General features: G+C 43.4%; 1 protein-coding gene across 6 annotated transcripts; it reads left to right on the top strand.

The window, feature by feature from the left end:
- The first annotated feature begins 545 nt into the window (after positions 1 to 545).
- Positions 546 to 96,395, top strand: KIDINS220 (kinase D interacting substrate 220). 6 transcript variants are annotated; one of them, XM_066385905.1, is made up of 30 exons: positions 546 to 671; positions 6,199 to 6,342; positions 7,921 to 8,019; positions 9,026 to 9,124; positions 14,629 to 14,727; positions 15,584 to 15,682; positions 18,247 to 18,345; positions 27,257 to 27,454; positions 29,664 to 29,762; positions 32,375 to 32,473; positions 33,826 to 33,924; positions 34,516 to 34,693; positions 36,988 to 37,152; positions 39,450 to 39,629; positions 40,384 to 40,549; positions 42,319 to 42,470; positions 43,219 to 43,508; positions 44,406 to 44,546; positions 45,220 to 45,463; positions 45,633 to 45,721; positions 46,969 to 47,113; positions 48,713 to 48,875; positions 70,132 to 70,310; positions 71,442 to 71,668; positions 73,689 to 73,802; positions 74,534 to 74,590; positions 87,507 to 87,635; positions 89,976 to 90,074; positions 91,000 to 91,236; positions 93,487 to 96,395. In XM_066385905.1, the coding sequence occupies exons 2-30, from the start codon at positions 6,235 to 6,237 to the stop codon at positions 94,729 to 94,731; spliced, it is 5,298 nt and encodes a 1,765-aa protein (XP_066242002.1). In that variant the 5' UTR covers positions 546 to 671; positions 6,199 to 6,234; the 3' UTR covers positions 94,732 to 96,395. The 6 variants fall into 6 exon arrangements, with proteins under 6 accessions (XP_066242002.1, XP_066242000.1, XP_066242004.1 ...); XM_066385903.1 differs by having other exon boundaries at positions 15,581 to 15,682; XM_066385907.1 differs by lacking the exon at positions 74,534 to 74,590.
- Positions 96,396 to 117,276: the final 20,881 nt, after the last annotated feature.

Genomic DNA, 117,276 nt, shown 5'->3' with positions numbered 1-117,276 from the left:
CGAAGAGCCTGGGCCAGTGGTCCAGGAACGGTAAATACTCCGGGCCTGTGGGTGGGGCAGGTCAGAGACCCCCCCCTCTACGGAGATGGGGTGGAAGCCAGACTGCGGGGGAAGGGGGCTTGCGGGGGGGGGAGTGAGGGAGCGGGGCAGCCGACTGGCCCTCAGGACTAAGAGTGGAGATTCAACCCGCGTTCAGAGAGAGCAGAGACCTCGCTTCTGGGTTCCCGGGAAAGGGATCTGAGTTGGCCCTTATTTGCAGCGTCTTCCTAAAGTTATAATTGCGGTTTAGGTCTGTGCATAGTAAGCTTTGATTACGACGGTGAAGAGGGATTATAAATGATCCGTAACAAGAAGAGTGACACCGAGAAGGAAGAGGCAGCCTGCGGCACTTGTCAAAATCATACCTATCTGGAGGCTAGAGGGGAGGGCGAGCAGAGGTGGTAAGATCCGGGGACTCCGGGCCGCTGCGCCTCGCTTGCAGCCCCGCCCGCTGAGCCCCGCCCTCTGGGGCGTGGCCACAGCAGAAAAACCCCGCCCCGAGCCTCGTGATCTGTCAGTTTGGGGAGACGGCGGAAAATGGCTGCCAGGCGTGGGGAGCGCGACTCGCTGGAAGCCGTGATCTCTCCGTTTCCCGTCTTGTAACAGCAGCCGCGACCAGAGCCCGCGAGACGGTCAGTGTGGTGGTCGGACTCGCGGGACGGGGTCCGGAGGGGTGTCCCGCGCGGACTCAGGTTCTGGCTCTCCGGGGCCCCCGCGCGATCGGAGCCACGCTGGGCCGGGGCGGCAGTGACACGCAGGTTCCCCGCGCGGGGCGGCCGCGGGGACCCTGCCCTGTGCCCGAGCTCCCGGGGCTCCTGGAGCTCCACTCCCGGCGCGGCGCGCCGGGCTCCGTCGATCGAGGCCGGCCTTGCAGGAGCGCGTTCCACGGACACGCGTCCCGCGCCCGCAAGCATCGCTGGGGGCTTTTCCGTGCGGGGCGCGCGGACACAGAGGCGCGGCTGCGCCCACGGAAGCGCCTTTCCAAAGGCGGTTTGGTTGTGGGGCGCTGCGGCCGGCCGCTGGGGGCGCTGCTCCGTGGCGCGGCTCGGGTTCCCGGGGGCTCGGGTGTGGCCTGGCACCCCCGCGGACCCCAGTGGGGGTTCGGGTGCATTGGGGCCGTGCCCACGCGCGTCCTCACGCAGGCTCAGACGCCTGCGGTTTTCCTTTTTGTTTTTTCAGCCCCGTAGGGCACCCGGGGCCGAGCCGAGGTTGAGCAAGGCCGCGGGCAGGTGTGTCCTTTGTTCTCCGGCGTTCCCAGCGCGGACACTCATCAGACGGGGGTCTTGGTATGAAACAAAAGGCACCATTCCTTTCTCGTATGAAGTGCCTATCCCAGTGAGGGGAGACGACGATCAAACAGGCTGATGTGTACATTGCAAGTGTAGACAAGTGCTGAGAAAGGAGGACATTTATAAAAAGGACCCCACGATGGAAGCCATATCCTATGATAGCAGAGTGACCCAGGTTATGGGAGGCCACTGAGAAAGGGTAGTGAGGAAATGTTAAAATTCTGTTGTCTTGTGCAGTAACTACTTGTTCTTTAGTTTGTCTGTCTATATTAGGTGCTATTTTCATCCATTTTCACCTAGCTGTGCCATTGCTTAAAGGTGGTGAACCTTAGATACTGGGGGTCAAGAAAGCAGTCCAAGGTGATCCAATAAGTAAGTACTCAAGTCAGGAGTCAGAGCAAGGCCATCTGCTTCAAGGCCCCCCACCCCCTTTTTAGCATTATACTAAGCTGCACTTTCAGAAGAAGGTGGTTTCAAAGAGAGAACATTGAAATGAAGGTTGGACAATGCTCATATTTTTGTCTGTGTTCAGGTATGATTACCAAGTGGTTTTGTTTTTGTCTTGATTCCACCACTGTCAGCGTGACCTTCTCTGATGTTGTGTTCTGTGAGGTTGTTTCTGTTCACCTGGGAAAAACCACGGTCTGACAGTGCATGCCATGCCCGGGCTGCTTTGGACATCATGCTAAATGTCGGGTGGGCCCTGCCTCAGGAAGTTACAGTCGGGGAGATGTGGATGAGGGGAGTAGGGTGGAAAGCTGAGTGTGGTGGGAGCAATCCGAGTTAGGGTGTCCTCAGGGCGTGGAGGTGTCCCCGAGGAGGGGCACTGGTCCCGCTTGGAGCGAGCAGCCCTGGGTGCCAGCTTCCGGAGAAGATGGTGTTAGAGCCGCCCTTGGGATCAGTGCTGTGCAGGGGTACATGTGGAGGATGGCCTTCCTGACCTGAATGCACGGGGCAGTAGGGCAAAGGCCTGGAAAGAGGGAACTGTGGCGCAGCCAGGAGCTGCCAGGAGACTAGTCTGGCTGCAGCTGGACTTGCGGATGGAGTGGGGAGGTGGGTGCGGGTGGGGGGCTGGGGCCGGGGAGGGGAGAAACAGATGAGGCTGGAGTGGGAAAACGGGCGGGGTTGTGGAGGATCTGCGTGCCCTCCCCATCAGAACCAAGAACTGGGTTCATTCACAAGTCCTCACTGCATTACCAAAGAGCAACGATTTTCTTAGGAATTAACGGAATTGAATCTTTACAATGGCTTTAACAGGCGTGTAAGGGTTCAGTTCTTTGAATAACTTGTGAGTAATAAAGCCATAGTCTTCTGTTCTTCCAGTATGAATTTATGGGGAAGTAACTGAAGGATTTGAAGAGAATTATGTTTCTGATTCCTCTTGCTTCATTGTGGCAACTGGACCAGAGGGGGCAAAGACAGGAGGGAGGAAACACAAGTTGGAAAACTGTCATTTTGATCCAGTTGAGAGATGTTGCCAGAGACATTTTTTAGGACAGGGACCTAGGCCACAACAGTTTTTTCCTTTCTGGAAACAGTGCCAACACTATGTGACCTTGTAATGTGACTATAGTTTATTGGTTCTGGATTGACACCTGACACTTTTGGATTTGGGAACAAATCCAAACTTTCTTTAGTTTTAGAAACAATTTGATTTGGGGCTGGATAGTGGTAGGCACCATATTTCCATTTGTGTAGAAGTTTGTCTATAATGAAAGTCGAGTGGGCCAATAGAGAGTGAGAATTCTGCTGGCATTTGAGGTCCAATGGCACCCACCTTTCCCACAGTGTGGTTATGGGAAATCAGTATCCTTACATTTTCTGTTTTGCTTGAGGTAGTATAAGTTTGTCGCTTGCACTCTTAGTCTTACTATATGGTATAGATGGTGAAGGCCCAAAACTTAGGCACTGACAGCGGCGTTGGCTGATCTTGGGCATTGGGAAATGGATGGGACAGAGTGTAGTAACTATTGTACTCCGCGGAGAGAAGTAGACTCTTTGATGGAGTGGATATGTACGGTGTTCAGGGTGGAGGGGTGAATTGAGCCAGGGTGGGTGTGTGAAGCGGCCGGCTGGCAGGGGCAGCTTTGAGTGCCTCAGCTAGGCTGGGCGCTAGGATGGGCCCAGGCTGGTCCGGGGGAGTGGTATAGAGCCTACCTGGGTGCCTTACTGCAGTGTCAGACTCGGTCCTGTAAGAAATGGCAATAAGGGAGAGTGTTGGATGTTGGTGATGACTGTTAATGCAAACTTCTTACTGGTTTTCAATGATAAAAGTACCACATTCTAGGAAATTAGAAAATAAAGGTTCCAAAGAAAACAAAAATGACATTTATGCCATTTCAGTATTTAAAAATGCATTTATTTTAAATAGTTGAGAGACTGTATATATAGATTTTTTTAGTAATTTTTTTCTCTCGGTTAATATATCACACTCATTTTTCAGTCAGTGCATATTTTGGAAACATTTTGATAATTCTGTGTATATTTTCTATTTTCTACTGTGTGAATGTTACCATAATTTATGTAATCCCCTATAACTAAGGTTCTTGTATTTATTGTGTTGTATTTAAAATCTTTTTCCATGTTTTTTTGTGTTTTTAGAATTGATTCTTAGCATGAAGTTACTGAATCAAATAAAATATTTTGATGATTATTCTGTATTGAGGTATAATTTATATATAAAATAAGCGACTCTTTTTAGTGTTCAGCTTTGAATTTTGACAAAGCCATATAATTGTATAATTACTGCCACAGTCAGGATATACAACAATCTGTGGACTCCCCAAAGTCTCTCACCCTCACCTTTAACCCTGACAACTTCTGCTCTGTTATTGTCTGTCTAGTTTTCTTTTTGAGAATGTCATGTAAATGGATTTATGCAGTGCAGCTTTATGTCTCTGGCCCTCAAAGATAGACTTCTACCGCACATGCAAAGCAGGTTCACTCTGGCCTCCGAAGATAGACTTCCACCCCACATGCAAAGCATGTTCACTCTGGCCCCCGAAGATAGACTTCTACCCCGCGCACAAACCATGTTCACTCTGGCCCCCAAAGATAGACTTCTACCTCGCACACGAACCATGTTCACTTTTGGCCCCCAAAGATAGACTTCCACCCCACACGCAAACCATGTTCACCCCATTTCCGGGCCTTCCAAAGTCTCAGCATATAATAGGATTGACTCAACATCCAAAAATTTATTTGAATTTTGTTCACTTAAAACTTCTAATTTGCCATAATCTAAATCAGCGATAAGTGACGCTTTGGGTACATAGTCCATCCTAAAGGAATAGGAATGATTCCTGTTCATCTGTGAACCTATGAACCTCAAGAAGAAAAGTTATGTACTATAAAGTGCAGTGAGGGGACAGGCATGGGATGTGCCTTCTTGTTCCAGAGGTGGGAAATGGAAAGAAGAAAGGAGTCACCAGTCCCAAGCAATGTTACTGTCTGAACAGAGCAAAAGTGTTTAATTTTGCTGAACTCTGGTTTATCTTTTTTTGTAAAAACTGTGCTTTTAGTGTTTTATCAAAAAAATCTTTGCTTAATCCAAAGTAGTCTATGTTTACTTTTGGAGGTTTTGTGCTTTTTGATATGACATTTAGGTTCATTTTGTGTTAGTATGTGTATTTGGTGCATGATAGGAGTTGAGGTTGGTTTGTTTGCATTTGGATGTCCAACAGAACAGAAGTCCCTACTGTTCAGGAGCTCATATCGCGTTGCGGTCAATGGGCGGTAAGCACACACACACGCTGTATTTCTGGTAGTGGGAAGTGCCATGGAGAACATAAAGTAGGGCGGGCTGGAGGGAGCGTGGGGACCACTGTGGAGAACTTGTCGGGTTGGTACTACTTTGCATAACATGGGCTGACTTTCCTGATAAACTGACCCAAACGGGTCAGCCCCAGTGATGGAGGGGCTGTGTGCGTGTCTGCTGGAGGATGAGTTAGGCAGATGGGACAGTGGGTGCAGAGAGCCCACGTGGCACAGTGCTGGGTATGCTCAAGCAGAGAGATGGGTGAGGAGGGGTGAGGGAGAGGAGGAAAGAGGTTTAGCACCCTGACACCCAGACCGAGGTAAAACATTTGGTTTTACCCAGAGTGCTTTGAGAAGACACTGGAGCGCCTGAACGAGGAAGGATGTAGTCTGACTGTGCCAGTCCAGGGCCAGCTCGCCAGTCCTCGGCTGCCTGCCAGCGTGTCCAAAACGCAGGCCCAGAGGCCGCACCAAACCCGCTCTCAGACTGTCCGAGGCCAGGGCTGGGCGTCCGTGTTCTGCAGGGTCTCCAGGTGACCCTGATGCGTGTGACGGTTTATGAAGCTCTGGGCCAGCGTGTGTTTTCACCAGATGACCATGGTTACCTTGTGGTGGATAGGCTATGGTGAGCAGACAGTGGAAGTAAGCAGAGCAGTTGCGGTCTGGGGAAGGGCCTGGTGGCTTGGACCAGGGTGGTTGTGATGGAGGTGGTGAGTAGGAATCACATATGAAGTATATTTTATAGTAAAGCCAAAAGGATTTGCTAAGAGATTGGATGTCGAGTGTAAGAGGACGAGGAAGGTCGGAGACTGGTTGGCCTGAGAGGAAGGCGGCTGGAGCTGCGGTTTACTAAGGCCGGGAGGACAGTAGGGGGAGCAGTGGAGCATTGCTTTCTTCAGGGAAGCCATAGGTGCCAGATCTGGAGTTGTAGGTGGGACGAGTTAGATTGAGATGAGTTTGGGTCTTGGGAAGAGGAGTGGGCATTCTGACAGCGGAGTGAGGGCAGTTGGTTTTCAGTCCTGCCAAGGGAGGGGTAGCAGTACAAGGTAAGGTTAGTTGTTTTTTTTCCTTCTGGTCACAAATGTGTGTATTTTATCTAATCTGCTTTTAACAGGTATTGGGGTAAAGGTAACCACAGCTTTCTGTGAAAATGTCAGTTCTGATATCACAGAGTGTAATAAATTACGTAGAAGAAGAAAACATCCCTGCCCTGAAGGCTCTTCTGGAGAAATGCAAGGATGTCGATGAGAGAAATGAGGTAAGACCAGGCTTCTAACATCCAGTTCTTTCTGTAAATATTTGTTGACTGCCGATTGTGTATAAGGCAGTGTGCTGAGGATAAAGGTGAGTTAGTAAGAAATACGTAGTCCCACTCTTGGTAATACTGACATAAAATGATGACATCATTTTTTTTTTTTCTGAAGTCAGAAGCAGGGGGGAGGCAGGCAGACAGACAGACTCTGGCATGTGCCCAACTGGGATCCACCTGGCATGCCCACCAGGGGGTGATGCTCTGCCCATCTGGGGTGTTGCTCTGTTGCAACCAGAGCCATTCTAGTACCTGAGGTGGAGGCCATGGAGCCATCCTCAGTGCCCGGGCCAACTTTGCTCCAATGGAGCCTTGGCTGCGGGAGGAGAAGAGGAGAGATAGAGAGAAAGGAGAGGGGGAGGGGTGGAGAAGCAGATGGGCGCTTCTTCTGTGTGCCCTGGCCAGAAATCGAACCCAGGACTTCCACATGACAGACCAACACTCTACCTGAGCCAACTGGCCAGGGCAACATAATTTCTTATAGTTAAAAATACTTCAAGTTCCATAGCTTTGGAATTCATTTGAATTTATATAAATGATTGCATATTAATTTTAGGCTTATGATTGACTTTTTTTACAGATGGAATGATCAATATTTAGGAAGTTTGCTAAAATCTGAGTGATTCTAGGAAGCTTTAGAGAGCTTCTAAACCCAATTTTCCTATAAATAGATTAACCTGACAAAATTAGAACTTTTTGAAATATTTTCTTTAATGGACCCCCAATTCCCTTCCTGAGTTGTTTGTTCCATACACCTTGGGATTTTAAAGATCCTATATCTGTAAGAGACAATTAAATAGGTCATGTGTTATGTTTAATAAGATTTGGAAGTATAAATTTATCATTTTGTTAACTTCAATATTAGCTATTTCTATTCAACAATAGAAGTAAATTGATCTTATATCATCATGAACAGCCAAGCTTCAACATTTTATGAACTAATAGACTTTTTGTATGAAATTTTTAATGGCAAAGTATTATTTCTCTTATAAAACTTAATAAAAATAATTGTTTCTTAAAACTGTATTTTAATGTAGTGTAATTTTTTTGCCAGTGGATGAGAAGTGATTTTAGTTTTCACATATATATGTATATATAAATGTGTTTTTTCTCCCTTTAATCCTGATGCTATATCATATATATTATTAATACCACATTTTATATCATATTCTAACTGTATTGTTAGAGAGAATTTGGTTACCATAGATATCCCTAAGATTTTTATATACATTATGGTAATTACTTCCCAGAGCCTGGTGTTACTCATATTTACAGATTTTGAATGAAATTATAGTGCCAAAACAGATTAATCATGCTGTGTTTAAAAAAAAAAAGTTTTATTTTCTCTTTGACTTTTATATTAGTAGTAAACTGAAAACTTAAGATGTCATAGGTGTTTCTAAACTAAAGAAATTCTGTAAACAGAGCTTGACATCCCATTCTGTGAATGTAAGCATGGTATATTTCCTGAGTTTCAGTTAAAGCATAGCTTCTTGACAAGTTTTTTGTGTCTCTTCGGTTCCCCAGTGTGGCCAGACCCCACTGATGATCGCTGCGGAACAGGGCAGTCTGGAAATAGTGAAGGAATTAATTAAGAATGGAGCGAACTGCAACCTGGAGGACCTGGTATGCACAGACATAACTTACCGTTTTATCTTCTTTGTCTTTTCCTGAACCTTGCTGTTTGTTTGTTTGATCAAGTCATTCAAAACGATAGGTTACAAATGATACTATGTTAGATAGCAACTGTACCTAATAACGTGCTAAGTCAGTTTTTTTAAAAGGGAGAGGAGTTTGTACTTTGAATGCAAGGGCTCAGCTCCTCGTGTCTTTCCATGTGGGTGGCCCTGGCTGGACAGGGAGCGCACATGGACGTACATTCCCGTTTGGGAAATGGCCACGCGTGAGTCGTGTTGGTGAATGCGCCTCACAGTGGTGCCTTGCCATTAAGTATCATCACACAGTCACGGTCAGAAGGATGTGGCCCCTTCTGACGTCCCTTCTGAGGGGTAAACCACTGTGGAAGAGGCTCATGTTTCCTCCTACCTTCTCCTCCTGGGAATTCGTTCTTAGGGTCGGTCACACAGTTTCATCGGTTTTTTCCTTTTAATTATTTTAAATTGATGATCTTTATTGAATGGTCATTTGAATTAAATTGCACTCCATAAAATTTAGTATAGGTTACTTGTAGCCTTAATTTAAAAAATAAAGGCAAAACCTTTTTTCTTTATCACCTGGTTTCTAAATTCATCATGGGATCGGAAGGGTGCTCTTTAGTCTCTTTACAGTCTTTAATTTCAATCTAGAGTGATGGTTGCTGGGCACAGCTTTAGCGTTGAGGTTTTCATAGTCAGCTTTTTTCCTTTTTAAAAAAACACGGTGTGTGATTAGAAGTCTGGTGGAAAGACTGAACAGGCAGTTGTGGAACCATTTCTGCACCGTTGTAATGATACAAGCAGCAGAAATACTCTCACCAGAGCTCTTAGGCCAAAAAGCCCTTTTCGAGTGCAGTGGGTCAGGTCATGTCAGTGTACTGTGATCATTTGGTATGCATGTTGAAATTTCTGTTTCCTCATTTTGAAGTGTTATTTTTGGTGTGGAAATGGTAACATCTGTGTCTGTGTCATTGAAGGATAACTGGACAGCACTCATATCAGCATCAAAAGAAGGGCACGTGCACATTGTGGAAGAACTGCTTAAGTGTGGGGTGAACTTGGAGCACCGGGACATGGTATGTACATTCTTTGTCAGTCAGCTGCCGCTTCTTAGCAGTAACAGATATGTGAGAGAGCTTGTGTTGTTGTGTGTGAGCTGACACCACATGGGTGTCATGGGCTTTCAGGACATGGGCGTGGGGCATTGAATGACCCTCAGCAATGTTTTAAAACCTGAGTGATGTAATATACTTCTTTTAGAATGTTCTTAGTCATTGTTTTCAGTTTTAGAGTTTAAAATTTTGAAATATTGTTAAAAATACTATCTTTTATACATCCATGTTTTAGAAATTATGAGACAATTGTTTCCTTTAAGGGGAACTTTAAGAGGGATATAGTCTAGTTTTAAAAATATTTGTAGTTTAGTCAATTTTCAGAATAATATTTATGAATTAATTTTAAATTGTAATTGTGTTTGGATATGCCGTCGAACACATTATGAGCTTAACAAGATATGCTCCTTACTTGTCTTACCTCTTTTCAAGTCTGGCGTCTGCTTATAGCACAAAGGTGAAGAAAGGGATTATTTTCTGGCTTATTTATTCTGCAAAAAGTTTAATCTTTTCAAAAGTTCATTTTAATTTTAACAGTGGAAGAAAGAAGGGAACTGATCTGTCTTGATAGATAGAACACGTGGCCCTTGGCTGCAGATTCTTCGGGAAGCCTTGGCAGTCTGCTGGCTCCCCTGCGCACCCTGTATATGGTGGTGAGCAGCGTTCCCAGGCAGCCCTGGGGCCCGTGGTCTGTGCAGTGGTCCCCGCCACCCTCTGTGCGCTGCACGCAGCACAGCTCAAGGAAGGAGACTGGAGAAGTGCGCTGTGTCCCAAGTCCCTCAGCTGTGGAGCCGTGGGGCTGAGTTGAACCCTTGTCTGCCTGACTCAGCAAGGGAGTTAGGAAGTGTCAACTGTACATTATGACTGTCAGAACTCAGTAGGATTTGTAAAAAGTGATTTCTTAAACTTTTTTAGTTCTCTGTATTTCTCATTTCCCTGGAGTAATTATCACACCTTTTAACATTTAAAGAGTCTTTGTGTTTGGCTTTGAAAGACTGAAAATTGGGGAAACTGAGGACTGCACCTCCCTAGCAGTTAGTGTTGAGGGAACGTACCCTCATAGGACTGGTGGGTGGTTGTGCCTGTCGAGCTGTGGGGGAGGCGTGGTCCCTGGGCCTGTGTGAGAGGAGGAGAGGTGTCCCTGGGTTATCTGGGATATAATGTCCGGAGGTCTAGTGAGGCGTCTTTCTTTTTTTTTTTTTTTTTTTCTCTTTTTTTTTTCTTTTACAGAGACACAGAGAGAGTCAGAGAGAGGGATAGACAGGGACAGACAGACAGGAACGGAGAGATGGGAAGCATCAATCATTAGTTTTTTCGTTGCAACACCTTAGTTGTTCATTGATTATTTTCTCATATGTGCCTTGACCACGGGCCTTCAGCAGACCGAGCAATCCCTTGCTTGAGCCAGCGACCTTGGGTCCAAATGATGAGATTTTGCTCAAACCAGACTAGCCCGCGCTCAAGCTGGCGACCTCAGGGTCTCGAACCTGGGTCCTTCCGCATCCCAGTCCGACACTCCATCTACTGCGCCACCGCCTGGTCAGGCTGAGGAGTCTTTCTTGAGAGGACCTTTAATGGTTGCCAAACTACAGCTCTTGCTGCAGGCACTCAGTTCTAATCTTTTCACTTTGCACATTTGGACAGTTTTGCAAGGTAAAATTTTTATCTCCAACCCTGGCCAGTGGCTCAGTGGACAGTGTCAGCCGGGTGTATGGACATCCCAGGTTTGATGCCTGGTCAGGGCACACCAGAGAAGCAACTATCTGCTCTCTCCCCATCTCTTTTTCCCTTCTCTCGTGGGAGTTTGTCTCAGTATCTCCCCTCTTCTCACTTAAAAAAAAGTGTATCTCCTAGATGCTTGTGTAGGGTGACAGTATATAATTAAAGTGGACATGATATTAAAGCAATCCTGGGCAGGCATTTTACAAATGAAAATATTGGTGTATGTAAGATTTGACTTGACTAAATGCCCAGCTGTATAATTTGACCTAAATTACGTCAGCCGTTCCGTGTCTTTCATGATGTTGGCACTTTGGAAGCTACTCGCCTGTCATTTTTAGAAAGTCTCTCCATTTGGATTTGTCTGGTGTTTCCCATGGCTCAGTTAGAGCTTGTGCTTTGCTGGGAACGGTACCATGGAGGGGATGTGCTCTTCTCAGCGCACCACTCCTGGCCCCTGGTATCTGAGGGCACCACTGGCGATGTTGACCTTGATCTCTTGGTTAAGGGGACTGTCTGTCAGATTTCTTCACTGTCAGATTACTGTTTTTCCCTTTGTAATTACTAAATACTTTGGGGAAGAAACTTTGATTTATAAAAAATATCCTGTTTTTTAATTTCTTTTATTAAGTGAGAGGCGGAGAGGCAGAGAGACAAACTCCAACATGCGCCCCAACTGGAATCTACCTGGCAAGCCCCCTACCCAGCGATGCTCTGCCCATCTGGAGCTGCTGCTCCATTGCTTGACAAGCGAGCTATTTTTTGCACCTGAGGCAGAGGCCATGGAGTCATCCTCCGCTCCCAGGGCCAACTCACTTCAATTGAGCCATAACTCTGAGAGGGTAAGAGAGAGAGAGAAAGAGAAACAGAAAGAAAGGGTAAGGGGAGGGGTGGAGATGCAGATGGGCGCTTCTCCTGTGTGCCCTGACTGGGAATTGAACCTGGGAAATCCACATGCCTGGTGGACACTCTACCTCTGAGCCAACTGGCCAGGGCTCCTGTTTTTGATTAAACTTTCATTGATTTATTTTAGTATTCATCGATATATCTTGCATGGTGATTTTTCCTTTTTCCTCATTCCCTCTACATTTATTAATTGCAATTCTTCTGTAAGGAAGAGTTGTCTCTGTCTCTGTCTCATATAAATACAGTGTGTCCGTAAAGTCATGGTGCACCTTTGACCGGTCACAGGAAAGCAACAAAAGACGATAGAAAATATGAAATCTGCACCAAATAAAAAGAAAACTCTCCCAGTTTCATACCTATTCAGTGCAGTTCAATGTGGGCTCACGCACAGATTTTTTCGGGTTCCTTAGGTAGCTATCCCGTATAGCCTCTACAGACTCATCACTGACTGATGGCCTACCAGAACAGGGTTTCTCCACCAAACTACTGGTTTCCTTCAACTGCTTATCCCACCGAGTAATGTTATTCCTATGTGGTGGCGCTTCATTATACCTGTAAATGCGTCGATATTTATGTTGCACTTTGGTCACGGATTTGAATTTAGCGAGCCACAGGACACACTGAACTTTCTTCTGTACCGTCCACATCTCAACTGGCATGGCTGTGGGCTGCTCCATTGTATACATGGTGTTACATCATCATCTGCACAAGTGCACATGCTGCCACATCATCCTACAGAAACTGGGAGGGTTTACCTTTTATTTGGTGCAGATTTCACATTTCTATCGCCTTTTGTTTCTTTCCTGTGACCGGTCAAAAGTGCACCATGACTTTACGGACACACTGTATATCTGGACCCATGAATGTTGATTTTATTCTTTGGGTTAAATTCAGTTCTTTCCTATTTTGTTGCTCAAGTTGTTCCAGCTTTGGCCTTTGGGAGTTTCTGTGCCCTTGTAAGATGCCCTGTCTTTTTATGTTTTTAATTTGTTTTAAAGTGCTTTCTTACTTTTTGACACTGCAAGGTGCATCAGACTCAGGTTTATCTTGTATTTCCCCTTGCTTATTTTCCTGATTAGCAGTCCTTGCATATGCATGCATTTATTTCTGTATCTATCTATTTGTGTGTGTGTGTATACTGTAATATATATATATGAGAGACCAGATTGATACCACCAACTCAATCCATTGGAGCCTTCTCCCTTTTCTTAATTTGTGGCTCTTTCTCTGATGATGAGAAATCTGGTGCTCATTATGTACACAATATATTTGCTTCTTATGTTCAACACTGGTATACAAATAAAATAGTTCCAGAATTTCTGACCTACAGTGGAGAGAAGTAGATTTACCTACTAACTACAGTGTTTGTATGCAGTTCTTTTTGTTTTTACCATTATAATATCCAGTCAAAACATTGTTTTCCAAAGTTATCTACCATCAGCTTCTAAATAATTATGTGATTCATTTGTGATATCCTTTGTCCCCTTCTGTATTCTATCTTCTCATATTCTAGTTGACTTTAAAAAATATTATAGTAGACCTTAGCCAGTTGGCTCAGTGGTAGAGTGTTGGCCTGGTGTGTGGAAGTCCCGGGTTCAATTTCTGGCCAGGGCACACAGGAGAAGCACCCATCTGCTTCTCCACCTTCCCCCTCTCCTTTCTCTCTATCTCTTTCTTCCCCTCCCACAGCCAAGGCTCTGTGGGAGCAAAGTCGGCCCGGACGCTGAGGACGGCTCCGTGGCCTCCACCTTAGGCACTAGAATGGCTCTGGTTGCAACGCCCCATATAGGCAGAGCATTGTCCCCTGGTGGGCATGCTGGGTGGATCTTGATCAGGCATATGCGGGAGTCTGTGTGCCTGCTTCCCTGCTTCTAAGTTCGGGAAAAAAAATGTATACAGTAAAATTCACTCTTTGTGGCATATGTTCTTTGGTTTTTGATGAGTGCGTCGTGTCATATACCCACTGCCACAGGTCTGTGCAGAGCAGTCTCCTCACTGTCCCCCTCACTGCCACTTTATAATCAGCCCCTCTGACTCTCCCCAACACCTCGCCACCACTGATCTGTTTTCCCTTCCTACAGATTTGGCTTTTTCAGATTAGGGAAAGTATTTTAAATCTCTTTTTAGTGATGATGAAACAAAATCAGAAAATTAAGTGTCTTATAGTCTCAGTACTACATGTGGATTGGTCCAAATACTAATTTTAAGAAAACAAAACTTTTGTTTCTTAGTGTAATTTGATTACATTGGTCTCTTGTATTGAATTGCGTTGTAGCTAAAGAGAAAATTCCTCAAAAAAGGAAAATTGCTTCTGTGGCATAGGATGGAGAAAATTATCCTGCTATTCACACTGGATGACTTTGCCCGCGCCTAGAAACCCTGACCCACAGATCTTACCTTGGCAGGGTCCCTTCTTCAGTAGGAGGTCCCGTCTGCTTGGGGATGCGAAGGTTGTGCCAGCATTTAGGGGTTGACTGTGGTGGCTGGAACCCCTCTCAGGAAGAAGTTTAGACTCAGACAAGGAGACTATTTTGGGACATAGAAAGTTTTCTGAAGAAAAATTTTTATAGCCAGGATAGATCTTGGAAAAAGTCCAGTATGAATGTTTCATATTTCAGTTTTCATGATATAGTACAGAGTTTGGAGTAATTATTTCTGGACTTAAGCAATTTGACTTGTTTTAGGTACTATTGTATATTTCTCTGGGGAGCTTGGGAATTTAAAACTATACAGTAGTGCCCTCATAAAGCAACAGTTTTATAAATAATACAGAAGGAACTTCCTTAATAACATTTTTGTGTGTGGAGACAATCCACAATTTTACCCCCTCTTCTTTTTTTTAGGGAGGGTGGACAGCTCTTATGTGGGCATGTTATAAAGGCCGGGTGGAAGTGGTCGGCCTGCTGCTTTCTCATGGTGCCAACCCAAGCGTCACCGGTCTGGTAAGCATTAACCAAACCTCAGTGGTGATGGAGGTGGTGAGGTCTCTTAGGCAGTCCTCAGGACTGACTACTGACACTTCATAGTGCATGGAAGTGATCTGGATTGTAAAGATAACAGTGAGGAATGTGATTTCAAAATGCTGTGAGAATTTTTTTTCCAAGCTCGTTTCTCCATTTTTATCAGCAACCAGGCAACTCTTGGAGCTTAAAAGTTAATTATATCCATATAATTCCAAAGGAGTTCTGAAAACTTTCAGTCATCTTGCCTGTTTTCTGTGGGCATGTATTCTTAATCTATGCTTCTTTTAAAGAAAAGAGACATTTTCTTGTGGATTCTCACAGATGGTGACACATGCATGACTACTCTGCATGAGACTTGCTCTCAGACTGCAAATTAAGATGGAGTCCTTTCATAATATAATATATGTACACCAACTCATGTACACTTTAAATATCTCACAGCTTTTTAGTTACACCTCAACAAAGCTGAAACAAATTTTATTCAAGTGAATGGGAGGGTTATGTAAGAAAGGTCTCACATTTCTGTTGTTAGTCTTGCCTGTTGGCTAGTCACATGAAATGTGTTAAATCTGTAAAAATAAATGTGTTTATAATCTATATTTATATAAGGTTGAGTGCATCTTAGCTACCAGTCATGTATTGTATTATGTGTGTTTTTAAAGTGGAGAATGGTCTGAAACTTGTTTTTTAAAATATTACTTTGTATTATTCCATTTATTAGTTACTTTTCTTAGCAAATGTGTGCTGTAAATATCCAACTAAAAGACTGTTTCTTTCCCTCTCTTGTGCCCCTTCCCCCCTTTGCCTGCCTCCCCGCCCCTCCTGTCCCCAGCAGTACAGTGTCTACCCCATCATCTGGGCGGCGGGGCGGGGCCACGCGGACATAGTGCACCTCTTGCTGCAGAACGGTGCTAAGGTCAACTGCTCCGACAAGGTAGGTCGGCCGGACCTCTCAGCTTCCGGGGCCTCTCAGGTTGGGTCCACTCTGTGTCCACGCTACAAGTGTTTTCATGTCATCGCATGAGGCTGCTTGGGTATGTCCTTTGTATATATATTAATGTATTTCATGTAGATAGACACATCTAATAGAGGGGTCCCTTATGTGTATTATGTACTAAGTCTCCCTCCATTGTTTTCATGTGCCACCTTCCTCGTTCTCGGGTACATCGACAGGGATGATTCCCTGTCTTCATTATTTGGATTTTTCTGTCATAATTTTTCTTCCTACTTTCAGTCCTGCCCGCTTTTCGTGTTGTTGCCGGAGTGCTCTTTCTAAAATAAAATTCCCTCTCACAGTTAAAATTCTAAAGGCATCAATCCTGGTATGATGTATGAGGAAGCCTCTGTTTCTACCCCTGCTGTTTATACCCCCCAAGACTACCTTGTGGACAGTATTATTATTATTATTATTATTATTATTATTATTAGCAAGAGAGAGACAGACAGGAAAGGAGATTGATGAGAAGCATCAGTTTGTAGTTGCAGCACTTTAGTTGTTTATTGATTGCTTTTTTTATGTGCCTTGACCAGTGGGCTACAGCAGACTAAGTGACCCCTTTGGCCTCAAGCTGTTGAACTGTGCTCAAACTAGATAAATCCGTGCTTAATCCGGTGACTTCAGGGGTTCAAACCTGGCTCCTCAGTGTCCCAGGTTGATGCTCTATGCACTACATCACCACCAGTCAGGCACTGTGTACAATATCTTAAGAGGACAGCTTGTCAGAAAAGCTTCTTAGAATAAGAGAGACCTAGACTGGTTTGTATGAAGAGAGAATGAAGAAGAAAATACTGAGGACATGGGAGGAGATCACTGAGCATGTTTCTAGGTGAAACCAGGACAACAGAGGACCCATAGTGCGCGTGAGGGTTAGGTTTATAGGGGGCTGAGGCCAGGGTTTGAGAAAACAGGGAGAGAGACTTACTGAGGCAGTCTGAGTTCCGACTGCCAGTACGTTTATCAGGGGTCAAGGTGAGGAGGGTCTTGCCAGACGTCAGATCCTTTGTGATGGTGAAAGGGAGTGTCTGCTGCACAGGTGTGGGGAGCAGGCTGAAGTGAAGGGGGCTGTCATTCACAGCATCTGGTCTGGTTCAGTCCAGTTCTAGAGGAAGAGGAAGAGGAAGAGGAAGAGGGATGAGCGCTCAGTTATGTCATCATGAAGGTGGCTCAGAGTTTTGATGTGTAGACTTAGGGAAGGCATTTCAGCCAGAGAAGATGTTAGCCACAAAGGAAGAGGCTAGAAAAGAATTGGGTCCTGGGCGAATGTAGACATGAGAGTGAAATGGGGAAATTTCTTCAGCAGTTCTTATTCTTTCTCTGAGCCTGCCCCAGGGCCGCAGCCTGGACACCTGCTGCCCTCTTCTGTGCCCGCCCCCCCCCCCCCCCGCCCCACTATGAATCCTGCCCCTACAGCTGTGTTGTCAGCCTTGCAGTTCCAGCTGCCTGAGGTCTGTTCATCTGAGAAGTGCCTAGGTGACGGCGTTTAGCAGTGTGGTTACCGGGAGGTGTGATGTCGTCAGTAGGGTGGCACTGCCCAGATAGTGGCCTCCAGCCCATTTGGCTATTTAGACTTAAATTAATTAAAATAAGATGGAATAAAATATTTCCATTACCCAAACTTCTCACATTTCAAGTGCTCTGTAGCCATAGGTGTGTAGTGGCTGCCATAGTGGCTGGTGCAGAACATGGAGCATTTCCATCAGCCCAGAGTGCCCGATGGGCAGGGCCGCACAGAAGGCAGGCCCTTGTTGAAAGCTCACTCACTCTGCGGTACCCTCCTGTGTAGTTAGAGGTGGGAGCGGTGATCACAGGCTCTGGCTGCCAGACTCCTGGTGGGTAAAGCGTTGCTATTTTATGCATGATTTATACTCTGGTGCCTTTTGTAACACATCCCAGCAAAAGGTGCATTAGAGCGCAGTTCCTAGGCTGCAGTTTACTTTGCCCACTGCAGCGCTGGTGTGGGGTGTGGGTGAGGGCACAGGCTGAGGCTGGTCGGGCTCCTGGGTCTAGCTCCATCTCTTCATACCTCTGTGACTTGCAGCCCGTAACTAACTTCTCAAGGCCTCCTTTGCTTATCTGAAAATGGGATATTGCCACTGGTACTGGTTCTCGTGATAGGATTACACGAGTTCACATATAGCTGGAACTTGCTTGTCACTCTGCCTGTAGTCAGACTGCTGAACTTTAAATTGTGTCTTTCAAGATATGGGAAGCAACGCAAGCTTGTTCAAAGTTAGAGTGTATGACTTTGTGAGGGAAGATTTGCTACTCACTGATGATGAAAGATAAAGTTGGTTAAAAGGTATTTCATGCAGTGGTTACTCATCTATTCTGGAGAAATAAAATGGGGAAAATATGATTTAGCTACGATTAAAATTATGATTGGTATAAGCAGTACTCCAAGAATACTCAAATATGATATTATCACAATTTGTGTTGACAGCTACTTTCTTTACAAACACCTTTAACACCAGTTTTGAATGTACTGTCTGTTTCAACAGTATGGAACCACCCCTTTGGTTTGGGCTGCACGCAAGGGCCACCTGGAATGTGTGAAACACTTGCTGGCCACAGGGGCCGATGTTGACCAGGAAGGAGCTGTAAGTGTGTTTCCTGGGTTAGCCCCTGGGAATGGAGGCGTGGTTTTAGTCTTAAGAGAGAATACTTTTTCTGAGTATATACCTAGAGAAATTTCCTACAGTTCTGGAGTGATACTTTGAACAACCAGCATTCTCTTCTTATTACCCTGATGAACATATTCTAGATATATGTACTGGAAATTGTTGCTGTTAAGGATCTATTGCTAATGCATGTATATTTTTGGAGGCTGAAACTATAAAGAATATTGTTCAGTAATCTTAGTGTAAATCAAAATAGTCTCAAATCAAATAGTTTGAAATACATAAATTGTGGGAAAACGTTTTGTCCTATGCAAATTCCTTTTATTTAAAATTTAAAAATAATATATTTTTTTGTATGTTTTCTGAGGTGACTTATTTTCCTTCTTCAATAGACAGATTTAAAAATATCAGAAATCACTTGTCACAACTGAGAAAGCTTAAAAATTGGTTCAAACCTCCTACCATGTAAGAAACAATATGGACTGCTATTTGTATAACTATCCTGTGAGATGGAGTATAAAGGGTTCTGAGAAGAGATACTACCAGATCTCTGGCTACAAGGCAAATATTGTGAACTCTAAGTCGTTCCTGACTTACTTGCATATCAGCCAGTTTCTCCTGTTGTCCATGTTAGCAGAAGCTAAGTGTCGACCTTCAAGGAATATGTCATGTTTAGTGCTGTGTGGAGGCAGTGTGGTCTCAGGCAGCATGGAGGCATACCTTTCTTTTTCCTCCTTTCTGGACAGTTGATCACGTGAATCACATGATGAGTGATTGTATAATTATTGACTGAGAAACCATTGAAAAGGCTGCTATTTTATTTTATTTATTTATTTTTTAATTTTTATTAATTTTAATGGGGTGACATCAATAAATCAGGGTACATATGTTCAAAGAAAACATGTCCAGGTTATGTTGTCATTAAATTATGTTGCATACCCATCACCCAAAGTCAGATTGTCCTCCGTCACCTTCTATCTAGTTTTCTTTGTGCCCCTTCCTCTCCCCCTTTCCCTCTCCCTCTGCCCCCCCCCCCCCCCCCCCCCCCCGTAACCACCACACTCTCGTCCATGTCTCTTAGTCTTGTTTTTATGTCCCACCTGTTTATGGAATCATGCAGTTCTTAGTTTTTCTGATTTACTTATTTCACTCCATATAATGTTATCAAGATCCAACCATTTCGTTGTAAATGATCCGATGTCATCATTTCTTATGGCTGAGTAATATTCCATAGTATATATATAGCACATCTTTTTTATCCAGTCGTCTATTGACGGGCTTTTTGATTGTTTCCATGTCTTGGCAGCTGTGAACAATGCTGCAATGAACATGGGGCTACATGTATCTTTATGTATCAATGTTTCTGAGTTTGGGGGGTATATACCCAGTAGAGGGATTGCTGGGTCATAAAGTAGTTCTATTTTCAGTTTTTTGAGGAACCACCATACTTTCTTCCATAATGGCTGTACTATTTTACATTCCCACCAACAGTGAATGAGAGTTCCTTTTTCTCCACAGCCTCTCCAACATTTGCTATTACCTGTCTTGTTGATAATAGCTAATCTAACAGGTGTGAGGTGGTATCTCATTGCAGCTTTGATTTACATTTCTCTAATAATTAATGAGCATCTTTTCATATATCTGTTGGCCATTTGTATTTCTTCCTGGGAGAAGTATCTGTTCATGTCCTCTTCCCATTTTTTTACTGGATTGTTTGTTTGTTTGTTGTTGAGTTTTATGAGTTCTTTGTATATTTTGGATATTAGGCCCTTATCTGAGCTGTTGTTTGAAAGTATCATCTCCCATTTAGTTGGCTGTCTGTTTATTTTGTTGTCAGTTTCTTTTGCTGAGCAAAATCTTCTTAGTCTGATGTAGTCCCATTCATTTATTTTTGCCTTCACTTCCCTTGCCTTTGGAGTTAAATTCATAAAATGCTCTTTAAAACCAAGGTCCATGAGTTTAGTACCTACGTCTTCTTCTATGTACTTTATTGTTTCAGGTCTTATATTTAGGTCTTTGATCCATTTTGAATTAATTTTAGTACAAGGGGACAAACTGTAGTCGAGTTTCATTCTTTTGCATGTGGCTTTCCAGTTTTCCCAGCACCATTTGTTGAAGAGGCTTTCTTTTCTCCATTGTGTGTTGTTGGCCCCTTTATTGAAAATTATTTGACCATCTATATGTGGTTTTATTTCTGGACTTTCTATTCTGTTCCATTGGTCTGAGTGTCTATTTTTCTCCAATACCATGCTGTTTTGATTGTCGTGGCTCTATAATTAATATAGTTTGAAGTCAGGTATTGTAATGCCTCCAGCTTCATTCTTTTTCTTTAGGATTGCTTTGGCTATTCAGGATTTTTTATAGTTCCATATAAATCTGATGATTTTTTGTTCCATTTCTTTAAAAAATGTCATTGGAATTTTGATGGGAATTGCATTTAATTTGTATATTGCTTTGGGTAATATGGCCATTTTGATTATATTTATTCTTCCTATCCAGGAACAAGGAATATTTTTCCATCTCATTGTATCTTTTTTGATTTCCCTTAACAATGCTTTGTAGTTTTCGTTATATAGGTCCTTTACATTCTTTGTTATGTTTATTCGTAGGTATTTTTTGTTGTTGTTGCAATCGTGAAGGGGATTATTTTTTTGAGTTCGTTTTCTAATGTTTCATTGTTGGCATATAGAAAGGCTATGGACTTTTGTATATTAATTTTGTATCCTGCGACCTTACTGTATTGGTTTATTGTTTCTAGTAATCTTTTTGTGGAGTCCTTGGGGTTTTCGATGTATACGATCATATCATCTGCAAAAAGTGATACCTTTACTTCTTCTTTTCCGATATGGATGCCTTTTATTTCTTTATCTTGTCTGATTGCTCTGGCTAGAACTTCTAGCACTATGTTAAATAAGAGTAGAGAGAGTGGACAACCCTGTCTTGTTCCTGATTTAAGGGGGAAAGCCTTCAGTTTTATGCCATTTAATATGATGTTAGCTGATGGTTTATCATATATGGCCTTTATCATGTTGAGATATTTTCCTTCTATACCCATTTTGTTGAGTGTCTTAAACATAAAGTTGTGTTGTATTTTATGGGATACCTTTTCTGCATCTATTGATAAGATCATGTGGTTTTTGCTCTTTGTTTTGTTGATATGGTGTATCACGTTAACCGTTTTACGTATGTTGAACCATCCTTGAGATTCTGGCATGAGTCCTACTTGATCATGGTGTATTATTTTTTAATATGTTGTTGTATTCGATTTGCTAGTATTTTGTTTAGTATTTTAGCATCTGTATTCATTAGAGATATTGGTCTGTAGTTTTCTTTTTTGTGCCGTCCTAGCCAAGTTTTGGTATGAGGGTTATGTTGGCCTCATAAAATGTGTTTGGAAGTATTGCTTCTTCTTCAATTTTTTGGAAGACTTTGAGTAGAATAGGAACCAAGTCTTTTTTGAATGTTTGATAGAATTCACTAGTATAACCGTCTGGGCCTGGACTTTTATTTTTGGGGAGGTTTTTAATAGTTTTTTCTATTTCTTCCCTGCTAATTGGTCTGTTTAGGCTTTCTGCTTCTTCATGACTCAGTCTAGGAAGGTTGTATTGTTCTAGGAATTTATCCATTTCTTCTAGATTGTTGAATTTAGTGGCATATAGTTTTTTGTAGTATTCTACAATAATTCTTTGTATATCTATGATATCTGTGGTGATTTCTCCTCTTTCATTTTGGATTTTGTTTATATGAGTCCTTTCTCTTTTTTCCTTGGTGAATCTTGCCAAGGGTTTGTCAATTTTGTTGATCTTTTCAAAGAACCAGCTCCTTGTTTTATTAATTTTTTTCTATAGTTTTTCTGTTCTCTATTTCATTTATTTCTGCTCTGATTTTTATTATCTCCTTTCTTTGGCTGATTTTGGGTTGTCTTTGTTCTTCTTTTTCTAGTTCCTTAAGGTGTGAAGTTAAGTGGTTTACTTGGGCTCTCTCTTGTTTGTTCATATAGGCCTGAAATGATATGAACTTCCCTCTTATTACTGCTTTTGCTGCATCCCAGAGATTCTGATATGTCGTATTGTCATTTTCATTTGTCTGTATATATCTTTTGATCTCTGCACTTATTTCTTCTTTGACTCATTCATTTTTTAAAAGTATGTTGTTTAGTTTCCATATTTTTGTGGGGTTTTTTACCTGTTTTTTTGCAGTTGAATTCTAGTTTCAAGGCTTTATGATCAGAAAATATGCTTGGTATAATTTCGATTTTTCTGAATTTGCTGATGTTATTTTTGTGGCCCAACATATGGTAAATTCTTGAGAATGTTCCGTGTACACTAGAGAAAAATGTATACTCTGTCGCTTTGGGATGAAATGTCCTGTAGATGTCTATCATATCCAGGTGCTCTAGTGTTTTGTTTAAGGCCAATATATCTTTTTTGATTTTCTGTTTGGATGAACGATCTAGAGCCATCAGCTGTGTATTGAGGTCTCCAAGTATGATTGTATTTTTGTCAGTTTTTGTTTTAAGGTCAATAAGTAGCTGTCTTATATATTTTGGTGCTCCTTGGTTTGGTGCATTTATATTAAGAATTGTTATGTCTTCTTGATTGAGCGTCCCCTTAATCATTATAAAATGACCATTTTTGTCTCTGAGTACTTTTGCTGTCTTGTGGTCAGCATTATTAGATATGAGTATTGCTACCCCTGCTTTTTTGGGGATGTTATTTGCTTGGAGTATTGTTTTCTAGCCTTTCACTTTGAATTTGTTTTTATCCTTGTTGCTTAGATGTGTTTCTTGTAGGCAGCATACAGTTGGGTTTTCTTTTTTAATCCATTCTGCTACTCTGTGTCTTTTTATTGTTGAGTTTAATCCATTTACATTTAGTGTAATTATTGACACTTGTGGGTTCCCTATTGCCATTTTATAAATTGCTTTCTTTTAGTTTTGTATCTTGTTTGGTTCTTCTCTTTTGTTTTTCTGTCATTTGTTTTTGTTGGGTTGTATTCCATACTTCTTTCCTCTGTTGCTACCTTTTTTAAGTCATGTGCTTCTGTGGTGGTTTTTTCAAGAGTGGTTACCATTAAGTAATGAGAAAGGTACCTACCATGTTCATTGTAGTATACTATCTTATGAGTGCTTCTGCACTCCATCGTCCTTTGCTACTGTTAATCTCCATCCTCTCCCCCCCTTTTTTTTTGTTTTTGTTGTCACAGTTTAAATTTGGTTTTATTGTGTTCTTGGTGGAGCTTTTACTTCTGGTTTTGTTTTGTTTTGTTCTTTGTATCTGGTTGGAAAACCCCCTTTAGTAATTCCTGGAGTGGGGGTTTTCTGATGATAAATTCCCTCATCTTTTCTGTATTTGTGAATGTTTTTATTTTCCTTCATATTTGAAGGATAGCTTTGATGGGTATAGTACTCTTGGCTGAAAGTTCCTCTCTTTCAGGATTTTAAATATTGGGGTCCACTGTCTTCTAGCTTGTAGAGTTTCTGCTGAGAAATCCGATGATAATCTAATAGGCCTTTCTTTATATGTTGTATTCTTCTTTTCCCTGGCTGCCTTGAGAATTTTTTCTTTGTCCTTGGTTTGTGCCAATTTCATTATGATGTACCTTGGAGTAGGTTTGTTTGGGTTAAGAAAACTTGGTGTTCTGTTTGCTTCTTGAATTTGAGGCTTTAGTTCTTTCCACATGCTTGTGAAGTTCTCGTCTATTATTTGTTTGAATATATTCTCCATTCCATTTTCTCTCTCTTCTCCCTTTGATATACCTATTATTCTTATGTTATTCTTTTTTATGGAGTCAGACAATTCCTGTAGGGCTTTCTCATTTTTTAAAATTTTTGAGTCTCTTTCTTCTTCTCTCTGTTGTGCCTCAAGTTGCTTGTCTTCTATGTCACTAATCCTATCTTCTATCTGGCCTGTTCTATTAGCTAAGCTTGTTACCTCGTTTTTCAGTTCATGAATTGAGTGTTTCATCTCTGTTTGATTTGTTTTTATAGTTTCAATTTCCTTGGTAATATATTCTTTGTGTTCGTTGAGTTGTTTTCTTAGCTCCCTAAATTGCCTTTCTGTGTTTCTTGAATGTCTTTGAGTATTTTTAGGATTTCTATTTTAAATTCTCTGTTATTTAGCTCCAAGGTTTCCAATATATTAAATTTTTTCTCCATAGATTTTTCCTCATCTATCTGTGCTACCTTTCTGTCTTTTGTATCCATGATATTTGATTTCCTTTTCCTTAATGGCACCTGAGGGTGGTTTTGTTGATAGTACTAATGAGAATTAATAAAGAATAAAAAGTAAAAAGAAAAGAAAAAATGGAAAAAAAATAAATTTTATTATTCCCCCCCCTTTTTTTCTCCTCTCCTCTCCCTTCATCCTTGAGAAAAAATTGTGATGAACTGTGAATTATATTGTGCTAAATGGGACAAAAACTACCTATAACGGAGGTCTTGAGTTGGGGAGAAGTGATAAAGGGGCAAAAAAGGGGTAGGGACCCACAAAATGCAAAAAAGGAAAAAATTTGTGTCAAGAATAAAATGATTTGCTTGTAAGTGATGGTCTACTAAGAGATATAATGAGAGGGATAAGAGGGAAACAGGAAAAAGGAAAAAAAATTAAAAAGTACTATTGTATTAAGTGGAGCAAAAACCAGATAGAATGGAGAGCCAGGGTTGGGAGGAATGCTAATGAGTTAATAAGCGAAGTAAAAAGCACCTAAAGTGCCACAAAAAAAAAATTTGAGTTCCAAATAAAATAATTTGTTCGTGATTGAGGATTGAATGAGAGGAAAAGTAAAGGAGAAAAGAAGAAACTAATATAGAGGGAGAAAAAAAGAAAGGAGAAAAAACAAAAAGAAGAAAAAAGAACAAAAAGATAGAGAGAGAGAGAGAGAGAGAGAGAGTTAAGGGTTTTGGAGTACAACCCTCATAGAGAGAAAGGAAGAAGAAAAGAAAGAAAATGGGAAATGTAACACTTACCCATAAGTGTTCAAGTGTAGTTCAAGAAGTGTAGTTCAAGAAGAGGAAAGAATAAGATGGGCAGAGAATAAAACAACCAGGGTGGAAGAAAAAGAAAATAATCAAGACAAGAAGATGAAAGAAACAACAACAACAAAAAAAAATGGAAAAGGTTATAAAATCTGTGGATTTTTCTTGATTTTGAGAGGCTAACGTCTTCCATTTTCTTTCCTCTCCTTCTTCCTGGTCAGTGACTCTGTACCCCAGGCTCTGCCCCTGTGGCACGCTTAGGTAGAGATTTGCAATTGATAAGTCTCTATGGCGATGTCATATATTAGGCTTCAGTCTCGTTGGCAGTCGAGGCTCATAAGCATTTGCAGGCTCCGACAATGAGAGAGTCTGTTTTCCCGGAGCTTCTCTCCTAGTCTCTCCTTCCTGAATTAGCAAGGGCTGCTATTTTAATTTGTGAAAGAATTATGGCTCAGTTTTGGGGGCTGATATAATAACTGAAACATCTTTTTATTATTATTGATTTTAATTTATTGTGTTTACATAGATTCTAGTGTTGCCCCAAATGAATAACTGAAACAAAATAGGTCACAGACTGAAGAAGTAATTTGAATACTTTTGGTAATGAGTCAGGCTCTCCTGTGAGGTTGTTTATTGTAATTAGGTGTGTTTTTGAAAGAACCACTGAAATAAGAGTTTTTGAAAAATGAGGTTTCTAGATTTCTATAAAAGACAGAAGACCATATTATAAGGTCTACCGGAAAGTTCTGTCCGTTTTTGGAATAAAACAAAATACAAATTTTTCTTACTGTCAATAAACTTTATTTATTTTTTTTCTTTTTATAGATAAATTTTTATTAATGTTAATGGGATGACTTCAATAAATCAGGGTACATATATTCAAAGAAAACATGTCCAGATTATCTTGTCATTCAATTATGTTGCATACCCATCAACCAAAGTCAGATTGTCCTCCGTCACCTTCTATCTAGTTTAAACTTTATTAAATAATATAATTGCCATTATTATTAATGATTTCTTGCCAGTGTGAGGGCAATTTGTATATCCCATTTTTGAAAAATGTTTTATCTTTTGATGCGAAAAATTGAACCAGTGCTGGTTTGATATCTTCTTCATTTTTGAATTTTTTGCCCTTCAAAAAATTTTGTAAGGAAAAAACAAGTGATAGTCGGAGGGTGCTAAGTCTGGGGAATATGGTGGATGCGACAGACATGCTTCTGTAGCATTTCTTCCTTGTTGAAATTTGTAAAAATTACAGTGGCATAAATGAACTTTATCAGTAGCCATGGGTACACTATCGCTTCACACATAAGACTAACGTGAATCAACTTTGTTTTAGTTAATTTGCTGCGTCAGTATGTATACATTAAGTGATAAAAATAGAGAGGCACACATGTGCCAAATAAACATGCTTATGTGTCGAAACTTGTGATAGAAACGGACAGAACTTTCCAGTAGACCTTATATATTTTTATTGAAATATCCTGTAGCTATTAAGTCATTACTTTCAGTTTTTTTTTCCCCCCATAGATTTTATTATAAACAATTCTTTGAAGTCTGAAAGACCTTATTTTGCATTATTTAGTTTAAGATGTGTTTAGTTTTGAGTCAGCCTGTCAACTGTTGTACAGTTCATTACACCTGTGAGAGGGTTTGTTTATTATAAATGAGTCCAATTTCAGATGATCATTGAGTCAACAGTCCTGCTGACTCCAGAGAATTAATATATCTTCAAAAATAGAAAATATGCCTCCTGGCCAGTTTTGGTATGTTTCTGGTTATTTATGTTGACATTTTATTATCAGAAATAACTGGAAATAGGCTACTTTTTTGACAATGTCAGTTTTATTATTATGGCTTAAATCATATGTCTTTTAAAATATACTAATTTCTTGGACTTGTTTCTGTGTTTAGAACTCAATGACTGCCCTGATTGTGGCTGTGAAGGGAGGCTACACACAGTCAGTTAAAGAGATTCTGAAGAGGAATCCCAATGTGAACTTAACAGATAAGGATGGAAACACAGCTTTAATGATCGCGTCAAAGGAGGGACACACCGAGATTGTCCAGGACCTCCTCGACGCTGGGACTTACGTGAACATTCCTGATAGGGTAGGTTACCTGTCTGTCTTCTAGTGGTGACAGTTATTGAAGATGACCTTAACTTCTCACCACCTTGCAAGATTCTTCATGCATGACATACACTTGTTTTAAGATAAGTTTTATTAAAACGACTCCAGTCATTGTGAAGGATGTTCTTTTCAATGTTTGTCAAATAATACTTTTTACTGAAAATGTCACATGCTATTAGTCTGTAACGCCCTTGATGCGCATCTCTATCCGTGTTCTGTGGTCTCTGGGCTTCAAGAACCGCCCTTACGTTTGGAATTTTCAAAGTTGTGTCTCTTGCTCCTACCTCTTCTCAGAATGCTGCCCCTGTATATCCAACTTCCCTTGAGCTCCCTGCTTGACTGGCTATTTAAACTTACAGCAAAGCAGATGTGTTGTTTCATTCCAAACCTGCTTTTCCTCCAGCCTTCCATCTCAGAAAATGACATTTCCCTCCACCTGCTGGTAAAGCCCCGAGTCCTGTGCATTAGCTTTGATTTCTCTTCCAGCACATCTGATTCTTCAGCAGGCTCCATTTGCTCTACATCCAAAGCATGACCTTTACCTGTCCACTCCCTTCATTTCCAGTCCACCACCCTGGTCCAAGCCACCATCTCATTGTCATGGCACAAGCATCTTACCTGGGTTCTCTCGTTGGCTGTAACTTATTCTGTACACTCTTCTTAGAGTTAATTTATTCTGCACACTGTTCTCAGAGTTAATTTATTCCCCACACTGTATGCAGAGTGATTTTTAAAGCAGTGAATTTCATGTGTACTTTCTTATTTAAAACCACGCAGGTTTTCTCTTGCATGTAGGATAGCGGTTACGCCATTAGCTTATAAACCCTGCATGACATTCTTCAGCCCATCTGTCCTCGTGTCCCCTCTCTCTTCCTCCTGTTGCAGCGGCGTGCCGCTGCGTCAGCTTCCTTTCTTGTTCTTGAACACGCTGATGTTGGAGCCGCTGTGGGGCCTCTGCCGCAGCTGCGCCCTGCCTGAGATGCTGGTCTTGCCTTATTCCACTTCCGCCTAAACAGTCCGTCCTCGGAAAGGCCTCCGGCTCCCCATCCCAGAGCAGCTGCGAGCTGCTTTCTGTCACAGTGCCATAGTTTACTTTTTGTGTGACATTTGTCTGTTGTTTTCTTTGTGTTTATTGTGTGTTGTCTGTCTTCTCTAGAATGCCATTCTGCCAGAGGTGGGACCTTTTCTGTCTTGTTTCCTTATGCCTAGTGCATGACACACAGTACGCAATGAGACATTCACAGCCTTTCATTAATCTATTAGTTTGGACCTGTATTAATGCTGGCATTCTCAACTAAACGGTGTCTGTCTTGGGCTGTTTCTGCCTCTCATGTAGTAGCGCGGATGCTCCCGCACCGTGCTGAGCTTAATACCCTCCAGGGCCTGCACCTGCGTTTGTAGCCCACGGGGCCCACTCAGGACTGAGATGGGCACAGCTCATGACTTAGCCAACCCCAGTTCCAACTGATTTGTAATTTAGCAGTTAAAAAAATGATGCCCATTGCCAAAATAGCCATTTCCATGATTTGAAGGAGCTGGGAGGATATAATTAATAATAATTGTTGCTTGGTGAATATAATTTCAGGGCGAAGAGATTTCCTTATGAGGTAATAGACTTTATCTAAGCCTTGTTCTAGGGAATGAGTCAGTCTATGCACTGTTGGCCTCTGATGCCAAGTGGTCAAGAACGTGTATGCTGGTCTGAGAACCAGCCTTCTCCCCTAGTTAGATGTGGTAGACCCACGCTGGCCCCAGCCTTGACACACCTTTTCTGAGCCCATGGCTTCTGTCACGTAGCCTTATTCCAAGGCACTGTAGCATGTGACTTCCAGATGTTCATCTGGTTTGTTGACAGCATGGTGTCATTTTATTTAAATTACATTAGTAATGGAAGGCTAGGTGCAGGGAGAATGGCTTGTTGTTCTGGGTGACTTGTTTTTCTAAACGTTTGTCCTGGATTTCACAGTTCTCATTTTGAGGTTCCTAGTCTTCTGTTTCTCACTCTGAAGGCATTAATATTAGGCATTAATGCTAGTTAATTAAAATTTGCCTCTTTATTTAGAGATGCCTATTTTCCAAGAAATTTTCCAGAAAAAAATCTATTATATTAATACACGATTAACCTTAATTTCAAAATGGTGTTTATTTGTTCTCATCATCAATTCTCCTTTTTTTTTTGGTCTTTTTAGAGTGGTGATACTGTGTTGATTGGTGCTGTCAGAGGTGGTCATGTGGAAATTGTTCGAGCACTTCTCCAAAAATATGCTGACATAGACATTCGAGGGCAGGTACGTGTGGTTATAGCACTGCCATTGTCTCCGAGTCTGACTGTACATGCTGACTGATCGTGATGTCATTCTGCCAGCTTTGGTGTAGTGATGAACTGGCAAATCCTCCTGTAATTAATAAGTGCCTGTATTATTACATGTCACTGCCATCATTATGGAATGAATGTCAAGTTGAATGTAGCTAGAAGTAAGTTAAAATGAAACTCAATTTTTAAAAATACATCTCTGTTACTAATGTATAGATATGTTTACTCCGAGATGAGTCATTAGGGACACTCACTAAAACTGGGTTGTACTTGAAGTGTATGTGACTTACTGATTTTCTTCTGTTTTGCCTTCTTCTTCCATTCCCATTGTGGTACCTTCCTTCTCCCTCTCCCTCTCCCTCTCCTAGATTGCTTACCTCTCTGGGGCCACTTGGCAGTGCCAGTGGACTTTTCTAAGGCAGGCAGAGCTCAGGGGGTTATTAATTTTAGGTACAACCATCCCTAAATTTGTGGATTTATCCAACATTTCAAGACTATTAGATTTAAAATAATCCGTACTTAATAGCCTGTTTTGTTGTTGGGCCGTCTACATTCAGCTTGTATCCACATTCATTTTGTAATCAAACTAGTAAGTGTCACGCCAGGTGCTGTGAGGGGTGTAGCATGGGACCTTGCCCGTGGGAAACATACATTTTAGCTAGGAAGGTTTTTGTTTCTTTGTTTCTGTTTATTTTTATTTTTATTTATTTATTTTTTCTGTATTTTTCTGAAGCCAGAAACGGGGAGAGATAGACAGACTCCTGCATGTACCCGACTGGGATCCACCTGGCACGCCCACCAGGGGGCGATGCTCTGCCTCTCCGGGGCGTCGCTCTGTTGTGACCAGAGCTACTCTAGCGCCTGGGGCAGAGGCGGAGGAGCCATCCCCAGTGCCCAGGCCATCTTTGCTCCAATGGAGCCTCGGCTGTGGGAGGGGAAGAGAGAGACAGAGAGGAAGGAGAGGGGGAGGGGTGGAGAAGCAGATGGGTGCTTCTCCTGTGTGCCCTGGCCGGGAATCAAACCCGGGACTTCTGCACGCCAGGCCGACTCTCTACCACTGAGCCAACCGGCCAGGGCCTATTTTTATTTTTAACAAATAAACAAAAACCAATTCCACTCTTAGTGAACGGTGGTACATGCCTAGTGAGAGGTTCACGTGTGAGTGTTGAAGTGGGGAAAGGGGCATTAAGGAAGGTTCTTGGGAGAAGGTAGACTTTGCTACGTTTGACAGATGGGTTGGATTTAGGTGGGTGGAGAAAAGGAAGGCTGGGTGCTTCAGGCAAGGGTAGTGCAGTAATAGGGTGAGAAAATTTGGGAAAATGGGAAATTGACGGATTGTACTCCGTAGCTGGTGAATAAGTTAGGCTGGCAGTGGGCTGGTGGCTGGTGGTGGAGACAGAGAGGGAAACAGGACGGCAGGGCCAGGGGTCCGAGTGACGGGCTGGGAGCGCTGGGAGGCCGGTGTGTGTTTGTGAGGAGGGCGCTCCACTGGGAAACTCTGGCACAAGAACCTTAACGTGTCAGCAGCAGAAAGCCATTCCTGACCCTTTGGAGTGAAATCATTTTTTTTTTTTTGTATTATTCTGAAGCTGGAAACGGGGAGAGACAGTCAGACAGACTCCCGCATGTGCCCGACCGGGATCCACCCAGCACGCCCACCAGGGGCGACGCTCTGCCCACCAGGGGGCGATGCTCTGCCCCTCCGGGGCATCGCTCTGCCGCGACCAGAGCCACTCTAGCGCCTGGGGCAGAGGCCGAGGAGCCATCCCCAGCGCCCGGGCCATCTTTGCTCCAATGGAGCCTTGGCTGCGGGAGGGGAAGAGAGAGATAGAGAGGAAGGAGGGGGGGGTGGAGAAGCAAATGGGCGCTTCTCCTATGTGCCCTGGCCGGGAATCGAACCCGGGTCCCCCGCACGCCAGGCCGACGCTCTACCGCTGAGCCAACCAGCCAGGGCCTGAAATCATATTTTCACTAACGGATGGTCACTGGCTCACCTGTTTAGACTATTACCGAACTCCTTTTAGCCTGTCAGTCCTGCTTCCACCATTTCAGTCGGTTTATTTTTTCTCTAGCTCCACTTTGGAGGTCTGTGTTGATCTCTTTTCAGGTTTTGAACTAGACAGGGTTGGTATATGGTGTGGGTGGGGTGGGTGGATATTAATAAAGCTAAAAATGGTAAAAAACAATTCACCTTAGGTTTGTGTGGTACATTCTCACGCATCACCTTTTGAAAAGATTGGACAGATGAAAAGCCAAGGGTCTGAATATTAAGGTGACTTGTCTGAGGATATAGAGCTCAGGTACCGATGACCACCCCAGGTCCTGAAAACTGAGCGCATCACAGAAGCGTATGTGACCTTGTCGCCTGTGTGAGGTTGCTGCTTTCTAAGTCAGGTAGTAGTAAGTTTTCCTCAGCTTCTTCCATAGTTTCTCAAAAGTAGATCCAACATAGAATAAGGATTAACATTATTTCTCACCATGCTGCTGCTTTCTGGCAGAAATCTTAATAATCTTTAATATTTACAAATAGCAGTTTTTTAATATTGTTTCTTACATGAAGCAATTGTGATTTTTTTAATTCTATAGGACAATAAGACTGCTTTATACTGGGCTGTCGAGAAGGGGAATGCGACCATGGTGAGAGACATCCTGCAGTGCAATCCTGACACGGAGATATGCACAAAGGTATACCCACCACTGCCGTTCTCTTAGCCATGCCAGGGGTTGACCATTGGCCTGCTTCTTTGTTCATTGTCTCTGTTTAAAAAGAATTGCTGATTTTACTGGCAATATTCTATGTTAAATTGAGGAGTACCTTTGTATACTTTTAGGAGTTGTGTATTCATAGGAAAATATAGTATTAATTTATTACTTTAGTTAAATACATTCAGAAAATATAGTATCAGCAGTTCATCACCTGTAGACAGATCATTTCCCTGGAATTCTTTTATGCTCCCATTGTTTGGAATGCAGAACACATTTTTGTACCAAGACTACTGCGAGTGGCTGTTGCTTCCCAAACCCACTACTGTAGACCATTTTACTCAAATCACATGAAAAATATAACACTAGTAAAACATTAGTGATTATGCTTGGCCTTATGTACAATAGTTTTCCATGGAGAAGATATATTGGAATTTTAGAGTGGGAAGGCAGGAATTCTTAATGAGTAATGCAGACTGATGGAGTCACCATAAGACAAGCCTATTTCCTCTGCTGGAGATGGGACCAGCGTCTTTCTAAAGCCTCAGCCACAGGGCAGCGAGGCTCCTGGGATGCCTTCTGGCTTGCAGCTGGTTCCTTGACCGTCTTTTTTCTTACCTTTGGACGTGTCAATCACCATCGCCTGCAGCTTCTGACCAGGCTTCTCCTCATTCAGTGCTGGGCTGTGGTCGCTTCTTATTGCCCTCGAATTTGAAAGCAATCATGAGCTCTTGAGGTTTTACAAAGGCATACTGCTTGCTATGAAATGGTCTCCCCGTTGTACACAGGTCCTTAGGGGCACAGGAAATGGGGGTGATGTTGGTGTAGGCACTGGCCTGCCTGGGTGTTGACTGGCTGGGCTGTGGTGGCTGGTGGGGGAGCCGGGGAGGTGGGGAGTGTGTGGGGGAAAGCAGGGGGAGCAGGGGAGGTGGGGGGGAGCGGGGAGGTGGTCCCTGGAGACACGGGCCCAGATGTCGGGAGGTGGTGAGCAAGGAGGTGGTCCCCGGGGGCGCTGTCCCGATGTCAGCGGTGAAGCAGGGGATGATGGCGGCAGCAGCGAGCGGCAGGGAGCTGTGCCCAGAAGTGACTGATAAAGTAGAGCAGGCACATCCCATACCCAGCTGAGTGATAACAGGTTATTTTGATACAAAATATTGGTTGGGAAAGGAAAAGCACTGTTCTCGGTAGTTTTTACAACTATATTTTCTTGTGAACATTTTTAACATACACTAGTACCAGAGTTAGATAACTGAATTCTTACACCTGCATTTATCTGACTTTAAATGGAGTAGTGAGGCTCTCAGTCTGGCCAACTTTCCCACGTGTGCCCCCAGGATGGTGAAACCCCGCTCATCAAGGCCACCAAGATGAGGAACATCGAAGTGGTGGAGCTGCTGCTGGATAAGGGGGCCCGAGTGTCCGCTGTGGATAAGGTAGGCCCTGGGGGGGGCACACAGGGCTGTTGGACACTGACCTGTGCATCTGGTGGGCTTCAGAGGGGTCTGGATGTGTTGTTCAGGGACACCTGCGTGGGATCTTGACGCTGTGGGATCTGACTCCCACGGCCTCCGAGCAGTGGACAGCTCCGTGGCCAGTGGGGGGGCTGCTTCCGAGTGCACTTGTGTTGGCTCGTGGCAGTTGGGCTGCGCCAGTGCATGTGAGCAGAACGGCATGGAGCATGCTGCAGTCGCCCAGCAGGGAGGGCTCCAGGGCGCTGGAGGAGACCCAGCAGACGGGCATTGAGCCACTAGGACAGAACCTGTCTCTCAGTGACTTTAGGGGAAGGGAGAAGAATGATATTTAGTTCAGAGGTCTGGGGAGAAGTAGTTCCTGAGGAAGGTCAGGTAAAGAACGAGAGAAGGAAATTGCAGGGAAAATATGAGATAAAAATTCACATTATTCATGTACTCTATTTGAAAAATATGGAGTTCAGATTCTCAGTTATTTTACAGAAACATGAAAATTGTTACTCTGTGTGTAATATGTCAGAAATGTATACGTTGACTTTCCTGCCACTTGTACAGAAAGGAGACACGCCCTTGCACATTGCTATTCGGGGCAGGAGTCGGAAACTGGCCGAACTTCTTCTACGAAACCCGAAAGATGGAAGGTTGCTGTACAGGCCCAACAAAGCAGGCGAGACTCCCTACAACATTGACTGCAGCCATCAGAAAAGCATTTTAACTCAAATATTTGGAGCCAGTAAGTACTGGGTTTTGTTCTGAACTGACCTTTTATAAAAATGAATGTTCTGTGAAAAAATTAAGAGGCCAACAGCAGTTTTGCATCAGTCACTTACCTGGAGAGAAGGAAGTTGAGAAAGTTGTTATTATCTTACTGCAGACAGGTGCTCCTCCCTGCCTGAAGCTCATCTGCATTGTCTTGTAGCTTTCTAAATGAAGTACATTCAGACTGATCAGTCAGCTGGTAAGACCTAAAAATCCAGCCTGCATTTCTAAAAACTTTTTCCGCCATTACTGGTATTTTCCCAGGTACTTTGTGCTTTTAATCATATCATGCTCTTTTTTCTGAGTGTGGCTCGGGCACATGCCGTTCTGTGCCTCTGCTTGCACAGTGCCCGCCACAGGCCTCGCTCACTCCATCCCATGAATGTCCTTGTTAGAGTCACCTCTCTCCGGGATCATGTCACTTGTCACCTTCTCAGGGATGCTTTACCTGCTCCGCCTAACCAAATGCAATTTTTCCTCATTTGAATACTTGGGCATTTGTGTTTATATTTACTTTTCATAAAATACATATTATATATGGCTTGTTATTCTCTTTCTTTTAGAATTTTCTCCCTCCCAGATTCCTGCTTCTTCAGGGCCCTGTCTCCTGTCTTTGTGCCCTCTGTGACATGTAGCACAATGCGTTAGATATGGCATTAACATAATTTTTGGTTGAAAAGCATGTTCATGAGAATGTGAGCGTTCACATGTGGCCTTTTGAAATATGGAGCAGTTCTTGTTGAATGATTTCTGTTAAAACTAACAGACGCATGACCAGCATGTCCAACAAAGAAGTCCACAGACCTTCCACGTTAGCGTCTCACTGCATCTTGTCTTTAAATATGGTCCTTGCATTTTAAAATATTTTTAAATTAAAATCACAAATTAAATTTCAAAAAAGCACATTGAAAGCACAAAGTACCTGGGAATTTCCACACATAAATTTCCCAAGTCCCCTGTTTCCTAATTTATAATTGTTTGAATGACCCCCACTTCAGATTTTTTTGCATTTCTAAAAAAATGTTAGACCATATATACAGCTTTAAAAAACTCAAGTTATATATTTTATAAAAGCTTTTAATAACAATATCATATTTTAATTGTTACATAGTCTTTCATCATAGGCTACAAACAGTACATTCAGTTCTCTGTTGATGAATATTTGGTTTGTTTTGCTGGTAAAAGCCTGTGCCACAGTGAACGTCTTTGTATGTTCATTAACTCCTATTTTAGGGTTCCTTTCCTGGAATAAAGTCCCCGAAGTAGAACCGGGAGGTGGGTGCCTGTCCCCGGCTGACAGACTTTACGACACAGCTGGGACAGGGTTCCCCCTTGGCCGTTCTGGGGTGCGGCTCTCCACAGCCCTGCACAGCAGATCAATAAGAAGTCTCCTTTTAGGCTGCCTTGTAAAATTGTGAGACTGCCATCTTTTAACGTGTTCTGACTATTTGTATTTTTGCCATTTTCTTCTTTGTGTTCTTCAATCTTTCCTTGGGTTTTAAGTATATTTAACATGGATTTTAAGTGTCTTTGTATGCTCTGGACATTGACCCTGATCCAGCTGGTCTGTTGCTTCCCTGCCCCAGCTTACCCAATGGTGGCGATGAGTTTTTATCCCCCCAAAGTCACACATGTGGGTAGTTTGTCAGTCTTTCCCTATAGTTCTGGCGTTAGTATTCTGCCAAGAAAGGCTTTTTGCAAGGAAAGATTTTTAAAAGTCTTTTCTTCTGGTATTTTTATAGTGTTACTTTTTACATTTAATATTTTAATGTTTCTGAGATTTGTTTTTGTTATACAAGTTGAGATATATGGCGTTATAATTTTATTTTTTTAAAAATAGATGTCTAACTTCTAACTCTGCTTACTGATTCATAATTTTTCTGCTGATTTGAACCGTACTTATGGTAATATCCTGTGTGAGCTCAGTGACTTTTTAATTATTGTAGCTTTATGGACAACTACTTTTTGGTAGTCTTTAACTTAGCAACTCTTACTTGTTCTTGTTTTTCAGTAAGAAAGCATTGTGTCACAATTTGGAAGTGGATTTTTTCTTAGTTATATATAGTTATCATGCATCCTACAGTCAGTAGGTATCTTAAGTTCTATAAAATGTGGTATTAATTTACGAATATTTGAACCTATTTTTACACAGGTCTGACCATTTAAACTAAGTTTTTCTCAATTAAATAAACAATAGATGAGAATTGGAGTTTCTTTCTAATAGCAGTGTCTCTTTTTAATGTGAAGAAATGGTGTTTTTCATCATAGGACACTTGTCGCCCACGGAGACAGATGGCGACATGCTGGGCTACGACCTGTACAGCAGCGCGCTGGCAGACATCCTCAGCGAGCCCACCATGCAGCCGCCCATCTGCGTGGGGCTGTATGCGCAGTGGGGCAGTGGCAAGTCCTTCCTCCTCAAGAAGCTGGAAGGTGAGGGCGCGTGTGCCGGTCTGAGTGCGTCACAGGGCTTCCCGTGCAGTTGTGTTTTCCGTGCCATAAAGGAAACTATAGTGTCATGTGTGGGCCATGCGCTACACAGTTAACTACACCAGGAGCCCGTGTGCTATGCAGTCACTGCACTAGGAGCCCATGTGTTATACTGGGAGCTCGTGCACTACACAGTCACCGCACTGGGAGCCTGTGCGCTACACAATCACTGCACTGGGAGCGTTAAGAGTTTGCTCCCCTCGAGGTGGTCCTCCACGCACTCACTGGAGCTCTCTTTCTAAACAAAGACCAACTGTGTTGACACACTTGGTGGCTGAGCTTCCATGAGTGCTAGTGCAGCCCTCTCCTGTGCCCTGCGCAAGCGTACCTGCATGGCACGCCTGGCAGTGCTGCCCCATGCGCTGTGTGCCATGGCTCTGTGGGACAGACCACATGCTTCTCCCAAGTTGCTCCTGGGTCAGAGCTCCTGTGACTCTCCCCTCCCTGCCACTCCAACCCACTCCTGTGCTTGTCCCGAGACTCCTCCCCTCCCTACCACCCAGCACCCACTCCTTCTGCTTGTCCTGAGACCCCTCCCCTCCCCTCCCTACCACCCAGCACCCACTCCTTCTGCTTGTCCCGAGACCCCTCCCCTCCCCTCCCTACCACCCAGCACCCACTCCTTCTGCTTGTCCCGAGACCCCTCCCCTCCCCTCCCTACCACCCAGCACCCACTCCTTCTGCTTGTCCCGAGACCCCTCCCCTCCCCTCCCTACCACCCAGCACCACTCCTTCTGCTTGTCCCGAGACCCCTCCCCTCCCTACCACCCAGCACCACTCCTTCTGCTTGTCCCGAGACTCCTCCCCTCCCCTCCCTACCACCCAGCACCCACTCCTTCTGCTTGTCCCGAGACCCCTCCCCTCCCCTCCCTACCACCCAGCACCCACTCCTTCTGCTTGTCCCGAGACCCCTCCCCTCCCCTCCCTACCACCCAGCACCCACTCCTTCTGCTTGTCCCGAGACCCCTCCCCTCCCCTCCCTACCACCCAGCACCCACTCCTTCTGCTTGTCCCAAGACTCCTTCCCTCCGTGCCACCCAGCACCCACTCCTTCTGCTTGTCCCAAGACTCCTTCCCTCCCTACCACCCAGCACCCACTCCTTCTGCTTGTCCCGAGACCCCTCCCCTCCCCTCCCTACCACCCAGCACCCACTCCTTCTGCTTGTCCCGAGACCCCTCCCCTCCCCTCCCTACCACCCAGCACCCACTCCTTCTGCTTGTCCCGAGACCCCTCCCCTCCCCTCCCTACCACCCAGCACCACTCCTTCTGCTTGTCCCGAGACCCCTCCCCTCCCCTCCCTACCACCCCAACCCACTCCTTCTGCTTGTTCCGAGACTCCTCCCCTCCCCTCCCTACCACCCAGCACCCACTCCTTCTGCTTGTCCCGAGACCCCTCCCCTCCCCTCCCTACCACCCAGCACCCACTCCTTCTGCTTGTCCCGAGACCCCTTCCCTCCCCTCCCTACCACCCAGCACCACTCCTTCTGCTTGTCCCGAGACCCCTTCCCTCCCCTCCCTACCACCCAGCACCACTCCTTCTGCTTGTCCCGAGACCCCTCCCCTCCCCTCCCTACCACCCAGCACCCACTCCTTCTGCTTGTCCCGAGACTCCTCCCCTCCCTGCCACCCTGCACCCACACCTTCTGCTTGTCCTGAGACCCCTCCCCTCCCTGCCACTCAGCACCCTCATCTGCTTGGCAAAATCTTACTTCTTCAAGGACAGGTTTCAGTATTGCCTGTAAAACTTTTACCAAGTTTTGTAGAGTGAATGAGTGGCTCATTTGAACTCAACACACACCTTTAAGAGCTGCGATTCTCAAATGTGATTAGAGGGAGAGAGGTGAGGAGTGTCCTAGAGGGATGCTGCTAATATGTAGTGAGGGCATGTGGCCCAATAACACCTGTCAGTTTTACACACGAAACAATACTGTGTTGCTTGTCTAATACTACGGAAAATAAATATCAGCAAAACCTTGACAGATGGAAATACCTGGAAAGGATTTTGTGCGTGTTGACATGAAGAGGAGAGTGATGACAGGATAGGTGCCGCTAGGGATGCGAATTTTATTTATGTTGATCAAAAGAGAGCATTGGTTAAAATGGCTAAGTAGCAACATTTTATCTAGGGACTCAGTAAGTGCCCAATAACTGTTTATATCCAAATGTGAAGTTTTCAGGTTGCATTAGGAGCTGTGTTTCTTAGTGCAGGAGTCATGTTTTACATGGACTTCTCTTTCAGATGAAATGAAGACTTTTGCGGGCCAGCAGATCGAGCCTCTCTTCCAGTTCTCATGGCTGGTCGTATTTCTGACCCTGCTGCTGTGTGGGGCGCTCGGGCTGCTCTTGGCCTTCGCGGTCGACCCCAATCTCGGCATAGCCGTGTCGCTGAGCTGCCTGGCCCTCTTATACATATTTTTTAGTAAGTCTTCGCTTTTTGTGTTTTTCAAAAATGTGGTAAATGTCAAGACTTGTTTTACTTACACATTATCGATAGCTATCTCTTAAAACCTGAGATTTTCATAGTTAGGTTAGAAAATTGCTCTTTCTGATGTTTTACAAGTTGGCCTAGGAACATTGCCCGCAGCCTGACTGGAGTAGCTCTAAACCGAGTGTTCTAGTTGTTAATGTTGAAGAGAACTCTAACTATTGTACTTAGCCCTTTGTATGTTAGTTAATGATTTATATTGGACTCTATTTTGATAAAAGTCTTCATACCTGTCACTGGCATGCTCTTGAGCAGTTTAATCATGACTGTAATTTTTATTTTATATAAAAACAAAGTAAAAATAATAAAATACAGTCCGTGTCCTTGGGGTGTCCTCAGTTGTAAGAAAGGAAATGGATTTGCTGTTGGAGGAGCTGGTCCCTTCAGCAGTTATGAATAGTGGCAAATCTAAAGTCATTTGCATTGGGATCTGAACTGAGTGATGCTTCTGTTTAGCATTGGTCTTTCTTGTGTCATGTTTTAGTCTGTTCGCTTTCCATTTTCCATATGCTGACTGCATGTTGGTGGAGGTTGATTAATAGAGAATTCTTTGCAGTGTAGTTAGGACATAGCATCAGTCCCCAAAAAGTTGTGTAAACCTATCTGCCATTCTTGATATTTGACTGTTTGGAGGAAAGAGATGCTTGACTAACGGTTTTGGATAATTCTCTTCCGCTGTGCATCTCAGCTGTCATTTACTTCGGTGGCCGGAGGGAAGGGGAGACCTGGAACTGGGCATGGGTGCTCAGCACCAGACTGGCAAGACACAGTGGGTACCTGGAGCTTCTCCTCAAACTGATGTTTGTGAATCCGCCTGAGCTGCCCGAGCAAACCACGAAGGCGCTCCCTGTGAGGTGAGTTCGTCCCTTTGACAGAAGTAACATCTAATAAGATGAAGCAAAATCAAGTTTATGATGCATCGTTTCTCACTGTACGTTTCAAGAAACATTGGTCCCTTGAACACTTTATATTAGAAATAAACAGAGATGCCCTGGTCAGACATGTTTGGGAATCATTTCATATTATGTCTCCTCTTATACATTAGAGCAGTGATTTTCAACCTTTGTTTCTCACGCACTCATAAACTAATTACTAAAGGAAAAGGGGCCCTGACCTCTTCTCACTTAGTAACTAATTTATTTGTGCCATGAGATGAAAATGGTTGTATTTAGTCAGGGGCACTGACCTTAGTAATTAGTGTGTGTTTGTGCCATGGAAAAAAAAGGTTGAAAATCACTGCATTAGAGGATTGGAGACACTTTCTGTAAAGAAATCTGCTCAACTTTGATTTACCAAATTTTATTTATGTGTGAGCCTCTTCCGCCCACATGACACCTGGATCTCGGGAGTGGACCTGGGGCCTCCTGGGGTCAGCATGTGACCTCGGTGACCCCGCTGGTGCTGGGAACTGCTCTGTCCTGGTGTGGAGTGTGCTTACCTGCCTGCCGGCAGTGATTACTGATACCGCAGGGGAAATGTGTGAGGAAACAGTCCAGAAGAGGGAACCGTGTCACCAGGAGAGGGGAACGGTGTTGGCTCTGGAGGGAAGGAGTGGAAGCCGGGGTCAGGGAGCCAAAGGCGGGTGGAGTGCCGGAGAACTGAGCGAGGTCGATGGGTCCTGGAGTCAGTTTAATATCGTCACCAGATAGAATACGTGTAATTTAAAATAAAAATGAAGAGGCCAAGCCAGGTAATCCATCGCAGCTGTGACATGAGATAAGTAAAGAAATCAGCTGATAGGTGATAGAGTACTGTGTAAAGGAGTTAAAGATAAAATGTTAAAGTGGAAAAAGTTAAAAAGGAAACGTGCAGAGTAGAATAAAATAATGGGGGAAAATATTTTTACAGAAAATGAAAACTTTAAGTTAACGAGATGGTATTATTTTGAAAGTTAGAGCAGTTGGAATAGCCTGGGTCAAGACTGCAGTGGAGTACAGTGTGACACTAGCCTGTGTCTCGAGAGCCCCGGCCCCTGCTGGGCTGAGGTGAGCTTATCTGGGGAGGGAGGGGCGAGGGCACTTGTGCCAAAATTCTCCCCTCGGAGAAGTCACATGTGAGTAACACAGCCATTCCAAAGAAGAAACGTGGAAAGAGTATTTTATACCTTATTTTTAGATCCCTGGTGGCTATTTAAGCTATAAATAAGACATTCTAAAACTTGAGGTTTTAAAGGGCATTACATTCTTAATGACTATCATATTTTCTCAGGCTTCTAATCTTTTTGATTAGTGCTTAGAAACTGCTCTTTGAAGTGCAGCTCTTTCTGGCGATGTCGTGATGAGGGATGCCACCTTGTAACCGTATCATGGGAGCTGCTGAGATATCTGCTTCCTTTCCTGAACTCTGTCATGACCTTTTTTCTCTTCTGCCTTTCGTCAGAATTACTTCATGTAGCTTTGCTATACTTCTCATTTTTTATCGTCTTTCCAGAGAAAAGTATATAAGATGTTAGAAATGGAACATACCTAATGAAGATACCTAATTTCAAGTTCTTTCCCCTCCTTAGAATTTTAAAAACGACATTCTGAATGAGACAGAAAATATAGGGTATGTGATACAGAGATGCTGTCTGTTGGCGTGGTTTCTTTGGCGAGCTGAGAACTGTGTTCTTTGCCTCCCCCAGGTTCCTGTTCACAGATTACAACCGGCTGTCCAGCGTTGGCGGGGAGACGTCCATGGCCGAGATGATCGCCACCCTCTCAGATGCTTGTGAGAGAGAGTTTGGCTTTCTAGCAACCAGGCTTTTTCGAGTGTTCAAGACTGAAGACACACAGGGTAGGACTTTCTTCCTTCTTCCTCTTCCTCTACTCTCCTCCCCCATTCTCTCCTCCCCTCTCACTTCCTCTCCTCTCCTTCCCCCTCTTGCTCCATGCTTTCTTCCTCCTTCCTCTTTCTTTGTTGTGTGTAGGGGTTTGGGATATGATGAAAATATGAAGTGAGCCCTTGGCTAGATAGCTCAGTAGGTTAGAGCATCATCCCGATGCACAGAGGTTGCTGGTTCGGTCCCTGGTCGGCACATCCAGGAACAGATTGACGCTCCTGTCTCTAAAATCAATCAATTAGGAAAGGAAAAGTTCATTCCTTTAAAAAAAATAAGAAGTGGACATCAGATTTGTCATATGCTATCACTGTTGTGATGAGGGTTTTTCTATATACTTTTATATCAGGGATCCCCAAACTTTTTACACAGGGGGCCAGTTCACTGTCCCTCAGACTGTTGGAGGGCCAGACTATAAAAAAAACTATGAACAAATCCCTATTCACACTGCACATATCTTATTTTAAAGTAAAAAAACAAAACGGGAACAAATACAATATTTAAAATAAAGAACAAGTAAATTTAAATCAACAAACTGACCAGTATTTCAATGGGAACTATGCTCCTCTCACTGACCACCAATGAAAGAGGTGCCCCTTCTGGAAGTGTGGTGGGGGCCGGATAAATGGCCTCAGGGGGCCGCATGCGTAGTTTGGGGACCCCTGCTTTATATGTAAATAGTTAAGACCATGTGTTGAATTACAGGTAAAAAGAAATGGAAAAAGACATGCTGCCTCCCGTCATTTGTCATCTTCCTGTTTGTCTTGGGCTGTGTCATTGCCGGCATCACTCTCCTGGCTATATTCAGAGTTGACCCCAAACATCTGACAGTGAATGCTGTCCTCATATCGATCACGTCTATTGTGGGCTTGGCGTTTGTGCTGAACTGTCGTACATGGTGGCAGGTGCTGGACTCACTCCTGAATTCTCAAAGAAAACGCCTCCACAGCGCTGCCTCCAAGCTGCACAAATTGAAAAGCGAAGGATTCATGAAGGTCAGCTCTCATTGGTTATTACAAGTAACTAGGCCCTGGCTGGTAGCTCAAGTGGTTAGAGCATCTGCCAAAGTTAAGGGTTCGATCCCTGCTCAGGGCACATAACAAGACTCAACCAGTGAATGCATAAATAAGTGGAATAACAAATCGGTGTTTCTTCCCCTCCCAAAATAAATAAATGGATAAATAGCTAAAGTAACCATTGTGTCAGTGTGCACCCACGACCATGACCATTGGGCTTTAGGGCATGTAATCTCTAAATGTGACAGTGTTGCATCTGTGTTTAGTTTTAGTCTAGATTTTTCCTGTGGAAATGCATATTTGAAGTGGAAAAGTTAAAAAAAGAACATGTTTTTATAAAATAAACTTTTATAAGATACTCAAAGGACTTTGCAGATTGATAACTTTACAGGAGGTAATTTCTACCTAATAATATAGGTTCCTCTAGAGCCTAGTAGAGTAAGCAAATTGAACCACTGAAACACAGAAAATAGGATCATACCTTTAGAACCAAAGGGACCGAATACAACATCTGCAGCCTCTTCCTTTGATCAAAGTCATGTGCCATCAGGTAGCCAGCTGTAGTTGGATCATTTAGATTTGGGTTCAGATCTCAGACTTTTGACATTCAGAGCATATGATCTTGGAAAGAAGTCACTCACCCCGTATAGTTAGGAAAATGGGTATGCAGTTCCACCTCGTTGTAAGGGTGGAATGCTCAGATTCGTGTGAAGTCACTTGGTAACGTGTGAAGCACTCACACACTTCTAAAGGGAGCCATGACCGGCACTGAGGACTCTGGGTCTCTTCTTCCGGGTAGCCAACTCCTGCCAGGCTTTTAAGAAACATGCTGCGCTTCCTCCTGTCTTGAGTGCCTTCTGTCCTTTCCTCTCCCAGGTTCTGAAGTGTGAAGTGGAGCTGATGGCCAGGATGGCGAAAACCATTGACAGCTTCACTCAGAATCAGACAAGGTTGGTGGTCATCATCGACGGGCTGGACGCCTGCGAGCAGGACAAGGTCCTCCAGATGCTGGACACGGTATGTCCTCCCGTCGAGGGCTTGCCAGTGCGGCTGGGCCAGTTGCGAGGTGACTTCATGAATAGCTTTGATGGAATTTGAATAGCGGTTTTCTTCTGTAACAATAATGCAGAAACAGGACGAGAGTAACTGTTTCACCACGAACAGATTTAAATAATTTTGACTGAAGGGCAGAGTGAAGAAACAATGAGCAGAGGAGCTCTGTTGGTGAGCACAGGACTCCAGCCTTTCCCTGCAGAGCGTCTGGTTGGAGGAAAAAGAAGTAGGGCACCCGCAGGGCAGGGCGTGTGGTCCAGACAGCACGGCTGTGGTCTCCGATGTGTGCTCCCGGCAGCGGTGTGACCAGGCCGGGACCAGTGTGCCCAGAACCTCATGCAGAGCCATGAGTATCTCATGTGTGTTGACCTTACCTCTTACATAGACCGTAGTGTCTCAAATTAGGACAGGATATTTTGTTTGGAGGTTTTATCACTGTCAAATGGTGAAAAATTGTCATAGTGAGAAAACATGTTGTGACGTCAGTAAGATTTGTTTTCATAGACTATAATATTTTGATGGAAAATAGTTTTTAAAAAATATAATCATCAAAGGATAACACAGATTTTGAGGAGACTTTTTATCACATTGGACAATTTAAAATTTAAATCATGAATATACATTTCTTTTCCCACAGGTCCGAGTTCTGTTTTCCAAAGGCCCGTTCATTGCCATTTTTGCAAGTGACCCACACATTATCATAAAAGCGATTAACCAGAACCTCAACAGCGTGCTCCGGGACTCGAACATCAACGGGCACGACTACATGCGGAACATCGTGCACCTGCCCGTCTTCCTGAACAGCCGCGGGCTAAGCAACGCAAGGAAATTTCTCGTAACTTCAACCACAAACGGGGATATTTTGTGCTCAGACGCTTCAGGTAAAGGTCAGGTTCCTTTGGGGAAAGGTCAGGCACTTTGGGGTTGAAGTAGTTCTGTCGTCTTTTATGGCGCCTTTTACCTGGAGGAAGATTGTTGTCAGTTTGTGTCTCTTTATACCGCATGTGGCAGAATGCCGGTACAAACGGTGCTCTTGGTGAATTCTTTAAGGGATACAGGACGATGCCGACAGAAGAGTTTCACAGATCAGCCTTGCAGAGACGGCGAAGCTCGGTAGCAAAACAGCCCTCAACCGACGGGTAAGAGGCGCTTGTTCCAAGCTGTGTGTCTGCTCACGTCGCTCTTACTCAGATAAAGCTGATGTCGTGTAATAACCTTGTAGACATTGCACTGAGCTCATCAAATCAGTGTTATCATTGAAGTTCAGTGCCAGTGCTTTTCAGAGTGCTGTAAACCTTGGGGGCCCGTCCTTTCTGTACGTGCTCAGCCCGCACGTGCCCTGGACGCCACACTCTGGGATCAGACTCTCTGGGGGAGATGATAGAGCCCCCGGGCGTTTCCGACCTCAGAGCCTGTATTCACTCCAGTGCTTGTTGCCACCGCAGCTGTAAGGGATGAGGAGGCTTGTGTGAGGAAACCTTGCTTTCCCTTCCTGTTGACCTTCCTCTTTCCCTGGTATCTTTGAGCTGTGCCTTTGTCCACTCACCTTCCCAGCCTCTGGGCTTCTGTCCTGCCCACTCCTAGACCTCGCTTGTACAGAGCAAGGGCATGTGACAGAAAGTCAGTCACAGTCATTGTACCACTTACAGATGGCTAGGTTGGACCAGCATTGATTTACACAGGTTTTTTTTTTTTAAGTTTGTTACTAGTAAATTTGGATATTTTTGCATTTAAAAGTATCTTGAGTGACCTTATGACATTCTGATTTTATGCCTCTACTCTATGCAAATGTGGATGCAAAGTTAGTATTAGGAATAACAGTCAGTGGCACCAAGTCCAAAGGAGGGTTTGATTTATTCCTCTGAATGTCCTGGGGCCGGGACTGCGGGGCTCCCTGGGTTGGCAGCCACCTTTCCCTGGGTTCACGACCCCTGACAAGAAGGCACCTCTGTTGTGCCTGCTCTTCCTCTCAGGAGGTAGAGGCCCCACCCTGCCCGTTGGTGCCTTTGATTTATTTAGTTATGTTAATTCAGTGCATTTAATGTAGAGGTGAGGATAGTTAGAACAGCTATGCCTCTTAGATAGTTGTCACACATTGAAAAATAACCTAAAAATCAAAATGCTAAATCCTTAAAACTAAGCGAGAGGTTACTTGCTTTACTTCAGGGTTTCCTAGAAACTGAGCTGCTACAAGAGTTTGAACTGCATTCTCTTTATATAATGTGCTTACTTCCAGCCTTGCAGGCCCTGGGCTTGCTCATAGTATACTTTATTGGTTATAATCTTCCTCCTTGCCTGCAGATTTAGGTGTCTTATTGTTGTCACAAACACGTTAACTTCCCAGAAAGACTTGCGTTCCCATTCTCACTGCTGGTTCGCTCTCCAGGACACTTACCGGAGGAGACAGATGCAGCGGACCGTCACCCGCCAGATGTCCTTTGACCTGACAAAGCTGCTGGTGACAGAGGACTGGTTCAGTGACATCAGCCCTCAGACCATGAGAAGATTGCTCAATATTGTTTCCGTGACAGGTGACTTGTCTTACTGTCTCATGGTGGATGACGAGCTCTCATATTAACAAAGCAGGACAGAGACAGAGACGTGCTGTGCTTTCTGTCATATTCTGAAGACCGGCGTGGTTTGCACAAAATGGAGTTAGGAAAGCCAATGTTAGTTCTGACAGCAAAAACCAACCGTCCACGGTGCACTGTTACTTTAACACTTGATTTAAAGAATCTTGCCTCTCATGTCAGGTCGGCCGGGAGGGGGTGAGGACCCTGTCCCTGTGTGGCAGACTGGGTCCCTCTCCAGGGTGGGAGAGGCCGGCAAGGCCGGTGTAGTGAGCTGGATAAGCGGTTGGTCTGGGGGTGGTGACGGGCCGAGGACCCGGGAGACTCGGGTGGGGTCCCTTGTATCAGCAGTGGGGGAAGCAGTAATTCATCATTGAGCCTGAACAACTAGATCTCAATACAGATATAAACTGAACTGAAATGATCAAATAAAAACTGACAACGTTTAAAATTAAAAAGCTACAATCCGGGCCCTGGCTGGTTGGCTCAGTGTTAGAGCGTCAGCCTGGCATGCGGGAGTCCTGGGTTCGATTCCCGGCCAGGGCACACAGGAGAGACGCCTATCTGCTTCTCCACCCCTCCCCCTCTCCTTCCTCTCTGTCTCTCTCTTCCCCTCCTGTAGCCAAGGCTCCATTGGAGCAAAGTTGGCCCGGGCGCTGAGAATGGCTCCTTGGCCTCTGCCCCAGGCGCTAGAGTGGCTCTGGTTGCAACAGAGCGATGCCCCAGATGGGCAGAGCATCGCCCCCTGGTGGGCATGCCGGGTGGATCCCGGTTGGGTGCATGTGGGAGTCTGTCTGACTGCCTCCCCGTTTCCAACTTCAGAAAATTACAAAAAAAAAAAAACTACAATCCACAATTCAGGATCCCAAAAAAATCAAGGATAAAATGGGGAGGCAGCGAGACGAGATGTTAGGTCTAAAGGTGGAGGATGGCCACTGTCCCCGTGGGAGTGTGTCCTGGGTCAGGACGCTGAGCTGGGGCCACACACAACCCCAGGGGGAGAAACAGTGTGTGGACAAGTTTTAGAAACACATTGTAACTCACCTGGTAGGTTATTATAGAGTCGTCCCTAAGAGTAAGTGTGCGGGATGGCACACCCCTCACCCTGACGTGATGGCGGTGGCCGGCAGGTTTGGTCTTGTTCAGAGCCCCTCGGGCGGCTCTCAGGCACAACCTCAGAGGACAGGGCCCGTCACAGGCACACCCATGTTCTGCTGCGTGGTGTGGACAGTGTCGTCTGTCTGACTTGCAGTTCTGAAAGATTTTTGCCTGCGTGTATGTGGTCACAGCAGTGTGGTCAGCGCAGCATGAGAGGGAAGACACACAAACAGTTATGTTACAATTAAACAGGATTGGGCTTAAGCCCTACAAGCTTCCAGTAGAGTTCTTTGGATTGTAGAAGCTATGTATATAGTTGGTATGGATTTGTGGATTTGTTGTGTAAATTAAATGGCAAATTTTGAAGATTTAAAGTTAAATTATTTATGAATATGCTCAATGTTTTACTTATCATAGCATTATACATCTATTAATTTAAAAATGTTCTTGTGTTGCATAAAGGGCGATTACTGAGAGCCAATCAGATTAGCTTCAATTGGGACAGACTCGCTAGCTGGATCAACCTCACCGAGCAGTGGCCGTACCGCACTTCCTGGCTCATACTGTATTTGGAGGAGACTGAAGGTATTCCAGATCAGATGACACTAAAAACCATCTATGAAAGGTACTTTGATCTTTTTGTATTTAACTTTATCTTAGATCGAGTTCACTTTTCAGAAAAATGTTAACACATATAAAGCCAAATGAATATAAAATGTTATATATAAAATGGACACTTCCAAATTCAACTAATGATTCTCACTAATTCTGCTATACATTTGGAGTTGTATTAACACATGTATATATCCCATCATATAAAGCATACATCATTACTTGGCTATATTCTTCCTTTTTCAGTGTAAACTGTGATAAAATGTTTAAATACTAGTCCTATTGGCTTTATGAATTTATATATATACTGCTCACAGAAATAAGGGGATATTTTATTGCTTCATATTCACTTTGAAATATCCCCTAATTTCTGTGAGCAGAGTAGGTGAAATGCAGAGCCTAAAACATTATTATTTGTTTTCATTTTATATTTTGTTCTCAGTGTCTTCAAAGAATATTAAGGGGGTTATATTTTCCAAAGCATTGGTGCTAGTATTTTCTCAGATTTATATCTGAAAGTTTTTAGGGACATGAAGACTGATTGGAAAACATTCTTTGCATTAGATAATAAAGGAATTTATTGTTCTTTTGTGTTCAGACATTTAAGACACTTCTAAAATTTCTACTTTTGATAAAGAAGTGAATAATATTTTTCTTGAAAGACATGCAGTGAAGTGTCAAGTATGTCAAGTTTTAATCGACAGTTACCAATTAATTGTCAAATTCAGAACTAAAATTATACTCCTTTTTGTTTCCCAGAGCACTTAATACTTTCAAAGTTTTCAATTGCTACTCTAAATAAGCTATCTCTTCGAAAAAATATAATAACAAGGAACTATACAAATAATTTTATAAAACTCAGTAAACTTGAAACTGCTGTTCTGAACTCATTTGAACCGAGGGTAGACAGTCCAATAGGTGGTAGTGGCGCGTCAAGGTTACAGGCCTCTAGTGAGTGGTGCTTAGTCGTGTCCGCCCTTTGACGTCTGAGAAATCTTATGAGGTCTACGGCCATACCACCCTGAACGCGCCCGATCTCGTCTGATCTCGGAAGCTAAGCAGGGTCGGGCCTGGTTAGTACTTGGATGGGAGAAATCTTATGAGATGGGTAGGTGATTGGTGTGTAGTAAAGTGCTGTTTTATTTCATGAATAAATGTTTGCATCATAACACAGGTACCGGGTAATTATGAATGTTTGCTAGATGAACACAGGTAATATTAAATGGTTGAAATACCCTTCTAAAAGTTTTGACTCAATAATAATTCACACCAATATAATGGGATTTACTTTTCACATGGTTATTTTTACATAAAGCCCTCATTAGTGTGGGCAGGTAGTCCTTTGACACCTCATTTTATCCCTGAGAAGTTGTTATTTCTGTGTAAATAAAAATAGATCTGAGAAAAGGGTAAGCCTTCATTTAGGAACTAGGAACTGGATTCTTAGATTTCATTCTGTTGGAATTGGTATTGTCCTAGAGTAATATATTTGGTTTCAAGAAATTTGGAAACGTGGGAGGAGGGCTGGTTGTCTCACAGGGTCCTGTCTAGGGTGGAGGGGCAGGCCACATGGCATTAGGGCTCCACCTGTTGGCAGGTGTACAGGTGTATCCCAGCCTCCCTCTTCCACACCAGCTTTGCTCCTCAGTGCCCCGCCCCGATGTACAGCTCGGGGAGGAGGTAGAGTGGCTCCTTGTGATCCGCAAGGGAGGCATGGCTCAGGAAGGTTGAGGCGCGTCCTGGAGTCAGACCCATGCACCCTGGCCACCGCACTCCGTTTGCCCCACAGTCTGTGGGGGAGACTGTCAGCAGGCACTGTTTCTATTCACATGTGAGGAAACTGGAGAGCCTGTCACTTGCTAAGAGTCTCCCAGCCAGTAGGTGGGAAAAATGGGGCCCAACAGGGGACACGTGGTTGTAGGCCCATGCACTGGGGGCGCTGCCCTCATAGCATGCATGTCACTGACATTTCCTGAAGCCGTGTGCTGCTGAAGTATTAATACTTAAACGCCTGAACCTTTATGATGAAGTATTTGAGGTTTTCGCATTTTTGTTTCCTCCAGTTTTCCCTAGAATGTTGTAAGATAGTCATATTTTATTTAGTATTTAATATCAATTGTCTTATATTTCAGTAACAACTAACTTATTCAAGACATTGCTGTCATATTTTTCTATAATTTTTTGCCTTCATAAAGACAACAGTTTTTCCTATTTAAAATAAACTTAACCACCTTGTTCAATTTTCCTTTTTCTCATCTGCCTGTGTCTATCTTAATCTGTCTGTTTATTTCTATCAGTCTGTGTTTTATAGCAGAGTGAGTATTTGTCAGCCTCTGGCTTTGGTATATGATAGAACTCAAATCAGTCTCTTTACTTCCCTTTACCTGACGAGAATGCTTAGACAGAAGTGTACTGTGTCTCAGGATTACGGAAACATTGGTCAGTTGTCACATGTGAGGGCTGTGTGCTTGCAGTCCCAGGCACCGGGTCCTGCACGTTCCGTAAAGAGGGTGTCAGTGGTGACAGCCTGGGTCCTTGGGAGATAAAAGCAGGAGAGATGTAAAAATGAACAAAATATTTCTAAAGTTCTCTAAAAAAATTAATATTTTAGTTCAATCCAACACAAAGTTATTAAGTGCCTACTGTTCGGGGGCCCTGCAGCTAGATGCTAGAGATAAAATGGTGAACAAGCTCATATATATTTATTTTCTGGTCCAACAATAGCACTCATGGAAATTTACTCAAAACTTACCCCTCCAGGACCCCTTGAGTAGAAGTCAGTGCTTGTATGGGTTGTTTACTGTGATGTTGCACTTAATATAAACAGCTCCAGTGCACACTTATAGGAACATTGGTTGAATAATTATGGCACATCTGCCATAATCAAGTATTTATAACCGTAGAAAAGACTGAGGAAAAACTATGATTTGAGATGGAGAAATTTCCAGGATACATTAAGTGAAAAATGCCAAGTGCAGAAGAATATATAACATGCTATAGAAAGAAGGTGGAATCATAGTATCCATATGTAAATGTCTGTTTATGTAAAAGCATGTAAGAAACCCACAGGGAGGTGAACCACAGAGTAATGAAAATATTTACTTATAGAGGGTGCCTCGGTAGAGGAGATGTCTCTGAATGTACTTTTTTAGTGTGACTTTCAAATCATACTCACAATATAAACTTAGGGTAGGAAAAGGCAAGCCCTGATATTGACTACAAACAAATAAATGATCCTACGTATACATGAAAATGATAACATAACTATACAGAGAAAATGTATAATAAATTCAAGCATTTTTGAACTCAGTACTCTGACTATATTCTTTTTTTTTTTTTTTTTTTTTTTTTGTATTTTTCTGAAGCTGGAAATGGGGAGAGACAGTCAGACAGACTCCCGCATGCGCCCGACCGGGATCCACCCGGCACGCCCACCAGGGGCGACGCTCTGCCCACCAGGGGGTGATGCTCTGCCCCTCCGGGGCGTCGCTCTGCCGCGACCAGAGCCACTCTAGTGCCTGGGGCAGAGGCCAAGGAGCCATCCCCAGCGCCCGGGCCATCCTTGCTCCAATGGAGCCTTGGCTGTGGGAGGGGAAGAGAGAGACAGAGAGGAAGGAGGGGAGGTGGAGAAGCAAATGGGTGCTTCTCCTATGTGCCCTGTCCGGGAATCGAACCCGGGCCCCCCTGCACGCCAGGCCGATGCTCTACCGCTGAGCCAACCGGCCAGGGCCCTTACTATATTTTTAGTAGAATATATTCTGAAGGTATGATTAGAATCTGCAACTCTTGGGTTAATTACTCAGGTGAAATCACGTATCTATATATAGTGCACACTGTCTAATTTCTTTACAGGAAGTTTATCTTTTTCCTACATGTTGTTAAACTATGTACAAAATGTAGAGGTTGCTTGTATGAAACAGTTTTATCATTGGACAGTACTTTGAATTAAAAATTAATAGTTTTAGAGTTTTCTTTAATTTTTTGCTGGGATGGTGGCCAGAAGACAATAGATACAAAGAGGATGAGAACTAATTTTATCTTGCTTTAGAAATTAGCATTTGAATCTAACCTGTCTTCCTGAAATCTCACCTCTTTTTAAAGAGGCCAAAATAAATAGGTGTTAGAGACCTAATGGCTTCCCTTACCATTTTGTGTATCTGTTCTGGTTAGTTTTCTTCACTTACTGTTTATTTAGTGTGTTTTTGCTGTGGGTCATGGTTTATGTTGTTGTCCATTACGCTTTTATGTGTTGCAGGGGCTGGCAGAGGAGATGGGATGCGCAGGGCCGCGGGAGGGCAGATATAAACAGCGTTTTGTGCTCTAGAGGAGCTATGTTACATATCTTTTTCTAAAAGATAAAGGGTAAATTACACACAACGTAGCTTTTGTTCTTTTATTTTTATTTTTGAAAGAGACAGAGAGAGGGACAGACAGACAGGAAGGGAGACAGACGAGAAGCATCAATTCTTCATTGATTATGTTCTCATATGTTCCTTGACCAGGGTGAGGGGGCCTACAGCAGAGTGAGTGACCCCTTGTTCAACCCAGCAACCTTTGGGCTCAAGCTGGTGAGCTTGTGCTCAAGCCAGCAACCTCGGGGTTTCCAACCTGGGTCCTCTGTGTCCCAGTCTGACGCTCTATCTCAGGGATCAGGAACCTTTCTGGCTGAGAGAGCCATGAACGCCACATATTTTAAAATGTAATTCCGTGAGAGCCATACAATATGTTTAACACTAAATACAAGTAAATGCGTGCATTTTATGTAAGACCAACACTTTTAAAGTACAATAAGTCTCTGAATTCTTTTTAATAAGTTATGCTGTTGCTAACCAATGATGAATAAACTACTTCTTACCATTAATGCGACTTCTGGTGCTGCATGGTTTTGCTGATGGCTTTGTAGTCTGGTTGATACGTGGTGAGGTTAAGCTTCATGCAGGCGTTGAGACTTCCATCTGTTAAACATGATCGTAGGTTGGTTTTAATGTTCTTTAGATGTGAGAAAGACTGCTCACATGCATACATAGAGCCAAACATTGTCAGTACAGCAATACTGACATGCTGCAGTATGTGGTATGTGATAGGAAGTACATTCCAAGTTTTGACAATCAGCTGGTCCACGGGTTGAAGTTTTTTCATTTCTCCCCACTTGTGCTTGCTCACCAACTCTACTTGCTGTCGTGCAAGTCTTTCCAAATCTTCATTCAGTGACTTGAACTTATTCACCCACATGTCTGAGGCCTTCAGGTCAGCAGCTTGTAGCTCAAAATCTCTGACAGAGACACTCGGGATATAACTCAGGTCGGCGCTGTCCACTGCACACTCATGTGGATGAGTGATGAACTTAAAAAGACGAGTGCACTCATGAAATTCTTCAAAGCGCACTTTGCATGACTGCAGGAGATTAGATGTGAAGCCCGCTAGCTGCTGGAGATCAAGATGTTGAGCAGGGTCACTTGCTGTGCATGGATCTTTAAAATCTCCCAGTTTTTCAAAGTGCAGTAAACAACCTGTTTCAATATTGGCAATGAAGAGTTCCAGCTTGTTTTCAAATGTAAACACTGCTCCTTGAAGGGATAAGACTGTATTTCCAATGCCTTGCATTTTCATATTGAGCTGGTTCAAATGTTCAGTCATGTCCATGAGATAGTAAAACTTCAGGAGCCACTCAGTATTAGCTAACTTAGGATGCTCGACAGTTTTCGTTTCAAGAAAAGTCTAGATTTCACTCAGACAAGCCACGAAATGGCTGAGCACCTTCCCTCTTGGCAACCAGTGCACACTGTTGTGCAGAAGCGGACCAGGATAATAATTATTCCCAACTTCATCCAGCAGTGTTTTAAACTGGTGATCACTTAAAGCTCGGGCAACAATAAAGTTGACCACCTAATGACCAGCGACATCACCTCACCAAGCTGCTCGCCACACATCTGAGCACAAAGCACCTCCTGATGTAGGATGCAGTGAAAACTTAGGATGGGTCTCTTTTCATGTTCACGAAGAAGCGCTACGAATCCTCTGTTTTTCCCCACCATGCACGGAGCACCATCAGCACACACCGAAATAAGTTTATCCATCAGTAGATTTTTTTCTTTATCGAACTCAGTGAAAGACTTGAATAAATGCTCCCCTCTTGTTGTCTCTTTCATAGGCAAAACAGCAAGACTTTCCTCACGTAGTGTGTCACTGACAGCATACCTTGCAATCATGCTGAACTGGGATAAATGGCTTACGTCTGTTGACTCATCCAAAGCAAGAGAAAAGAATGGTGCTGCATTTATGTCCTTCACTTGTGTTGCCTCAATTTGATTTGCCATTATGATGGTACGATCATGAACAGTTTTTGCCAACAGAGGCATGTCTGTTATTCGTTTGATTATTTTGTTTTTATCTAAAAAGTCAAAAAATCACCAAAAAGTTCATTGGCAACATCAAGCATGAATGTTTTGGCATACTCCCCATCTGTAAATGGCTTTCCATTTCACACAATTGCTAAAGCACCAGCAAAGCTAGCCAAATTTGTGTCACCTTGTTGGGTCCAAACACAGAGTTGCTGCTGACTAGCTTGCACTCTGCACAGTAGCTCTTGGCATGCTTTCTTCCTACTGTCCCCGCTGGATATTTTGATGCAAATGTATATGGCGTGTGTCGAAGTGCCACTTTATATTTGATCATGTCATCAATGCAATTTTATCATTGCATATTAGACACACTGCAGAACCTGCTCTCTCCACAAAGGTGAATTTTTCTGTTCATTCCTGTTGAAAAGTACTATACTCCTCATCTTTTTTTCTTTTAGCCATCTTCTTTGTCAATTGGGTTTCTGCAATTAGCTAGCTGACTACTTGATTAAAAGGAGGGAAGTTTACTTCCTGACCTCACAACGGCCCTTGTATATTACTCATTATCCAATAAAAATTTGGTGTTGTCCCAGAGGACAGCTATGATTGACTCCAGCCACCGCAACCATGAACATGAGCAGTAGGAAATGAATGGATTGTAATACATGAGAATGTTTTATATTTTTAACATTATTATTATTTTTATTAAAGATTTGTCTGCAAGCCAGATGCAGCCATCAAAAGAGCCACATCTGGCTCACAAGCCATAGGTTCCCAACCTCTGCTTTATCTACTGCACCACCAGCTGGTCAAGCGTATCTTTTGGTTGTAAGCACTTGATTGTGGAGGAACTTATGTTCTGACTGAAGGTAAAGCATCTGAGTACTGGGAGAAGGGGCGGTGTGGATGGGTTAGCCAGGTAGCCAGCTTTACTGGTGTCTGGCTAAAACATCTTCCCAGTGACAGAAAACGTTTCAGGCCAAACTGCTGCTTTTTGCGGGTAGAAAAGTCCTGACCTCTTAGCTTTCACCTTAATTTACAGCATTGGAACCTTAAGCTAGATGACTTTCTAATGTTCCAGGAAATTTTCCAACAATTAGCTTTTTAATTAATTAAAATATGTCTTAGGGACAAAATGAGAATATATCACCTATAGTTTAAAGATCATCATACTTTTTACTTTTTCTACTCTGTTTATGAAATAGAACACTTGTCAAACAAATGCTTTTTTAGGAGTGTATTTTTTTAAATCATGTAATTAAAATAGCTTAGAGTGAATTTTTGTAGGGGAAATATTTTGTTCAAGTAAATATAGAGCCTGACCAGGTGGTGGCGCAGTGGATAGAGCATCGGACTGGAATGCAGAGGACCCAGGTTCAAGACCCTGAGGTCGCCAGCTTGAGCGCGGGCTCATCTGGTTTGAGCAAAGCTCATTAGGTTAGATCCAAAGTCACTCGGTCTGCTGAAGGCCCATAGTCAAGGCACATATGAGAAATCAATCAATGAACAACTAAGGTGTCGCAATGAAAAACTGATGATTGATGCTTCTCATCTCTCTCCATTCCTGTCTGTCCCTATCTATCCCTCTCTCTGACTCTCTCTCTGTCTCTGAAAAAAAAAAAGTGAATATAGAATAATATATATTGGAAGTATAATGAGATGATGAGACTTGACTTTGTCATTTAACTAACCTGTCATTTTGGACATCGGCCATGGTGGGCATGTCATTTATGAGTGGGTTAGACTCAGGCTGATTGTTGAGGTGCCTTTTTTTTTTTTTGCATTTTTCTGAGGTGCCCTTTTTTTTTTTTTTAAGAAATAGGTATGTCATATGCCTACAAATACTTACAAAGAATGTTTTGTAAGTCCTTTAAGGAAGAGAAAAAGACAATATAGTAAGGATCTTTGAGAATTCAGGAAGAAGTTGACTCAAAATAATTAAATTTAGGATGATTTGAATGACAAACTATGAGAGGACAATTTGATTAGCATATTGAAAAATCATATTAAAATATGTTGGAAAAATACTGATGAGTTTTATCATTTAAATAAAAAGTTTTATTTATAGCAGTATACAGTTGATACTTATTTATCTTGTTAAAGAGATTTGATTTGGTAAAAACATCCAGAAATTACTATTTTTAATGCTAGTAGTAAATTTTTTAAAATCCATGAAAAGTCTCATTTATTTTTAGAGCAATTTGATGACACATCTGCTTGCTTTTTCAGCTAAAAAAGAAAATGTTGGTTCTTGGTGTTTGGTAAAATTACTTTGTTAAATTATTTTCAAAATTGTTCAACTTTGAATGAATGACATTTGGTACTAACACGGGAAAGCAATTTCAGCTAATTAAGTAGATCCCTCTCTAAACCATTCGAACATTAAGATGACATACTCTTCACTCAAGATTATTTTAATTGGTACAATTATTGTAATTTTCTTGCAATTATGTGTTGAGCTAAAAGCTTTTGTCTAGATCATTTGAGGGTATTTTTGTTGTTAATATACATGTAGTTAGAAGAAAGGGAGTAAAACACAAAGTGTAGATAAGATTTTCTGTCTACCTCTTACTATAGCCTTCTAGGCAACCACTGAGATACTTTAGTTGTAAAACTTTATTTCTCGTATTTTTCAGGAAGCATTTTAAGTAATGATAGAAGTTTTGAAAAGATCAATTTTAAGAGTTTTCATGAAAATACTGTTAAAATGTTTTGCTTTGACCCCGCTCAAGACGTCTTTCCCTGGGATGACTGGTCACAGTTCTGTGACAGGGACAGTGCAGCCTTTACTTGGATGCTACATTTTGATTTTTAAAAACAGCTGAGTAGATTTTGAGAGAGGCTGAGAATAGGGCCATCTTTCATTTCACCGAAATAGCTACTTGCTGAGTAGACATTATAGATACCTAATTCATAACATTTATATTAACTTCAGTATCTTTAAGTTATTCAAGTCATGGTATTTCTGGACTTAATACATTTTTCCAATAAAACATCGTATCATGATATTTCTTTGTGATACTCAGAGTTTTCATAAATGAGCTTAATTTTATCACTTCACGTATCTCATGCCTCTCCTAGCTTTCGCTAACCACCTTCCCACTTCCTTTATGTTCTGGGGGATTACTAGTCGGCCCCCAGCCCCAATAATGTGCCTGGATTATGCACGAGTTTGTGTCCTTGCATGTGGATTTAAATGATGAATTTGAATAGCATGAAAAATTGGACATTAGATTTGTGAAGAAGAACCTCCTTTGTGTAGTACAAAGTATCCTTCATTCTGATGCTTTTTCTCTTGATTCGGGTTTTGAGATGATGTGTTCCAAACACTGTATCATGCATGCTGTTTTGTGTCTTTTATATGTAGTTTATAATCTTAATGTGATGTGACTTCCCTGTGGTGTTCCATGTTGTCATCATGCAACATTTATTGAATTGCTCTCTTGTGTATAATTATTGGCTCAATTTTTATTTCCAGAACACACTTGCCCTTAATGTATATGTAATGTAAATACTTTATTCAGGGGTTCACTGTTTTATCAGTATCTTTATTTTTTATGAAGATGGCCTGATTGTTGCAAAATCATGAGCTAATTCTCCATATAGGAGAGGAAACTAAGTGGGTTTGTGCAAAAAAGAAGATATAATCTAAAATAGAAATCACATTTTATCTGGGTAGACATACATAACATTGGTATATTTGTTAGATTTAGTGTGAAGATTAAGCCTTCAAACCATGAGCAAAGACACCTGTAATCAGATGTAATGTCGACAAGTAAAAACATGCGTTTCTGGTTGTGCGTCATTTCTTTTTACTTACTGTCTTGGTGGAAATTAATTGGAAAATCCCAGTTCCTAAGGATAAATACAGGTGAAGGGCAGCATTTTTTAGTTTAATTTGGAGTATCTACAAATCATGTATACTTTGTTTTTTTTGGAGGAAAAACATGGAACATGTTAAATGTGACATAGTTTACTGTTTTATTGAGTTTATCTGTTTATATATCTTGCTACTTTGTTTTATCATTACTACAGACTTGTAGCAACACCCAGAAGTGTGAGAGAAATTAATGGGGGGAAGCTTAAAATTCATTCATTTATTCAGAACGTAGTTACTGAGCAACTGTTGTGGTTATGGGCCAGGCACCCTTGCAGGAGCTTGGGCGTATCAGTGAGCAGAACAGATGCAGGTCCCTGCCCTTTGGTGCTGAGCTTGCTTTAGCTAGCCGGTGATAGATAGTAATCAGTACCTGTAATGCATCCCTATACAGCATGTCAGAAGGTGACAGGTGCTCTGGAGAAGGAAAGGTCGGACAGAGATGGGGACACGGGACGAGGAGTGCAGGCTCTGTGTTACCCGAGAGGCTGCGGAGGGTCCTCCTTGAGGCGGCAGTGCTGAGCAGGGACTGGGAGGGGACAGATACTCCGCTGAACAGGTACTGGGGGAGCATTTTCTAGGCAGAAGGAGCAGTCTGCACAAGGCTCCCGAGGCCAGAGTGCATGAGATATTGGAGGAACAGCATCAGTAGGGACATGGCGTGGCTTGCGGGGACTCAGTGAGGGGCCGGGGCAGGAGGTGAGGTCATGGAGGTCAGGAGTGCAGGTTATGGACACCTTTGGAGGACCATGGTCAAGACTTTGGCTTTTACCCTGAGTAAAATGGGTCTTGGAAAAATTGCATCTATGCTCTGTGGGCTCTAACCTGTTACTGGATCACATCGATGAAACTCGGCCTGAGTTAGGGAACCCTACTGACCGGACCCGAGGAGCATATTTTGAGAACCCTGTGCTGGGACGGAATAGGAATGAATCTGGTGGAAACATTAGGGTAAGCGAAAGTTGTGCAGAAAGTAGGTGGCAATCCCACAGTAAAGATTAAGTGTGGTAGACAATGGCCCGGCGTGCGGAAGTCCCGGCTTTGATCCCTGGTCAGGGCACGTGAGAAGTAACCATCTTCTTCTCTCCCCCCCTCTCCCCCTTCTCTCTCTGCCAGTGGCTCAGTTAGTTGGAGCATCAACCCCGGGGCGCTGAAGATAGCTCGGTTGATTCAAGCATTGGCCCCAGACAGGGGTTGCTGAGCGGACCCTGGTTGGGGTGCTTGTGGGAGTCTATCTACCTCTTCTCACTTAAAAAAATGAAAAAGAAGTAAAGAGAGAGTGGCACATAGTGGTGATGCTCCGTGCATATGGGAAAGCTAAAATGGATGTCACCCGTTGTCCCGTCGCAGGGCACTGAGAGAAAACTAGTCACTCTGCACAGCTTCAAGAATTTCTCACTCATTTCCCTGCATCTCTCCTTTTGTATGAATTTCTTGTTTCTTAAGATCACGTCATTTTCTAATAAAATGATGGATTTAAATGCCTACTTTTGGGATCATTTTTTAAATTGCCTTCTTTTTCTTGGGCTTGCCAATGCATGGCCTGTCCCCCGCCCCCTTATTTAAGCCCCTGGCTGAGAGGGAGTGAGAGGTGGTTTCCGTAGCTCTAGGACTGCTAGGTGTAGAGAGCAACAAATGAGCTGTCTGCAGTGACCCTGAGTAGATTTATGAGTGTATAAGATGGAAATGGTGGCATCGCATATCAAATTGGGCTCTAAGGATAAACAGTTGGTCCTGTATATAAAGATACAGGATTCAGGTTTATCTGGAGTTCCAGTCTCAGCATGGCCCCAGCCTCTTCAGGCCTTCTCTGTCGATATGAGCTTTCTGCCCCTGCACTTGGATCTGCCCCCCCCCCCGTCTCCTGGTGCCTCAGGAAGCCTTTGTACCCGGCACATTCTCTTCTCCAAGACAGTATTGGATGTGTTCATTACACACAGGTTTGTTCCTTCATAGCACTCACCATAGTTGCCCTGTTATAAATATGTGCATTGCTATTTCTTTAGTATTTGTTTTCCTGAACCAGACTCTTACCTTCATGAACTGTAACTTCATTGACCTTGCTGAATTCCTTGCTTCTAGTCATTCTTGGCCTACAGTATTCAGTAGTGGCTATTTCTGAAAGAACAAAGAAATATGATGATATTTGAATGGAGGACTGCATGGATTGAGGGAGGCTGATAAATGAGAAGCCACATTTTATTTTGAAAAGAATACTGTTTGTATAGACACTTGTTCTTTGGTTCCTATTGTGGGTAAACTGTCTCCTTTGTTATTCTACCAGTACACCTAGGTCGGGAACCTGTGTCAGGCATAGTATACGAGGACACACTATGTCAGGCACAGAGTCATTTTTTCGTACACGAGGATTGAATGGAGATAACATTTCAGCTGGCCCCTAATAGTTTCTGCCTTGTGTCCAGTGATACTAAATTCAGTGTTTTATGGGCATTTCCCAGTAGTTTCCAGCTCAGCTACATTTTGAAGGTTTCTTGCATTTATCTTCCTTTATGAATGCCATTGTTTGGAGTGGCTTCATATCAGCACACTTTTAGACAGGTCCTCTCACTTCAGTTTCTACTTATAGGTTGTCAGTGTTGTTTAAAAAGGCTGTGTTTTAGCTGGACTCTGCTTTTATGTTAAACATTTTGATTATCTTTATTAAACAAATATTTTTGAAGTTTATTATGTGCTGGATACATGCTAATCAGAGTGCTAGCTAATGTCACTGGAGTTCTCAGTACATGCTGTACGCTGGACCCCACTGTGCCTAGGTTATCTCACGCCTCTTGGAAGTAGAGAGCGGGAGTGGGCCCAGGGCACACAGCCGGACTCTGCGCGCCTCCCCGGGCCTGTCTCTGGGGCAGGAAACAGTCTGCAGGCACACAGCTAGCAGACTACAAATGCAGACAAGCTCCCTTTATTTTCATTTCCAGATAGAATTTGTTCATTTTCAAGTGACTATTTGGAATCACTATATTATGTATCGGTGGGAATGTTACAGCAGAGAGAAAATTTTCCCAGAGAATTGAATTTATCTTTTTTAATTAAAAAGAAAATGCAAAGCTCTTACAAACATATGAGAACCCCAGATAAATGCCCAGCTGCTTCTGTGCTAAACGTCACAGCTGAGGCCTCACGCTTTCTGTTACACAACCAGACACAACCAGAGCTAAGTGACTGTAATTCTTTCTAGGTAGCTTTTCAATAGCTTTTCTTTTGCTTTTAATAGGATAAAATTGATTTTAAAAATATATTCTCATTTAAACTTGTCATGATGCCATTTTAATATTTTATGCTAATGTAGAACAAAGGAAGAATTTTATATGTTCCAAAGTTGTGAGTTTCTAATTTCAGCTTGAGAAACTTGAGAGTATAAACTGAGGCTATTTGAAAACATATAGCAAAACCAATTTCTCTAATGCATATATCTTAATATGTAAAAATATCATTGCACTTGCTGATTTACAGTTTATTTTCTAATACAGTGAGAGTATTGTGCATGTTAACATTTAAAAAAAATAAATCTGATTATTGAAGGATTTGAATTTACCAAAACAAATACACCTTTAGATATATCAGGTAGAGATGGATTTTTTTTTCTGAATAAATTTTTTCAACAGTGATCTCAGAATTTCAAGTCAAAATATTTTTAGATTCTTTACAATATGAGAATAAATAAAAGTAGTGTACAACAAAAAAGCCAGCTAATTGAACCGCTAAGGTGAGGTGCTGATGTCAGGTGTCACCGTGAGCAGTTCTGCTAGCAATACCCAAGAAACCCACAAGATGGGGGTGTTTCACTAGAAACATTATGAGCTCAGTCAGCCAGGAAATAAGACCTAATGCATTTTGCTTTCCCCTTTTTGTAGCAGGAAAACAAAGAAAACACTGAGTTTAAAGAACATTTTAAACTCTAAAGTTCAAATTCCACTTTTATTTTTTAAATGGCTTCACAGGACATTCCTAAGCACCAAGAATCAAGATTGTTGGCAAATGAATAGTAATCTGGTCTGATGACATAGTTTTTATTCAGTTTAACAGTACCCTTTTCTCCTAAAATTCTTTTAAGTTAATTTTTGGGGAAATGGTGATATGAAAAAAGAGTTTTTAAAATTCATCTTATGAATTTGCATTTACCTTTAAAAATATTAAATCTTAATTTAATACTGTAGAATTACTGTTTGCCATCTGACTTGCCAGTAGTGTCCAAGCACCTGTGTGGGTAGTCATTGCTGTAGCTCAGTGCTGTTCGGGTTTCTCTCCCTGCTGGGAACCGTTTCCAAATGACCTCTTCTGCAGAAAACTAATACATAAAGCAGAATGAATATAAGTTAACTCAAATGATAACATTTCCTAATAAACTCAGTTACAAAAGGGAGCTGTTTTGAAGATTATCAAAATTGAAGTGTGCATTGGCACACTTCATTTGGCAGCCCTGCATTGGTTTAAATGTCTCTTGATTTCTCTGCTTAGGTTTGGTGATATAATATCAAGAAAATTCTGAATCATATCTAGATGCAAATGTTCCCAGTTTTTAAACTTACTTTGCAGTGATAGGATGTTTTTAATTACTCTGATCCAGGAACTTGAAAGATTAAGTGGGGATTTTGCGTCACAGGTGAATCACCAATATAATCTTAGAGATGCTGCCAATTCTTATGACTAGTTGAAGTATTGGGTCTGTTTCTTGACTTGGTCAGGTCACCGGGGTCACTAATTATCGCGTGGTTCTCTAAGTGGTCATTACACTCAGTGCTCTGGCATATAGGGTAGGGTGGTGGACTTGCTTGCGTAATTTTGTGAACAGGAAAGTGTTGATCTGGATTAAGAGAAAAACAAGAAAATTTACATACGCACATGAAGGTGGAGGAGAAACTTTATTTCTAAATCTGCCAAAAACTGATGCGAACAACCAGGTGACCTGGAAACACAGGCCTTATTATCTGGTTGGTCTTCCATGTCTTAAAATTTAGTTTGTAACAAATTCTGTTTTATTATATATATATATTTGTAATTTTTAAATTACAGTTGACATTCAGTATTATATTAGTTTAAGGTGCACAGCATAGACATTTGTATAATTTACAGAATGATCCTCTCCAGTAAGTCTGGTAGCCACCTGACACCATCCGTAGTTACTATTATGTTGTTGACTCTGTTCCCTCTGCTGTACTTCATGTTCCTGGGACTGTCTTGTAACAGGTTAGTTCTGCCAGGGATTTCTGTGGCAACTTGAACAGATACTTCAAAGTTTGCATTATTTAACCCTAACGAGCCCATCTTTAAACACATTAAGTCAACACATTAAATACTTGAAATCAGAAACAAAACCGAAGGTTTGGAGCGATTATATACTCAGAGCGCACAGTGCTTTGTTCTCTGTGTCGCCACATGAAATGTAACTTCTGTGGGCTTGGAGCACAGGGCTCAGCGAGACACCTGGTGCCGGGTGTCCCACTGCCTGGGAGTCAGCCCTGGCAGCCCGTGCAGAAGCCCGTTTTCTCTTCTGACAAGCCCTTTGCCCTCTGAGTGCCCCTCTGCACCCCCCACAGCATCGGCCTCCAGAGCTTCATTACTTTTGTACCTTCACCTACAGCAAGGAGAGTGTCTGCTTTTCTGACCCCCCGGGCTTGTGCCTGTCCAACATAACGTGAAAGGAGTCGTTGTCTAGGGCCTTTTGTGAGAATCTTGGGAGTGATTGGAACACATGGGATGCAGCAAAGGCAGTGCTCAAAGGGAAGTTTATGACTGTAAACACCTCCATTAAACAGAAAGAAATAAGTTAATAGCCTGACCTTACACTTTTGAGGAACTAGAAAAAGAAGAGAAAATTAAATTAAAAAAAATTCAGAGCTAGTGGAAAGACATTCTTTGCGGAGAAGCAACTTTTGGTTTTGTTGATTCTCACTATTCTTTTTTTTTTTTTTACAAGGCTCTCAGACCCTGACCATGTAGGCACCCTGATTTTGACTGTCCAGACTCTAAAAACTTTTAGAAATTAATGGTATTTAAGCCACCCAGTCTGTGGTATTTTGTTGTAGCAGCCTGAGCTAACTAGGACACCCACTTTCACACTGCTTTTTCAGTATTATACTGGATTTCTAAGCTGGCACAATTAGGCAAGAAGCAGAAATAGAAGTATCCATATTGGGAAGGACAAAGTAAAACTATCTCTAATAGCAAATTACATGATCCTGTGTATAGGAAATCCCAAAGAATCCACAAGAGAAAGTTTAACCAACAACGTTTAATATTTGTACACTGTAAGCTACAACAGTCGATAAGTTAAAGATGTAAGCGGAGAGATGGCCTCTAGTCATGGGTAGGACGGCTAAGTATTAAGATATCACTATTACCCAAAGTGATCTACAGAGTCAGTACAATCCCTACCAAAATTCCATTAGCCTTCTTTTTTTGACAGACACAGAAACCTGATCTTCAGATTTATATAAATAGTTAATCAAAAAGGAGGATTAGCCTGACCTGTGGTGGCGCAGTGGATAAAGCGTCAACCTGGAAATGCTGAAGTCGCCGGTTCTAAACCCTGGGCTTGCCTGGTCAAGGCACATATGGGAGTTGATGCTTCTAGCTCCTCCCTCTGTCTCTCTCTCCTCTCTCTCTCTCTCTCTGTCTCTTGCCCCCTCTCTCTCTCCTCTCTAAAAATGAATAAATAAATAAAAACATTTAAAAAAAAAAGGAGGATTAAATTGGAGAAATGTCCACTTTAATACTTATTACAAAGCAGTAGTAATCAAAGCGCTGTGGCACTGGCATAAGGAGGTAGACCAATGGGTGGACTTGAGAGTCCAGAGTAAACCCATGTGGCTGTGGCCACCTGAGCTTTGACGGGTGCCGCGTCCATGCAGTGGGGGGAAGAACAGTCTCTTTAGCAGATGCTACTGGGACAGCTAGACTTCTCTGTGCACAAGAATGAAGTTGGACCCCTATTTCACAGCATGTACAAGAATTAACTAAATGGGTCATCCTACACGTTTTTTTCTCTATCAGAAAGGATAATTGATGTAAAAATTATCATAAAAGGACAGAGTTCATCAGAAACAATATTTTTCTTGTGTAGTTTATTTCCTCTACAAATATTAATTAGGCAAAAGTCATAAGGTCGTAGTCTGCACTTGGCACTGGAGATGCAACGGTGAAAAAAACTACACTTGTTCCCAACTTTAGTGGAATTAATGGAATTTACACTGGTAAAGTAATTCCCCTAGAGCAGGGGTCCCCAAACTACGGCCTATGGGCCGCATGCGGCCCCCTGAGGCCATTTATCCGGCCCCCGCCGCACTTCCAGAAGGGGCACCTCTTTCATTGGTGGTCAGTGAGAGGAGCATAGTTCCCATTGAAATACTGGTCAGTTTGTTGATTTAAATTTACTTGTTCTTTATTTTAAATATTGTATTTGTTCCCGTTTTGTTTTTTTACTTTAAAATAAGATATGTGCAGTGTGCATAGGGATTTGTTCATAGTTTTTTTTTATAGTCCGGACCTCCAACAGTCTGGGGGACAGTGAACTGGCCCCCTGTGTAAAAAGTTTGGGGACCCCTGCCCTAGAGAATATAACATTGCGGTTGTTATGTGTGCTATGCCAGACAGCGTGTGCCGTGAGGGTTTGTGGAGGAGGAGGACACCTGGCTGCAGGAGGACGTCCCTGCAGGGGTGGAGCTGAGTGACAAGGGGTAGTAGTCCATGCCACTTGGGCTTGGACAGCGGGGAGCACAGTTAGCTTCTGTCTGGAGTTTCCTTTGTCTTTCCACAGATAGTAAGTAGTGGGGTTGACAAGGATGTCACTTTATCTTCTGTATTCACAAAATCCCCAGAGGGCTCTGTGCATAACGGGCATTCACTGACAGAGTATGTGAGCTTCCACCACCAGTTAAGATGGTTTCAGGGTAATAGCATTCTAAGGGGACCATTAAGAGTCTTTTCTGTTTAAAAATTTAAAGAAATGTATGTTAACTTTTAACCTCTTATGATTAAATAATGACATTATTAGGCAGCTACTTTTAGATGAAGCATGATCAATAATGCCATCTCCATAAATTATGCACTTAGAACCTGTTTATATTTTGATTTAAAATAGCATTTTTCCCATGTAACTTAAAACCTCATTTTGAATGGAAGTAATATGAATGGCGTATGTAATTTCTGCCAAGGACTCAATATGCACTTTCTGTAAACCACTGTCATTCATAATCAATGCTTTAATTTATGCTGATGTTGGTATTACCAGCACTGCTGGGTCAGGAGCATGAGAAGGGATCGCTTTTAAACCTACCAGGAGCCCGTTGACACCTGAGTTTTCACACAGCTTTACACGGCTTTCTGTGGCCAGGGCACTGCCCATAGCTCCATGTCATGTGATTCATAATCCTGGAAATTTACTCTTAATTGAAAATTGAAGTTACTTAAATTATTTAAATACTAAAAAAACCTTTGGAAAAATATTTGAAAAAAAATAAAAGCATGTATGATTTTGGTGGCCCACTGGCAAAAGATGATCATTTACATCAGTACCTCTTTCAGGAGAAGAGTTGAATGTGGTGGAGCTCAGAAAGTTAGAATGGAGGCTTCAGTCTGGGACGCAGCCGCAGATGGCCAGCTCAAGAATAGCAGCATTGTTCACCGTTGAGAGTCCTGTTCACATCCAAGCTTAGGCAGGGCTGGCATCGACACTCAGCTAATGTGTTTCATGTGACTTGTCAGCTGTGTGCTTCTATCTGAATCTTTCTAGCCTCTCTCTCTTCTTAGTCTCTTCTACTGAACTCCTGAAATAGACGAATTCCCTTCTTAACTGTGGAAGCTCTGACTTTTGGCCACTTCTGCAAATGAGCCTGTGTTGCAACCATCTTGCAAGTCTTCCATTTCAGTTTAGATATGTTTAATAATCAGTTTGCATGCTATTTTATTAAGAAGAAATCTCATCTCAGAGGGCTTTTCTACTTCATGCATGTGTGCCTGAGTCCGTAAAAAGGGACCGTAAAAGCAGTAGAGCATTGGCAGGCATGTGGAGGTCCCTGGTTTGATTCCTGGCAAGCGCACATAGAAGAAGCACCCATCTGTTTCTTCACCGTTCCCCCTCTCCTTCCTCTCTGTCTCTCTCTTCCCTGCCCGCAGCCAAGGCAAAGTTGGCTCGGGCGCTAAGGATGGCTCCATGGCCTCCGCCTCAGGTGCTAGAATGGCTCTGGCCCCAACGGAGCAATGGCCCAGATGGGCAGAGCTTTGCCCCCTGGTGGACATGCCGGGTGGATCCTGGTCGGGCGCATGTGGGAGTCTGTCTGAAAGCCTCCCCACTTCTCACTTCAAAAAAATACAAAAAAAAAAGGACTTTTTGAGATTTATTAAGACAAAATTGCTCTCCTTAGTTTCTCATTAGTACCCCACGTCTTTCCTCGTTTGCTAATGTTGTCCTGGATTTTTCCTTGTAGCTGTTAATATTTGGATACTGGCCAAATATTGGGTGTTGGCGGTAAAGTGCTAGTCCCAAGGAAATAATGTGACTGTGACTAATATTAGAGAAAGACCCCATTTCACCTCTTGGAGTGCTTGACAAATCTTACTGCTCCTCTGAGACTGTATTCAGTAAAACCTAACAGTTCATATTCTTGACGGATTGGGAGTTGAGTATTTTGAATATACCTCCACATGTACAGGGATTTTTAAACAGCTGTATGAAGTATAGCCGACATTCAATTAACTGCCATATTAAAATTGGACAATTCCACAAGTTTTGATCTGTTTACCTGCAAAACCATCATCACCATTATCAGGAGAGGGGATGTGTCTGTGCTGACAGAAGTTCCCTTCTCCTCCAAAGTCCTGTCCAGTCTCCTTTTGCTCTGCACCCTGACTTCACAGGACCCCTTCTTTGCTTTCTGTGGTTGTGGGTTGGTTCACGTGTTCTGGTTTTATCAATGAAGACACATAGCAGTGCACTCCTTACTGGGGGCATCCTCTCTGTCATTTATTATGAAACTGATTCAGATCAATGCGCACATGAGTAAGGTTGTCCCCCCTTTTCTGCTGAGTGGTATTCTATTATAAGGATATACCACACGGTATTTATCTCTTCATCTGTTGTAGACATTTGGGTTATTTCTGGTTTTCTCATCTACCCACTTGTCTGCTAAGCTGTCTTTCATAGTTTCTGTCTCTTTGTCTATGATGCATTTTTGTTTACTGCCTCAGCTTGGCACATAACCTTGCATGTGGGAGGTTGAACCATATGGAGTTGTCAATATTTGACCATTTTGACCTATAAAAATGGCAGTTTTATATAATTTGACAAAAAAAGTATTTACTAAGTATTTTTAATGAATATTACCTTTTATGTTTAAGAGTTTTACATATTAAATTCAACTATGTAAAAAATTCTGTGTAATAATATTTGAACACTAAGTGACATACTATATTAGTAGTTATTAGGTCTGTTTGGTAAATTATATATTTTCCTCTCTTTTTCTGTATTTCTCTGCCTCATAGATATGCTTATGTAATAAGCATGTATTACTTTTACAATAGAAAATAGAAATCCTTTTTATAAAAGGAAAAACCTGTACTAACTTTTTTCTAGTTTGTGTCATTTATTTAAAAATTATTATTTTCTTTGCAAAGGGAAGCCCCACGGACTGTGGTAATAAACATGGTTCTGGAGCTGGTCAGATTCTCCTGCCCAGTCCCGTGACCTGTGGCAGTTGTCTAGCTGTCTGAGCCCCTCGGCCCTACGTGGGGGGTGGCTCCCTTCTGCACTGAGAGCTCCTCGTTCCGGGCAGAGTCTGCCGTGTGCCTTGCCTTCCTGTTTTCCAGCCCCAGTCCCGCCTTTGCTTAAAGGCAACATAAGTCTGACCTCACTTGTTCCTTGAGTGATTTTGTAACTATACCACTTATTTTGTGTTTTTTCTTAAAAAATTTTTTAATGACAGCAAAATATGTAAAGTAGCATTTATTTTTATAAATAACAGTTTAAAGTTGTATACAGAATTTGCCTTTCTAATTGTGATATTAATGACCTTTTTCATTTGCTTTTTTGTCTGAAGAATATCAAAGAATATTCCAACAACTAAAGATGTGGAGCCGCTGCTCGAAATCGATGGAGATATAAGAAATTTTGAAGTGTTTTTATCTTCAAGGACCCCAGTTCTTGTGGCTCGAGATGTAAAAACATTTTTACCGTGCACTGTAAACCTGGACCCCAAACTGCGGGAAATTATTGCAGGTGGGTATTAGTAGGAAATCTAATATTTTTTCTCTAGTTCTCAAAACTTTTAAACTTAGCTATATAAGTTTCTCCAGCTCCATGAAAAATGAAGGAATAGTGAATCAAGCACCACCTGGCAGGGTGACAGGGCACCTCACGGCAGGGTGACAGGGCACCACCTGGCAAGGTGACAGAGCATCTTACAGCAGGGTTACCCAGCACCGCACAACTGGGTTACCGGGCACCGCACGGCAGGGTTAGCAGGCACTACACTCAAGGGTTAATGATGAGGTTCTTGACATCCTTTTGGGAATGTTAAGAAAATGTTACTTGTTAAACTCACTTTATTATGTTTCCCAAATCACACATCTGAATTCTTGCTTTGGAATTAGATTCCCTTTAACATGTCTCCACTGTAAGGTATCAGCCCATTGTAATTTTTCTGTCACCAGTCTTCTGTTCTTCATAGGGATCTTTACCCAGAGAGGTAAGGAGATCTTTATATCACTTTCTAAATTTTAACTTCAGTTTGTGGGCTGGAACTTGCGGGCAGTGTGGGGGATACTGAAGTCATTCTGAGGCACGACCGTGTCTGTTTGCACACCCTCCCCCCCCACTGAAGCCCACTGTCCTGTGTGGTGCTGGCACTGTGACCGCCTTTGGGTATGTGGGGATCCTGATGAGAGGGCCTGGAACGCCGGCCCCTTGTCAGCTGCCTAGCAGGCTGACGTTGGGCTGTTCAGAGGGGATGAATCACATGCGTGCCAGCACACTGGCTCAGCTACGTGCTCATCAGCACTAGACACGTGTGAGTTACTGGTAGTTGCTAACGCTATGAAGTGTAAGACTTGTTGGAGTAGCACAGATATTCTTGAAAAGCGAGAGGAAAATGTACAGTTCTGGGAACAAGAGAAGAACCGGATGTTGGTGGCCTTTGGAAAGGTGGAAGAAGTTTTCACACAGAGTAGTCGGACCCTCCCACTGGACGATGAGCGGGCAGGAGCCCCGTCTCCTTCCTTAATCCAGCTGCAGTCCCGGCAGGAAGGTCACTCCTGTTTCTGTCTGGGGACTGAAGGAGGAGGTGGTGATTGGGCTCATCACTAACGTCCTGTTTTCTTCCACCCTCTGGGGGAATCATTTCATCTCCAGACGTTCGTGCAGCCAGGGACCAGATCAGTATCGGAGGGCTGGCCTACCCCCCACTCCCTCTGCACGAGGCGCCCCCACGCCCGCCATCGGGGTACAGCCAGGCCCCATCTGTCTGCTCCTCCTCCGCCTCCTTCAACGGGCCGTTCGCAGGCAGCGTGGTGTCCCCACAGCCGCACAGCAGCTACTACAGCGGCCTGACGGGGCCCCAGCACCCGTTCTACAACCGGGTAAGGGCGGGGTGCATCCGGGGCAGCGCAGTGCCCTGCTTATGGGCTCTGTTAATGTTTCCAAACTGTGATCTAGCTTTAACATAAGGAAAAAGTAAAGTTTGAATTTAATATGTATGGATTGTAAAGATAAAAGAATTTTGAATTCTAGTGGGTTCTAGAGTCAGACGAGTGTGACAGCGCTGCTTCTGCACATTATTGCCATGAGACAGCCCTGCAGAGCTGGTAGCGGCTGCTTTAGAGGAGCTGTGTGACTAGCTTTTGATTTTTAAAAGTTTTGTTAATTTTGTATAATAATTTGTATTGGCACTTAAAACAGAAACAAACAAATTTCTGCAGTTGAAATTTACATAAACCTATATTTAGTATGGATTATAGTTTTTAAATGTAAGATAATAATGGAAAATACTGCCTGTAGGACTCAGGTGTTGTTGCCGAATACTAGCCCATTTCTGGAGTCTTATTTTGTTATCTTCAGTCATGTGTCATTGTGGACTTAGGATCAGTATGATAGTTTTCTACTTGACAAGATGATAGCATAGCTAATTATCATGGTGTCTGGACCCTGGCAAGTTTAGTGGGCCCAGGCTACCCTCACAGTAACGATTTTAACACTAGTATTTCCATAGGAAAATGGAGCGTGGACCCTAGTATTAGACTTTCTGGAACTAACTCTGTTCCAGTGCAATTTCTTATGTTTGTTGCCTCTCTCTTTAGTCTAATTCGAGAAAACAGAGGGGCTAGTATTCTAGAAGCCAAGTGCATGCCTACATCAAGTTCCCGTCACCTAGGAAGAAGGAAGAAAGAGAAGTGTAGAACAAATGTGGCAAAGAAGGACTTCCGGAATTTAAATTGTATTTTTGGTTTCTGAAAAGTATTGGCCATATGAGGAACTCCCTAGGTCCTGTTCCCAGAGGCCCTGGGGATGTCAGGCCTTCCTTCTCCCCGGTCAGAGAGCCCGAGAGCAGTAGCACCTCCTACTGTAGTCTGTCCCCGGGTGCTGAGATGGCGAGGGGGGCAGCGTGAGGGGCAGGTGTTGTTTACCAGCCTTAAATTTGGCTGTAATTTTATTTAAGGTGGCTCCATTGCTCATGAGATGACAGTTGAACCTTTGAGACCATGAAGTTTGTTTTCTAAAATGATCAGACATCTAGGCTGAGACCTTGTGTTCACTAATTTTACATGAATAACAGTCATGTGATATTCTAATAACATTTTGTTATTTTTAGAACATTTGACATTTTCTCATGTTTTGGGCCTAGTTATTTTTTGATCTAGTTATTTGAGGTTTTAGTCTGAAAGTACAAGCAGAATAGTTTTCCTAAAACGGCAGGAGCAGAAGAGGTGTGGGTTCAGTGTGATGAAGCTTGGGGAATTTTAATCTTTGTGTTTAGCCCATATGATCTGCCAGCTCCTCTTAACAGGAAGCTTGTTAAAAATTAATGCTATAGTTACAAATCTCACCCTCACTATGCCTTCCCCATTTTGAAATATGCTTGCTTATTTAGGAGATAGGGTAACTCTAGGCACTCAGGGTAACAAATACTCCTGGAGTCCATGCCAGGTGGGGTATTTTCATATAACAGAGATTTTTAAAATTTTATTTAAGGCTGATCTTTTTTTGGTAAACAATAGTTTTCTATTAAAATTTCATTCTGCTTTTTTTAAAAAAAGATTGTTAGTTAATTTTTATAAATCACTTAGAACCTGACCCATGGTAATAATTCATAAAATTGTTAAATATAAAGAAAAACTCTTGTGTCAAATTATAATGAGTAAAACTCTGGTTGCTTTATTTAAAAAAAATGCTCTTAGTAAATCAACAATGTAAACGTTTAAATGATACATCAGGTTTGGGTTTGCTATCTTACAGAACACAAGTAAGGCTTTTCTCTTTTGTTTTGTCATTTGCATTAAAATCTGGAGTTGTATTAATTGGTTAGTTTCATTTGATAAATCTCATTACACTTTGATTTCTGTAATTGTTTATCTCGTTCTTCTGTTACGTGTTTTTCCATAGCCATTCTTTGCCCCATACCTTTACACGCCAAGGTGTTACCCTGGCGGTTCCCAACATCTCATCTCACGCCCATCAGTAAAACCGAATTTGCCCAGAGATCAAAGCAATGGCCTAGTAAGTATAAAAAAGGGTAACTAAAGTATTAACCTAATAAGAAACATCTTAGAACATTAGAGTTTGGTTATATCCTTATTTGTGATAAAACAGTACAACTTATTTTATAAATAGTTTTAAGAAACATAAGCTATTATTAACATAAAATGTATTTTGTTTTCTTTCTGTTAAATTTCTATGGAAGGAAATGACTAGCAGCCATCGCTAATAGATGTTAGGTTGTTTACAGCCAGTGTTTCTGGCTCCTAATGTAGTGCTTGCTACCAGACTTCTAACACTAAGCCTTTGCATCTGCTCAGCTCTAATATCTTTTTAAAGGACATGCATATATGGTACCTGTGTATATGTTAGCCCTAGTAGATAAAAATTAGTTGATATATGGAAAGAAAACTTTAAGCTAATGGCAGAAATTAAATAGGATAAGGAAATTATTCAAATATACTATTGAATCTAATCCAAAACAAAATGCTTTTGTGCCTAACATGTTAGTTTTACCTGATGATAAAGTTAAGTAATTTTTAAAAAAGAAATCCCTGTTAATAGATCTTTATAAATTAAGAGGCAAAAGATATAGGACTTAACCTTCTATGTAAATTTTAAAATGTTGTCATGAAGGGAAACTAACCCTCCAGGTTTCCATGTCTTATGTCATCTTGTTAACGTCATGTTCATCCGCCATCCCGGTTCGGCCGCCCTCACCTTTCTCCCACACTCTCGTTTTGTGTTGTTAGGAGGTTATCGAGGAGGACGCTGCTGAGGGGCTCCCTTCACCCACAGCCTCCTCACGGGTAACGGTAGTCGTGTGTGGAACGCCAGCGTGTTGTGCTTCGTGGCAGTGACAACTGTCTGCTTGCGGTGTCCCCGTGCCTAACCCTGCCGCTGTGGTGTGACGGCAGCTAGTGCAGAGTAGCTGACTACTAATCACATGTCTGTGGATTAGTCCAGATGCCAGGGTTGACCCTTTACTTCTTCCTGCTCTTCCCCTTTTTCAATGACAGGGGCTGGGTTTTAAATTGTCCCGTGAGGAAGGAATTTGCAGCAGCTACAAGGAGCATTGGACTGGCGGTTAGCCTGGAGCTGTCTTCACTGCTGCCTGGTTTTCTCAGGCCTGCATTTAGTACTCCATGTGCAGAATATCTGATTATCTCCCAGTCACCCTGGACTACAGAGACATTATGAACCAGATAGCCAGATGATGTAGACCAGAATGGGATCTTGAGTGACTCATTCTTAGTCTAGGTGTCCAGTTAGTGTAACTGTAGTAAATGTAGTACTACTTTTCTTAACTGTGTATTTATTAAAATAGAATTTTCAGATAAACACAGTAAGTTCAACATGTGAAGGGAATTACTGAAATCCCCCGTTCCCCCCAACACCTTAAAGTGGGTTTAAAAGACAAGCGGACAAATTTGTATAGGAAGATATTTTGTGTATTTATTATTAAAGCCAGACTTTATACTTAATAAGAAATACATTTAATATGATGACCCTTAAGATTGTCATTTATACAATGTGGAATTGAAGAGCCCAGTTGTATATTGGTTCTGATATGTTTACAGAATGTTATTATGTGCATGTCAGCATGGTCACTTTTATCCAAAGCTGTGCTGAGCTGTCGTGTACAGTTGGAATTAATATGATAAAATACCATATCCTGAGTTTACCCATAATGTTTTAATTTAACACATGCATCTGGATAGACAGTATTTTTTTAACTTTAGTTTTGAGTTAATGTTAGAGAGAGAAAGAACCATTTTGGTATTTTTTTTGAAGGGTTGATGATTCTTTTGAAATCATTAACATTTTTAGCTGACGCCTTTGAGCGTCTTCAATTATCCACAAATGATAGACACAATAAACCACAATAATTCCATTTGGGTGTTAGAGGAATCTTTAATCCATGGATCCTTACCTCTATATGCAAGGTACAGAGAGCCTTTAATACCTAGGTTCATGCATGCGATGCAGTTCTCTGAGCTAAACTCCTCAGCAGACTTTGGATGAAAATCAGACACTGAAGAATTTGGTATCCCAGTGACACAGACATGCTGAAGCTATTCCTGTGCTTAAGAATATGAACAGACACTGTAGTTACAAGGTGTCTTGCAGTGTCTTTTCAGGGCCCAGTGGGGAGCATTTGGCCAATTTTGAAATGAGTTTTGGGAAAGGGGAAGTAATGCAGTTCTTGAGATGTGTTTAAAAGTCCAATAACAAAAAGTAAAGATGTTCCAAATAGTTAGTGCCTTTGTTTAGTAAAATAACCAGCTATTTGCTGTTATGTTTATATGAAAAGATAATTTTGTGATCTGCTTAGTGAATAATAGATACTTACTGAGCTTAATTAACAATGATAGTAGCCTGTAAAATTTGTTTTGTAGAAGACTAGAAAAAGTAGACCCCTACTTCAAAGCCAACTCAAAGCAGTGGTGGAAATGTGGAGAAGTGTCTGTATATGGGGACACTGTCTGGGGTCTTGGTAGCTGGACCGACACAATGTAGTCACTATAGACGTTACAGAGTCTTTGGCCCGTGTGGCTCTCCAGTCCTGCAGTAGAAAACTACAAGACTACAGACCAGGTCCATCTCTGCTCATTCATCTGTCCCTTAATGGAACACTTGATGACAAGAGCTGCTTATGAATGAGTCAAGAGCTACATAAACATTTTTGACAAATTGTTACTGCACAGAATAACGAGTTAAAAAAAAACCCCACCAACAAAGCCACGCCATAGTTAACCAACTATAGCCTTTTCAATATAGGTGGTTCCATCTTTTTTTACCCTGAGGAATTTCTGATAAATCTTTATAAAGTAGGTCCTTATGAAAATAATTGGGTTTTCTCATATTAAGGAACTTGTAATGATGGTGTCTTGTGAAGGCCCGCCAAGGACTTATAGGTAAATTATAGGTATGTCCAAGTGCTTCACAAAGACAAAGATATAAAATACTAGTCGATTACTAGTCTATGCTAGCTTTTCCCCTGTAATTTTATAATAAAGAAAATATATGCCAAATCTTATAAAAACTGGAAAAAAATATTATGGGACCCAAGATACGCTCCCCAGAATATTAGAGCTGGAAAGGACCTGAGTTCAAACCTTTAAAGCAGAGAAGCCTTTTTGAGAAATGAAATTTTAATCGGAACCTCAGTTTGTAAAACCAGTGAAGAAAGCACACTGGTCCCTACTGTGGACTTGCCTTTGCTCTGGAGGATGCTCTGAGAACCCGGTGCCCAGGGTCTGGTCCTGCTCCCCAGTGACCTTCCCAGACTCAGAGCAGTATGAGGAGCACACCAGGTGGGGAAGGAGAACCCGCGTGGCCCATGCCGCGGGGCCTGCCGCCTTCTTTGCTGCTGCCACACTGGATGTGACTTAGTCGCGGGTGTGGTCTTTCACACTAACTGGACCCTGCTGGTTAGCTCTTTTTTGGATGGCCACTTGACTTCTCTGATGCTCAGCTGCCTCATCGGGAAAAGCAGACCTGCCCCAGGTCTGCTTTCAGGGTTTCTCAGCACCAGCTTGCTTGTAGAACCCAATAATTATGATTACCACCCCAAAGGCCACACTTTTTACATGAAGCTTTCAAGACCCAGAAACTAAAACTATTTATCGTGTTTAAAAACCTTTGTCTCGGTAAAAGTAGTCCAGGCAGTTTAGGTGAACCCAGCCTTTTATCTGCTGATGCTTTTCTGGCCTAAAAGGTGTCAGTCGTCTTGTTTTCTTAGAATTTAGGACTTCTTGGTTATTTCTATGCTCCAAATACTTGAAGACGTGGCATTCTTTCCAGGGGAGTTGTGCTCGGTGTTTTCTTTCAGTCAGTTCTGACTGGGAAGTAGTGGCATGCAGGTCATTCTGTGACCGCGACCGGGAGGACCCACGTGGCAGCCTGTCCCCAGCCTCAGTGCTGCGGTATTTCAGAGAGCTGCTTTTATGAATACTGTAGTCTGTTTTTACTTAAGGGGACGCCTCTTGTGGTGGTGACCTTTTCAGTGAGAAGCACCTTTTCAGTGGAAGCCAGGAGAGGGCAGTTCTTGGCTCTTTCATCAGCTTCCCTGGCTTGGCAGCGTGGGCCACGGAGGCCTGTCCATGGCTTACAGGCTCTGCGGATGCGGTGACTGTCCACCGGGCATTGTTCTGGCAGGTGCAGCAGAGAACAGAACTGAGGAAATCCTGCCATAGCCGAGCTTACAGATGGGAAGGCTGCCAGGGACAGTGACCAGCACCACTAGATCCGTCTTTCTCTGCCTCCCCTGCTGGGTTGATGCAATACCTTTAGACAGCCTCCTTTAGCTCACTTTGATAGCCATTGAAAAAGGCATGAGGGGTAGCTGTAAAGACCTTCAGGATAGCAGAGGCAGTGTGACAACAGTGTCCTGACCTACAGGGTGCCATTACTGTTACTATTAGAGACTGATGAATGCTACTGGGTCAATAAAGGTATTAAAAATGAAGGTCCGCCTGACCAGGCGGTGGTTCAGTGGATAGAGTGTCAGACTGGGATGCAGAGGACCCAGGTTCGAGGCCCCGAGGTTGCCAGCTTGAGCATGGGCTCATCTGGTTTGAGCAAAACTCACCAGCTTGGACCCAAGGTCGCTGGCTCAAGAAAGGAGTTACTCGGTCTGCTGTAGCCCCACGGTCAAGGCACATATGAGAAAGCAATCAGTGAACAACTAAGGTGTCACAATGAAAAACTAAAGATTGATGCTTCTCATCTCTCTCTGTTCCTGTCTGTCTGTCCCTATCTATCCCTCTCTCTGACTCACTCTCTGTCTCTGTAAAAAAAAAAAAAAAAAAATGAAGGTCCTGATTTTCATTAAATGATCCAATCAGTGCAGCGACCAAGTAAACAGTAAAGAAAGATGGGGCTCACCTATAGGAAGTTTTTATTTTCACCACTGGCTTAGAACTTGTAACCCCTTTTCCAGCGACTGTACGTCCCAATCACACTGTTTCTCATTGTTCAGGAGCAGACATGGGCAAGAAGGGTGCGACCGCTGTGGGTAAGGCCTGGGCCGGGCAGCTCCGTTCCGCTGGGGCGGACAGCCTCCCTGCGAGCTCTCTGTGAGACCTCTCGGGAGGCGCACTCTAAAGTGTCCTAAAAGTGCGCTTTTATTTCTCTGTTCCAGCTGGTGAAAGAATTAGCTTAGTTTTTCCTTAGTAATACAGCAAACAGTTGTATTCACTTCCAACTGGAAAGTCCTTTTGCCAGACTTCAGTTGATGAAAACTTGTTCCTAAATAACTAATAAACCACAACTAAATTGAGATCTTTTCACACAAATATGATATTGTTGAAATCCTAGATTATAGTTAAAGGGTAAAAAATAACAAAATCACATTCATTTCAGTTGTTTTAATACTTTTGTTTTTTAAAACATTGCCCTTATAATGTGGTGTTAGGCCTCACCTGTCAACTTGGACCTAATTATTATTTCTTATATATTCAAACAGTAAGTTAAATTTTCCATAACAATAGCTTTCTTTTGTGTTTTGGATCATTTGTGGTAAATTTTATTTTCCTTAATGCTCCTTTTTTTGATATGTATTTTTCAGTCTCCGTAGGTGTGCCTCCTTATAGTGAGGTTGATCCCTAGACTGGAGGGAGTGGCTTCCGGGAGGGGCTGGGGTAAGGAATACAAGAAGTAAGCCGCTGATCCAGCGCAGCATGGCCTGCACAGCCGTGACTCGATTCTGAGTCAGTGCTTGGCTGTCTCTAGATTATTTAAACTATTTTAAGACTATTTACCATCATCAACCTAATAGGTACAAAAAAACAATTAATGGCAGTGTGTCTGCTTTGAGAATTTTTTTTTTTTTCATTTTTCTGAAGCTGGAAACAGGGAGAGACAGACAGACTCCCGCATGCGCCTGACTGGGATCCACCCGGCACGCCCACCATGGGGCGACGCTCTGCCCACCAGGGGGCGATGCTCTGCCCGTCCTGGGCATTGCCATGTTGCGACCAGAGCCACTCTAGCGCCTGAGGCAGAGGCCACAGAGCCATCCCCAGCGCCCGGGCCATCTTTGCTCCAATGGAGCCGTGGCTGTGGGAGGGGAAGAGAGAGATAGAGAGAGGAAAGCGCGGCGGAGGGGTGGAGAAGCAAATGGGCACTTCTCCTGTGTGCCCTGGCCAGGAATCGAACCCGGGTCCTCCGCACGCTAGGTCGACGCTCTACCCCTGAGCCAACCAGCCAGGGCTGCTTTGAGAATTTTTAAAAGTCTCCGTCACTAGAACAGTTTAGGTTATCATGGTAGGCAGGTACTTTTCCTCATTACAGTTATGATTTCTTTAGCTGCAAAGCTCTTAAGGCCTTTCTTTTCAAATGGTATTTTTAGTGCCTATATATGTGCCTCAATCTAATGAAACAAACCTAAATTTGAAAAGTATGTTTTTGAACATTAACTATAGTGTAGCTAGAGAATATTTCATTTTATAAGGTGATCATGTGAGTTCCAGGTGTTTAGACCTTATCAAATTGGTCTGCAATGAAGTGTTGGAACTTTTTTAGTCAGAATATTTAACGATTAACCTTATTTAAACTTGTATGTAGTAGGATTGACTTTTTCATAACAAATTTGATTTACCTGGTTTTCTGAATGTATGACCGATGATGTATTCTTCCAGTAAAATAGAAAGTTTGAGGGTGCAGTTTTAAAGTGACCGAGCACGTGTAGTGAACTTAGCCCGCTGTGAGCGTGTGGCAGCTCCTTGCTCTGCATTGCTGTGGCAGTGGCTTTGCTCAAAGCTGCGGAAAAGACCAATGCTGCCTGTGTTTATTATGTGTGTCTGTGCTTGGCGTTTACTTTACACTTGTAGCCTTCATTCTGTTTTGTTTCTTCCATAAAGCTGTGTGACTTTGGGTTTAACAACCAGAGACAGGTACAGAAACTCTCCGTGGAAACTCCCCTCCCTTCTTCCACAGTTAAAGGCAGCCATTGGCTCCTTCCTGCTGGGCTGCATGTGCACATGCTCACTCCCGTGCCTGGGGTGCGCTGTGTCCGAGGATTCTGCCTGGGCTGTGTGTGCACATGCTCACTCCAGCGCCTTAGGTACACTGTCCGAGGCTTCCGCCTCTGCATGGCGCTCACTGACGGCCAATCGGCTGAGCTTACTTCATAAATTTACCAAAGGTGCTGTTTCTGGTTCTAATCTACTTACAATATAGTATTACACTGTTACCTCAAGGTAACTTTCATCTGTTTTGTTAGCTTTACTTTGGCCTGGAGAAATTTGGATTTTGTATGCATTTTGAAGTTTGTTTTAACAATTCAAACAAACTGACATCTTCTGCATTCAATTTTTGTTAGAAAAATTTTTTTAAATGTAAAGTGTTATCAGTTCTTGACTAGTAGCAGATAATTATCAAGGAAGAATGCATGATAGACTTGAAGGTATTACCACTCTATGCAAAGTAGTATTAGTTTTCTATTATGTATTTACCTCTTGAATTGTTGCATATGCTTTTTCCTGACCACTTTCCTACTCTTTCTCCTTTCTTTTATGAGATATCTATCCAAAAATCATTTTCATTAGTAAGAGTCATTTAGTACCAAAATAATTTTATTATATATAATTTTTTTTAAACTGGCAGGTGATAACCTTTTCTCCTTTATTCAATGGAGCGTATTGTAACATTTTAACTTATGGACAAGTTACAAATAATTGATTCAGACTATAGCTTTGATGATTACAGGCTCATGTCTGTGTATGTATCTTTTCTTATAAAGCTTCTGAAAGTCATTTGGGGATAATACATGTTTTTTACATTATCCCTGATGAGAGAGGAAATATATTTTAAAATGCTTGATAAAATGGAAGTTTTAAAGGAGATCACGGAAGTTAAATTATGTGGTGTTTTGCTTTAAAGGAAAAGACTCTATTGCCGAGTCTCAGGTTCTCCATGGAATGGAGACACTAACATTTTATTTCCTGGCTGAAAGAGCTCCCCTGCTCCATGGCTGTATACCTGTCCTGAGCACCATCAGAAATGGAGTATTTTGTGACTAAAAAAAATTACTTTAAAATAATTTCAGACATAAAGAAAAGGTACAAAAATAGTATTCTCTTAATATTAATATCATTCATAACTATAGTATATTTTTTAAGAGCAGTGGTTAAAATTGGTGTAACACTGTAACTAAACTACAGATTTTATTTGAATTTCACCGGTTTTTCCTAATGCTCTTTCTGTGGTCCAGGACCCAATTCAGTTGTATTTTGTTATTTATCCGTAGACGTCTCTAATCTGTGACAATTCCTCAGTCTTTCCTAGTCTTTCGTGACCTTCATTAATTAATTAACACTTTTTAAGGGTACTGGTCAGTTATTTTGTGGACTGTTCCTCTGTGTGGCTTTAGCAGCATTTCCTCATTAATAGATGGCATTGATACATCTTTGGCAAGAGAACCAGAGGAGTGACGCTGTTCCCTTCCTGGTTTATCATGTTAGAGGGTCCATGACAGCCCCAAGTCTTCCCAGTGCTGATGCTAGCCTTGATCATTTGGTTAGGGTGGCATCTGCTAGCTCTCAACATAGGAAAGTTCTATTTTTTTTTGTCGTAATGAATAAATACCTTGGGGGAGGTACTTTGAAATTCTGCAGACATCCTGTTTCTACTTGTACTTTTGCCATTTATTTTAGTCTGTGTCGACGCAGCTTGTGTACAGCCGCTGTTACCGTGGAGTGTTCCTCATGCTGACTTTCTGTTTCCCTTTTCTACATTATTAATTGAAATTCTGTAAGGAAAAGCTGTCTCTTCTTTCTTATTCATTTATTTATTCAATTATTTATTTCAGTATGGACTCCTGGATATTTGTTTTATTCTGTGAGTTATAATTCAGTTCAGTCACTTTTTATTTTGGTGATAAAACTGTTCATTTGTGATTTTTGAACCAAGAAAATGTAAACAAGTATAACTATAGATAGGAGACAGATTGAGAAATAAAAATGCTTCAAAGATCATTTATGGCCCTGGCCTGGTTGCTCAGTGGGTAAAGGGTCATCCCAGCACACTGAGGTCACAGGTTCGATCCCCGGTCAGGGCACGTATAAGAGCTGATCAATGAGCTCATAGCTAAATGGAGCAACTAGGTGGAGTGGCGAGTTGATGCTTCTCTCTTTCTCTCCCCCTCTCTTTCTCCCTTCACCCCCATTTCAAATCAATGGAAAGAATTTTTTTAAAGACATAATTTAAAAGAAATACTATTAGGCAATAAAAAGAGTGAAGTGTTGATACATGTTAGAACACAGACAACCCTTGAAGACACTACAGTAGGTGAAGAAGCTAGTTATGGAAGGTCACGTGTTATGTGGTTCTGTGTGTATGAAGTCCCAGAACAGGCCAATCTGTAGGGACAGAAAGAAGGCTGGTGGCTGCCGGGCTGGCAGTGGGTTCTGGGAGAGGTGGAGGATGCCTGTGACTGCTAACGCAGCAGGCTTTCTCTTCAGGGATATGAGAATGTTCTAAAATTGATTGTGGGAATGGTTTCACAATTATGTAAACACACCAAAAATGGTTGAATTGTATGGTGTGTTAATTAGATCTCCATAAAGCTGTTCAAAAAGAAAAGATAAAAACAATTAAAATTCATAGAAGGAGGTAACATCAACATCACAGCAAAGTGAGAAGACCTCTTTGCCTCGCTTCTTAAAGTGACAAGTCAGACAACTGTAATCCAGCAAAGGACCCTCTGCTCAGCACACCGACAGCCTGAAGAGAACCGCTGTGGGCGCGCTGCCGGTGGCTGTGTCGGGTGAGCTGTGGGGAGGACAGGGTTGTGCAGGTGCTATTTGATACCTTGGTAGTGGAGGGGGAGCTGGGCTGCAGTCCCCCCCGGGCAGCCAGGGTGGGAGGGGCAGAAGCAGAACTCCTGCCTGGACAGCCGGTCCCCATTGCAGCTAAGCCCTGTGATGGGCAGGACTCCACAGCAGTGCGGGACTATGTGCCAGTGACCAGACTAGCAAGGAGGCAGAGCCCAAGGCTCGCCCACAGCCTCCCCTTGCTCACTCCGTGCCACCGTCCTGGTGGAGCCCAGTACAGACAGAAGAACCTGGCAGAGGCAGCAGAGGCCCTTGGGCAGCCCAGCATGGCAGGTAGCCACTGGGTACAAAGAGGCAGCACTGGGAACTCTCAGGCTTGGCACCCCACAACCTGCCACACCCCACCCGGCAGGTGGTGTCCTGAGACCAAGGCAGCCTGGATACAGAGGGGATGCCTGCCACCTCGGGAGGATATGGACACTGTACATGACTCCACTGAGATTCCAGAGGTTCCAGTAGTGCAGGTAAGCGGAAGCAGAAACTTGTGCTATGGCACCATCTACTGGGAAACGAAAGATAACTTCTCACCAATCAGCCGAATTGTTAAAAGCAGAACCTACAAGATGAGCGTTCACTACCTGAAATGCTCAGGCGGAGAGACAATTCACCAAGGTCCACAAAGATGACAGGCAGCTCAGAAAGAAGATGAAAAGTCTCCAGAACCAATCACAAAGACACTGAAGACTGTGATTTAAATGACAGAGAATTTAAGCTTGCAGTTATGAAAAGACTCAGTGAGATACAAGAAAACTCAGGCAGTGCTTTGCAGAGGAGATTAAAACTACAGAAAGGAGTCAGAGTGGCCCTGGAGCTGAAGAACTCAGTAGCCAGGATGAAGTATGCACTAGAAAGCGCTGGGACCAGAGCAGGCCAGAGGGAGGGGTGAATTAGCAAGCTGGAGGGTAGAATCCAGACGTGGTACAGGTGGAAGAGGAGAGAACAACGAGTTTAAGTGGAGAGCTCTACACTGTCTGACTGACTCCACTGGAAAGAGCATCGTGGGGGAAATGGGCACACCAGAAGGAGATGGGAACAGAGTCTACTCACAGAAATAGCCGAGGAAAACTTTTCAAACCGATGGGAAGAGCTGGACACTCCAATTCAAGGAGCTAACAGAACGCCTGATTATCTCAGTGCAAGACGACCTTGTCCATGATACATTGTATTAAAACTATTGGAGCAATATATTTAAAAAGGTGAAGGGATTGAGATACATATACAAGGACAAGAGTAGGGTGATATCCAGAGAGAAAGAGGGTGGGAGGAGGTGGAAGAGAGAAAGGGGTGGGGGTGAGGGGAGGTGGAAGAGAGTAAGGGGGTGGGGGGTGGGGGTGGGAGAGAGAAAGGGGATGGGGGGTAGAAGTGGGCAAAGGGGATAAAAATGGGGTTGGAAAGAGACTGGACTTTGGGTGGTGGGTGGGTGCACAAGGCACTGTGCAGATGATGTCTTAATGAGTTGTACACTTGAAACCTGTATGGTTTTATTAACCAATGTCACCCCAATAAGTTCAATAAAAAATTCAATGACAAAGACAGAATTCTCAAGGCAGTCGGGGCTGGCGGCGGGGAAGGGGAGATTGTACCCTACAGAGGAAACCCTATTATATTATCAGATTTCTCAGCAGAAACCTTACAAGCCAGGAGAGAATGGAATGAAATATTCATAATATTGAAAGAGGAGCCACCGGCCAAAATACATTATCATACATCATGATCAAGTGATGTTCATTCCAAGGCACAAGGGTGGTTCACATGCAAATCAATCTGTGATACACCCCATTAATGAAAATAAAAGCTAAAAGTCATGGTTCTATCAATATAGATGCAGAAAAAGCATTTGGCAAGATGCAACATCCACATATGATTAAAATAGTCAATAAAATGAGTTAGAAGAAAAATACTGCCACATAATAAAGGCCATATATGACAAACTCTCAGCTAATACCATAGTCAATGGTGAAAAACTGGAAGATTTTCCTCTAATACCAGGAACTAAACAAGAATGCTCACTCTAGGCACTCTTATTCAACATAGTACTGGAGTCCTGGCCAGAGCAGAGATTGGGTAATTCACACTGAATATTGGCTATATGCATCCAGGCTGAAAATGGAACTCTGTATGGAGATATGAAGACTAAATTATTGAAATCTTAGTGTTTTTCTGTTAGTATTTTTGAAGCAGTTTAACCCTAAACTATATAATATATGGCAGGGGTCCCCAAACTACCGCACGCGGGCCACATGCGGCCCCCTGAGGACATTTATCCGGCCCCCGCCGCACTTCCAGAAAGGGCACCTCTTTCATTGGTAGTCAGTGAAAGGAGCATAGTTCCCATTGAAATACTGGTCAGTTTGTTGATTTAAATTTACTTGTTCTTTATTTTAAATATTGTATTCCCGTTTTGTTTTTTTACTTTAAAATAAGATATGTGCAGTGTGCATAGGGATTTGTTCATAGTTTTTTTTTTATAGTCCAGCCCTCCAACAGTATGAGGGACAGTGAACTGGCCCCCTGTGTAAAAAGTTTGGGGACCCCTGATATATGGCATACTTTAAATTTATATTAATTAAAAAGAAACTGAATAAACGTGTTTGATACATTGTAATTCTTCAAGTCATTGATACCCAAACTTTTATGGACCTGTTTCATACTTGTCAACTTGGCTAAGACTCCCTGACTCTTAGGAAATAGCTACCTCAACTGTCCTATTCCCTAGCTGTACTTGTATTTGTATATAATATAGAGATATGCTGTGTATATATTTATCAGTTCATAGAATAATATGTTATGCTTTTATGGGACAAATGTTTAACAACTGACTGAATAATGTTTAATGTTAGGTACTTTTGGCTGTGTTATAGTCTGCTTTTGTTCTGGTAATGATGAGAGGCAGTAGAAAATATAAATTTACATATCCTTGAGGATAGGATAAATTTTATTATTTTAAGATTAGATTGGATGGTAAACAGGAGAGATCTTACCTTCTGTACTGGTTGGGTTGTCATCTTTTTATTGCGGTTATTTCTATAAACTCTTGAAAAATAGAGCAGAGAAAATAAGTTGTAAGACCTGATATGTTAGGGTTCTGGTCCATATTTGCCACTAACTAGCTATTTATTCTGGGACCTTGAAGTCAAAACCTAGCCCCTCTAGATCTCAGTGTCCACCTCTGTAATCGAGGAGATTCTTATGTAATTGACCACAGGCAAATATTTCTCAGGGTGTCACCATGGTCACAAAAGGTTAGAATTATTTATTATTGCCACTTTTCTGTTAAAGGAGACCAAATTCTAATGGCTTTTATTTACTTTCACATGTGTTAAGAAGTAATCCTGTTGTTTTATATTAACATGGTTATTGTATGAACTCTTAAGGGGCAGTTTTAGATCCCTCTGAAACTCAGCTGTTGGAGATATTGAACTAGTTAGTCTGTAGAGATTGTTAAGGCTGTTTCGGTACTTTTTCAGTTACTTCATGGGTTTACCTCGTGTATTTTTATATCTAGGCATCAGTTATTTTCCCTACGTTGCTCTTCTTTTTAAAAAGCCTGGCCTTTGCACCCTTCTCTCTGGAGGTTAGGTGGTGAACATTTAGGCAGTTAGCTTTGGCTTTGCTCATGGAATGTTCTGTTTTCTTAAAAAGTGTTTTCAATCAGGCTGTATCTGCTATCATAAATCCCCTTTTTAAGGTGTTAACTGTAGCTAAACCTATTATTCCCTGATGATATCTCCCCTTTCTACACACATTTGTTGTTTGTCCTGTAGTTGAAACTTTATTGTTAATCAGGGCACTTCATTGTGTAACTTCAGGAGGTTTTTGATCACATGACCGCATCTGTCTGACATTGTGTGCTGTTCATACGTGCGTTTTTCTTCGGCTGTCCTAGGGGCCCTGCCCAGCCTCAGGAACAGTACCGCTGAACTCCATGAACGTGGACGCGGTGTGTGAGAAACTGAAGCAGATCGAAGGGCTGGAGCAGAGCATGCTGCCGCAGTATTGTGCCACCATCAAGAAGGTGGGTGCGCCGCTGACCGGGTGGGCCGGGCGGTGAGCACATCTGCTGACCTGGTGGGCGGGTGGTGAGTGCACCTGCTGACTGGATGGACTGGGCGGTGGGTGGGTGAGCACACCTATTGACTTTGTGGGTGGGGCGGTGAGCGCACATGCTGACCTGGTGGGCGGGGCGGGCTGCACCTATTGACTTGGTGGGCGGGGCAGTGGGCGGGGTGGTGAGCGCACCTGCTGACTCCGTGGGCAGGGCAGGGCAGGGGCAGCGGGTAGGGCGGGGTCTGGGGCTCAGCTCCTCCCAGGGGTTTTCTGCTGAAAAGGCAGCTCTCTGGGAGGGGGGAAACATGCTTTTTACTGTTGTGTATCCGGAATTGCCCTGCTAGTCCTGAGTTTATAAGCAGAGAAAAAAGTAGCTGTATTGCAATGTTACTTTAAAAATGACCTGGTGCCTGACCAGGCGATGGCGCAGTGGATAGAGAGTCGGACTGGGATGCGGAGGACCCAGGTTCGAGACCCCGAGGTCGCCAGCATGAGCGCAGGCCCATCTGGTTTGAGCAAAAGCTCACCAACTTGGATCCAAGGTCGCTGGTTTGAGCAAGGGGTTACTCGGTCTGCTGAAGGCCTTCGGTCAAGGCACATATGAGAAAGCAATCAATGAACAACTAAGGTGTCACAATGCACAACGAAAAACTGATGATTAATGCTTCTCATCTCTCTCCGTTCCTGTCTGTCTGTCCCTGTCTATCCCTCTCTCTGACTCTCTCTCTGTCTCTGTAAAAAAAACACACAAAACAAACTAACAAAAAAATGACCTGGTATGAGTAGAAATGCCTTCATTCAGAGTACAAAGGTCTGAGGGGTTTCACATTTAGATAAACAATTGCTCCTGTATCTAATATGCAGGATTACACACTTGAAGGCCTTTCACATTACATTTTCTCTAATTGTAATAGTTGTGGCTTAACAATTATCAAAGTAAACCACAATTGCTTTATTTCCCCCAAATTCTCTTTTCTGTCTTATGAACTTAACGGTCATGTCCCATTTGAGGGAGCTTCATGCGTTTGGGTTGGAAGGCTAACACTTGGGAGGAGGTTTATTTTTCCCTAGACCTTATTCTTCAATCCCAGTAGCTACTGAGCTCCATGAGCTCAGAGCGATGCTGGGATTCCCAGGAAGGCTCCTCATGTTCAAGGCTGACTGAGTGCCTTTTGGAGGAGTTATTTCCACTCACTCACACGTGTCTATCAGAGCACAGTGACATGGAACATTGATAATAAGCCCCAAATGTTTGCACACTTGAAAGAATGCCTCCTAAAAGAACTGTGAGCATATGCGAGTACCATTCTAGTCATCTCGACCTCTGCTGAGTCAGAAAGGGCCGGGCATGTTCGTTTCCTTGCATATCTGGTCAGGCTAACCCGTGTCTGCAGAAGCGCAGGCCTTCCTGGGCTGCCAGCCTGACCCTGGGCAGCTGGTTCATGTCAGGACAGAGGGAGGTCCCGGTGGGAATCCTGGAGGGAGTTTTGTTTCCCTCTGACATGGTGTCCTGACTCTGAAGCACATCCCGTGGCACCTGGCTCCTCATGGCTGCGGATGCCAAGTCCTTCTGCAGCTGGGCTCGGGCAGGGCCTGCTCCACATACGCTTCCCTTCCAAATGAACTTGGAAACTGACGTCTGTCAGTTCTAAACACAGGCATTCCATAATTTACCACAACTCATAAAGTCAGGTTTTGTATTTTGAAAATCAGTAAGCTATCTATTATTAATAAGGAAGATTTCATGATTTCTTATTTGGGGAAACTAGAATTACAGAGACCTAATAATGATGTGGTTATTATTTATGAACTTAATGGACTGGGAAATTAGTGGATGGACATCGTTTATGGCTGAGGTTATCCACTATAACCAGTACATACGTTTGACAAGCTTCCTGCATTTGGAACTTGGTCAGGGCCCTACATGCTGACAGACATCTCTGTCCCCTCCCAGCAGCTGGTGTCCATGTTTATACTGTACAGGATTAGAGTGGAAAACTAACAGTCTGCTATTGTCCGTGGCAGGGCAGTTGTTTTGGGAATAGTTGGGGAGGTGGCTGTTGGGCTGGTCCCCAGAGAGTGATTTGTTTTACTTGAGTACTGAAGACATTTGGGAAACAAGGAATGAGTTTTGGTGTTCAGATTCAGCATGTCTGTTATATTGTTAAATGGGATAACCTTTTAGGTCAATATTTTCTAGTCTCGAATGAATTTCTTAATACTACATATATAAATGTACTTTAAGTCACTAGTAAGTCAGAATATGTCACGTTTTCTCTGCCTTTTATTTGTTTTTATTTTTATTCAGGCAAACATAAACGGCCGTGTGTTAGCTCAGTGTAACATTGATGAACTGAAGAAAGAAATGAATATGAATTTTGGAGACTGGCATCTTTTTAGAAGCACAGTAAGATGTTCTATATTTGCAACATTGTATATAACAAATGCCAGTAAATCTTGGTCTTAACAGTTATATTTCTTTATTCTTAGAAAGTGTGTAAAAACTGCATTTTACACTTCTGCCCAACCCTTGTGTGTTCTGTTTGACAATACCCACAGCAGTACGTGACTACCTTGGCCTTCTGGGCATTTCACTGGGAAATTTGAGAAAGAGGCTCCTGCTTATTCCTCATGCTGTCCTCTACAGACTTTCCTCACCTGCCTCTGGCCAGGCTCCTCTAAGCCCCTGGGCCTTGACCTTGGAGTCTGTCCTTGTCAGGCCTGCGTCGCCCAGTTACAGCAAGGACCATGTCGAGTCAGTTTAGAAACCCCCACGCAACATCTTGGCACCTTTGATATCAGGTCACACTCCTCGTTGCCTACCACCCTCAGGTGACGTCTGGGCACCCTGGTCTGCCTTCAGCAAGAATCTCCCCCAACCCCTGATGTTTCCTCTTGGCGCTGCCCACCCACGCCCCACCCTGCTCCTGCTGTCAGCGCCCACCTGTCCCTGTCGCTTTGGGAGCTGAGCGGTTCCACCCCGAGTCTCTGTCCCCCCTGCAGTTGTTCCTGATTAAGATCTGCTCTCCCTGAGTTAGCTCCTGCCTGGCTCTGGCTTTCAGGACACACCCCAGTGGTGTTTTTGTTCTTAAATTTTACACTGAAATAATAGCATCATGGTAAATTAGAGTATAATAGACACATGATTATTGCCACTCCTTCTTTTAGTATTAAAATGCAAGATAAGCAGGTACAATACAGATCCACCTATAGGAAGGATGCTTTCTCATTCTCATTAGAACCTTGTAATGTTTTATTTGAAAAATAATTTCTAAAGCTTAAAACATGTGACTTGTGAATGTGAGTAGAAATGATACTTTTTCTCTGTGAAGGTGCTAGAGATGAGAACCGCGGAGAGCCAGGCGGTCCCTGAAGACCCGCGTCTGCTCGTGGAGAGTGGCCTGGGCCCCGTGGCGCCGGCCGAGCCAGCCCGGCGGCCCTCGCACTCAGAGCTGCCGCATACTGAGCTCTCTGGGCAGGCCCCCTACACGCTCAACTTCAGCTTTGAGGAGCTCAACACGCTTGGCCTCGATGAAGGTGCCCCGCGCCACAGCAACCTCAGCTGGCAGGTATTTATTAAATATTAAAGTCGCTTTTCATGCTGCTAGAGAACGCGGGCAGTGTGGAATGTGCCATGGCCATGCTGGTGCACTGGACTCGTTGTTATGAGCTACGTCCCAAGCACGAGTGACCTAGTGGATCGCTCTCGGTTCCTCAGAGCCGCAGAGAGAGGACAGGGCTCCTCTAGAGTGGGTCAGAGCGGCGGGGACAGTGATGCCGGGGCCAGGCAGAGACAGCAGACAGGGCTGGGCCGCCCTAGTGTGGGGCAGGGAAGTCGAGTTGTCCTGCTGTTTCCTGTAAATTCAGTAGTCTTTGGTTAACACACATCTTTTCTAGAAAACTTGCCGCGTAGCATTCCTGGAGCCCCACCATGTGGTTTTTCAGTGCATATGTCTACACTCTGAGTCCCCACCTCCTTTTCTTATCTGATGTAGATGTGCGAGTGCTTTCTCTGCCTGTTCTTAGAGGAGGGGGTGGGGGGTCAGGAGCAAAATCAAAGTGAGAGACTGTGAAAAAGTGTAAGGGGAGAAGGGGAAGAAGGACAGACTAGGGAGGACAGTGGGACAGGCGAGGGAGAGAGAGGAGGAGGTAGCTACAGAGAAACACATAATAACAGAAGCCCCAGGGGACAAGCCATGCTGGGTGGGTGGTCAGTTTGGTAGTAAGAGTTTTTTTTCTGCTATTACCTTTTTCTACATACTACCTACCTTACTTCCTTAAGTTGGAAAAGCATTATATTGTTGGGTGCGCCCTAAGATGAAAACAAACTTCCTTTGTCGCACAGCGCCCACTCTGCCCTCTCCCTGCTTTACAGCAGGGTTCCTTCCTTCCCTGGTTCTGGTGGATGTGTCCCTGCTCTTCCGCGCTTGCTGTTTCCGCCACGACCTGGAAACCCACAGCCTTTCCACTAACGTCGCAGTTCTCAAACTTGTTCTAAAAAAGAAATCTTAGAATCCTTTTACACTCTTAAAAATTATTGAAGGCCCTAAAGAACTTTTGTTCATGTAAGTTTTGTCTGTCAGTGTTTACTGTATTAGAAATAAAAATGGAGAAACTTAAAAATATTTATTTCAAAATAAATCCATTATAGGTTAACATTTTTAGTAAAAATGACAGTATTTTGCAAAACAAAATGTAGTGAAAGTGATGTTGTGTTGCCAGTCTCTTTAATGGCTGACCTCACAGTACATAGCTGGACGCCCCCATCTGCTCCGCAATGAGCTCTTGTGATGGAGAGTGCGTGACATCCTCACATAGCCTGGAAAGGGACACTGCGTCGGAAAGCAGAGGGGACGCTGCTGGCAGTCCAGCGGTCATGGGGCCTTTGCGAGGGGCTGGCCTGGTCTCCCGTAGGGGGGACTCTGCTGCCTGTCATTGTCTCAGCCTCTGTCTTGTCCCTGCAGCATCCTCGCATTGTTTCCTTGTCCTGCCGCTGTGTCCTGGTCTGGACTTTCTCATTTATTAGCTTTTTGGGGATCAGAAGCAATTCTAATCCTAAAACTTCTTGCTGGGAATCAGTCCTTCAAGAATATTTCATTTCTCTATTGACTGAGACCTTTCAGCCTTGTGGCTTCTGTCTCTGTCATCCAACTCTGCAGTCTCTCTTCTGTAGCCTCCATTCACCGCTCCTTTTCCGTTCTCTCTCTCTCTCATCTTCTTGAGTACATTTAGTTACTCTGAATTGAAATCTGACCGTAATGTTATGTCCTACAACCTGAGAAAGGTTCTTTTTAACATACATTGAAGATGTATTTTGTTTTTGAGATACAGCTTAACTCGGATCATTTTTCTTTTTTCTAAGGGGAATGTTTACATTCTTATTAATGAAAGTGACTATTTCCTTAAATAAAAGTTAAAAGTTTGAAGTTATAAAAACAAGTGCTGAGATGGCTTGTTAGTACAACCTTTAATTATACTTTTAAATATTAAACTAATTTTATTAAAATGTTAATATAAACAGTAAAAGTAGTCCCTAGTTCACAGCTTTTGTTAAACTGTTACACAAAGAATTTGGCATGTTGAGGACTAAAAATTCTCAGTGTACGTCTGCGTACAGGGTGGGCAAAAGTGGGTTTGCAGCTGTGAGTATGTGAAACACAGAGTTTGTTCTTGTATTATTTATTTATTATTGTATTATTTTCTATACAAACAACTGCAAACCTCCTTTTCCCTGCCCTGTATTTTCTGAGCCGACGTGTATTATACCTTTTATTTTTGCTTACCTGATTCTTAAATTATTTTCCTTCCTGTCTTCACAGTCACAGACTCGCAGAACCCCAAGTCTTTCGAGTCTCAATTCCCAGGATTCCAGTATTGAAATCTCAAAGCTTACTGACAAGGTGCAGGCTGAGTACCGAGACGCCTATAGGGAGTACATTGCCCAGATGTCACAGTTAGAGGGGGGCCCGGGCTGCACCACCATCAGTGGCCGGTCCTCCCCGCACAGCACATATTACACAGGTCAGAGTTCTTCCGGGGGCTCCATTCACTCTGGTCTGGAGCCAGAAAGAGGGAAGGAGAGCGAGCCGAAGCCTGACGATGGAAGGAAGTCATTCTTAATGAAGCGGGGGGATGTCCTGGATTACTCGTCCTCAGGGGTTTCCACCAATGAGGCGTCGCCCCTAGATCCCATCACGGAGGAGGATGAGAAGTCCGACCAGTCTGGCAGTAAGCTCCTGCTGGGCAGGAGGTCCTCGGAGAGGCCGAGCCTCTTCCAGACAGACCTGAAACTCAAGGGCAGTGGGCTGCGCTATCAGAAGCTCCCCAGCGACGAGGACGAGTCCGGGACAGAGGAGTCAGACAACACGCCGCTGCTCAGAGACGACAAGGACAGGAGAGCCGAGGGCAAGGCGGAGTGGGCAGCCCGGTCCCCCGAGCACAGCGCTGAGCCCCTCAGGACCTTCATCAAAGCCAAGGAGTACCTGTCTGACGCCCTCCTGGACAAGAAGGACTCATCGGACTCAGGCGTGCGCTCCAGCGAGAGCTCCCCCAGCCACTCCCTGCACAATGATGCAGCGGCCGACGCCCGGCTGGAGCTGGAGCGGGCCAACCTCATCGAGCTGGAGGAGGGTGTGCCGCACAGCCTGAGCGGCCTGCCGGACCCAGGCCTGGCGCGCATGTCCATCTGCTCTGAGGACAAGAAGAGCCCGTCCGAGTGCAGCCTGGTGGCCAGCAGCCCTGAGGAGAGCTGGCCTGGCTGCCAGAGGGCCTACAACCTAAACCGGACCCCCAGCACTGTGACCCTGAACAACAACAGTGCCCCTGCCAACAGAGCCAACCAGAACCTTGACGACAGGGAGAGCACCCAGGAGCCAGCCCCGGTCACCCTGAGGCCCTCTTCCAGTTCCAACCCAGCCGCTGTGCACAACGAAAACCTGAAGAGCGGGGCACACAAGCGGGGCCCACGCCCCAGTTACACACGGCTCTCCAAGGACTCCTCGGAGCTGCTGGCGGTCGCCTCAGACAGCACCGGCTTTGGGGAGGAAAGAGAAAGCATCCTGTAAGGGCCAGCGGCATGGAGCAGGGTGCTATGTCCTTGGGACAGAGCTGCCCACGTTCTGTGTGGTTCCATCCATGCAGGCGGTCTTCCTGCATTTCGTGCACAGCTGAGTGGGGACAGCAGGCCTTTGGTGAGAGGGACGTATGCTGGAGCATCCGACGGGCTGGTTGGTCCACCGCCTCTGTTGTCTTTGTAAACTCACCATTATACCTTTCATTGGCACGTATCCCATATACATTTTTGAGACAAGATCTGAGTATAAAAGTAGGTTAGATATTTGATTAAATGTAAAGGCTTTAATTTGCCAAAGAAAATTAACAGCTTGAGATCCCTCTGGAGACCATTCACTCATCAAGTACTTGAGGTGCACTGTGGTTGGGCCAGGGCCAGTGTTGCTCTTAGGGGGTAACAGGTAGGAACTGGCAGGTTATGGGGTAGCCCAGAGACTCAGAGGAAATTGAGAGCCAGCGTTCTATATTATAGTCAAATGGCTCATCAAGGGTTTTAAAATTTTAAGTAGGAAATACAGGATAAAAGAGGGCTTTAAAAATTGATAAGAAAGTGAGTCAGAAGTTTCTAAAGGAGAGCCCCAGTAGCTGGGCCATTACAAGCTGCAGGTAGAGGGGGTGGGGCCCACCACCTCCCCATGACCTGGATGCTTTCTTCTCTCTAGTCCCAGAGCGGGCTTCGGACGCCACCTACTGGCCTGAGGACCCCCTGCACCCCCTTCTGCTCCATGACTCCTGTAAATCATGTTTGTGAGCCTTGCAGGGAGAGGGAAACACGATTTCTTTCTTTCTCTGGAGAGTCAGGGAAGGCGTGGGTAATAATAGGCACTAATATTTATGAGGCACTAATAAATATTTATGGAACGAGAAAATGAGGAAATAATTACATCGAGAAAGTCAGTGACAAATTAGTTAAAACTAAATCTTTGCCTTCCACACCTGGGCTGAGTCTATAAACTTCATGTGTTCCTACGTCAGCATGTTAATTCTAGGGGAGGATCATGCAAAGAGAACCACTTTTTAGAAAAGTTTAGAAGCATAAAGCAAGAGTGAAAAGAGGGCGTAGCTGGTGTGACTTCATTTACTGCTGGCAGAGTTAAGAGTAGTCTGTGGGTTAGGAATGTGCCGTCATCATGTGTTAAGATTTCTAATTTATGTAGAATTAATTCTGGCAGTATATCATCAGATAAGATTGTAGATGGTGAGATTGTAGATGTGTGATTACCTAAGTTAGTGTTACGTTCGTGATGATTTTCACGTAATGGATTTTTATTAACATGCTGAGTAAATTATTACTTGATCAGTCATTGCACTGCATAGTTGCTGTCTTGGGCTTCATTGGCTTGATGTTTGAGTGTGATCTAACATTTTCATAAAGTGTTTATTTTGCATGATCTTAACAAATGTTTTAACCAATTTTAAAAAGACAAGATGTTACTGATATTATATAGTGAAATGTTAACATTTTAGTATTTATAGTGTTTATCAGTTTGTAATGTTGTATAATTAGTAATTATTTCAGAGGCAATATTTTGTTCCTTTTCAGATGAGTAGATGCAGCCTAATGTCACTGTGGTGTATTCATGCTGTTTGTGAAGTTAAATACAATCGTATTAAGTATACAAATAGATTTAGAAAAAAATAAAAAAATTGCATGCTATTTTGACTCATGAATTTTTATTTACAACAGTGGTAATGATTCACATTTTGATTAAAAATAAAAAAGTAATTTGTTTTTTCATATGGCTAAAGCTTGTTAACGGTGGTCAGGGTCACACTCAGCCCACATCGCCGTTCCATGGCTGGCGGAGGTGGTCTGAGTGCCTCTGGCCACTGAGCGTGCTGGGCGCTTGGTCCCAGGGACCAAGCGGCTGGGGGGAGCGCGGGTGCCCTGTGGCGCTACCACCGTTGAGTGTCCGGATCCTGGGAGGGTGTCAATTACTATGTGAACATTCTGGAAAATTTTGCTTTCTCATACCATTACAGAAATTGACAGACCAGATGGGCTGAGTCACACCGTCATCCCTCTGAGTGTGTGTGTGTATGCGCGTGTGTGCATGTGTGTGTGAATTTGCTCACACCGCGCAGCACAGGCCGGTTCTCCCCGATGCAGAGCCCTTATAAGCCGGGTGGGAGATGGCAGGAAGGGAGACCAACGCCCCCTCTTTCCAGGCCTTGAGATCTGCTTCGCTCCGAGTTCTGCCACGTTCTGTGAGCCCTCCCTGCACCTGCCGCCGGCTGGCTCTGCTCACAGAGCGCAGTATTGAGCTAGGCCCTCATCCCAGACGTGTGGGGTGCCTTTCCACAGGAGGGACCAAGGGGCACGGAAGCGGGTGGTGTCTTGCGGTGCTTGTGCTATGCTGAGTGTGTGAGCATCGGCGCTCAGATTTGGGGAAATGTCAGCATTTGCATCTGGACTAATCCTTCTGTTATTAATGGGAGGACAGTTTCGTGTTACATTTCATAGAGCAGTCGGAATCACTTTAATTGCCTAGCCAAATAACTTTAGAATCTTATTTGCTACACTTCTCACCGTACACCGAGAACTCTTCGGACCACCTGCTTCATGGTGCTGCAGTAAAATAGACGTGTGACCATGATCTTGTTTTTTCTTGCCAGTACTAACCGTCAGAAAATATTCTTCTAAATGAAATGAAGTCCTTTATTATTCTGGCTAAATGAACTAAATTTAATAAGTTTTAAGATGATAATAATTTTTGGTGACATCGGGAATTCTCAGCCTTTTAGAAATATCCCAGAATTGGAAAATGCCTGAATTCCTGGCTAACTTTGAGTAAATCAAAGTGACTGCCGGGAAAAGAGAGTTAAAGGGCACTGTCCTTCATGTGACGGGTCAAGGGGCATGACGCAGTACACAGGGAGCAGGGTGGGGTGGGGTGCAATGGAAGTAACTGCTTTGGCCATCGGGCTCCTAGACTCCCACCTGCCCTGGACTGAGGCTGGCCCTCGGCGGGGAAGGGAAGACACAGGCTGGGAGATGTTTTTGTTTGGCGTGGGAGTGGGCTAAATGAAATGAATCCATTTTTAATGTCCAGGTTGTGGTGCCCCTTACCTACTCTTTTCTACCTCAGAGCTTTAAGCAATAATAGTAGTCTGGAACTATGCAAAGGAATTGGAAAATAGGAAGAAATTCGTATGTAAACAGTGAGCCCACACTGGGTGGGGTTTTTTTAATGGCTGGTCACTTCTGAAAGGTTGAGAACCCTTGGCTGAGACTGATAAACTGGAGAGAGAACTGGAAACCCTGTGTAACTTTGAGCCCTTTCGTGCCTAGGGAAAAAGTACTGCCGTTGAGGTAGATAGATCGGCAGAGGATCCAGCTTAAACGGAGGTACGTAAACAAATTAGTTTCCAAAGTCAAGTGTTAAAAGCAGCTGTTGACAACGGCTCTCACCAATGAGAATTTGTATTCTCACCATTTTATTTTATTTTATTTTATTTTTTTTACAGAGACAGAGAGTGAGTCAGAGAGAGGGATAGACAGGGACAGACAGGAACAGAGAGATAAGAAGCATCAATCATTAGTTTTTTGTTGCACATTGCGACACCTTAATTGTTCATTGATTGCTCTCTCATATGTGCCTTGACCGCGGGCCTTCAGCAGACGGAGTAACCCCTTGCTCAAGCCAGCGACTTTGGGTCCAAGCTGGTGAGCTTTTGCTCAAACCAGATGAACCCGCGCTCAAGCTGGCAATTCAGGGTCTGGAACCTGGGTCCTCAGCATCCCAATCTGACGCTCTATCCACTGCGCCACCGCCTGGTCAGGCTAATTCTCACCATTTTAAAAGAGAGAGGTAAAGGAGAAACATCTCGAGTCATGGCTGGAAACCCACCATTGTCTCCTACATACATGGTTGAAGCTTTCAGGTAAAATGGCTAGGAAGGGCCAGCCTCAGGTAGCACGAGTCTGCTGTATCCAGGGCTGGGCGGCGGAAGGCCTGGTGGCTGGGACTCCCTGCACCCGAGCAGAGAACTTTTTGATAGGGGCCTGGAGGGCCGTAGGCAGAGCCCATGCTGAACCCCGGTCACAGTGGGGCATTAAGAAAGTCAAGAATTTTAGCGTGCGGAGGACCCGGGTTCGATTCCCGGCCAGGGCACACAGGAGAAGCGTCCATTTGCTTCTCCACCCCTCCGCCGCACTTTCCTCTCTGTCTCTCTCTTCCCCTCCCGCAGCCAAGGCTCCATTGGAGCAAAGATGGCCCGGGCGCTGGGGATGGCTCTGTGTCCTTTGCCCCAGGCGCTAGAGTGGCTCTGGTCGCAACATGGCGACGCCCAGGATGGGCAGAGCATCGCCCCCTGGTGGGCAGAGCATTGCCCCATGGTGGGCGTGCCGGGTGGATCCCGGTCGGGCGCATGCGGGAGTCTGTCTGACTGTCTCTCCCTGTTTCCAGCTTCAGAAAAATGAAAAAAAAAAGAAAAAAAAAAAAAAAAAAAGAAAGTCAAGAATTTGTAAGACTCGTTAGTCGAGAAGAAAGAGCAATTATTTCCAGACTTATTAGTAGCATACCTCTTTAAAAAGTGAGTAAATAAAAATGTTAGTGATTTGGCCTAAATGGAGTGGAGACCAACCCAAGTCGGCAAAAATGTGAATTGCATAATATAAAATCAAGACAGTGCGACTTTTAGAGCACACAGGATATTTCAAGTCTGTCATTTGTTTATAAATAATATGCTTAAGTCCTTAACTTTCTGAGGCTAATGACACTTTTTTAAAGTTATATATCCTACCGCTTACATACGAGGAGCCTTTTATTAGCTTTTCCATGGTTTTAACAAAACATGTAATAATATATCAAACTGATTTATTAGAACTCGAATAAATGAAATTTTACCTTTCAAGAGAATAGAGAACTACATCCTCCAATTCCTTTAAATTAAGAAGCTGTTTGAAATAATTAAGACAACATTGCTTCCTCACTGTCGTGTCCTAATGGTAACATCTAGTCTTTGCTTATTGACCTCATTTTCCTTCAAGGTGACGAGGGTGGTAGGTGTTAGTGCCCCGCCCATAGGCCGGTCCTCCTGTCCACTTGCTAACTCCTGGGCTTTCCTGTCACACGTCAGGGGCGGGGCGAAGAGGATGCTGCCCGTTGCCCAGCGCTCCTGCCACCTGGCCGGCGGGGGAAGAGACTTGTTCACCTCTCCCCCTTATCTTCATTCTTAGTAGCTGTTAAATCTGAATTGGTTTTAATGAAATGTTCCTTATATAACATTATTTAGGTAGAAGCCCAGATGTTGAGCCAAAAGCATATAAATAAACTCACATAACCTGGTGTGACCTATCTTATAGTGTCTTCTTGGTCAAATGTTTAATAAAACCTTGATTATTTTCAGAATTATATAGTTCCTGACCCTTGCACTTTTAAGGCTGTGTTTCTGAGAATTTATAAATTGCATATTGTTAATACTGAATGCAAATTAAACTTTTTCTTTTTAAAGAAGTTCTTTTCTTTTGGAGTTTGTTTGTCTTCCTGTCTTTTACCTGGATTCCTTTCACTCTTTTTGTGTCTTCAGTTTTTTTTTTATTATTATTATTAATTTTAATGCAGTGACATTGATAAATCAGGGTACATATGTTCCGAGAAAACATCTCCAGATTATTTTGACCTTTGATTATTCTGCATACCCCTCACTCAAAGTCAAATTGTCCTCCGTCACCTTCTATCTGGTTTTCTTTGTGCCCCTCCCCTCCCCCAACCCCTCTCTCCTTCTTCACCCCATCCCCCCTCCCCCCACCCCCCACTCCTGTTGCCATCACATTCTTGTTCATGTCTCTGAGTCTCATTTTTATGTCCCTTCTATGTATGGATTCATATAGTTCTTAGTTTTTTTTTCTGATTTACTTATTTCACTCTGTATTATGTTATCAAGGTCCATCCATGTTATTGTAAATGATCCGATGTCATCATTTCTTATGGCTGAGTAGTATTCCATAGTATATATGTACCAAAGCTTTTTAATCCACTCGTCTTCTGACGGACACTTGGGCTGTTTCCAGATCTTCGCTATTGTGAACAATGCTGCCACAAACATGGGGGTGCATTTCTCCTTTTGGAGCCGTTCTATGGTGTCCTTGGGGTATATTCCTAAAAGTGGTATAGCTGGGTCAAAAGGCAGTTCGATTTTCAGTTTTTTGAGGAATCTCCATACTGTTTTCCACAGTGGCTGCACCAGTCTGCATTCCCACCAGCAGTGCAGGAGGGTTCCCTTTTCTCCACATCCTCGCCAGCACTTATTCTGTGTTGTTTTGTTGATGAGCGCCATTCTGACTGGTGTGAGGTGATATCTCATTGTGGTTTTAATTTGCATTTCTCTAATGATTAGTGATGTTGAGCATTTTTTCACATGCCTGTTGGCCATCTGTGTGTCCTCTTTGGAGAAGTGTCTTTTCATTTCTTTTGCCCATTTTTTGATTGGATTGTTTGTCTTTTTATTCTGTTCTTATTGTCTTTGGCTGTGCAAAAGCTTTTTAGTATGATATAGTCCCATTTGTTTATCCTGTCTTTTATTTCCCTTGCCCGTGGAGATAAATCAGCAAATATATCGCTGCGAGAGATGTCGGAGAGCTTACTGCCTATGTTTTCTTCTAAGATGCTTATGGTTTCACGCCTTACATTTAAGTCTTATTCATTTTGAGTTTATTTTTGTGAATGGTGTAAGTTGGTGGTCTAGTTTCATTTTTTTGCAGGTAGCTGTCCAATTTTCCCAACACCATTTGTTGAAGAGGCTGTCTTTACTCCACTGTATGCCCTTTGTCAAATATCAGTTGTCCATAGAGCTGTGGGTTTATTTCTGGGGTCTCCATTCTGTTCCATTGATCTATGTGCCTGTTCTTATGCCAATACCAGGCTGTTTTGAGTACAATGGCCTTGTAGTGTAGCTTGATATCAGGAAGTGTGATACCTCCCCCTTTATTCTTCTTTTTTAAGATTGCTGAGGCTATTCATGTTCTCTTTTGGTTCCATATAAATTTTTGGAATATGTGATCTATATCTTTAAAGTATGTCATTGGTATTTTAATTGGTATTGCTTTGAATTTATAAATTACTTTGGGTAATATAGACATTTTAATGATGTTTATTCTTCCTAATCATGAGCATGGTATATGCTTCCACTTGTTTGTATCTTCCTTGATTTCTTTTATCAATGTTTTATAATTTTCCGAGTACAAGTCTTTAGTCTCTTTGGTTAAATGTACTCCTAGGTACTTTATTTTTTTGGTTGTAATAGTGAAGGGGATTGTTTCCTTAATTTCTCTTTCTGACTGTTCATTGTTGGTGTATAAAAATGCCTCTGATTTCTGAGTATTGATTTTATATCCTGCCACCTTGCTGAATTCATTTATCAGGTCCGATAGTTTTTTGACTGAGACTTTAGGATTTTCTATATACAATATCATATCATCTGCAAATAATGATAGCTTTCCTTCTTCTTTTCCAACTTGAATGCCTTTTATTTCTTTTTCTTGTCTGATTGCTGTGGCTAGGACTTCCAGGACTATGTTGAATAAGAGTGGTGAAAGGGGGCACCCCTGCCTTGTTCCTGATCTTAAGGGGATTGCTTTTAACTTTTGCCCATTGAGTATGATGTTGGCTATGGGTTTGTCATAGATGGCTTTTATCATGTTGAGATATGTTCTCTGTATTCCCACTTTGCTGAGAGTTTTGATCATGAATGGGTGCTGGATTTTATCAAATGCTTTTTCTGCATCTATTGAAATTATCATGTGGTTTTTCTCCTTCCTTTTGTTTATGTGATGAATAACATTGATAGATTTGCGAATATTGTACCAGCCTTGCCTCCCCAGAATAAATCCCACTTGATCATGGTGTATGATATTTTCCACATATTGTTGGATTCGGTTTGCTAATATTTTGTTGAGGATTTTAGCATCTATATTCATCAGGGATTTTGGCCTATAATATTCTTTCTTTGTGTTGTGTTTGCCTGGTTTTGGAATCAGTGTGCTCTGATCTTTATTATTTCCTTCCTTCTACTACATTTAGGCTTTACTTGCTGTTCTTTTTCTAGTTCTTTTAGATGCAGGATTAAGTTGTTTATTTGAGCTTTTTCTAGCTTCTTAAAGTGTGCTTGTAGTGCTATGAACTTCCCTCTCAGTACTGCTTTTGCTGTGTCCCATAAATTTTGAGTTGTTGTATGCTCATTATCATTCGTTTCTAGGAATTTTTTAATTTCTTCTTTGATCTCATTCTTGATCCATTCGTTATTTAACAACCTGCTATTTAGTTTCTATGTGTTTGAGAATTTTTGATCTTTTCTGTTGTGGTTGATTTCTAGTTTCATGCCATTGTGATCAGAGAAAGTGCTTGATATGATTTCAATCTTCTTAAATTTGTTGAGACCACTTTTGTGCCCTAACATGTGGTCTATGCCAGAGAATGTACCATGAGCACTTGAAAAGAATGTATATTCTGCTGCTTTAGGGTGAAATATTCTGTACATATCTATTAAATTGAGTTGATCTAGTGTGTCCTTTAAGTCTGCTGTTTCTTTGTTAGTTTTCTTTCTTGAGGATCTATCTAGTGATGTTAGTGGGGTATTGAAATCCCCTACTATTATAGTGTTGCTGTTGATCTTGCCCTTTATATTCATCAAAGTCTGCTTTATATATTTAGCTCCTATATTAGGTGTGTAGATATTTATAATAGTTATATCTTCCTGGTGGATTGCTCCCTTTATCATTATGTAGTGGCCTTCTTTATCTCTTACTATATTCTTTGTTTTAAAGTCCATTTTGTCTGATATAAGTATTGCTACCCCAGCTTTTTTTTATTTCCATGTGCATGAAATGTTTTTTCCATCCTTTTACCTTCAATCTATGTGCATCTTTTGTTTTAAGGTGTGTCTCTTATAGACGGCATATGTACGGGTTCTGTTTTCTTATCCATGCAGCTACCCTATGTCTTTTGATTGGATCATTTAATCCATTTACATTTAAGGTTATTATTGATATGTAGTTGTTTATTGCCATTTTATTCTTTAAAACTGTATTCCTCTTTTGCTATATTCTTTTCCCACTTTGATCTGTTTACACCATGCCCCTTAACATTTCCTGCAGCATTGGTTTGGTTGTAATGAATTCCTTGAGTTTTTTTTTGTCTGGGAAACTTTTTATTTCTCCTTCAATTTTAAATGATAGCCTTGCTGGATAAAGTAGTCTTGGTTGTAGGTTCTTGTTCTGCGTTACTTTGAATATTTCTTGCCATTCCCTTCTGGCTTCTAGTGTTTCTGTTGAGAAGTCTGATGTCATCCTTATGGGGGCTCCTTTGTAGGTGATAGCCTTTTTTTCTCTCGCAGCTTTTAGTATTTTCTCTTTATCACTTGGCTTTGGTATTTTAATTATGATGTGTCTTGGTGTAGGTTTCTTTGAGTTTCTTTTTAGTAGAGTTCTCTGTGCTTCTTGAATTTGTGAGAGTTTCTCCTGTATTAATTTAGGGAAGTTTCAGCTATGATATGATTAAACAAAGCCTCTATCCCTTGTTCTTTCTCTTCTTCTTCAGGAACCCATATGATGTGGATGATATTTCTCTTTATGTTGTCACAGAGCTCTCTTAGAGTTTCCTCAGACTTTTTGAGTCTCTTTTCTTTTTTCTTCTCTGCTTTCATGCCTTCATTCCAGTTGTCCTCCAACTCACTGATTCGATCCTCAGCTCTATCCATCCTGTTTTTAATTCCTTCCATTGTGGTCTTCATTTCTGATATTGTATTTGTCATCTCCGACTGATTCTTTTTTAATATTTCAATATCCTTTTTTATACTTGCTATTTTTTTATTTAGGTGTTCATGATGACCATCCATTGTTGTTCTAAGATCCCTAAGCATCCTTACAATCATTATTTTAAACTCTGCATCCGGAAGTTTGATTCTTTCCATATCACCCAGTTCATCTCCTGAAGGTTTCTCTTGTGGTTTCATTTGGATTGCACTTCTTTGTCTTCTCATTGTGCCTGGGTGTTTTCTTTGTAGAGTTGGTTGAGTTTAGGCTTGGTGTTGCCTGCCTTCAGTTTTTACTTGTGTTGTTTCTAGGTCTTCTTGAGTTGGCATCAGCTATTATTTGTAATCCACTTTAGGATTTGGGCCGCTTTGAAGTCTTGATTTGTTTGTTTTCTTAACAGGTGATTGTCTTATTTGCTGATCTCAGCAGGGGGCTTATTTGAAACTGTATCCAGCAATGCGATGGGTGTGACCTGAGGCTTTGAAGTCATCTTCTGCCAGTTAATCTCTCTGGGGGCGGGTTGCTTTCTCAGCTTCATTAGGGGGAGATGTATCTCAGATCTCCATGGAGACCTGAGTTACTGCCCCTCTTCCCCACTTCTTGTTTTCAGCTGTGTCTTGTGCTGATTGGAGCTGGAGAGATGTCTGTATCTCTGTGACCTGGAAGTACTTTTGTATTTTGCTTTGTGGAATGATCAGCCCCTCCCCCAGTTATGGCCGCCTCCAGCACTGAATGAGTCAGCTTTTCATGTCATCACCTATATTCCTCTCCCCCTCACCATCTGTCTCTCTCTCTCTCTCTCTCTCCTTTCTTTTTGGAAGACAAGTGGGCCCTTTCAACACACCTCGTTCCCTGGTCGCCAGGCAAGTGGCTGTGAGCAGTATTTACTGCTCTTTTCCTTGGAGTGAGAGCCCAGCCTCAATCCCCCCTCCCCCCCCCATTCCTGTAAGCAGGGGAGATTCAGGCGCTCCCTACCAGGTTTGTTGTGGCTTCTTCTTTGCTCCTTGGTTTTTGAAAGCTGTTCTTGTAGTCCTGTATTGGGTTTTCACGCTGATTGTTCATAAATTAGTTTATAATCCAGTTTGGTGGTGTGAGCTGGGAGTCTGTGCATCTGCCTACTCTGCTGCCATCTTCAGGTCTCTCTGTGTCTTCGGTTTTTTGTTGTTTTTTTAATGTTGTTATGCATTCATCCTGCTTTCACCGTAGAACATCCCTTGGCGAAGTGGAATGGCACAGAATCTCAAGGGAGTGTTTTGTTACATCCCAGGAGACAGACCGCAGCAAACCCAAAGTGAATTTTATAAGTTTTATTGCAAACCTGCACAGGGACTGCAGGCAACCCACGCAAGGGAACACTGCAGCCCCGAGCTTCTAAAATGGCTCCTTTTCATAGGGTGGCTATCTAGGCTGTGCAAGCAAGCAACGTTTACAAGGGCGGGAGAGGTGCGATTAGCTGACCTTGTTCTTAGCTAAGTCTCTAGGGTAGGGCTTCCTTGACGTTGGGTACATAGAGTTCTGTGGAAAATATTGCTACATTTCTAACAGTTGTTTATCTCCAGCCATGTACTGGATGTACTCAGTTTTCATGGCTGGTGGCCTGCACCGCTTGTCCTAAGATGTCACACGTTTAGGCCTAACCCTGGCTCTCGGACAGCCAGTGGGACACTCAGTCCTACTCGTCAAGTGATTGAGCGCAGTACACTTACACGGGGAGTGTCCGCCCACAAGCCTGCCCTGGGTCTTAGAAATACTGTGTCAGAATGCCTTCCCCTGTGTGTGTGCGCTGTAGTTCCTTGCCAACCCGGCCTTCCCTGTCACTCCCGCCCACCTGCTATCCCATCGGTTCCCTCTACAACTCTGTCTGTGACTCTGGGAGTCTCCCCAGACATTACGGCCCTGTTCTAGATGCCTGGGAGAGGGCAGCCACAGCACACCTGGAAGAGTGCTCTTATGGGAAGCGCGAGGCTGTGTTTTCTGCATCGTGGACCTAAAACCCTTCTGTGTCCTTGAAGTCCTCTAGCCCTTTGTGGAGATGCCCATCTTCTAATGCAGTGTAACTGTTCAACCAAACCAAAACGGTTCTGCCCGGCATCTCATTTTAGGACACTGAAAGTATTGTCAGGCACAACAACTACGGTGGACATGTTGTGCCTGAGCCTACATCGGATATATCATTAGATGTCACACCTACCTTTATTGTTCTTCATGTTTGTATATCATCCCGCCATGCGTTTTCATTTCAGCTTGATTTGCTATATAATTTATACACCATCAACCCATTCAAGAGATGGTTGGGGTCTCTGAAAAGCCTATCCATTTAAGAGAAGTAAAACATCTTTAAAAAGCTGTAGCCATGTGAATATATTTATTTAGAAAACATTCTGTTTGCTTTCATCAATCAAACATTTTTTTCTTTTTGATTATCTTAGGACAATGTTCAGCTTTTGGTTAAAAATCTATTGACTTTTTTTTAACATCCCTTATCCCGTTTTTACTCACGGGTTAGACCGCTGCAGGAAAATTTGTGCATTCTGTGGGATGTTTTCATCTTATTTGCTGTCTTGTCTTATTATACAGCTTTCATACGCATACCCTTCTGTCTCTCAGTCATGTCAACAGTCTGTGTGTGTTAGATTAGAATCCCAAACACTACTGCATGTGTTTTTATTGCTATTCTGTTGGACAGTGTTGATGCTTAATAGATATGAATAGGTAAGTAATATGTGTCCGGTAAGTAATGTGTGTCTGTTTTTAAAAAATTATTACTGCAATAGAGTGGGGTTTTTTTTTCTTTAAGTGACTCTAGTCACTGTCCCCTAAGGATAGAAGAAAAGAACAAGCAAAGAATGACTCTTGGTCTTTCGTGGAAGCAGTTGGTCACTAAACACACAAAGCCAATAGATCAATAATCGTGGAGAGGCAATGGATTGGGATGGTGGTCAGGTGACAGTTGTGCGTGGCTACCTGCCTAATAATTTGAGTGCTTACTTGAGCCAGACGTGGCCATAGGCGCTTCGCATGGATCAACCTCCGAAACCCTAACGCACCTATAAAGTAACACTTAGCATCTCTAGTTTATAGGAGACAAGAGTGTAGAAAGGTCTCTATAACTGTTCCCTAAAGCATTTGCATTACTTACTAACTTCATTTCTGAGAAAAGGGAAGATGGGTGAGTTTGAGACCCCCGCCCAGGTTGACCTGCTAGTAAACAGAGCAACACACCAGCCCTGGTTTTCTGACTCCAGGTCAGATCTTCTCACGTTGCTTCCCCCATGTCATCAGTGGCCTGTGTGGTCTGTGTTGTCCCTGTCTCCACGTTCCATTGTTGGTGGAGCCAATGGGACATGTGTGTGTCTCTGGCTTGCTTGGTGACTCCCAGGCCTACCACCGAAGCTCTCAGTGCCTCCTTGTGTCCCGGAACCACGCCACCTCCCATCTAGGCCGTAACGGGGCCCCAACTGGCAGGCCAACCTGGGCCTTTAAACCCTTGTGTATCTCAACATGAATCCTCCGTCTGGCCCCACTGTCCTCACTGACAGGGTCTCCTGCCCTGAACTCTGTCCAGCTGAGATCAGGCCCGACTCCGATGCTGTGAATGTACCCCCAGCGGTGCCATCTGCCTGTACTGTGATGCATGTGAGCTCAGTGTGCAAACCCCCAGGCGGCACTGAAGGGGCGTCCTGGCATGTGGGTGGAGAAGCAGACACGGGTCCTGGAGTCCAGCCCCCAGGTTTACCGATGAGGAATTCATGAAGCCGTCATATTATTGCACACATGTGTGTGCTACTTTGAATGCTTTGCTTCCACACCACTTGTAGCTTCATTTGACCTCTGCCTGAGCTCAGGCTGCTAGAGCTAAGCATCATGGCCCGGGTGGCTTCTCAACAACGGAAATCAGTATCACACTGTCCGGGAGGCTGGGAATCCAAGGTCACAGGCCGCAGGTCTGGAAGAGAGCTCGGAACCGCCCCACCCAGACCAGTGCTCCTGGCCTGCTGTGTTTTCCTCCTTGGTGGTGGTGCTGTAATTGTCCCCATTACTCGGTCTCTCCCGTCAGTCACCCAGCTCTTCGCTCTCCTCTGTTGTGTCTCTCCCGACCATCCCTTGAGTGTCCCTCTGCCTTGAGTCCAGCCACCCCTGCCTCCCACCTCATCCCCTCTCCATCCTGGTCTGCACACAGATGAGACAGAGCCTCCCAGAATGCGGAGCTCATTATGTTCAACAGGGTGATGACTCTCCTGTCCCTCAAAGTAACCAACTGGAGTGACTTTCCATAGACATTCAAGGACCTTCAAAACATGGCCCCAGCTTACTCCTGTGCGAGTCCATTTCCAAGCTCGAGTTGTCTGCTTACCTAGTTTTCCCTGAGCCTTACACCGATTTTGGGAAACTCACAGCTGGTTTTCATTTCTGTGGGTCTGTCCCCAGGTCCTCCCATGCCTGGATGCCTGCTCCTATCTTCTTCCTCACAGGCCAGAATGCCGCTGCTTCTTGGCACAATATCTTCTATTGAAATAAAGCTTAGGAACTTCTCACAACCCAAGGGAGTGCCTACCTATAACTTCCTCCCTGCAGCCGCGGGGCCACGGAGGGGGGGGGGTAACCTGACCTAGGTGTGTAGCAAGTTGACAGGATTTAGTACTAACAGAGCTGCAGTCAGTTGAAAACTCACTGAATCTCAAAAGGTTTAGATAAATGTAATGAATGATAAGCGATTAAGCATGATAGTCTATAACTTGGGGAAACAGAAGGGTCCTGAGCTTGGTGACTGACATGCAGGAGATGAAGGTCTCCAAAGAGACCGCTCAACAGTCAAGTCTAACACCCTCCATCTGTAAATTAAAAATTGGACCGATTGTTTCCGGCATGTTGCAACTTGTTCTGGCTTGCTGTGGCATCAATCTCAACATCATCTAAATTAATCTTGTCCTAGCAGCCTTAAAAAAAAAAAAAAATAGAAGAATGAATTATTATGTGTTAGTTTAAACAGAACTGAACATTATTTGGAGCAAAAAATATCAAAGATAAATGGAAGCCACATTTTCCTATAAAACGTACATATGTAACAAGGGCTTCAAGTGGGATGAAATGAGCTGAAAATGAGGGTGTCGTCTTGAAAATTACACCTGGTACAGACGACATCGGTGACCCACCGGGTATACCGTCATTTACACAACTGAGAGAAAGGTGAGTACTGCCATTCTTGCAGAGCGACAAGGACTGGGTGGAGAGCTCACTTTTGAGAACAAATCTTGTCTTCTGAAGGACAACTTGAGCAAAAGGTGAGACTTCTTAAAAACCTGTACCATGAATTTGAGGGACAAGTGGAGAAATCCAAGGGTTGGCATTTGTGCTGGTCTTTCAAGGGCAACGGCACCCCCTCACACACACACACACCTAGCATGGATCTGAGGAAAACCGGAATTGCTGATGAGAGTCGGTGTTCTCTCTGCGACCCAGAGACAAAGCATCAAAGTTCACACTGGAAAAGCACACGTTCCCCAGGCACCTGAAGGTGCACATGTCAAAGTCACACAGAGCACGTGGCTTTGTTCCCCTGCCACCTGCGGGGCTGTTCAATCCCCCAGGTCGAAAGTCCATCCGAGTAGGGCTAAGGACGCTTCACCGGGCGGAGCGGGGGCCGGGAGCCGAGGCCGCTGGCCTCACCACGCCCACTCGGAAGGGGGCCACGTGAGGAACAGCTTGGGAATAAAACCTGCTCCCAGATGTGATACTCCGCCCAGCCTTCCCCTGGGGATATCCTGTGGAAGGCTGGCCGTGTGGGGATGTAAGCAAGTGTTACCCAAACACTGGGTCTGCGGTCCCACGAGTGTAGAAAACCCAGTCAGACAGGTATCTTGGTTCCATGATTTATCAGAGCTCTTGGCGTGTGTTTAGAAATGCTAGGAGAAGATGTTGCGTGGTCTCTTCCAAAAACATCCCATCCAGAAGCCCTCTCTCTTGAGCAAAGATGAGACAACGTGCCACAGAGCATCTCGTCAAGGGCCCTGCTCAACCAAAACCTTCTTCCCTCCATCCGACATTTGGAAATTTCAATCCAGCACACCCGCCACTGAGCGTATTTGAAAACACTATGAGGAGACTGCTTAAATGGTTTCTAAGAGGAGAGCCCTCCGAGGCTGGTCTTCAGCGTGTAAGACACTCCTTGGGGGAAGTCTAAGTATACCCTTCCTGTTAACCGGTTACTTCACTGCCAGATTGGAAGGGGAGTGGTCACGTACACCCCTATTCTCTCCATCCTCACAGCCCAGCTATAATTTCAGTATATAAATGCGTATATCCTTTTGCAGTAAGGTAAAATAAGGTGATAAATGATTTTCAAACATAAGTTACATTAGAATAAAATTTATGGGAGGCGAAGTGGAATAGGCATACTAGTTCAGAGAGAGAGAAAAACACTAAAGGTTTTCTCTCCTGAAAAAGAAAATGGTTCTTGTATTTTCAATATAGGTGACTATGCTATCAAACAAGGTAACAATTTTGTGTGAAAATTTATTCTGCAGTTATTAAAAAGAAATCAAGATGGCAACTTAAAAAGGAGTGAGAAAATACACAGTTTTTCAAAATCTTCTATGGCACTAACATGAACAGAAATGCCTGAAGATTATAATTCTTAAATGGTATGGTATCTTACCTCTTCAGACTCATCAAACTGCTGAGTAAGACTCACCCCAAACCAAATGGCATAAAACCACAACAATTAAGTATTTTATTACGTCTATTTTTAGAAATCTTTTTCTTACAGTTCTGGAGTCGACTGGGCTCCGCCCGGCCCTCTTGCTCAAGGTCTTGGTGCAGTTGCGGTCCGAGGGTTGGGTGGGGGGCACAGGAAACATCACAAAGGTGTTTTCCCACCCCAACAGGTGGGTGACGTGGTGTCAGCTGGGACAGCAGCTGTTAGAGGTAATAACCTCTACACACAGCCTCTTTCTGTAGCTTGGGCTTCCTCACAAAATGGTAGCTCCATGTCTGAGATGGAGAGAGAGAGGGAGAGAGAGAGAGAGAGAGAGAAGAACCAGGCACATGTAACACTGCGCCTTGCTACTGACCCAGCCTTGGAATTCACAGAGCATCTCTCTTGCTGCGTTCCCATGGTCCAGCCCATGGTTCAAGGGCAGGAGACGGACTCCACCTCGTGTTGCAAGGCTCCAAAAGGGCGTGCAGGATGAGAGATACTGTTTTCAGCCACTTTCAAAACATGCAAAAGGCCACAAATCACATCGAGGATAAGGGAGGCAGAAAAGATCTTGCTCTGATGTCAGAAGATGGATGGAAAGAAAAGCAGCTCTGCTGCCTGCTGCTGCATCCCAGACTTCAGAGACCTGCTCCTCGTCCAGAGCAGAATTACAGACACATGGCGGAGCTGGAAGGAACCCTGCCACCCCCAGCTTTGCTTCCGGGGAGACTGCGCTGAGTGCAGGGTGAACGGCCTGCAGCCTTGTTTCGCGGGCTTCACACAAGCCCCGTGTGCGTCCCGAGTGGCTCCTGGGGGGTTCCTGTGGGGCAGGCGACCAACCACTTTGGTTGACAATATTTGAAATCAAGTAGCTATTTTCCCTCAACACTGACGCCTTCAACGTCCTTTCAGTATGTAGTTGCCTGCATCCCACCCCACACCTCCCGCCCGGAATGATTTTCACTTCGCTGGAAAATGTCAGTTAAAATTGACACCCTTATTCTAGTGAAAAGGATGTAGAAATAGAAACGGCTTGCTTTCCAGACCCTGCCACCAATCTCTCTTTCCTATGGCTCCCAGCGAGAGTTTTTTCCTTCGATGTCACTGATGGTTTGGCTGTGTAGTTGCATACCACTTGGGCTCTTGCTGGCAACCAAGAATATAAAGGCTTTTTACCCAGAAATGGTGACGCATGTACAAACCTTTAATGCGTCCTGTTTCCAGATTGCAGATCAATGTGAGATTTGGGATGCAAGTCCCTTGTCTGTGTCTCTCTGCATGTCACACAAAAGCCCCTGCTTTCCTATTTATAGATATGTGGAAATGGTCCATTGTCTATGTCAGCCAGTCCCTCAGACTTGGAAGGTGTCCCTTCCAATGGTGGGAGGGAAGGACACTATCCATTGTGCATAATAAGTTTCCAATAATTAAAATATTTCCCTCTAGGTGAGCTGCACACACATTATAGCTGAGGGTGAAGTGGGTGAGAACTGAATTTTATCCTTGGCTACTATATTTTGTTATTCTGTTTCTTATTAGAATAACCATGCCAAGTCCAACACATTAAATAGTATGGTTTTATATCTATGTATCTAGTCTTTCAGATATGCCATAATTATTCCTGACATTCTGAAAGTGGAAATTTTATTTGCCTTAGTTCAAGTTCCTCTTTGTAGCCAGGTGCATAATCAGCTGGTAGTAAAATTTGGGAAAAGTAAGTGATCTGATGAGTTATGATGTTTTATGATGTCACTTAAGATGCTATTCCCCCTCCCCCTGGGATTAAAAAAACTCATGTTAATTGTGGTCTAGTTAATAAATTTGAAATACATTGGCTATGACTAAAAAAAGACGCATTTACACCATTGATGTCTAAACATCTCAGCAGCTGGAGGAAATGCCAGCATAATTCCTAAATGGAGTGTTTTAGTGACAAAGCAAGATATGCCTGGAGGAGTCACACAGCCAAAATTATCCCTGCTATTTCCACCAAATGTTTCCAAAGAGTTTACAAAATGGTAGGAAGTTGGCCATTTCCTACTGGTAGGATCTGTGGGTTTTAGCTCCTGCCCAGAGTTGGGGGTCTCTTCTGATTTGCACCAGCAGTAGAAGAGTTAGGACACCTAGGCTGGTTCTGATTCCACCCCACCACAGAACCCAAAGTTCTTAATAAGAAGACCTTGTGCTGTCACCCTCCAAGATGACCCCAGAGCCTCCCACCTCCTGGTGTTCAACAAGGGATCCCACACCCTGTGGTCCTTCTCATTGTACTTGTGACCCATCAGGGTGGTACGTCATGTTCGAGGTGAGTTTATAAAATGAACACTGTCTCTGCCTCACCCTGGGGGAAGCCAGCTGCCATGTTGTGAGCAGGTGATATGTCAAGGAAAGGAGGACCTCTGGGCAACAGCTAGTGAGGAACAGAGGCCGGCCGGCCACCATGTGAGGGAGGCTCTCCCGTGAGGACAAGCCCTGAGGTGACAGACTCTGAGCCTGAACCTCCCAACTGAGCCACTTCTGATTCCTCACCCTCAGGAAATGTAAAGAAGGTAACAAATACATGTTGTCTGAAGCTACTTAGTTTTGGGGTACCTCTTTATGCAGCAATATGGAACTAATCCGTAAGTAAAATTCCATTTTTAATTCCAGACTTGGCGTGCCTTCGGGTTCCCCCTCCGAGCAGTCTGGGTTCCCCATCAGCACAGAGGGGTCAAGGCGGGGAAGTCCCCAGCACAGGCACCGCTGGGAGCTTGAACAGAGAGAATAGAACTGCTACCCAAGGGTGAGGTGTGTGCACGAGCATGCACGTCATTGTCAGAAACGCAGACTGACAGACTTGGCCAGGAGACTTTCTTAGTCAAGACATTTGAAAACCGGATCGACTCCACCAGTTTGGATTAAATTTACATTCGAGATTTCTTGCTCCTTTAACTATTTCACTTAAGGGGATTAAAGTTCCAGTAGACATTTTTTTTTTTTTTTTTGCAACAGAGACAGAGAGAGTGAGATAGGGACAGACAGACAGGAAGGGAGAGAGATGAGAAGTATCAATTCTTCCTTGCGGCTCCTTAGTCTCCGTAGTTGTTCATAGATTGCTTTCTCATATGTGCCTTGACCGGGGGGCTACAGCAGACCGAGTGACCCCTTGCTCGAGCCAGTGACCTTGGGCTCAAGCTGGTGAGCTTTGCTCAAACCAGATGAGCCCGCGCTCAAGCTGGTGACCTCGGGGTCTCGAACCTGGGTTCTCTGCGTCACAGTCCAACCTCTATCCACTGCACCACCGCCTGGTCAGGCCCAGTTGACATTTTTTAATGAGTACTTTTTTTCTCCTGGTAGGCTTGAGTGAAATCTGGTAAAATGAGACCATTCAGAGCAGCCTTTTCTGTTCCCTGACCTGCAGGGCTTCTGTGGGACTATTATTACTATGATTTGAGATGTCAGAACATTGACAAAATGTATGAGTTTTAAAGAACTTTCTTCCAGAACTGATGAAACTTACATCAAAGACTTTTTTTGTAAAATAAAATGGACGGCATTGGCTTCAGGCAGAAAAGTACTCTAACAGCATTCCGAAGGGACGGCCTCATCACCTGCGGTGACAGAGGGGAGAGAAGAGGACAGGACGCGTCTAGGCCTCCTCGAGGTCTTCTTTGCAGCTGCCGGGGGCTCGCAGGAGACATCCTGCACACGCAGAGCAGCACCAGCCACGGTGGGAGCCAAGGCCACTCGGCCCGGTAAGGATGCTCAGGTACTCCGCAGGCGCAGGTCAGTCTGGAGGGAGGCCAGCACCGGTCAGAAGCCAGGCCCCTTGGAGACACGTCCCCTCTGGGACAGCACCGGCTTCTCTCCAGCTCGCTTACCATGGATGTGTCCAACTACAGAGCCCAGCCACGGGTCTGGATTGGGCTGTGCCTGACTGAGTCCTCTGTCCCCATCCCCTTCCCTTTAAAACAAAGGTGACCAATTGTCCTCCTTTATGGAGGACAGTCCTTCTTTTATAAGTTCCATCCTACCTGGAAGAGTGTCCTCCTACATGTCCCCCTTTTTGATATTGGAAGACTCATCTGTCAATGTCCATATTCGATCGATGCAGAGTTGATCCGTTGCGTATAATGTGACGTTTTTGTATCTAAATGAGTACTTTTTTCTTACAATTATTATTAAAAATGAATAGGCATGGAAGCGTAATTACAATATAAAATATTACATGTTTTTTATTATGCATTGATCACAGTAGAGTGTATTAATACACAGTGTGCATCTTAAAGAGTGGAGTCCTTTTCTTATGTGACAAATACCAGCCCCACACCTGACACAGCTCATCAGTGTCACCTAATGTGCAGGCCTCATTCACATTGCTCCTGCCGTCGAAAGGGAACATCCTTGTAGAGTTCAGGGATCCACAGGAGGCCCCACCATGGTACTGGGCTGATTTTTTCTGACGTCTCTTTAAGTTGAGTCAGTCAAGGGAAGCTTCTCCCCTCTCGCTCCCCGCCACCCCTTCTTTAATGCCGCTGACGTGGGGACAAGCTGTCCCCTAGGGAAGACTGCGTTCTGGACATGTCTGCTGCTTCCATGGGGTGTCATTTTTACTTGCCCCCCACCTCAGTCCCCACAGACAAGAAATTAGAAAAGCTTTATGTCATTTCAAATTTATTTAAAAAAAATTTTTTTTTCCTAACAACACTCAGGAATGATGTGGTGTGCTTCCCCTATATAGCACACCAGGAGGCACCCAGGGGTCGGCAGGCTGGAGTTTCAGGGTCAAATGATCATTTATTTTTTTCGAACATATTTTGAATTTCTTTGCAAGTGCTTATAAATGAGGCAATACATTGAGCAGGGTAAGGAAAGGAGGTTGTAATATTCTAGAATCAATGCTTTTTCCAACAAGAATTACTTCTCTTTTACCTGTAAGAGATGTTTTTCCAATGGAGAAGACTCTTTAGTTAATCCTTTGGAACATACTATGTGCCTGGTGTTAGAGAATATAAAACATCCAAGGACTGGCACGGTCCTCACCGACTGGCTGTTTGCCGTCTCATTGGAGATGTGACGGAGGCAGATAAAGCCATTATAAACTCCGGAGCAGAATCAGTGTGAGCTAAAGGTATCAGACAAGAGCAAAAATACTCTTCATGGCTCTTTGACATACATATGGCTCTTTCTCAGTGAGAGCTACAGGAGACCCTGTGTGAGGAGCACTGCCACCCCTGCTGACAGGTGACAGACTGAAACCCAGGAGCGGTTAAGAGTGAGACTCTCGCCGACGGGAAGCCGCAGCCTGATGTAAACACAGCGTTTCCTATCCAGCGTCCACTTCCCACTTTCAGCCTTTAGAACCAGGATTTGGGGCATAGATGGGCTTAGGACAGGGGTCTCAAACTCGTGGCCCGCGGGCCACATGCGGCCCGCCGAACAATTTTGTGCGGCCCGCAGACTAATCCATGAAGTTCAAAATATTTTGGATAAAATTAAGTAAGCCTAGGGGCCTACTTGTATTTTTCATTTCTCTAGCATCCTAGCTAGATATTTGCTTAGTTAACAGCAGTTGTGATGCGAACTACAGTTTCTGGTCGTTTTGTGACACTGAGTAAACTGCATGTACGATTGTGCTTGTTGTACTGATTTTTTTTTGTTTTGTTTTCAACTGCAGTGAGAAAAGTGTTGCATAACAGTTGCCTTTTGTAGACCTAGTGCGGCCCGCCGAACAGCTGTGATCTTGCTCTGCAGCCCACATGCTGAGTTGAGTTTGAGACCCCTGGCTTAGGAGAAGCTAGTCGCGGCCCGGCAGAGCAGGGTGACCTGGTGTGGTAGCACGTTTCCCTTGCGGGCGGCGGGACTCGAAGCAGACACCTCACCCAGTTCTCTCTCCATGGGCCATGACACCGGCAGGGATTCCCAGCAGGCTGTTAGCTCCTCACACCCATGACCGACAGCTCGGACCCTGACACCCTCCAGTCTCCCTGTCACTTTCCAGGAGCTCACCACCACCTCGGAAGCTCTTCCTATTCCAGGAGGTGGGGAAGGAACCGCCTGGTCAGCAAACCAGCTGAGAGGCTCTTGGTGCGCTTGGGTTTTCTGTGT

This window comes from Saccopteryx leptura, chromosome 5 (assembly GCF_036850995.1).
Source record: "Saccopteryx leptura isolate mSacLep1 chromosome 5, mSacLep1_pri_phased_curated, whole genome shotgun sequence".
Classification (NCBI taxonomy): Eukaryota; Metazoa; Chordata; class Mammalia; order Chiroptera; family Emballonuridae; genus Saccopteryx; species Saccopteryx leptura.
The sequence above is the reverse complement of the archived record's forward strand: the minus strand, read 5'-3'. Positions and strand labels throughout refer to the sequence as shown.

Excerpts from the sequence above, each read along its gene's own strand:
- KIDINS220 (XM_066385903.1), top strand. The coding sequence starts at position 6,235 with ATGTCAGTTCTGATATCACAGAGTGTAATAAATTACGTAGAAGAAGAA. Across the intron at positions 18,346-27,256 it reads ATGTTGACCAGGAAGGAGCT|AACTCAATGACTGCCCTGAT; the intron begins GTAAGTGTGTTT and ends TTCTGTGTTTAG. Across the intron at positions 43,509-44,405 it reads AAAGCGAAGGATTCATGAAG|GTTCTGAAGTGTGAAGTGGA; the intron begins GTCAGCTCTCAT and ends TTCCTCTCCCAG.